The sequence below is a fragment of the Antechinus flavipes genome, chromosome 1 (genome assembly GCF_016432865.1).
Source record: "Antechinus flavipes isolate AdamAnt ecotype Samford, QLD, Australia chromosome 1, AdamAnt_v2, whole genome shotgun sequence".
In the NCBI taxonomy this organism is placed as follows: Eukaryota; Metazoa; Chordata; class Mammalia; order Dasyuromorphia; family Dasyuridae; genus Antechinus; species Antechinus flavipes.
Window position 1 is genome coordinate 518,345,222 of NC_067398.1, and position 144,179 is coordinate 518,489,400.

The 144,179-nt window shown below is 32.3% G+C and overlaps 1 protein-coding gene across 4 annotated transcripts; it reads right to left on the reverse strand.

Annotated features, from left to right (window-relative positions):
- Window positions 1-7,493: 7,493 nt before the first annotated feature.
- On the reverse strand, window positions 7,494-93,668 carry CDH19 (cadherin 19). 4 transcript variants are annotated; one of them, XM_051970521.1, is made up of 11 exons: window positions 93,353-93,668; window positions 89,093-89,387; window positions 77,946-78,065; window positions 76,940-77,104; window positions 68,995-69,176; window positions 68,121-68,374; window positions 59,603-59,724; window positions 48,732-48,853; window positions 14,719-14,836; window positions 12,087-12,338; window positions 7,494-9,721 (listed from the first exon to the last, which is right to left on the reverse strand). In XM_051970521.1, exons 1-11 carry the CDS (start codon window positions 93,545-93,547, stop codon window positions 9,231-9,233), a joined length of 2,316 nt encoding a protein of 771 aa, XP_051826481.1. In that variant the 5' UTR covers window positions 93,548-93,668; the 3' UTR covers window positions 7,494-9,230. The 4 variants fall into 4 exon arrangements, with proteins under 4 accessions (XP_051826481.1, XP_051826483.1, XP_051826482.1 ...); XM_051970523.1 differs by lacking the exon at window positions 68,995-69,176 and adding an exon at window positions 73,571-73,752 and having other exon boundaries at window positions 12,231-12,338; XM_051970522.1 differs by lacking the exon at window positions 68,995-69,176 and adding an exon at window positions 73,571-73,752.
- Between the last annotated feature and the right edge of the window lie 50,511 nt (window positions 93,669-144,179).

Genomic DNA, 144,179 nt, shown 5'->3' on the forward strand with positions numbered 1-144,179 from the left:
CTTGACACTTTTTCCTTCTTATAGGTGATGAATAGGTTGCTTTATATGTCTTCTAATCAGTGTTACATTAAATTACTAAGAAAAGATGCAGTGTGTCATTTGATATTTAAGTGGCTTTACTTGGATATCTTTTTGTAATCTTTATTTGCAACAATGTAATTCCTAATGTAAACTCTAATTCATTTGATGAACTCATCTCTTCCAAAGTAGGCTTCTTCTTGAAACAGGGATAAGGGGTGGGGTGCAGATGGGAGTATAAAATTATAAATCTCTTTCCCACAAGAGAGGAATACCCACACATTTTCTTGTTCAGGCCCTTAATAACTTATAGGAAAAAACAAATACACATGCAAACACGTGTGTGTACAGCCCCACACAGTCACAGCTTGATAGAAAAAAAGAACATTTTTATTAACTTTTTTTGTCATGAAAGAATCTGATCTTCAAAACAAATTTAATAAACACACTTTAATAAACACCTGAAAATTATACTTACAGTGTAACTGGTTTTTTTTAACTTTTCTTCTTCATATCATTTATGACAACCATAAGAAAGACATACGTTTATAAGTGGCATATATGACGAAAATCACAATTCTGATATTGGCTTTGTTTACCTTTTTACAAATAAGCACACAGTTAAAGACTCTGGTTTTTAATTCCATTAAGTAGCTTTACTAATATATAAAATTATAAAATCCTTTATGTATTAGCTTTTTTGGTCTGTGCTACAATCTAATCATGTAGATTTATGGTGAGACATACTGAAATGTTAAGTTTTCACAGAATGTTGCAAACTTCAAGGTAATGTAACATAATAAGTAAAACTGACCAATGAGTTTTCAGAATGTAAAAAATTAAGGAAGATTAAGTTTCAGTCTCTCATAATCACTTAGGAAACAAGGAATTGGGAACTTAAGAAGATATTGGTGAACTCAGTCAATCAGAAAGAGTAATGGTTTTGAGAAAATCACAAGTTTAAGATAATAGCTGATCCAGCACAAAATGGTTGGGGTGAACTGGACTAGAATAAATTACTACTGTGACTGCTTAACAAGTAATTGAATATTAAACAACCCACCCCATAGAAAGAATTTTCCAACATTTTTGAACATGGGATATATGATAAGGAAAGGGGGGCCTGTTTATTCATATTTAGGGGAAAATATGCAGTGTGTATATCAGGAAGCCTGGAAGCTTTAAGGGAATGGACCAATACATTCTCTGAAGGAAGGGGAATGCATTGAGCTAACAAGTAAAAAGCTTCTCTCCCTTCTTCCCAAAGGGGAGCAGAGCCTGCTTCTGGCCAGAAATGCTAAGAAGATTTGTTAATATTCTTCTTTAATAAATTTTCCTGATACCTGAATTTCAGTGTCCAGTGTGTTTCTAATATTTATTACCATTATTATTTTTTTTTCACTTTTAGAAATCAGAACTATCAGATTGTATGTGCCCCATCTAGAGACAAATTTTTGATATAACATTTAATGAAGTCAAGGTGGTTCTGATTTTTAAGTTTCAAACTCCATCCAGTACAACACATAATTGTGTAAAAGAAACAATTTTATTACATATATGAAAGATATTTTTTCCTATAAAAAAATCTATGTTTTTATTTTTATAAAACTATGAAAACATTCCCTAGTGAAAGTCAATTCCCTACTTCTCAAGGGTACTCATTTATCATGGATCAATATTTAAACTTCCTCCCTCCCTTCCTTCCTTCTTTTCTTCCTTCCTTCTTTCCTCTCTCCCTTCTTCCCCCCTTCTTTCCTTCCTTTCTTCCTTCTTTCCTTCTTTCTTTCTTCCTTTCTTCCTACTTTTTTATCCCCTTCTTTCATTTTCTTTCTCTCTTTTTTTCTCTTTATTTTTGAATTGGAAACTTTACAAGGCAGAAAGAAACAAGGTCGCAGGTATCAGTCAATATTCTGAGCTACAGTGGATCCTTTTACACTATGATAAAGTCAAAACATTCACTACAAGCAACTTCTGGATTATAGCATTATGTGAGCTTGAAAAGACCTTAAAGATCATGTTGTCCAACCCCACAGAACATCCTTTCCTTTTTCTTTAGTTATGACAGTTGCATAGAAACAGTGTATGAAAGAGCAATTGTTTGATACTTCTACAAAACTCAGTGTTCTCAGTGATAACAATGTGTTCAGGTAATAAGTATTAGTGATCCAGAATCAGGCTTGTCCCCTCTGTATTGATGATGTGAAGATCAGAATTGTCTACCATTACCATATAAGTTTCTGATCTGATGATTCCATAATTATGATCACAAGATGTCATATATCCAAAAGCATTTGCATTGCTACCTTCTATAAATTATTTCCATTTTTTATAAAATAACAACAAGCTGAGTTGTTTAACCTTAGTACTATAATCCTTTCACAAGGAAGGATCTCATATGAAAGCCCAGTAGTGTTTATCTTTAAAAAAAATTTCACGTATGTCAGTACCTTGAAAAGTCTTCTAGATGTGGGTGACAGTGAAAAAATATTGAGCAATAAATGTTAATTTAGTGAGGTCTCAGATGGTGTCTTTAAGGTTGAGAGTACCCAATCTTCAAAGTTTGCTATAGTATATCAGGACATACTGATAAGAACCTGGTGTTATTTTTTGAGTACAGTCTTACCTATATTGGTTATGACCAAGCACACATTAATTATTACCAAACTGGTTAATTTTTTTGTTATTACTGAAGGAAAGCACACAATTGTAGTTTTTAATAGAATGTATACCCTGAACCTCAAAGGAGGCATCTGAAAAGTGGAAGTCAATAGGAAAACCAAGCCAAATCAGTTGGAGAACAATTGTAGTGCATCACTTCAATTAAAGGAATAGGAAGAGAGAGAGTTAGTCCTAGCATAATCAAATCAGGAATTGAAGATGGTTAGCAGGTAAATCCCTAAAAATAAATAAATAGAAAGATATAAACCACTAACCTATAGGCCTAATGTACGCTCAAAATCCAACTCAGAAGGAGACCTTAAAAACTTCAAATAAGGACAAAGTGTTTTTAAAAGAGAATATTACTTAAGAATTATATAAAAAAACTAGAAGAAATGAAGAAAGAGATAGTAATGAAACAAAAGCTCTAGAAAATAAAACTACAAGGACAGCTATACCTTTAAGGGGAATGTTGTAAATTTTAAGTAACAGATTACCTAAAAACTAGGCTAGAATAATCAGGAATTGATTACTCCATGCAAAACACACATACTCACACATATACACATACATGCTGATATACACAAATACATACACACATATATAAAATTAAAAGATTAAACAAAAATAGAAAAATAATACAATACCTATCAAAACAATTGAATTGGATTTCAGAAATCGTTCTGGCTTGATATTTAAAAGCTTTCAGTATTCTCCAGATGATCAAAGTGATTTAGGGAAAATTCGCTTGCTACATTCCTGATCTGAACACTTAATGCCTGATTTGGATTTGGGCCAAAACACTAGACCTTTGGAATAAATGATATTCAGTAGTCTAATAAAGAATCAACAAGACTAATTAATGCTTTCTTTCTAGCAGTGCATAAAGCCTTGACATAATTCAGACATAAGTCTGAAATTGGGAAGTAGATTGAATAAAAGTAAAACAAAAAGAATGCCACCATAATGAGCATTTTGACATAGATGCAAACCTAAAAGAAAAGGATGACTCCATATCTATGAAAAGTAAAACAAAATTTGTCAAAAATTTAACTGGAATTCATGGAAAAGGAATAAGAGTTTTAAAGAGATAAAACATTTAATAAATCAATTGAGAGTATCAGAATAAATCTTGAGGGAAAAGAATGATATATGGAAAAAAATTAAATGGATATTAACAGCCTGGAATGTACAATATTCTGCTCAAACAACAAACACATTAAAAATTGAAATGAACTAAACAGAATCTAATGATTCATAATAAAAGGCTAACAAAAAGTTAAAATCGTGCAAAAATAAAAGCAAACATGATTTATTGTATACCAAAATAACCTGTCCTTAAAAAAATCTAAGAGAGGAAATTTAAGCATCATTGAAATGCATGGTTGTCATTCCAACATCCAAAGGAAAACTCTTAAGAACATTTTAACCCTAATTAAAAATTTCCAAACCACAGAAAAACAGAATAACAACAATAATGATAACAACAATGAAATACAGCAAATAGGTAGAAAAAATTGTGTATCTTGGATTCAAAGTAGGGATTAAACATGATATAGCAGCTACAACAAAAGGAAATAAGAGGTAGATTTACATTATTCCAGAAGGCAAAGGAGATGAGATTATAACCAAAAACAATTTGCCTAGCAAAACCTAATAAATAATTCAATGGGAGTGGTGGGGGGCATGGTTATATCTTTAGTGAAATGAAAGATTTTTGAAAAATTCTTGAACAAAAGACTAGAGCTATAATTCTTGAGAAAACAGGAGTAAAGAGAAGCATAAAAGGATAAATATGACAAGGAGGAAGTAGGAAGAGTATATCTGATATTTGGACTGTCCTCATATTCTAACTAATCAAATTAGGAAAAAAAAAATTACATAAACACAATTGGCTACAGATGTGTATTTTTATCCTTAGGGAAATAAAAAGAAAAATGAGAGAAAGAGGAATTATCAAAATACTGTATAAAAGTAGAGAAAAACCCTAACCAAAGTCAACTCTGAGGATGCACAAACATATTTATAGCCACTATTTGTGTTACAAAGAATTGTGCTTCATTTGAGGAATGTCTGAAAAATCTATTATGTATAAATGTGATAGAATGCTATTTTTCTGTAATGAATGATGAAAGGGATCATTGCAGTGAAAGATTTATGTGAATTGATAAAAAGCAAAGTAAGCACTGTTGGAATCCTTACTAACTGCTAAGTAATTAGAGTTGATCTAATCTTACAAGAAGTTGTTTTGGCCAGAACCTGAAACAAGGTACTAAGTAGAACTAAGTTCAATGAGTTCACACCTCCCTTGAAGCTCGTTGGGCCAGAGAGCACTATGGGAGAAAACCCATAATCCCTCTCTCTCGTATCCCACAATTCCTCCCTCTTGGATAAAAGAAACAGACAGAAGCTCTCGGTCAGATTTCAGTAGAGTTACGCCAGAAGCCCTCTCTCCGAGGCAAGGCAGAATATTTTCCACTTGGCTGGCTGGTGGCAGAAGTGTTCTTCGGAGAGAGGAAGACGCTACAAGTCGAGATTTCACTGGAATGCTGATCCTGATCCAGTGGAAAAGTCTTCTTGACCCAAAAACAACAAAGAAATTTTGTTAAAAGAGTTAAAGTAGAATTTCAGCTAAGCTGTTCAAGGAAAATGTTTAGAGAGCATTGTCAAAATTATGGAAGGAATTAGATCTAAATGAATGGAAATTGGTTGGAGAGGATCTTTGTCAATTCTATGATAAAAATGGGCCTAACTCAATAATTAATACATATAATGTAATACAATTGGCTATAAGAAGTTATTTAAGTGATAGAATGATGAAAAGGAAAGTACAGGAGGAAGAATTGCCAACTTTACTAGGTGAAAAGGAGGACGAATCAGATGAGAATGGAGTTAATTACAATTCTGAGTATGATACTTCACAGCAGGAGGAATTAAGTGATTCCACATCTCATGACCCTCCCCCCGCAATTAACCGTTCATGGGTGGAACAAGGGGGAGGGAGGGAGACAGAAACACAGTCAACTTCTCCTGTAAAGCAGAGGCAAACAGGAGCTGTTGTACAAATCACTTTTGACCAACTAGCTGGTGAAGGTCAGTATGCAGAGAGTTCAGAACAGATTTATTATCCCATAACAGTCTATGAGCAAATTTCTAAGGCTGCAATAAAAGCCTGGAATTCTCTCCCTGGACAGAAAGATGGAAATAATGCTTTCACAAAAATAGAGCAAGGTCCCAACGAACCTTTTGCAGATTTTGTGGGACGTTTACAAACAGCTGTAATAAGAACCATTGGAGACAATGCAGCAACAGAAATAATGACTAGACATTTGGCTAAGGAGGTTTGCAAGAGAATTACGCCAGAAGCCCTCTCTCCGAGGCAAGGCAGAATATTTTCCACTTGGCTGGCTGGTGGCAGAAGTGTTCTTCGGAGAGTGAAGACGCTACAAGTCGAGATTTCACCAGAATGACATGAAGACTGGAGCTGGCTGGAGGCTGAAGAACCAAGCAGAGAGATAGGCCTCTAAGCTAACCAGGCTAAGTCATACTAAGCTTGAGTTCACTCTTCCTAAAGATCTGAACTTTTATCACCTGGCTGCTTTTTGAGAAGAAAAAGATCACAACAAGCACCATCAAGAAAACACTTTATATAAATGCAATAATATTATAAAGTCAAATAACTTTGGAAGACTTAGGACTTCTTGTCATTGTAATAACTAACCAGAATCCTAGATGATCAGTGATGAAAGATGCTGCCCATTTCATGACAGAGAGGTGAAACACAACAAATGTACAAAAGCTTTAAGTTGAGAAAAGTTGGAGAAAGCTTAAACAAACAGGCAAATGAATATAATCAATGTTTATTGTGCCTTAACAAATGATGAAGGGAAGATTTCAGTGAATTCTAAGAAAGGTGAGTATCATGATGCAAAGCAAAGTAAATAGATCAGAAAAATTTATATAATGACAAAAATACTGTTAAAAACAAACGAAGATATTTAAGAACTTTGATCAAATAAATTTTGGATAATGTTTCTAGAGCACTTAAGATGAAACATATTTCTCACTTGAGAGGGATGGAGGGACAGAGACAGACAGACAGACACACACACAGATGATAAATTATAGGCATAGAAATATACATTGTTTAGACATGGCTACTCTGTGGGTTTGTTTTAATCATGCTTATTTAAGACAATGATTTTTCCCTCTCTTTTTATTGGAGAAATTTTAGAAACAATGATAAATTTAAAAAGGCCATTGAAATTGTGTAAAAATTCAAAAGGTAAGAAGATTCAGAAAGAAGCACAGACAAGATGGACAGTTTTAAATGTAACCCATAAAATTTATTATATTTTTTAAAAAATCAAGCATTATGGAATGCAGGCTTATAATTTCTCTTCAACTCCTATTGTGTAATATGTGTGTTTATTCATATGTATGTGTGTACTTAAAAATTATACCTTTCAACTATTAGAAACATAAATAACATATTTCTATAATTCCTATGTAGTTAGAAAGATAGGAAATGATTACTGAAACATTATCAGGAAATTATACTTGTTAATGAAATTTTAAAATCAATTATTTTCCTACTTTTTAAGTGGAAACTTTTCAGTTGAGCAAATAACCATATTCATTGTATATGTATTTCATTATTAATATTCCTAATATCCAAATTAGAAATCATTCTGCCACATCTGTTTCAGTATCGTTGGATATGGATAGCCATAAGTGCCAAAACATTAATGTGAACCTTTTAAAACTTGCTGGCCATTTATCCATGTCAAGATTTTGAATCATTCCCAAAAGACCCAGTTTTTAGTCACTCTGTACGTATTGTCTCATCTGTTAGTCATACTTGCCAATTCCTACATCAAGAATAACCAACAAATGTTAATTGCCCCTAGGTACACTTTTTTTTTTTTTTTTGGCATTGGAACGCAGACATTTCTTCCTCCTTTTTGAAGTGTTGATTTTTATTTTAAGCTATTATGAATATGAAGTCACTCTCAAATGACAAATTGCCAAATGACTCACATGTTTACTTTTTTACCAAACACACAGTAGCAAAACGTCGGGAAGACATGATATGCATAGTTCCTGTTTAACTTGTCCTCTAGAAGGTGCTCTTCATTTGCTATACCTGTGCTTAATTTACCTGAGAAAAAGAAGACATTATTCCCTCTAATACAATGATCATGACACCACTTTTAATGTGGTGCAAGTTCCAAGTTCATTGCAAGGTACAGCAGTTTTACCTTTAGTGAACAGAAACAAGGGAACACTAAATGTACTTAAACCAATTTCAGTCATAGCCAATGAAAAATCATTTATTATATATCTAACAGCTTTTCACCCCATTTCTACCCTTAAAATTCAGAAACAGTAAAAGAAAAGATTTCTGCACATATTTTATTGAATAATCTCCATCCAAAAACTAGAATGAGAAATGGATTTTAAAGTCTGACTTGATTTTGATGTAATAAAGAACCTTTATCTGAAGAGGTAGATTGAAATTAAAGTGTTTTACTATCTTATAATCTAATGTTAACCATAAAGTTTTATGTCCAGCAACTTAGCTTTTTAAAGTTCCTTAATACTGTTATATTAAAATGACTACTGTACCTAATTTTATATTCTATAATAAAAAAACCTGTGCTAAGAAATCAGTCATCTTCTTAGCTCTTAATAAAATGGAAAATATCCTCAATTGTACAGTATTGGATTTTATGCACTATAATAGATAATGTGGTTGATTATCATATTTAATATGAATATTGATTCAAGCTTGAAAATATTCCTCTTTTCTATGTTTTTATATTAGTGAAATATTAATTATGAATTTAACACATTTCCCAATAGATTCATAAAATTCAAATATCATTTAATGATGAATAAATGTTGACACTGCATAATAGATCTTCATTTTGATAATGAAAAAAAAACATTTTTAGTTTTATCATTGGAAAAATAAATAAATATCTTACAAGTGCTTCTTATAAACATTCCCTTGTCTTTTTTTATATTCAGGTTTTTATCTTAGTAAATATAACATATATTTTAAACACCATAGCTTTGGTTAATCAATATAATCCTTCCATCTCACTTTGGAGATTATTTGAAGATTAATTTAGGCAGAGTATGTACAAGGGAAGACCAAGAAGAGGAAAAATAATCTCAGGGAAGAACCCATTTATTTGTTTAAATATTCTTCTAAGTTATATCATGTCATTAGATCTTCAAAAGAGGCAACTTTTTAAAAATGATTCTTTCCTTCACCCAAATTACTCTTTAGACCAGATACAGAATATAGGCACTTAAGAAAACCTTTATCTCTTTGTGGTCAATAGGATTCAGTTTAGAAGATGATCATAGTAAACAATGGAACAGATTCTATAATAGCCAGAAAAGCTAGAGAACCTGATAAGCAAGACAGACATAGCGTTCACCTGCTTACATATGGTCTACTAAAACGTTCAATTTGATTCACCACTGTATCACATATCCCCTACTGTGTCTTTATTAAAAAAAAAAAAAAGTCCTCTGGAGAACTAATTCTTTGTATGAACTCTCGAACAATACATACTTGCTAACTTTTTAAAACGAGGTCCTAATTCAGTTAAGTAATCAAAATTCTGATCCAGATCTGAAATGCTTGACTCCAGAGAGCTAAGAGACCCAGCTAGAGACCCTGTTCCCTCAAAAGCATAAGTCTGAAGAGAATCAAAGGGAGGTGCACAAGGATCTGTATTGGCTTCTTCAAGCTTGGCCAAAATGAATTCCTTAAACACAGCACTGTCTGGGCCCACCTGCAGAGATTGCCTATATAGACTCCTGATTTCAGTGGTGATATTCTTTCGAGTCTTTTTTGTTCTCATTACAGTGCGGGTCCTCAGTGCTGCAATATCAAAAGCCTCTGTATCTTCTTCTCCACCTCCTTCATCATCATATGTAACAATATTCTCCCTAAATTCTTCACATTTTTCAGGAAATAGAGCCTGCTTCTGTCCTTGCTTTAGGCCCAGGATCATGAAGATAAATACTGGAAAAAACAAAACAAAACATACAAACACAGAGGAAGCATAATTAAAGTTTGTAATATGTTAAAAGGACAAATCTTGGTGTAAAAATTCAAACTATAAATGTTGCTTTATAGAGTGGGAATCTTATGAACATAAATTGAACAGATTTTCTGGTGAACAGTTCTATATAGACCCTTGTAAAATGGATTAAGGAAATTTAGTAATTTTTTTTTTTTTTTGGCTGATAGTTTAGTGTAATGAGCTTGTCTCAGTATACTTGCACTATTTTGAGGTGGTTGCTTTTTTAGCAGAAGACACTGATAATCGGCTTAATATTTTATTTCTTTTCTATCCATCACAATTCAAAGAAAAGGGAAAAGAAAGCAAATGTCTTCTTTATTTTCTATATGCATTTGTAACTTTAAATATCCTTAGTGCTGCATTATAAGTTTTTTGGTGAATTGTATTCATTAGTTTTTTTTTTTTTTTTCCTAAATGGAAGAACATTATATGGGAAACTAGATTTTGAAATGCATATATCTCATATAGTTATATAGATTACTTTGTGAAATAACACTTTTTTAAAAAGTAGCATGAACTGATGAATAAGAAATTTAAAGAAGAAAAAGAACAAACAAAAACAAACAGATCTCAAACTTTCCTCAGAACTTAACCAATAAACTGTGCTGGAACTAAAGAACTGTCATACAAAGAACTACTATTTTTAATTACTTAGATAATAACATGGTTGAAAAACTTAAGGGACCTATTTTAACAGATCTCTGTATACTAAATACTCCAAGCTAGGTATAACAAAAAGCTTTCAAAATATGGAGAACTAACAGAAACTATAAGGTGAGATAAAGCTCATTCCCCATATATACTAGTGGAGTTATTATGAAGATATTTTCAGTAAACCTGCAGGACATGAAAATATATCCCAATATTTTTATTTAATGATAAAATACTTATTTTACCCACTTTTGCAATAATTCATAATACATTAAATACAAAATAACAATAGTTGAATTGCGATGTCTCAAGATCATTTCTATCTGAGCTCATTAAAGTAAGAACATTCTTAGTAATGACAATAATAATCATAAAAAAAAACAATGATATATAGAACTTATGCATTGTAAAGCATTTTGTAAGCATTTATTTGAATAAAGTATAATATATGAAAAAGAGAAGCTTATAACAATTGCAAAATTTATTATTTTTTTACATTTTCCCCCTCTCTGTCATTCCTCATGTCTCTATTTATGTAAAATGTCATTAAATATGGTCTTTTCTCATGAAAGTACTTGCAGGTCCACCTTGCCTATGAATTGCCAGTCTACTATATTTACATATGTTCTTTATTTATATTTTTTTGGCTACAATAGTTCCTTAAGGGCGCTAAATATTATATTTTCTATTTTCCACTTCACAAAGTTTCTTCCTACATGAGAAATTAAGAGTTCTTCCTTCTCACTAACCACTAGGACAAGAGATACAAGAGAAATCATTGTATTTATAGAAGTGTCTTTTTATTTTTTCCTCATCTCTGTATTTTTCTTTACCAATTCTTCATTTGTTCTGTATTTATCTTCTTCCTATTGTTTTTTTTTCCTTTTCCTTTTATTGTGCTTCTTATATGCTTGTAATGAGTCAAACTGTAGTAGAAAGAAAATATGCTTTTATAAAGATTATTAGTTGTGTGCCTTTAGATCAAGTTTTGATTATAGTATCACTAAAATTGGAAGAATACTATGTTTCCTTCTTGAAGATAGAATAATAATCTTTTGATGTCCTCACAGGAGCAATGATTATACTATCCTTTTGTTTGTGTCATACTTTTTTTTAATAATTTCATTTCCGGTTTTCTTGACAAAGATACAGATGTCATTTGACTTTTCTTCTCACTATCTGAGCCTACATCTCTAATATGCTTCCCATGCTTGAATTCTGATGGTTTTAGATAAAATATTCATAGGTGCTATGGTGTTATGCATATATATGTCAATTAGATGAGGAACATGGGATAAATAGCTAGTCCTGAAAATAGGAAGATATGAGTTCAAATCTAGCTTCAGGCATTTACTTATGTGATCCTGGACAAATAACTTGATTTATTTTTATTAGTTTCATCATCTGCAAAATGGGCATAATAACACCTATCTTTCAGGATTTTTAGGAGCATCAAAAGTTTATGTAGTTAGACAGTGCCTCAGTATCCCAAATGGATTTATATAATTTCATGTTATAACAGTAAGACAAATATATCCTTCTTCATATTAATCATTTATATTGTACTTAAAAAGATTAAAATAATTTTAATTATTAAAATTATATCATTTTATCAAAACAAATGATATCACAAAGCAATGTTGCATTCCTCACCTAATATTATTAGTATACAGGCCAAAATAGCAATTAAATACTCTGTACTGAAGCCCATAGAAAATGTAAGAGCTCCGTATGTGCAGGCCTGGGAACCACCATTCTCATCACACTCACAGGCATGGATAGTAAGAGTATTTGTACTTGTAAGTGATGGGATTTCGTTGTCCGAGATTAAAATTGGCAGGTAGAAGACAGGCTGTTCTTGACGGCTAAAGCCACTCCTACTGGTCAGAATTCCAGCTGTGTTATCTAAAAATTAATACAGAAACACAACTTAGCAATTCTTTGTTTCAAAGAAAAACAAAAAGTAATACAATTCATCTAAAGGTACAAAAAAACCCCAAAGACAAATATAACTTTCTAATAAGACAAGGTATGTTGTGTAAAAAGAAATCTATATCAATTAGATAACAACCTTGATCATAATTTTGAAAATATAGTAATAAATTTTAAATTATTTTTCAAAGTGCCATTTTCACTGCATAATTATGTGAACCATAAAAACAACATTTTACATCATGACTTGAATGATCACAAAAATTAAGCAAGGGGCAGCTAGGTGGTGAAATGAATAGAGCACCAGCCTTGAAGTCAGGAGGACCTTAGTTCAAATCAAAGCTCTCAGATACTTAACACTTCCCATCGGTGTGACTCTGTACAAGTCACTTAAGTCACTTAACCCCAATTGCCTCAGGGGCAAAAACCACTAACTAACTAACTAACTAAATAAATAAATATAAGATTAAAGTGAAACATTTTTCTTATATAACTTGATTTATTATTTTCTCTGATACACTTGAATATTAACCATTTCTATTCAAACACATAAGAAGCTTTCTTTAATAGCTCGATATATCAGTTTGCCTTAAGCCTTATTACAAATAAATTATCCAGTCAAATGTGTTAAAATAATATGAAGAAAAAAACACTTGGAATTCAGTTATTGTTGGTTCTGGAAGAATAGATGAATTCTTATAAGAAAGACTTAATTAAAATATTTAAAGTTAGGATAAAGAGAACTCCTTTCCTATTTAATATATAATGATTTTTGAAAATATAATCACACTGAGTTGCCCAAATAATTAATCATCAATATGAGACATATATTTTAGTAGAGTTTGAAACTAATCATCTTTGAACATCAAAAGAAAAGTTTTAAGTATTTTACCCCAGTGTAATTTAGTTTGCTGTAGAACAAAGTTTTCTTGTCAGATTAGATTGAAATAATATCTGCAGTAATATAGTATTTTGGCCTTTGAACTGATATCAGAATTGTCTATCAATAAAACACCCAGAAAAAAGCCTTCACACAAGATAATGAAGAATCAGTACTTATTCTTTAAATGCTATGATAATTTAAATAAAACAGAAAATTCTTTCTTATTTATGTACAGTGGAGAGAACATTGATTTTGGTGTAATGAAACCTAGGTAGGTCCAACTTCAGCCTCTGATAAACAATATTTCTGTTACCTTGGATGAATCATTAAATTGCTTTTTTAAAAAATTTTCTCATCTGTAAAAGAAGATTTTATAGGCCAAATGTCTTCAGAAGAATCTTCTAACTTTAGTATTATGGTCCTATGACCTTAAATAATATGATCTTTATTGTTGATATTCTATTTTAACATGTAATTCTGTTGATGTATATTTTTTTAAAGAACCAGAAGATAGTATAATATTTTATTTGAGAAAGTTATAAAACTAAATGGCACATTTTTTTTGATATGGTAACTGACAGGAATAGCAAAATTAAGGACACTTCAAGTTATAAAAGTATGATGCTTTTAATAAATATTAATTATGTAATTAAAGCAGTTACAGTAAAATCAGTTATACAACATATACATTTTTATCTCATTAGATTTTTTTAGATGTTTGATTATATAATTTTTGATAAAACCATTTTTGTTTGGATATATTGATTCATGCAGTTTAAAAGGACGATTATTAGATAATTCTCTCCCCTCCCCTTTTTTTTTTGGAGAATTAGTCTTCAAATTGAAAATGGGAAAAGAGTCAGAAGAATTCAATGATAGTTCTTTTGTTTTGTTTTGTTTTGTTTTTTGTCATTTGAAAGATATAGGCACAACAATTCCAGAGACAATTATAGCCATTCATTAATGATTATAAAAGCCTTTCAATCTATCAACCCAACATATCTTAGAAATACATATATGTGTACAGATATATTTATGTTTATATGCATTCATATGTATATGTGAATGAATAAATGTGTGGATAGTTGTATGGATAGATAGCCTTTTCACAATTAAAAGATCTAAAATAGGTCAATATCAGAACTTCTATTAACATATAAAGGACCCAGTTCCTTTGCCATTCAATGTTCTATGACATACCACAACACGGAATTGTTAAGAAATTATGAAAATAACAACAATAGCAACAGCAAACCTTTTTCCTTTGGATACATTTTAAGAGAAACATAATTCAAAGTACTATATTAAACATGTTGCTTCTCTATTTTTATTCTTTTTCCTGTGACCTAAATTCCAACATTGTATTGAAATAAGAGAAAACAGTTTGAAAAATATCACTTTATAATGTCTGTTATATGCATGCATCTTTCATGAAGAAAGGTATGAAAGGCTGGAAGTGAGTGACACTACCTTGATTATCTCTAACAGTAAAACTCAAGTTGCTTGTGGCTTCGGTAGACAGATTGAAGGAAAACCGATGGTCTTCTACAGAAGCATCCCTATCAACAGCACTGATGGTCTGAATTAGCTGTAAAATAAAACAGATAAACCATAAATCCCCCTAAATGATATATATCCACCTCCAATTCCTTATCTCTACATACATTGTTTCAAAACTAAAATAGAAACTACTAGAGAAACAACTTCGTTTTTAACTTAATATTTAAAAAAGTATCTAAATACTATTTATTATGGTCTGCAAATGTTTTCCTACCTTTATCAGCAATATAATATTCAGGGTTGTTGGCATTTTAATATATTTTCTAAAGTGCTACACTACTCTAGGTTTTCTGTTGATTTAAGAAAAGAATGCCATAAAAGCTTGAGGACAAAGCAAATCATTGCTCTTGATCATCAATTTCTAGCATAAACCTATCATATTAAATCATCATTTTTAAAATATATATATATTTATTTAATAGCATGAAAAGAAAACTGATAAAAACATGAACAAAATATCTCCAAAATATCTCATTTTCTCCAAGACCATGAGAAAGTAACTCAAATGGACTATTGTTGTCAAAGAAATATATCAAGATGCCATATATGTGTATATATTTATATATGCATATTATATACATATATTCATAAACAATGTTTATCTATCACAAATATCATATAAATATACATTTCTATATGCATACATACATATTAATGCTAAAAATCAAAAAGTGAATCATGGAAATTATTATTTTTATTTTTTAAGGATTTTAAAAATCAGTATATCACAATAGGCCTTACTTAAAAGATCAGAAATCCAAATGTGTGTTTTTAATAGTCATATCATTTAAACTCAAGACCAACAACCGTTATAGACATAAAATAATTCAAGCACCTTTTTATGAACAACTTTAAATGATTTTATAACATTCATGAAAATATCAATTAAAATAAAAAAAACTTTATAAGAAGATCAATAGGGAAGACAATTTATTTTTCATTATCTATAGATTATTTCTATCAATCTATGTCAAAGCAACAATGAAGGGCAAATTTTGGTCATATTATTTACTACTGAGAACCAGTGGAAAGAAGTTCAGTTAGTGATAGTTTGTAAAGTCCTGTTTCTCTTTGAGGGTAACATTCTTAAGAGGTTCTGGCTTATTGTTTGGCTATGACTTGGACATTGAGAATTTGGGGATAACAATTATATGAGGCATCTGTTGGCTGGCTCCTTAAAATGGAAAGTTTAGTTTGTGTCATGAAATCAAAAAAGTTTACCCTCTTCTATCTCTTTGCTCAGACCATGCATTGAATTAACTTTACTCTGCCCATTTGTCAGTGGATATATCTTCCCTTGAAGTCCATCTAAAATGTTACCTCTTTTCCATTAAATTTTCCATATCATCACAATTGAAACTGAATCAAGTATCCATAATATCCAAAGAAAATGGGCAGGAAAAAGAAGGAAGCACTAAGCATATGCCAGATACTGTGCTAATAATATATCATTTTATCCTCACAAGAATGCTGAGAGATAGTTTTTATTATTATGCTTATCTTACTTTTGAGGCAGATCAATGTCATGATTTGTCTAATGTTATATAGCTAGTAAATATCTGGGGCCACATTTGAATACAAATCTTCCTGACTTCAGGTCCAGAGTTAAGAATAATTAATTCTTACTCACATATATACCACACTATAGGAAATGAATATAGTAATTATTTTGCAGAATAGGATAGAGAAGTAAGTTTGTATAAAAATAACCTTCATATATTGAGGAGGAATGGCAAGATAAGAAATGAAATATAAATTTAATGGAATATGATTGTTCTATAAGAAATAATGAGCAGGCTGATTTTAGAGAAGCCTGGGGAAAAAAAAAAAAAAACCTTACATAAACCAATGCTTAGTGAAGTGAGCAGAACCAGGAGAACACTACATAGTAACAGCACATTATATGGTAATCAATTATGATAGACTTAGCTCTTCTCAATAATACAGTGATCCAAAATTATTTGAAAGACTTGGAATATAAAATTCCATCCACATGCAGAGAGAGATCTATAAAAACTGAATGTGGATTTTAGCATACTATTTTCATGTTTTTGTTTTGTTTTGTTTTTTGGTTTGTTTTTTATCCTCTTGGTTTTTCCCTTTTGTTTTGCTTTTTTCTTTCACTACGTGGAAATATGTTTAAAATAATTATACACACATAACTTATGCCAGATTGCTTGTTGTCTTGGGGTGGGGGAAGGTAAGAGAGGGAGAAAAGATTAGTACTCAAAAACTTACAAAATTGAATATTGAAAATTTTACATGGAATTGGAAAAATAAAATAATATTGAAAGTAAATAAAATACACAAAAATAAGCAAAAAACTAACAAACAACAAATCTCCAAACAACAGTAACAACAAAAATCAACTCCACTGTGTATGAGGAGATTCTCAGAAAGCTTTTGGAGGTTGATTTTGAAGAATTAATAGGGTTTAAACATTTTGGTACAAAGAAGGGGAGAAATTAAGAGATACATCAAAACATAATTTATATTAAATGAAATGCTCAATGATATATGAGATATGACAAGTGATCTACTTTATTTAGAGTATAATACATATTGAGGGAAATCATGTGAAATAAAGTAGAATGAGACAATTAACTGATAAAGAAGACTTTGAATGTAGACAAAGTAAGAAATTAGTATGTTATTTAATATCCAGGTGCTACTAGATAAAGTTTTGTTCTTAGAGGCTGTGACTAAATCCTGTCTCAGAAAAGTAAGAGTTTTATATGCCATCTTTATTAATTTACTTAGACCATCTCAGTTTTCCCACATGTAAGGGTCAAATGAAATAACATGTCAACATGAAGAAAAGTAGTATGTTAAGAGATATGGAAAGGGGGGAAGGTGATAAAAGAGAGGTCATATTGGGGATGGGGTTGTCAGTAGCAGAACACTTTACAAGAAGGTGAGGGTGAAAGAAGAGCAAGAATAGAATAGACAGGGAGAAATACAGTTACCAATAGTAATTAAGCAAATAATTCTGAAATAAGTAAACTGATGAAGGCCTCATTTGTCAAATGTATAGGAAATTGAGTCAAATTTATATATATATATATACATATATGACATTGTCCAATTCATAAAAGATCAACTGATATGAACTACAAACTATGAGTATAAAATCATGCATATCTTTTGACCTAAAAATCCCACTAGTAAGCTTGAATTCTAAAAGAGACTTTTAAATTTATTGTTAAAGAGATTTTTTTTAAAAGGGAAAAAGATCTATGTGTACAAAAATATTTATAGCACCTTTCTTCGAAGGGCAAAGAATTGGAAATTAAGGGGATGCCCATCAATTGGAGAATGGCTGAATAATTTGTGGAATATGATTATGATGGAATATTATTGTTCTCTAAGAAATGATGAGCAAGGTAATCTCAGAAAAACCTGGAAAATCCTACATAAACTCAATCAAAGAGAAAAGTGATAGAAATAGTGTGGAATCATCAACTGTGAACAACTTTGCTATCCTTAGCAATACAATGATCCCTGACAACTCTGAAGGATTTAGGGAGAAAAATGCTATCCATATCCAGAAAAAGAAATTATTGTTTCTACATATAAGTTGAAGGACATTCTCTTTGTGTTTGTAGGTGTTTCTCTCTGTGTATCTATGTCTCTGTCTCAGTCTCTGTCATTATTTCTCTGTGTGTATATGTGTGTCTCTCTCTCAGTCTCTCTTTAATTTATTCCTTTTGGGGAATGGGGGAAATTTATAATTTTTTTTCACAATCTGACTTTGGTGGAAATGTTTTACATAACTTCACGTGTATCTTCTTAAAGGTCTTGGAGTAGGAAAGAAAGGAGACAATTTTTAACTCAGTGTTTTGAAAACAAATGTAAAATTGTTTTAAATATAATTGAAAAATATGAAATATGAAAAATTGAAGGAAAAAGACATAAATAGTACAAATTCACTAGAAAGATATTTGAAAAGTGAATAGTTTTTAAAATATTGATTTAAAGAAACTCTAATTTAAAATGCTTTCTTCTCTTATAAATTCTACTAATCGATTTTGGAAATTTTTTTGGGGAAAAAAAACCTCTACTGGAAGATATATGAATGAGAGGTGTGATGTAATCCTCTCAAGAAAAAAAAAATCTCATAGAGATTGATCTTTTTTCTCCTTTTCTCCAGTTATTCTTTCTTCTCAAATGTTTTGAGGGGGTAAGAGAAAGACCCCCCTCACATACACAGGCACTTACATACATACAAACACAGAGCATATATACATGTGTATATAGTGCTTGTGTTTCATATATTATATGACTTTTTAAGCCATATTTTTTAAAGAATGTAATTTCCTAAAGAGGATGGATTGTCTCTGCTTCTTTATTAATATCTCCAGACTGTAACTTTGGACAAGGGAAGCAAATATATGTCAGTGAGTGTGATACTGTAGGGAGCAAGATAATTCTTAGGACAGTATGGCTGGGGGAAGGGAGGGCCTTAGACATGACTTAGGAAAGGAGAAGACTACCTGAGAGTAATGGACAAAATTCTGAAAATAAAATATAAATAGACCTAGGGCCCAATTAATCCATAAGTTGGAATAAAAATAAATTTAAAAATTATAGTACCAAGCTTCAAAAAAGGAAAAGGAACAAAATAAAATCGTTTAAACAAAGGAAAAAACCTCAACCATAAATAACTTCCATGGTGTAAAAGAAGATTTAGATTCATATTGCAGAAGAAGAAAGTGAAATTTTAAAGTCACTTTTACCTCAAAAAAATGTAAAATGATTCCAAGGCCAAAACAAGTTCTTAGAAAAAAATAACAAAAACATTTCAAAAAGCAAATAAGAGATATTGAGGAAAATTTTGAAGGAAAAAAAAAAAACAATCCAAGAAAATCAAGAAAATTACGAAAATTCAACCCATTAGGAAAAGAGAGACAAAATCTCGAGGAAGTAAATAACTCCTTGAAAAATAGATTTGGGCAAGGGTGAGAAGCATTATAAAACATAAAGAAAATTATAAAACAAAATAAAAATGATGAAATGGAAGACAATATGAAATATTCCTTAGAAATAGAACTTAACAAAGAGAGAAAATATGAGAATTTTTTGATTACTTAAGTTATGATTTAAAAAAAAGAATTGATATAATATTACAAACAATTACAAGCAAAAATGCCTTAAAGTTCAAGAATAAGAGGAAAAATATTATCTATATCTATGGACACACACATAGACATGCACACACATATGCAAACACATTATCTATATATCTATCTAAATGGGAATTTTACCAGAATTCAGTTGAAAATTTTTTTTAAGAACCAGAAGAAATGTATGGAAAACACCAAAGACCAATTATATATCAGATTCAAAACTATATTACAAAATAGCAGGTATCAAAACCTAAGAAACAGAGTAGTTGATAAGTAGAGTAGGTTAAGTTCACAAGACGCAATAGTCAATGACTCCAGTAATCTGGTATTTGATAAATCCAAAGACCCTAGCTTATGGCATAAGAACTCAGTATTTGACAAAAATTTCTGGGAAAATTGGTAAACAGTATGACAGACACAAACCATTGACTAACACCTAATACTGTATACCAAGATAAGGTCAAAAGAGATCATGATTCAGATGTAACAAATAATAGTATAAGTAAACTAGAACAGAGGTTAATCTATCTTTTAAATCTGTGGAGAAGGAAGGAATGTGTAGCCAAAGAAAAACTAGAGTGCTTTATGGAATGGAAAATATAATTTTGATTATATTAAGTTAAAAATCATAAGTATTTTTATACATTACTAACAAAGCACAGTGGCAAGAGATAGAGAAATTTAATTTAAAATAACTGTACACAAAATTTTTTTAAAAAGGGTGTCTATCTACCAAGACAAACTCAGAAACTATAAGAACACAATTACAAAAAACTTCTCACACAAATAAAGTCATAGCTAAACAACTGGAAAAAATATCAATCTCCCATGGGTAGGCCAATCTTGAGCTACCTAATCTAATTGTTCAGTGCCATACCAACCTAACTGCCAAAATGTATTTTATAGAACTAGAAAAAACAATAACAAAATTCATGTATAAAAATAAAAGATCAAGATATGAAAGAAATTAATAGAAAAAATACAAAGATTGGTGGCTTAGAAGTACCAGATCTAAAACTATATTGTAATACAGCAGTCACCAAAACAATGTTGTACAGGCTAAGAAATAATGTAGTGGATCACTGGAATAGGTTAAATACCCATCACTCAATAATCAATTACTATAATAATCTAATATTTGATAAACCCCCAAACTCCAGTATTTGGAATAAAAACTATTTCATAAAAGTTGCTGGAGCATCTCACACCAAAATAAGGTCAAAATGAGAACATGATTTGGACAAATTAGGTGACAGAAACAAATTAGGATAGCAAGGAATAATTTATCTATAAGATCTTTGGAGAAGGGAGGATTTGTGGCCAAAGAAGAACTGAAGATATTACAAAATGAAAATTGGACAACTTTGATTCCATTAAATTATAAAAGTTTTCCACAAACAAAATCAACACAGGCAAGCCTAGAAGGGAAGCACAAAGCTTCAAAATTTCTTTTTACAGACAATATTTTTGATAAAGAAAGCTTTCATTTACAAAATATGAATTAGAATATGTCATTCCTCTATTAATAAAAGGGCAAAGGATATGAAGAGACAATTTTTAGATGAAGAAATTGAAGCCATCTATAGTCATATTTTAAAAATGCTCCAGATCACTATTGATTAGAGATAAGTAAATTAAAACAAGTCTGATCTATCACCTCAAACATCTCAGTTTGGCTAAGATGATAGGAAAAGTTATGATAATTGTTGAAGGGGATGCGGGAAAACATTAATGGTTTGTTGGTAGTGCTGTGAAATAATCTAATCATTCTGAAGAGCAATTAAGAATTATGACCAAAGGACAATAAAACTATCCATATCCTTTGAACTTGCGGTGCCACTATTGGGTCTGTATCTAAGAAAATCACAAAGGAAAGAAAAGAACTCATGTGTGCAAAAATGTATGTAGCAGTTCTTTATGTGGTAACAAAGAATTGGAAAATGAGTGGATGCTCATCAACTGGGGAATGGCTGAATAAATTATGCCATGTGAAAATGCTGGAATATTATTGTTCTATAAAAAATTATGAACAAACTGTTTTTAGAAAGGCCTGAAAAAGTTTACATAAACAGATGCTGAGTGAAACAAGCAGAACCAGGAATACTTTGTATATAGTAATAGCATGATTCTGTAATGATCAAATATGAAAGACTTGGTTCTTTGAAGTGGTTCAAGGCAATCCCAATAAAGTTTGGATAGAAAAGGTCATCTGCATGCAGAGAAATAACTGTGGAGATTGAATGTTAATCAAAACATGCTATGTTCACATTCTTTTTTTTTCTTCTATTTTTTTCTCTTATGGTTTTCCCCTTTTATTTATTATTTTATTTCATCTCAGTGAAAATGACTACTACTAATACCAAAAAAAAAAAAAAAATCTTATTCCTATTCCTACTTCTTTTAACAGTCTCTAACATTATTTATATATTACTTGAATTTTGTAGTTATAAATATGTGTGTGTGTGTGTGTGTGTGTATAATCTGAGTATTAGTATAAAAGGAGATGAATATTTTTGTTGTTGTTCAGTATTCAGTTGTGTACAGCTCTTTCTTACCCACAGAAGCCAAAACACACCAATACTATCCATTTTGTATTTTTGGCAAAGATACTGGAATGACTTTATCCTCCTCTGATTATTATAAACCCCCATATCCTATGCTATTCTTCCCTCCTTCTTTTCTCCTTTCCCAATAATCAACATCTGTTGTTCCATTACCATTTTTATACACTCTCTTCTGTATCTCACCTTAGCCTTCATCATATGGGTATTAATCTATAGACCTTCTCCAACTGTCATCAATCTACACATCCTTCTATAACCCTCCTATTCTATTTCCTCTCTCATTTATTTCTAGATTTTGATATATATATATATATATATATATATATATATATATACACACATACATATATATATATATATGTATATATATATATGTATATATATATATATGTATATGTATGTATGTATATATAACTGCCTGCTTAACTCATTCCTGAATGCAAGTAGTTTTTTTAGAATGATGAGCCTTCCATCCCACTCTAATGCTTTTTTGTCTATTCTTTCTCTGTACCTCATTTGTACAACATAATTACTATTTATTTTTTCCTAGACAATTTTGCTTTTTAGAGTCAAATCATACTCAACTTTGCCCCAATATTTCTTTTTCATCACCCAAATACTATTATCTATCTTAACCATATGGCATACATTCCCATGTAAACATAAACAATTTGTCTATGTAAAGTATTTTTTTTAAATTAATCTTTGATATTGGCTCTTATATGTTAAAATTTTCATTAAGTTTGAATTTGGTTGGGACAAAGTCTTGAAAATCTGAAAATTTGGCTTCCGGCCAAGATGATGGAGAGAAGGCACACAGCTGTGTAACCTCCGCGTTCTCTCACTATCCATTTCATTACAAGTCTCTGAATTAATGCTTGACCGAAAAAAACCTCACAAATAGTTACCACGAGAAGCCATCCTTGAGAATCGGTAGGAAAGGTCTGTTTTTGCTCAAGAGTGGGGATGGTTTTAGATCCGGCACAGGCTGAGGGCAGCAGCAGTGAGAGCACGGGAGCAGACTGGAGAGGGGGTGGGGTGTGATTGCAGCAGTCTCTGCGGGGAGAGCTTTGCTACAGGATTGGATACTTTGCCCTGGCAGCAAGTCAGCAGCCCAGCAGAGAAGCTAAAAACACGGGGGGTGAAGAACACAACCCCAAACAGCTGGAGTCTCTCGGGACCTGGCCACCACTCCCCCACAGTGTCTCAGCATGTTCTCGGAGTCTCATAGTGCAGATGCAGCACAGTCCTGCTAGTGCCTCGCTGCTGCCCTCACAGTCTGAAGAGGAAGCGTGGTAACACCACCCAGCCCCTCCCCCCAAAAAAGCAGACTCCATTTAGGGATTGTTTCTTTTTTTCTTTGCTAGTTTGTCTTTGATTCTTTGACAAAATGAGCAAAAAATTGAAGAGGACTTTAACCCTTGACAGCTTCTATACAGATAGAGAGCAGACTCTAAACCCTGAGGAGATTAAAAACAGATTGTCTCCAGGTGAATCCCCAAAGGAGGAGATCGTCTGTTCCTCAGTGCAGATGAACCTCATAGAAGTAATTAAAAAGGCTCTCAAGAGAGCTAGAAGAAAAATGGGAAAAGGAGAGGGAGGCTTGGCAAGAGAGTCTGGAGAAGTCATCCCACTCATTTAAAGAGAGACTGGATAAAGAAATAAAATCCTTGAAAAACAGGATTAGTGAACTGGAAACAGAAAATAGCTCGCAAAAAACAAAATTGGCGAAATGGAAAAAAATTAGAAAAAGATTTTTAAAAAGTGAGTGAAGAAAATACTTCATTGAAAATCAGAATTGAACAATTAGAATTGAATGACTCGAGGAGAAAAGAAGAATCAGTCAAGCAAATCCAAAAAAATCAAACAATGGAAAAGAATGTGAAATACCTCCTGGGGAAGACAACAGACCTGGAAAACAGATCTAGGAGAGACAATCTGAGAATCATTGGACTCCCAGAAAAGCATGATGAAAAAAAGAGCCTGGACACTATTTTCCAGGAAATTATCAAAGAGAACTGCCCAGAAGTCATAGGAACAGAGGGTAAAATAGACATTGAAAGAATTCATCGATCACCCACTGAAAGGGATCCTAAAATCAAAACACCAAGAAATATAGTGGCCAAATGCCAGAACTCTCAGATGAAGGAAAAAATATTGCAAGCAGCTAGAAAAACCCAATTCAAGTATCGAGGAGCCACAATAAGGGTCACCCAGGATCTACCAGCATCCACATTAAAGGATCGAAGGGCCTGGAATATGATATTCTGAAAGGCTAAGGAACTTGGGATGCAACCAAAAATAACTTACCCAGCTAGAATGAGCATCTTTTTCCAGGGAAGAAGAGGGACATTCAACGAAGTAAGCAAATTTCACCTATTTTTGATGAAAAAGCCAGAACTTAACAAAAAGTTTGATCTACAAATATAGAACTCAAGAGAAATCTAAAAAGGTAAAGATTAATCTTGGGAACTATATTTTGACTATATAGATGTAAAAAGAATACATGTATACCTTGTTCTAGAAATTGATGTGGAAAGGACATTGTATCAGAAAAAGGGTAAAGTGGGGGTAGTACATCTCATGAAGAGGCAAAGAAAACCTATTATATCTGAGAGAAAGAATGGAGGGGGATGAATATAGTGGGTATCTTACTGCCTTCAGAATTGGCTTTAAGTGAAAAATCTTAAGACATATTCAATCTATGGTGAAACTTCTCCCACCTCATTGAAAAGTGAGAAGGGAAAAGTGAAAAGGGAAGGAATAAGCTAAGAGGAAGGGAATATGGGAACTGGGAGGGAAAGGGGTAAGATAGGGGGAGGAACTCTAAGGCGGGGGGAGGGATACTAAAAAGGGAGGGCTGTGAGAAGCAAGTGGTGCTCACAAGCTTAATACTGGGAAGGGGGGGAAAGGGGAAAGAAGGGAGAAAAGCATAAACCGGGGTTAACAAGATGGCAAGCAATACAAAATTGGTCATTCTAACCATAAACCTGAACGGGGTAAACTCCCCCATAAAGAGGAAGTGGTTAGCAGAATGGATTAAAAGCCAGAATCCTACAATATGTTGTTTACAGGAAACACACCTGAAGCGGGGAGATACATGCAGGTTAAAGGTAAAAGGTTGGAGCAAAATCTACTATGCTTCAGGTGAAGTCAAAAAAGCAGGGGTAGCCATCCTGATCTCAGATCAAGCTAAAGCAAAAATTGATCTAATTAAAAGAGATAAGGAAGGGCACTATATCTTGCTAAAGGGTAGCATGGATAATGAAGCACTATCTATATTAAACATATATGCACCAAGTGGGGTAGCATCTAAATTCTTAAAAGAGAAACTAAGAGAGCTGCAAGAAGAAATAGACAGTAAAACTATAATAGTGGGAGATCTTAACCTTGCACTCTCAGAATTAGATAAATCAAACCACAAAATAAATAAGAAAGAAGTCAAAGAGGTAAATAGAATACTAGAAAAGTTAAATATGATAGATCTCTGGAGAAAATGTAATGGAGACAGAAAGGAATACACTTTCTTTTCAGCAGTTCATGGAACCTATACAAAAATTGACCATATATTAGGACATAAAAACCTCAAACTCAAATGCAGTAAGGCAGAAATAGTAAATGCATCCTTTTCAGACCACGATGCAATGAAAATTATATTCAACAAAAAACCAGGGGGAAGTAGACCAAAAAATAATTGGAAACTAAATAATCTCATACTAAAGAATGATTGGGTGAAACAGCAAATCATAGACATAATTAATAACTTCACCCAAGAAAACGATAATAATGAGACATCATACCAAAATGTATGGGATGCAGCCAAAGCGGTAATAAGGGGAAATTTCATATCTCTAGAGGCCTATTTGTATAAAATAGAGAAAGAGAAGGTCAATGAATTGGGTTTGCAACTAAAAATGCTAGAAAAGGAACAAATTAAAAACCCCCAGTCAAACACTAAACTTGAAATTCTAAAAATAAAAGGAGAGATCAATAAAATTGAAAGTAAAAAAAAAAAAAAAAACTATTGAATTAATTAATAAAACTAAGAGTTGGTTCTATGAAAAAAACAACAAAATAGATAAACCCTTAGTAAATCTGATTAAAAAAAAGGAAAGAGGAAAATCAAATTGTTAGTCTTAAAAATGAAAAGGGAGAACTCACCACTAATGAAGAGGAAATTAGAGCAATAATTAGGAGTTACTTTGCCCAACTTTATGCCAATAAATTCGACAACTTAAATGAAATAGAAGAATACCTCCAAAAATATAGCTTGCCCAAACTAACAGAGGAAGAAATAAATATCCTAAACAGTCCCATCTCAGAAAAAGAAATAGAACAAACTATCAATCAACTCCCTAAGAAAAAATCCCCAGGACCAGATGGATTTACATGTGAATTCTACCAAACATTTAAAGAACAATTAACTCCAATGCTAAATAAACTATTTGAAAAAATAGGCATTGAAGGAGTCCTACCAAACTCCTTTTATGACATAGACATGGTACTGATACCTAAACCAGGTAGGCTGAAAACAGAGAAAGAAAATTATAGACCAATCTCCCTAATGAATATTGATGCTAAAATCTTAAATAAAATATTAGCAAAAAGATTACAGAAAATCATCACCAGGATAATACACTATGACCAAGTAGGATTTATACCAAGAATGCAGGGCTGGTTCAATATTAGGAAAACTATTAGCATAATTAACTATACCAATAACCAAACAAACAAAAACCATATGATCATCTCAATAGATGCAGAAAAAGCATTTGATAAAATCCAACATCCATTCCTAATAAAAACACTTGAGAGCATAGGAATAAATGGACTTTTCCTTAAAATAGTCAGGAGCATATATTTAAAACCTTCAGTAAGCATCATATGCAATGGGGAAAAACTGGAACTTTTCCCAGTAAGATCTGGAGTGAAGCAAGGTTGCCCACTATCACCATTATTATTTAATATCGTATTAGAAACACTAGCCTTGGCAATGAGTCGAGAAAGATATTAAAGGAATTAGAGTAGGCAATGAGGAAATCAAACTATCACTCTTTGCAGATGATATGATGGTATACCTAGAGAACCCCAGAGATTCTACTAAAAAGCTATTAGAAATAATTCATAATTTTAGCAAAGGAGCTGGCTACAAAATAAATCCCCATAAATCCTCAGCATTTTTATACATCACCAACAGAACCCAACAGCAAGAGATACAAAGAGAAATTCCATTCAGAATAACTGTTGATACCATAAAATATTTGGGAATCTATCTACTAAAGGAAAGTCAGGAATTATATGAGCAAAATTATAAAAAAGTCTCCACACAAATAAAGTCAGACTTAAATAATTGGAAAAATATTAAGTGCTCTTGGATCGGCTGAGCGAACATAATAAAGATGACAATACTCCCTAAACTAATCTATTTATTTAGTGCTATACCAATCAGACTTCCAAGAAAATATTTTAATGATCTAGAAAAAATAACAACAAAATTCGTATGGAACAATAAGAAGTCGAGAATCTCAAGGGAATTAATGAAAAAAAAAATCAAATGAAGGTGGCATAGCTGTACCTGATCCAAAATTATATTATAAAGCAGCAGTCACCAAAACCATTTGGTATTGGCTAAGAAATAGATTTGTAGATCAGTGGAAAAGGTTAGGTTCACAAGACAGAATAATCAACTGTAGCAATCTAGTGTTTGACAAACCCAAAGCCCCTAACTTCTGGGAAAAGAATTCATTATTTGATAAAACCTGCTGGGATAATTGGAAATTAGTATGGCAGAAATTAGGCATGGACCCACACTTAACACCATATACAAAGATAAGATCAAAATGGGTCCATGAACTAGGCATAAAGAACGAGATTATAAATAAATTAGAGGAACATAGAATGGTTTATCTCTCAGACTTGTGGAGGAGAAAGAAATTTGTGACCAAAGATGAACTAGAGAACATTACTGATCACAAAATAGAAAATTTTGATTACATCAAATTAAAAAGCCTTTGTACAAACAAAACTAATGCAAACAAGATTAGAAGGGAAGCAACAAACTGGGAAAACATCTTCACAGTTAAAGGTTCTGATAAAGGCCTCATTTCCAAAATATATAGAGAACTGACTCAAATTTATAAGAAATCAAGCCATTCTCCAATTGATAAATGGTCAAAGGATATGAACAGACAATTTTCAGAGGATGAAATTGAAACTATTACCACTCATATGAAAGAGTGTTCCAAATCATTATTTGTTGGAATCCTTACTAACTGCTAACTAATTAGAGTTGATCTAATCTTACAAGAAGATGTTTTGGGCAGAACCTGAAACAAGGTACTAAGTAGAACTAATCAATACAAGGCTTGTGTTCACACCTTTACTCATTGGAGTTCAATGAGTTCACACCTCCCTTGAAGCTCGTTGGGCCAGAGAGCACTATGGGAGAAAACCCATAATCCCATTCTCTCAGAAGAGTCAGATAAAAGGCCAGCGATGAGGGCTCTATGGCAGAATACATTTTTTCCTCTTGGCTGGCTGATCGTACTGGACTCGAGAGGAGCGACTCTGGTGCGGAGAACACTTTGACGAATTTCAGTGGAGCTACGCCAGAAGCCCTCTCTCCGCGGCAAATTGGTGGCTGAGCTCCCCAGAAGGAGTCAAGAGAGACATTCCATCTCTGTGTTGGTTGGAGGCAGAAGAAAGCAGAGGCAGAGGCTGAAGGACAGAACCTTTGGATTTCGAGACATCCGAAGGGCTCTAAGCCTCTAAATCGGCTGTGCCTTGAGAAGAACAAGAACTCCAACATTTGAACTCATATCATTTGGCGCCCAAGCGTGGGAACCAAGGACTCTACTTTCACTGAAGAAGTCTCCAGTGACCAGGAACTGAGTGAGTACAACCTTTTTTGGCGAAAATGGGACAGATCTTAGGTAAAGATTCTTCATCCCCCACCCCAACCCCACAAACCCCAGCCCCACCCAGGAGTGGTGCTATAGAAAGCCTGCTTAAGCTGATAGAAGATCAAGGGCTACTTGTAACTTGGGGACAGGCAGCTAGACTTCTGGCTGCATTAGAATGCACCTCCCCTTGGTTCTTAGAGGAAGAGCAAATCTCTCTAAAAAACTGGGCATTGGTTGGTCAATAGCTCTTCGCATATTACAATGAAAATGGTCCTCGTTCAGTTTCCATTGAAGTATTCTTTTTATACAATATGATACAGATGGCCTTAAAATACCGTACTTGGTCTAGGAGAAAAGGAAAAAAACTCTAGGAATAGCCAAAGGGGAAAGCCTGAGATAAAGGAGGAAGACAAAGAACAGATTAATGGCCATATCCCCACAGGGTAGGGAGACTTAAGTGAGGCTCAAGGGTGGGGTGAATCTGAGGCAGCCTCAGCCCCACCTGAGGAGCAGGTAATTGACTCTCCTTCATCAACTCCACCCTCCGGGATGGAGGGAGGAGGGGTAGTAGAAGGGGCAGTGACAGCACCAGCACCTCCCCCCCAGCATCTAGCACCTCCCCCCCAGCATCCAGCACCTCCCCCCCAGCATCCAGCTGCTCCTATGAGTAGATTGCAAAAGGGACTAATTAAGGCCAGAGAAGAAGGGAAAAATGTATCAGAATTTCAACACCACATTTTTCCTGTAATTCAACAGTTTAATTCTTCAGGTCAAGAAAGTAGAAGATACTCACCTTTTGATATAGAAATCCTCAAAGACCTGAAAAAAGCTTGCACTCTTTATGGGGCTACATCAGCTTATGTTAAGATGCTATTACAAAATTTGTCTTTTGAAATCTTGACCCCTAATGACTGGAAATCTATAGCAAAAATATGCCTAGAACTTGGGCAGAACTACTTGTGGCTTTCTGAATATAGTGAGCTCTGTAGATACAAGCCCAACAAAATATTCAAAGTGGAGTTCATACTGCAATCACCTGTGACCTACTAACAGGTACAGGTCCTTATGCAGATGTCGCAGCACAAATTAGTTATTCTGTAGCAGCATATCAGCAAATTGCTGATAATGCTATCAAAGAGTGGGCTTCTCTTCACAATAAAGACGACAAGGGGGGGGGGCCTTCACAAAAATAACACAAGGGCCAAATGAACCCTTCGCTGACTTTGTGGGATGCTTGCAGACAGCTATCACAAGAACAAATGGAGAAAATGCAATAACAGACATTTTGATAAGGCAACTTGCTAAGGAAAATGCTAATGAGGTTTGCAGAAGAATTATACTAGGACTGCGCAAGGATGCTCCTTTAGAGGAGCTCATAAGACGCTGTGCCACAGTGGGCACAGATGCCTTTTGTAGCCAGGCTATGATGCAGACTTCCCAAAATCCAAACATGAGAAGACAGAGTCCCTCTTGGCAAGGGACTTCCAGAGAGACTCGTAGATGCTTTCAGTGTGGAAAAGTAGGACATCTGAAAGCTCAATGTTGGTATAGAGATAGAATGGGAAGACAAGGTAGGAGAACAAGACCCCAAACCCCATGTCCAAAATGCAACAGAGGCCTCCATTGGGCCTCAGAATGCAGACAGATTCAGGGAAACGGGATGAGGGGCCCAGCCCCAGGGCCCAAGGCAAAAAACACTTGGGGCATGATGGCAGCCAATGGTGCACCCAGAGAGTGCCTAGAAGTCCAGTACCCAGACATGACCAATCAGCCAGAAAGCCATATGATGGGAGAAGGGGATTACACAGTCAACCAGCCAGGAAGCAACCTGATGGCAGAAGGGAATTACAATTGGGGAGAATAGAGCTGTATGCAGCTGGGACAACTGAGATACCCCCTGGAGAGGTGAAATCTGTTCCTCTCCAGCCTATGGATCCCCTACCTCCAGGCACAGTAGGCTTGACCATTTCACCTCTTTGTATGTACAAAACAGTGTCCATCCACACACTGATATGGGAAACTGGGGAATGTGTAGATAATATCCCAGTCACTAATACAGGTAGACAATGTGTGACTTATCACCCAGGAGACGTAGTAGCATCAGGTTTACTCATACAGAATCCTAATAAGCAGCCTCGTGATAGTCACCCAGGTTCTGACTCCAGACCACAAAATCCAGGAATATACTGGACAGCAGCAGTAACGGCTGACCGACCTATGTTCAGTATCTATATAAATGGCCTACCATTGGAAGGATTGGTAGACACAGGTGTGGATCATACAGTTATTAGAGGTGCCAGTTGGCCCAGTCACTGGCCAAAGATTAAAGCAGATACCTATATGTCTGGAGTAGGAGGATCAATAGCAGCTGAAGTTAGTGCTGCCCCTATGAGATGGACTTTTGAAGGCAAAACAGGAGTTTTTACTCCTTTTATAGTTGAAAAAATCCCCATCAATCTGTGGGGAAGAGACGTTTTACAACAATTGGGGTTAAAAATGAGTACTTCGGTTTTTTAAGCAGGGCTGCTGTTGAAGGGCTGCCAACACTTTCACCTGTTCCTATCCAATGGAAAACTGATACACCAGTGTGGATAGAACAGTGGCCCTTAAGTAGCGATAAAATTCAGGCCTTATTAGATATACTACAGGAGCAGCTTAAACAAGGGCATTTACAACCTTCTCTAAGTCCTTGGAATTCACCAGTGTTCGTTGTAAAAAAGAAATTGGGAAAATGGAGGATGCTCACTGATATAAGAAAAGTGAACGAACAGATGGAAACTATGGGAACTCTTCAGCCTGGACTTCCATCTCCTACTCAGCTTCCTAGAGAATGGCCTCTTTGGGTTATAGACATCAAGGATTGTTTCTATTCCATTCCTCTGGATAAGGAGGATATGAAGAGATTTGCCTTTTCGGTGCCCAGTGTCAATTTAGCTGAACCTTATAAAAGATATGAATGGACGGTTTTGCCACAGGGAATGAAAAACAGCCCCACTATGTATCAAATGTATGTTGCTGCTGCTCTTGCTCCAATAAGAAAAGCATTTCCAAAAGTTATGCTATTACATTATATGGATGATATATTGGGATGTGCACCTGAGGAACAAATGCTAGAAGCATGTATACAAAAAACCATAGAAACACTAAGATACTACAAACTTCATATCGCTACAGAAAAAATTCAAAGGCATGCTCCTTTTCAATATTTAGGATATATCCACTTACACTACAAAAACTGTCTTTAAGAACAGAGAGGTTGAACACCTTAAATGATTTCCAAAAATTAATAGGAGATATCCAATGGATGCGTCCAGTATTAGGTTTAACTACCAATCAATTGCAACCCCTATATGACATTTTAAGGGGAGACACTGCTTTAAATTCACCACGCCAGCTTACAAAAGAAGCTCAAGAGACCTTGAGAGAAGTTGAACTGGCTTTATCCAATATAGTTGAGAGAGTAACACAAAAACCCTTGGAAATATCAGTTTTTGCTATGAAAGAAGCACCCACAGCAGTCCTTCATCAAGGAGACAGTGTGATAGAATGGGTGAACCTCCCAGCACAACCAGAACAAAGCCTTACGCCTTACCCAGTGCTTGTGGCTAGGATTCTCTTAAAGGCCATTAAGCGAGCAGTACAATTATCTGGGACAAGACCTGACAAGATATACACCTTCTATACAAATGCACAAATTAATGTATGCTGTGAAACCATCCCAGAGTGGCAAATTTTATTGGCCATGGCTCCAAATTTTGCACATGGATCTCCATTAAAGATAACCAGACTACTGCATAATTGGCAATGGATTTTTGAGAAGGTTTCTAAGGTTCCTCTTGAAGGACCAACTATTTTTACAGACGCAGCCAAACAAAATATTTGTGCTGTATACTCTCATGATTTAACTGTAAAAAGAGTAGTCAGAACTCCTTTTCAGTCCACTCAGCAGAACGAATTATATGCGATCATGCTAGCTCTCACTTATTACCCAGGCAACATAAATATAATATCTGATTCAGCCTATTCAGTAGGTGTGGTACAAAGAATTACCACAGCCCAAATAAAATTTGCAGCTTCTAATATATATCAGCTCTTTAAGGAACTTCAAGAGCAAGTGAGAAAGCATCCAGGAAAGATTTATATCCTGCATGTCCACTCACATAGTGGACTTCCAGGTCCTATTTTTGATGGAAATTCAAAGGCAGATAGCCTTTTAACTATGTTGGCCAGTATGCCTTTATTTCAGGAGGCCCAGTAATCCCATTCTAAATACCATCAGGCTGCTCGAGCTTTGCGTTTACAGTTTGGGATTACAAAAGAAGAAGCTAGGAGCATAATAAAAAGCTGTACAGCTTGCCTTCCCTTCCACGCTCCTACATTGCCTCCAGGGAAGAATCCTCGTGGTTTGAGACCCAATGAAATCTGGCAAATGGATGTGACTCATTATAAATCTTTTGGTCGTCTGTCTTTTATCCACTTTGTGGTAGACACCTTTTCAGGATTCACTTTTGCCATACCAGCAGCAAAAGAGACAGCCCGAGTGGTCACTGACTTCCTCATTCAAGCATTCGCAATTATGGGTGTGCCACAAGAAATAAAAACGGATAATGGACCGGCAAACCTCCAAACATTTTGAACACTTTTGTGCACAGTATAAGATTTTACACACTACTGGCATACCCTTCAATGCTCAAGGTCAAGCAATAGTAGAAAGAAGAAACAGAGACATTAAGACACTCCTCCAAAAACAAAAGAAAGGGGGAGCCACGGGTAACCCTAGAGAACTTCTAAATTTAGTTCTCTATACCATTAATTTTTTAACCTTTGATAAAGATGCACTGGCTCCAGCAGACAGGTTTTATAACCCACCAGAAGAGCAGTGTCCGGTGTGAGAAGCTCCACTATCTTTAGATAATCGCCAGGTGATGTGAAGAGATCCAGAAAGTGGTGAATGGAAGGGACCAGATAGGCTAACTGCTTGGGGGAGAGGATTTGCTTGCATCTCTACATGTGGAGAAGGAATCAGATGGGTGCCTACGAGCCACATTCGCCTTGTCCATCGCAGAGAGATGGAGCAGACCCTTGAAACAAAGGAGAAGACCCAAGAAATATCGGGTGGTTCTGTTGCTGATTGTGTTCACCATTGAAAGAGCATAGCTGACAAAGAAACTGTTAAAAAGACTTTTAAAATCTTCAGGCATCATTGGATTTCCTAACACAAGATGAAACTGTTTTAGTTCTTGAAAAACCAGCGAGAATCATTGGATTCCTTAAGATGAAAAATTGTTGATGAGACCTTTTGCAGTACTTCAGAGCTTACAAGAATTATTAGATTCCTGGCACATGAACTAATGGACAATGGAATCCTATTGGACTGTTTCTAGGACTTATGAACATGTGTAAATTTTCAGAATGATTCATGTTACTTGTTACATTACTACTAGCCTGTGTTATATTGCTATGTGCTTATGTAAATTATGTATAATGCCTCCCATATTGATGGATTTATGTATACCATGTATATCTGTTACAAAGTTCTGGCCCATATTGATGGATTTATGTGTACCCCCTCAGAAACCCCCTATGTTTTAAAACAAAAGAAAGGGGGAGATGTTGGAATCCTTACTAACTGCTAACTAATTAGAGTTAATCTAATCTTACAAGAAGATGTTTTGGGCAGAACCTGAAACAAGGTACTAAGTAGAACTAATTAATACAAGGCTTGTGTTCACACCTTTACTCATTGGAGTTCAATGAGTTCACACCTCCCTTGAAGCTCATTGGGCCAGAGAGCACTATGGGAGAAAACCCATAATCCCATTCTCTCAGAAGAGTCAGATAAAAGGCCAGTGATGAGGGCTCTATGGCAGAATACATTTTTTCCTCTTGGCTGGCTGATCGCACTGGACTGGAGAGGAGCGACTCTGGTGCGGAGAACACTTTGACGGATTTCAGTGGAGCTACGCCAGAAGCCCTCTCTCCGCGGCAAGTTGGTGGCTGGGCTCCCCAGAAGGAGTCAAGAGAGACATCCCATCTCTGTGTTGGTTGGAGGCAGAAGAAAGCAGAGGCAGAGGCTGAAGGACAGAACCTTTGGATTTGGAGACATCCGAAGGGCTCTAAGCCTCTAAATCGGCTGTGCCTTGAGAAGAACAAGAACTCCAACATTTGAACTCATAACAATTATTGATCAAAGAAATGCAAATTAAGACAACTCTGAGATACCACTACACACCTGTCAAATTGGCTAAGATGACAGGAAAAAATAATGATGAATGTTGGAGGGGATGCGGGAAAACTGGGACACTAATGTATTGTTGGTGGAGTTGTGAACGAATCCAATCATTCTGGAGAGCAATCTGGAATTATGCCCAAAAAATTATCAAATTGTGCATACCCTTTGATCCAGCAGTGTTTCTATTGGGCTTATATCCCAAAGAAATACTAAAGAAGGGAAAGGGACCTGTATGTGCCAAAATGTTTGTAGCAGCCCTGTTTGTAGTGGCTAGAAACTGGAAATTGAATGGATGCCCATCAATTGGAGAATGGCTGGGTAAATTGTGGTATATGAATGTTATGGAATATTATTGTTCTGTAAGAAATGACCAGCAGGATGAATATAGAGAGGACTGGCGAGACTTACATGAACTGATGCTAAGTGAAATGAGCAGAACCAGGAGATCATTATATACTTCGACAACAATATTGTATGAGGACATATTTTGATGGAAGTGGATTTCTTGGACAAAGAGACCTAACTGAGTTTCAATTGATAAATGACGGACAAAAGCAGCTACACCCAAAGAAAGAACACTGGAAAACGAATGTGAACTATCTGCATTTTTGTTTTTCTTCCTGGGTTATTTATACCTTCTGAATCCAATTCTCCCTGTGCAACAAGAGAACTGTTCGGTTCTGCAAACATATATTGTATCTAGGATATACTGCAACATATCCAACATATAAAGGACTGCTTGCCATCTAGGGGTGGGGGTGGAGGGAGGGAGGGGGAAAAAATTGGAACAGAAACGAGTGCAAAGGATAATGTTGTAAAAAAAAAAAATTACCCTGGCATGGATTCTGTCAATATAAAGTAATTATTAAATAAAAATTTAAAAAAAAAAAGAGAAATTAAGGGAGCTGCAAGAAGAAATAGACAGCAAAACTATAATAGTGGGAGATCTCAACCTTGCACTCTCAGAATTAGATAAATCAAACCATAAAATAAATAAGAAAGAAGTCAAAGAGGTAAATAGAATATTAGAAAAATTAGATATGATAGATCTCTGGAAAAAATGTAATGGAGACAGAAAGGAGTACACTTTCTTTTCAGCAGTTCAGCAGTACAAAAATTGACCATATATTAGGACATAAAAACCTCAAACTCAAATGCAATAAGGCAGAAATAGTAAATGTATCCTTTTCAGACCACGATGCAATGAAAATTAGATTCAACAAAAAGCCAGGGGGAAGTAGAGCAAAAAATAATTGGAAACTAAATAATCTCATACTAAAGAATGATTGGGTGAAACAGCAAATCATAGACATAATTAATAACTTCACCCAAGAAAATGATAATAATAAGACATTATACCAAATTTGTATGGGATGCAGCCAAAGCGGTAATAAGGGGAAATTTCATATCTCTAGAGGCCTATTTGTGTAAAATAGAGAAAGAGAAGGTCAAGGAATTGGGTTTGCAACTAAAAATGCTAGAAAAGGAACAAATTAAAAACCCCCAGTCAAACACTAAACTTGAAATTCTAAAAATAAAAGGTGAGATCAATAAAATTGAAAGTAAAAAAACTATTGAATTAATTAATCAAACTAAGAGTTGGTTCTATGAAAAAACCAACAAAATAGACAAACCCTTAGTAAATCTGATTTAAAAAAGGAAAGAGGAAAATCACATTTTTAGTCCTAAAAATGAAAAGGGAGAACTCGCCACTAACGAAGAGGAAATTAGAGCAATAATTAGGAGTTACTTTGCCCAACTTTATACCAATAAATTTGACAACATACATGAAATAGAAGAATACCTCCAAAAATATAGCTTGCCCAAACTAACAGAGGAAGAAGTAAATATCCTAAACAGACCCATCTCAGAAAAAGGAATAGAACAAAGTATCAATTAACTCACTAAGAAAAAATCCCCAGGACCAGATGGATTTACATGTGAATTCTATCAAACATTTCAAGAACAATTAACTCTAATGCTAAATAAACTATTTGAAAAAATAGGGATTGAAGGAGTCTTACCAAACTCCTTTTATGACACAGACATGGTACTGATACGTAAACCAGGTAGGCTGAAAACAGAGAAAGAAAATTATAGACCAATCTCCCTAATGAATATTGATGCTAAAATCTTAAAGAAAATATTAGCAAAAAGATTACAGAAAATCATCACCAGGATAATACACTATGACCAAGTAGGATTTATACCAGGAATGCAGGGCTGGTTCAATATTAGGAAAACTATTAGCATAATTGACTATATCAATAACCAAACAAACAAAAACCATATGATCATCTCAATAGATGCAGAAAAAGCATTTGATAAAATCCAACAACCATTCATAATAAAAACACTTGAGAGTATAGGAATAAATGAACTTTTCCTTAAAATAGTCAGGAGCATATATTTAAAACTATCAGTAAGCATCATATGCAATGGGGAAAAACTGGAACTTTTCCCAGTAAGATCTGGAGTGAAGCAAGGTTGCTCACTATCACCATTATTATTTAATATCATATTAGAAACATTAGCCTCGTCAATAAGAGTCGAGAAAGAGATTAAAGGAATTAGAGTAGGCAATGAGGAAACCAAACTATCACTCTTTGCAGATGATATGATGGTATACTTAGAGAACCCCAGAGATTCTACTAAAAAGCTATTAGAAATAATTTATAATTTTAGCAAATTAGCTGGATACAAAATAAATCCCCATAAATCCTCAGCATTTTTATACATCACCAACACAACCCAACAGCAAGAGATACAAAGAGAAATTCCATTCAGAATAACTGTTGATAGCATAAAATATTTGGGAATCTATCTACCAAAGGAAAGTCAGGAATTATATGAACAAAATTATAATAAAGTCTCCACACAAATAAAGTCAGACTGAAATAATTGGAAAAATATTAAGTGCTCTTGGATAGGCCGAGCGAATATAATAAAGATGACAATACTCCCTAAACTAATCTATTTATTTAGTACTATACCAATCAGACTTCCAAGAAAATATTTTAATGATCTAGAAAAAATAACAACAAAATTCATATGGAACAATAAGAAGTCGAGAATCTCAAGGGAATTAATGAAAAAAAAATCAAATGAAGTTGGCCTAGCTGTACCTGATCTAAAACTATATTATAAAGCAGCAGTCACCAAAATCATTTGGTATTGACTAAGAAATAGATTAGTGGATCAGTGGAAAAGGATATGTTCACAAGACAGAATAGTCAACTATAGCAATCTAGTGTTTGACAAACCCAAAGATCCTAACTTTTGGGAAAAGAATTCATTATTTGATAAATACTGCTGGGATAACTGGAAATTAGTATGGCAGAAATTAGGCATGGATCCACACTTAACACCATATACCAAGATAAGATCCAAATGGATCCATGACCAAGGCATAAAGAACGAGATTATAAATAAATTAGAGGAACATAGGATAGTTTATCTCTCAGACTTGTGGAGTAGAAAGAAATTTGTGACCAAAGATGAACTAGAGATCATTACTGATCACAAAATAGAAAATTTTGATTACATCGAATTAAAAAGCCTATGTACAAACAAAACTAATGCAAACAAGATTAGAAAGGAAGCTACAAACTAGGAAAACATCTTCACAGTTAAAGGTTCTGATAAAGGCCTCATTTCCAAAATATATAGAGAACTGACTCAAATTTATAAGAAATCAAGCCATTCTCCAATTGATAAATGGTCAAAGGTTATGAACAGACAATTTTCAGATGATGGAATTGAAACTATTATCACTCATATGAGTGTTCCAAATCATTATTGATCAGAAAAATGCAAATTAAGACAACTCTGAGATACCACTACACACCTGTCAGATTGGCTAAGATGACAGGAAAAATAATGATGGATGTTGGAGGGGATGCAGGAAAACTGGGCCACTGATGCATTGTTGGTGGAGTTGTGAAAGAATCCAACCATTCTGGAGAGCAATCTGGAATTATTCCCAAAAAGTTATCAAATTGTGCATACCCTTTGATCCAGCAGTGTTTCTATTGGGCTTATATCCCAAAGAAATACTAAAGAAGGGAAAGGGACCTGTATGTGCCAAAATGTTTGTGGCAGCCCTGTTTGTAGTGGCGAGAAACTGGAAAATGAATGGATGTCCATCAATTGGAGAATGGTTGGATAAATTGTGGTATATGAATGTTATGGAATATTATTATTCTGTAAGAAATGACCAGCAGGATGAATACAGAGAGGACTGGTGAGACTTACATGAACTGATGCTAAGTGAAATGAGCAGAACCAGGAGATCATTATACACTTCGACAATGATTGTGTATCAGGATGTATTCTGATGGAAGTGGATTTCTTTGACAAAGAGACCTAATTGAGTTTCAACTGATAAATGATGGACAGAAGCAGCTACACCCAAAAAAAGAACACTGAGAAACAAATGTGAACTATCTGCATTTTTGTTTTTCTTCCCGTGTTATTTTTACCTTCTGAATTCAATTCTCCCTGTGTAACAAGAGAACTGTTCAGTTCTGCAAAAATATATTGTATCTAGGATATACTGCCACATATCTAACATATATAGGACTGCTTGCCATCTAGGGGAGGAGGATGGTGAGAGAGAGGGGAAAAATCGGAACAGAAACGAGTGCAAGGTATAATGTTGTAAAAAACATTACCCTGGCTTGGATTCTGTCAATATAAAGTTATTATTAAATAAAAGAAATGAAAATATTAAAAAAAAGAAAATCTGAAAATTCATTGAATATACATTTTTTCATTCAGTATAATGGATAATATTGCTGGATATGATATTTTTGGTCACAGACCTAATTTTTTTGATTACTGGTGCCTATGATTCCAGGATTTTTATTGTGGCTGCTGATAGGTCCTATACAAGTCGGTCCAGAATATTTATTTATTTTTCTTATGTACTGCTAAATTTGGTATTTGATCTGGGATTTTTGAAATTAAGCAAAACTATTACTATGTTTTTTTTTTTTTCCACAAAGGATCTTTTTGAAGTGATGATTGTTTCTGTTTCTACTTTCTCCTTTTCACTCCGGGGCAATTTGCTTACACTATTGCATTATTGTGTCAAGGTTCTTTTTTGGTCATGGTTTTCATATAGTACAATTCTTATATTTTCTCTTCATGATTTACTCTGTTATTTTTCACATAACATATTTCAATTTTGTTCTACTTTTTCATTCTTTACATTTTGTTTTATTATTTCTTATTCTTTTATAGCTTCACTGGTTTCCTTTTGCCAAATTCTAATTTTCAGAGAATTATTTTCTTCTTTTCCAGTAGATTAACTTCCCCCTTCATAATCTTCTTATCTTTCTTGGATATTTTTAATTATTTATTCATTTATTTTAGTTTTCTCATTTGATTTTTAAAGTCTTTTTTGAGTTCTATAAATTTTCTCTTAGTAGGTAGTCATTTAGCATTACTCTTTGTGGTAGAAGAAGCATTTTTCACTCTACTGTCTTCTTCTGGAGATGAATCCTAGTGTTCCCCTGTTTCCAAAATAAGTTTCTATTGTTGGATTCTTTCTTCCTTATCCATTCATTTTTTAATGAAAAGTACAATTATCAACATCTCTAATCATGGGGTGCTTCTTGCTTCATTTTAGCTCACTTTTCTGTTCTGGAACCCCAAATCAAAAGATCCACCCTCCTGCAACTGCCCCTGGCCAACAGCTTTCCTGACCCACAGCACTGAGTGTGCTGGTTCTTTCTTGCTCAGGGCCAAGTCTCAACAGCATAACTTAGCCTGGCATTTGTAATCAGCAGAAGATCCCTCAGCCTTCCAAGATCCTGTCACTCCCTATGTTGTCCAAAAGGTAGGAGTTCCTATATCCAAGGTAAGGCTCTAGTCAAACCTTGCTAGGCCCAGGCTGTCCACTAGTTATTTCTGTGGAGCTAGCCTGGAATAGTTTGCACTTCACCATTGACTAATCTGAGAACTGAAGTCTTTTATGTAGTGTTCTTGTTCTGCCCAAAGACTTTTTTGTTTTTAACCAGGCCATGTTTGCCCTGAGGTATAAATTTGAAATTTTCTGACCTATTTCACTGTCTTCCTAGAATCCTCTTAAAATTCATTTTTGTGTATGCTATTGTTATTCACATTTTCAAGATGAGGAAAATGAGACTGAGAAAAATTAAGTCCCTTTCTCAGGATCACAAATTAATAAAGGGGGAAAGATTCAAACCTAGGTATTCCTAAGTTATGTGTTACTAGGGAAGTTATCTATCATAGACTTTTCTCTCCTTATGAATAGATTCTTCAATCCATGTGTTTTTTGTTACAACCTTCCTGTTTTACTGCCTAGATAATGTCTTTTATTAGTTGTACTCCCATATAGAATTCTAAAGAATACTTTCCAAAAGATGAAAGAACCATATATTTTTTAAGTGCCTACTCTGTAACTGAACAGGTACATGTTACAAAGATCTCAGATTATCAACAAAACACACTGAGGTAAATTCTAGTATTATTTCCATCATTCAGTAGAAAAAACTAAGACAGACAGTAGTCAACTATCTAGGGTCAAGCAACTAATGTGTCTAAGGCAAGCCTTAAAGGCAGGTTTTAACTACAGTCCCAGTGCTGTAATAACTTTTTTTTAAATAACTTTTTATTGACAGAACCCATGCCAGGGCAATTTTTTACAACATCATCTCTTGCACTCACTTCTGTTCCAGTTTTTCCCCTCCCTCCCTCCACCCCCTCCCCCAGATGGCAAGCAGTCCTATACATGTTAAATATTTCACAGTATATTTTAGATACAGAAGGTAGAAATAACCCAGGAAGAAAAATCAAAATTCAAACAGTTTACATTCATTTCCCAGTATTCTTTCTTTGGGTGTAGCTGCTTCTGTCCATCATTGATAAATTGAAACTGAGTTAGGTCTCTTTGTCAAAGAAATCCACTTCCATCAGAATACATCCTCATACAGTATCATTGTTGAAGTATATAATGATTTCCTGGTTCTGCTCATTTCATTTAACATCAGTTCACGTAAGTCTCTCCAAGTCTCTCTGTATTCATTCTGCTGGTCATTTCTTACAGAACAATAATATTCCATAACATTCATATACCACAATTTACCCAACCATTCTCCAATTGATGGGCATCCATTCATTTTCCAGTTTCTAGCCACTACAAACAGGGCTGCCACAGAGTATCTCTTTGGGATATAATCCCAGTAGAAACACTGCTGGATCAAAGGGTATGCACAGTTTGATAACTTTTTGGGCATAATTCAAGATTGCTCTCCAGAATGGTTGTATACATTCACGGTTCCACCAACAATTCATCAGTGGCCCAATTTTCCTGCATCCCCTCCAACATTCATCATTATTTTTTCCTGTCATCTTAGCCAATATGACAGGTGTGTAGTGGTATCTCAGAGTTGTCTTACTTTGCATTTCTCTGATCAATAATGATTTGGAACACTTTTTCATATGAGTTGAAATAGTTTCAATTTCATCATCTGAAAATTGTCTGTTCATATCCTTTGACCATTTATCAATTGGAGAATGGGTTGGTTTCTTATAAATTAGAGTCAATTCTCTATATATTTTGGAAATGAGGCCTTTATCAGAACCTTTAACTGTGAAGATGTTTTCCCAATTTGTTGCTTCCCTTCTAATCTTGTTTGTATTAGTTTTGTTTGTACAAAGACTTTTTAATTTGATGTAATCAAAAATTTCTGTTTTGTGATCAATAATGGTCTCTAGTTCATCTTTGGTTGCAAATTTCTTCCTCTTCTACAAGTCTGAGAAATAAACTATCCCATTCCCTCTAATTTATTTATAATCTCGTTCTTTATGCCTAGGTCATGGACCCATTTTGGTCTTATCTTGGTATATGGTATTAAGTGTGTGTCCATGCCAAATTTCTGCCATACTAATTTCCAGTAATCCCAGCAGTTTTTGTCAAATAATTCATTCTTATCCCAAAAGTTAGGATCTTTGGGTTTGTCAAACACTAGATTGCTATAGTTGACTATTTTGTCTAGTGAACCTAACCTATTCCATTGATCAACTAATCTATTTCTTAGTCAATACCAAATGGTTTTGGTGACTGCTGCTTTATAATATAGTTTTAGATCAGGTACAGCTAGTCTACCTTCATTTGATTTTTTTTTCATTAATTCCCTTAAGATTTTCGATCTTTTGTTCTTCCTTGTGAATTTTTTTATTATTTTTTCTATATCATTAAAATATTTTCTTGGAAGTCTGATTGGTATAGTACTAAATAAATAGATTAGTTTAGGGAGTATTGTCATCTTTATTATATTCGCTCGGCCTATCCAAGAGCCCAGTGCTGTAATTATTGTACCACCTACCTATCTCAAAAAAAGACTGTCTTTCTAACTATGTGAAGATTTCCTGATTAACTTAAGAAAGTGTTTTGAATAAATCCCAATTATGAATTATACCAATTCTAGTATTCAAAAGAGGCAAGTAGAGAATGCAGTAGTTATAGCTCTGGATTTTAAGTTAGAAAGATTTAAATTCAAATCCTTCCTTAATGACAACTAGTTACTGAATTTCTGTTTATCTCGATTTCCTCACTGATAAAATAAAAACAATAATAACATCTACATTACAATATTGTTTTAAAGATCAAATGAGATAATATATTTAGAGCACTTTGAAAGCCATACATTTCTATATAAATTCAATATGTTATTAATAAATGATGATTTTATTAGTCTTTACTTAAAATCTTAATTATATTTTATATAATAATATGATAATAATCTGTACTTCATAAACCTTTAATTAATCATTTAGTTGATGAGCATGATAACTAATGCTAAATATAGTGGGTTATTTTCTAGGATTATGGATTCCAGATTATTTTTTAAAATTATCTTGATTTCTTTTTTTTTTTAATCAAAGCTTTTCAATTTACAAAACATTGGTATGGGTAATTTTTCAACATTGACCCTTGCAAAGTCTTCTGTTCCAAATTATTCCCTCCTTCTCCTCCTCCCCTCCCCTATATGGCAGGTACATGTTAAATGTTAACAATATGTTAAAAATAAATGTTAAATCCAATATATGTATACATATTTGTATAGTTCAGATTATTTTTGGAAACTATTAATATATCACTTGTCAGATGACAGAAATGTTTGCTACTTTATGGCAACAGATGTAGAAAAGATAAAGTAGAAAAGGGAATGTAGTGGAGAAGAATCAAACTTATAAATAAAGGACACTCTGATGCTTATATTAAGGGTTTTATTAGGCTGATACAATAGCCAGTGAGATCTACTTAACATGATATTAAAGTATTGTGGTAAATACTTGCATCTGAGTGAATAGTTTCATAGGACAAAAAAAGCAATCAATGTATACATTATATAAGGATGGATAATTGTACATCCATTGAACATCCATTGAAGGAGATAGATGGTTTATAAAAAAAATATCAAAAATCCCTATTTTATTTTACTTTAGTTTTCTTGTTTACAAGTTACTATTTCAATTGATATGTTCAATTCTAATCCTTTAGCTTGAACCAATTCCAAAAGCTAAACCAAAATTATGTACTACTTTCAAAGATCATAAAAAGGAAAAATTTGAAACAAAAACCTATTTCTTAAGCATTGAGAAAAAAAAATAGATAATGATTGAGGAAAAAAATCAGGAAATATAATTTTGATTCTTCAGTATAAATTAATAATAACAACTACTGGACTATAAAAATATGATGGAAAAAGGAAAGAAGAATAATACTTCCTATTCACCTATCCACCTCTTTTGTTGAAGCTTTCTCAAACAATTAAAATAATTATTTTCAAACAGACAGGGTAACAAAAAATGTTGAGGAGAAATAAATCAGTATCTTAAATTTTGATATTGAAACTATTGGATTAAATTGTCTTAAGTCCTAGGAGTGTACTAGTAAATTTTTACACATGGTTCTTTGAAACATGTGATGTACTTTAAAGTTTAATTTGCATTATTAATATTTCCACAATTAAGTCTAGGCAAACAACAAACCATTAACTCTCACCTTGATCTATATGATTCTTTTATGGGGATACAGATTACAAAGCTGTTGTCCATTAAATTTATTTAGGGATTTTTCAATATATTGTTTGGCTGTGCAGATTATTTCCTCTTCATAATTTTCATTTAAATATAAGATTTGCTATATGGAATGGGACTGTGTTGGTAGTAATAGTGTGGAAAAAACTACAATGATGTTATATATACATACACATATATTTTAAAACAATAACTATCCTGTTTTTCATTAAAGAAATTGAAATCAATGTTTTTTTTTTCCCCCAGAACTAAAAACTGATATAATCAAAACTGCCCCCCATTAAATATTCATGTCTCATATAAGAATGTTCTGCTTCAGATACTAGAAAGTGATTTCTAATAACAAAGATGTGTTAGTTATTTTCCTCCATATATGAAATTTTAGGGAAATTTTTTATAGAAATATTTAAATGTCTTCTAAGTTCAAACACTGTATTAAGTCAAATCCCTTCTCTATCCAACTTCAAATATCTTTTCATCACAAGTGGTTGGAGTAAAGCCTGACAATTATATTTCTGCTTTGTAGGATTTGGTTAACATTTTAGCAAAATACAGAATCAAAACTGTAATTCTGTTGTTTCCATGACATATCCATATATCCAGGATGTTTCAGTTCTCACAGTAATGGAGATAACTTTTGTTACTATTATGTGATTTTATTTCAATATTTGTCAGTAAAGCAAGCATTTTTAATAAGATGTTCTATTTTCATGTTATCCACCTGATTAGATTATGAGTATTCATAACATATACATATTTTATTATATCTTTTATTTGAATACACTGATACATTTTTGATCATCAATAATAATTTCATTAGAGTAATATAGTTTATAACACAGCTATGCTTTCTTAGGGACAGGGAACTAGAACTAGGATCTCATTGAAACCAAGAATTCCTGGCTGAGTAAATTCCATCAACTAATGCTATATTGTACCTACTTTGTAATTTATAGTATTAGAGGGATGATTAGAACACTGAGTGGAAAAGTGAATTTTGGAGGATCACAGTGCCAAAAACTATTAGAAATGAGACTTAAATGCAGGTCCTCCTCACTCCAAGGCCATTTCTCTATCCCAATATCATGTAACCTGTTTTCATATTCCAAATATGTTTTATCCATATGTTTTCTTATATCCTCCATGAAAAATATAACAGGATTTGTTTATAATAATGCTCTGATTAAATTGTCTATTTATTACATATATATGTATACATATACATGTATATATATATATATATATATACATTTATATCATTATCTATGAAAATACACACACATATGTGTATGTATACATATGTGTATGCTTTTCTGACATAAAAGAGTTTTCAATAGAAGCAAGAGAGTAATTTCTATATATAGGATAGAAGTTGGCCTTGATTTAGAAGACCTCCACTGAAACCTACCATACTTATGCATTTACAATCATGGCTAGTCTTTTAAATTCTCAGGGTCTTAGTTTTCTTAATCATAAAGTAGGCATAATGAAATGAGCACTACCCATTCCATTGGACTATTTTGACAAAAGCATTTATAAAACTTTAAAGCACTTTGTAATGATAAATTTCTATTATTATTGCACCACTAGACCAGCTGAAGAATTCCCCCATTCAGTTCTATATGATCTCTTCCTCTAATTCTGTTTTAAGTTTAGTTCATTGACCACCAATAATGCTTATCAATGATGCTGCTTTTTTCATGATTGTCTAACAGAATGCAATTCTTCATCAGCTACACATCATACTATGAATGATATTTATTCTTTTTCTTCTTGAATTCTGTGTTTTTATTTGTATATCCTATTGTATATTCTGATATTTTTAGTGTCTATAAATGTTTCTGAAGAGTATTCCATAATTTAGTGTACACATTATAAAAAAAGCATCCAGAACTAGGAGAATCTGAGTCAACTTCTATGTAACAAAGAATCCCTTTTCTACATGCATTTTGCAAAGTATATCATTTATGATGATATAGATGGTATAATTCCAAGTTTGTATATCTGTATTATACTCAAGAAAAAAAAATGAAGAAATGGTTCTCTAGTTAGATCTATCATAGAATCTTGTTCCATCATTACATATTTAGGAGAGACACTTTGCTAGAAAAGCTAAATGAAAGAACAATTGGTTCTTATATCTATGCCTCTCAATCAATTTTGTTCTGTGAAGATGTGTTGTCTGGTAATAAATAACCAAATAAAAAAGATCTGTTATTACTACTATGGTAGCTAGCATTTATATGGTACTTATAATGGTTAATGCACTTTCCTAAGTGATTCAATACTACATTTGATCTTCAATACAACTGTTGGAGGTAAGTCCTAATATTATCCCTATTTTAGAAGAGAAAATTGATATAAAGTTATGTAATTCATTTAATTCTTTTAAAAGCCCCATGTTTACTTCAGCAAAGGATCCTACTAAATAAATTATTTCACCTCACCAGTAATCAAAATAAATTTCATTAGTCTATAGTTTTTGGAATCAGTATTTTCTGCATTTGGAAAATGTTACAAATGTGCACTTCTTAACTCTTGTGAAGTCTCTTCCATTTTCTACCATCTTCAAAAAATTGTTGATAGTGGATAAAAAAAAATTAAATCCATTAGGATTTTTTTTTATTACTATAGAAAGTAGATTATCTGAATCATGTTCCAAAGTCATTTAAGGCTGTGATGCGATGCTTGTTTCTACATATCCTTATTTACTTTGTGTAACAATTCCTATTTACATTTTTCTGTCCTTTCCCTATGAAAGATTATTCCCCTTGTAGAGGAAAATAGAAAATGTATTTATATGAATGTTGCTAATCAACAATGAAGAAAAATAATCATAATGTGAGAAAGATAATGAAGATCTCAAAAATAATTTTCTGAAAACCTTAAGTGTATAGTTGAGAAACTTTTGGTCCAATCAGTGATAATAATTTTTTTTCATATGCAGATATATAATACTGAAATATCATCAAAAAAAGTTCATTAAATGGTTTTATATGAACCATTGAGCTAATGATTAGCCTCTTACCTCCCCAGGATTTGCCTTTTCACAAACATATGTTTCATAGTACTGGAAGAATTCAGGTGCATGGTCATTGACATTCAAAACCTGTACATAGACCTGTGCCTCAGATACTTGTTGTGAATTATCTGAAAAAATTTAAAAAAAGCAAATGAAATTAGATGATAAAGGCCTAAATTTTCCTAAAAACATCAATTTTAAAGCACTTAACAGTTTATGTAGTCTGCTTAAGTAGACCTCATATACTATATTCTATCTGGAAATTCTGTAAAGTCATAAAAAGTACATTGTTGGGAATAAATGGTATAGCAATAACCAGGGTCCATTATAATCATATGGAGGCACAGTTTGAATTTTTGTGTACTGGTAAATAAAATGTTCATTAAGAACAAAGTTAACGATGTCTCACTATCATAATTGTTTTAGGCTTTCATTGTCCAAATCACTGTAAAAATAAAAAATAAATCCATTTTTCTGACCCTTTCAAATATATATATATACATATATATGAATGTACATATATATGTGTGTATATATACACACACATAATTTCTTTAAAAAGTTTGTTCAGTTTGGTAGACAGGACACACATTTCTTTCTGACATTCTCCAGTGACCTTCAGACTAATTAGCAAACCTAGTTTCTAAATTAATTTTGAACTGACAGAATCCACAACTATTGGGAGTGTAACAAATTACCAGCAGAAGATAATTTAAAAGTTCTCCAGAAAAAGTCTGTTTTAATCAGCACAGAAGGAGGCAGGTCAAGTGCAAGCAGGCCAAGCACAGACACCAAGTATAGGTAGCACAGATCCCAGGGTGCTGAGGGTTCCGTGTGCCAGAGAGTCTACAGGAAGGAATCTACAGCAGGGTTGGCTATTCTGCCCTGGATGCAATCCAATAGACTAGCAGAGAAATTATAAAATATCCAACACAAACACAAAAGATAGAGAACCTCGAAATTTCAGAATTCCATGAAAACTGGCCACACCCACACAGCACCTGAAATCATTCAGCTCAGACACTACTTCTGCTTGTAGAGGAAGCTTGGTAAATCTCCCTTGCCCTAAAAGCAGATCTCAACTTTAACAAAATGAGTAAAAAAACAAAAAGGACTCTCTGACCATAGATAGTTTTTATGGCAAAAGAGAAGAACATATTTCAAACCCTGAGGAGACTAAAAGCAGATTGTATCCAGATGAAGGCCCAAAGGATGATATAAATTGGTAGTCATTACACAAGGCTCTCCTAGTAGAAATTATAAATGATATTAAAAGAGAATTGGAAGAAAAGTTGGGGGAAGAGAATGAGAACTTTACAAGAGGGTTTGGAAAAGAAAACAGAAATTATCTGAAGAAAATTCATTATAAAGTATACTTAATGAAATGGAAGCACATAACTCCTTTAAAAATAGAGTTAACAAAATGGAAAAAGAAAATAACTCCCTGAAAAACAGAATGTGTGAAATGGAACAAAATCCACACAACAAAACAACTCACTTAAAAATTCAATTGGACAAATACAAAAAGAACTAAAGAAAGTAAATGAAGAAAATAATTCATTAAACCTCAGAACTGAACAAATGGAGATGAATGATACAATGAGACATCAAGAACCAGACAAGCAAAACTCCCCCAAAATGGAAAAAAAATAGAAGAAAATGTAAAATATCTAATTGGGAAAACAACTAACCTGGAAAATATATCTAGGAGAGACAATTTAAAGATAATTAAACTTCCTGAAAGTCATTAAGAAAAAAGAGCTTTGACATTATTTTTCAGGAAATCATCAAAGGGAAGAGCCCTGATATCATGGAATCAGAAAATAAAATAGCCATTGAAAGAATTCACCAAACTCCTCCTGAAAGAAAATCCAAAATTAAAACTTCAAGGAATATTGTGGCTAAATTTCAGAACTTTTGGACCAAGGAAAAAATGTTGCAAGTACCCAGAAAGAAATAATCCAAATATCAATGAGCCACAATTAGGATTACCCATGAACTAACAGCTTCCACTTTAAAGGATCACAGGGCCTGGAATAGAATATTCCAAAAGGCAAAGGAACTTGGAATGCAGCCAAGAATAAAGTACCCTGCTAAATTGAGCATTTTCTTTCAGGGAAGAAGGTGGACATTCAACAAAATAGGTCAATTCCATTTATTTCTGATGAAAATGCCAGAGCAGAGCAAAAAAAAAATGACTTCCACATATAGAACTTAAGAGAAACATCAAATGTAATAAGAAAATAACTCTTGAGAACTGTATCTCTGTTGTGGGCATATATAGGTAACACATGTATAATTTGATTTTACTGTTATAATATAAAAAAGAGAGTGGAGGTGAAAAGAGGATTAAAACAGAAAAAAAGGGAGAAAGTGGAGGTAAAATGAGGAAAATTACATCTCACAAAGAGACAAAGAAAACTTATTATAATTGAGGGGGAAAAGGGAGGGGGATGAACATTGTGTGACTCTTATTATCTTCAGATTTGGCTCAAAGAGAGAATATTAGATATATTTGGTTACACAGAGGAACTTCTCTCACCTTATAGGAAAGTGGGAGGGAAAAGAGGAAAATGGAAGGGGTAAGCTAATAGAAGGGAAAACAGAAATAGTAATGGAAAGGCATAAAAAAGGGGGAGGGGCTCTGAAGAGGGAAGGCTACTTGAGGCAAGTGCTGCTTGTAAGTAAAATATGGGAAAGGAGGGGAAAGGCAAAAGGAAAGGAAAATGAATAATTTGGGGCGAATAAGATGGTGAGAAATACAGAATTAGTAGTATTAACAAAATGTAAATGGGATGAATTCTCCCATGAAATGAAAATGGCTAGCAGACTGGATTAAAAGCCAGAACCGTACAATATGTTGTTTACAAGAAATACATTTAAAGCAGAGTTATACATATAGAGTAAGGGCAAAAGGCTGGAGCAGAATCTATTATGCTTCAGATGAAGTAAAATAATAATAATAAAAAGCAGGGGTAGTCATCCCTGATCTCAGATCAAACAAAAGCAAAAAAAAAATCTAATGAAAAGAGATAAGGGAGGAAACTACATCTTGCTAAAGGGTACCATAAATAATGAAGCAATATCAATACTAAACAAAGATGTACCAAGTGTAATAGCATCAATTCCTAAAGGAGAAGTTAAGTAGTAACTTACTAAACTAAACTAAACTAAATTAGCAAAACTAAAATAATGAGAGATCTCAACCTCGCTCTCTCAAAACTAGATAAATCAAACCACAAAATGAGAAAGAAGTTAAGATAAATAGAATACTAGAAAAGTAAGGTATGATAGATCTTTGGAGAAAACTGAATGGAGACAGAAAGGAGTACACTTTTCTTCTCAGCAGTTCATGGAACATACATAAAAAAGTGACCATAAATTAGGACATAAAGACCTCAAAATCAAATGCAGAAAGGCAGAAATATAAATGCATTTGTTCAGATCACATTGCAATAAAAATTACATTCAATGTAATTGAAAATTACAGTGATAATAAACCAAATTCTGTTTTAAGGGGAAAATAAACCAAAAAATAATTAGAAGCTAAATAACCTCATCCTAAAGAATGAATTGGTGAAACAGCAAATCATAGACAAAATTAATAATTTCATCCAAAAGAATGACAATGATGAGGCAACATACCAAAATTTGAGGTATGCAGCCAAAGTAGTAATAAGGGGAAATTTTATAGTTCTAGATGCTTGTTTGCATAAAATAGAGAAAGAAAAGATCAATGAATTGGGCTTGCAACTTAAAAAGATAGAAAAAGAACAATTTTAAAACTCCCAATCATATACTGGCTGAGAAATAAAATAGTTGATCAGTGCAATAGGTTAGGTTCACAGGACAAAATAATTGATAACTCTAGCAATCTACTATTTGACACACACCCCAGCTATTGGGATAAGAACTCACTATTTGACAAAAACTTCTGGGAAACTAGTATAGCAGAAACTAGGCATTTACCTAGTGGTAGAACTGTGGGCTAGAATTTGAAACGAGGTGCTAAGTCCGTGGCATTGATAGAGGTTATTTAGTATGGTGCTTAACAGTTCTCTAGTTCAGTACCTGTATTTAGTACTTACAATAGTTCTCAAGATTCACACCTTTGATTAGAAAGGATATAAGTTGGAACAAACTCAGACAGAATCAGAACTGGAAAACAGAGACCTTGGTGGTGGTCCTCCTGTCTCCTCCACAGAAACCAAGACTCATTCAGGAGGACCTCAAGAAGCTGATCAGAGAAGCAGAGAAGACAAAGGATTGGCAGCAGGACCTTAAGTTCTAGGAACCAAGAAGAGAGATAGGCCTCTAAGAAAGCTAAATGGCCCCAGGAAAGGAGGCAAGACTTTGAAAAAGACAATAAAAAGTATTTGGATTTTAACACCTGGCTGCACTCTTGGTGATTACTGAACTGAAAGGAAGGCTACCTCCAGAGACCCCAAGAAAAACCTCAAGAGAGAATATTACATTTTAGAGAGAATATTACATTTACCCACATCTAACACAGTATACTAAAATAAGGTCGAAATGAATTCATGATCTAGACATCAGGAATGATATTATAAACAAATTAAAAGAACATAGAATAGTTTACCTCTCAGAAATTTGGAGGAGGAAGGAACTGGTGACCAAAGAAGAACTAGAGATCATTATTGATCACAAAATAGATAATTTTGATTACATTAAGTTAAAAAAGTTTTTGTACAAACAAAATTAATTCAGACAAGCTTAGAAGGGAAGCAATAAGCTGGGAAATATTTTTACAATCAAAGATTCTGATAAAGACCTCATTTCTAAAATATATAGATAATTAACTCAAATTTATAAGAATTCAAGCTGAGTATTTTTTTTTTTTTGCTTTTCTTTTTTTGTGTGTGGCACAATAATTGTATAACTATGTATATATATATTGGATTTAACATATTTTTCTGCCCTGTTTAATTTAAAAAATAAAAATACTTAGTGTCAGCAAGTGATATTTAATAATTCTTAAAACGTAGGATGGAAATGGCTGTTTTGAGTTGAAGGTACTTGAAGGAACACATTTTATAACCTAGTTTGGTTATGTGCCTAAAAAAATATGAATTACCTAGGGAATAAGAGAGCTTTGTTGTACTTTTGGAAAATTTTTACTTTAGTTTGTACTCCGCAATTCAAAAGACTATGTAATACAGAGATTTATTTGTATTTCTATCTCTATCTGTTTGTAGTATTCTACTTAGGCCAGGATGTAAATGTGACAATTTTTTGAAGGTGTTGAAAAATAATCATTCATAAAAAGCCAAGTACCCATTGTATCATATACCACTTAATAATGTCATTGAGGGCAGTTATAAGTACACAAATAGGATACATTTACATAAATTTAAATGAAAGATGATGCTTAAGATTTATTTAGCAAAGAAACTGTTCTATTTATTTAAGTTAGTATCTTTTCTTTAATTTACAGATGTCTGGGTAGTTAGAAGCTAACTGAATTATCAAGGGTCACCCAGGAATGAAGACAACCCATATGTGCATTATTTATCTATTCATTTTATTATCCATCTTTCTATGTAACTAGCTACCAGGCATGGCATTTCATAGTTTTAGGGAACTCACTAGTGAGGGGATATTACTTATCATGGGAAATCAGTAAAATTTTTATAAGTTTTACAAAGTAATTTGTTCATCAAAGAATTAAGTGTTCATATAGCAAAGATGTATCAGAAGTAGAACAGAGAAGGAAGGCTTTCCCAGCTCCAAGATATGCTTCCTATATGTACCTAATGTATACGTGAACACACACACACACACACACACACACACACAAACATACACACACACACACACACATTTGCTCAATATATACACATATATGCATGCACATATATGCATAGACATGCATAGCAATGTATATTGTGGAATACTTACTTGTATGCTACAGAATTATAGTTTTAGAGCTGGAAATGAACCCAAAGGCCATCTAGTCTTAGTCATTTATTTTATAAATGAAGAAATTAAGATTTAAGAATATTAAGTGATCCTATAGAAAGCAAACATCAGTGATAAGATTTGTATCTAGCATGTATAACTGCAGAGTCAGGTTTCAGGAGATTCTTAAAGTTTATCCTCTATTTTTACACTAGGGGAGCTAAAATTATTCTTGGAAGTGATATACCATTTTTAAAAAGGAGATTGACTTGAGTTTTGACTGTAAAGAAATCTATGCCAGGGCAGTCAGGAATTTATGTTATTACTGATACATACTGATTCTGATACTCTAGGCAATTAATTCATCAAGCTTCTCTAGGGACTAATAAATATACTAATTCTCTGTAAGTTCTTATTCTGTAAAGGGAGTATTCTTACTATGACTTCCTTATGTCCATGAAATCACAGGTATAAACATTTTTCAAGGCCTGAAAGAATAACTTGCTCACAGGAAGAATGAGAATAGTTTTGGAATACAGAAGTGAAAGAAATTATGTGAAGTTAAAAATTAAAAATTTCTACTTTACAAGTCTAAGAAAGACTATTAACAAAATTTGGGGAGGATAAAAATTAATTCTAAATAAAATCCATTTTCATACAAATTTATAGTAAAGTCAGCAAAATAAGATGTTATAAGAAATAAATATAAATTAAATTTATAAGTCATATTCTAATTATATATCTTTTTTTGGTTTAATGATGAATATTGAGTCTCTTAATGTAATTGACACTCTGATAAACAGCTTGCCTACTTTACTAGAACAGTTGTCAGAGAATGGATTCAGTGGAATTAATCTCAATAATTATAAGAAATTAAAAAGTGGCATATGTTATTCCTTTTAATAGTAGAACCATTTTTATGCATAAGATTATTTACTGTCTTCAAGAAATGCAACTGATATTTTGGAGAATTTATTTCCCCTTGAGTCATCTTTTGTTCTCCTAAGGTTATCTCCTATAATCTGGCAGATAAATTGGTTGAACTGTTATCAAAAGTATTATTCACATGGAACTAAACCAAAAAAAACAAAAAACAAAAAAAAAAACAACTAATTTATTTTCTAGATTATTCTAAAACATATACATTAAAAATTAGAGGAGAAACACTTTATATAGCTGTAAGGGAGAGATAAAATTTGGACTCAAGTTAATTAAATATATTTCTATAGGATTTTATAATAACAATATTTAATGTTTGTAATGACACCTTAATTAATATCTACAATTAATTTTTCAACCTTACCTATTATTTGTTCTTTTCTCTAAACATGCTTCACTTCAGTAATTGCTACTCCTTTCTAAAAATTTTAGGACCTAATTAACTGACATTAGTGTTTTATTATTGTTTTATGAATCATCTATGTCCTTTAATGAGCCTTAATATATATTTTCTACCTAGATTCTTGCTTAGCGAATTCACATCATTTGCAAAGTTAATTATAAAAGTTTATACCAAAGATATGAGGATGCATTACACATCAAATATTACAGAGACAGAGACAGTGTGAGAGAGAACCAGTTAAACTTTGCATAGGCTATACTCTATGAGACTTTTATTGATGTATATATAACTTGACTTATAAAATCTATCACGAAACCTTGTATCATTTGTACATATATATCTTCTTAATGTACATATCTGACCACATCACCTCCCCTATTCCTCATATATCCTTATATTTCAATGAATAAAGGTCACTGGTTCCTTATCAATTTCAAATATAATACAAAATCTTCTATTTGTCATTTAAAACTTTTTACTACCTGGTCTGCTCCTATCTTAAGAATTTGCTCCCATTTTACTTCTTCTCCTTCCCCCAAATAATCTGGAATTCAGTGACTCTAGAATTTCTTCTGCTTTTCACATTATCCATTCCGTATCCTGATTTTCACTGGTTGTCCCCCATACCTGAAAAGCATCCCCCTTTAAGTTAAGTTCAGGCTAAAATCTAATCTTCTATTAGAAACCTTTCCCAATATTGGAAACCTTCCCCAATTTTCTTTAATGTTACATTAAGGCAATTTTCAATTTATTCTGTCTATCTTTTTTGTACATTGTTTTTTTCATGTTATCTGCCTAAATTTAACTCTAATTTCCTTGAGACTAGAAATTGTCTTTTACTTGTGTACCTCCAGCACTTAACATAGTGCTTAGCACATAGTGGGTGCTTAATAAATACTTGTTAACAAAATGATATATAAATCAGAAACAATTTAAGGAATTGATGTCACAAATAAACAGGCATGATTACACATATGTATATTTTTCATTTAATGTTTGGAATTTTTAAAAATATTTTTCCCCATAAGCCAAAAAATTTATGTTCACTGTCAACAAATATGTTCATGTAATGAACATACCTGATTATTTTTCTTAATATAGATTTAGTCTGTTAATCATGTGCAATAAGATTTCAAGTAAAACTTCTTATCATAAATATTTTTAATCCACTCACCCAATTAATCCTTCTTTTCAACTTAACAGTACCTTACTAGAGTAATATAATTTCATTGAAACTTGTTTCACATTCAATTTAATTCTGTGAACATGCCTTACTTATTGTGTTGTTCTATAATGTCTGACCAGTTGGGACTCCATTATGAGTTTCCTTGGCAAACATACTGGAATTATTTGCCATTATCCTCTCCAGCTCATTTTACACATGTGGGAAGTAAGAAAAACAGTGATTTGCCCAGGATCACATAGCTATTAAAAATCTGAGGCCATATTTTAATTCACATCTTCCTGCCTTGTAGATCCTGAGCTTTATCCATTGTACTATTTATCTACTCATGTATTCAGCTCCTCCTACTTGGTAGATTAGTTCTGAAGACAAAAAGACAATAAACAGAAAGACATAAATAGAAACTATTTATATAATAATGTAGATCTTAACATCTTCATTGCTGTAGCCTAGGTAATGTAGTTTTCCTTGAGGCAATGTTTTCTCATGAAAAAATGTCATACTTCTTATTAAATCAAAAGATAGTTGACATTACTTGCTGGTACCATAGATTTTGAGATCTTTAACTGATTATACAACTTTTCAATCTCTTATATAGGAAAAGTGAGTAAATAATTAAAATACCCTGGTAAGTATTCCTTGGCTTTTTTTTTTTTAGTTTCAAGTTGATAAACTTTTATTTTGGTGATGTCATGTTCTTTGCACAGACAATATTAAACAGAAGCAAATAGCACATGATCTGTCTTGTTTAATTCAGACACTTTAATGTGACCAATAGCCACCAAAATTGATATCTATTTGTTTCAGCCTTTAATTACTATTTTTCTTGACTCATAAAATGGGTTCATGACATTTATTTTCCCATTTTCTACAAAGAAGGGTAAATAACATTACAGGAAATGAAGTCATGCATATTTTTTATTATTTTAAAATATGTCATTTTAAATATCATTTGGGGTAATTTCATTTTTGTAGATGCCTCAACTTTTCTTGAACTGTCTCTAGTCCCCCCCCTAATTTTTACATAAAGTGATACCATAAATAATGAATTTTACCACAGATATATCCAAAGAATAAAGGCTCTCTGCTTTTATAATAAATATCTTGGTGTTTCTTTATGTTGAAAGCCTTGGCATTTCAATTGCTGCAGGAGACATTTATTCCATTGTAGCATTTATTCTCACAGTCTTTATTGATTAGTTAAATAGAAAATTCAGAATAAAGACCAGAGTCATCCTGTAGTGTTTCCATAGCAGTTTTCAATGCAAGACAAAAATATGCCAAAGATGTATTCCATTTCGCCATAACACCTAGTAACTTTCCAGTAAGTTGAAAAATAGATTGTTTAATATAAAAAACTTTTTATAGAATCTAAGAAAGATCATTGAAATTAATATGCAGAACAACTTTGGATAAGTATTATGCCCTCTAACATTTTGGATTTTATCATTTTCGTAAATCTGTTAACTAAATATGGAAGTATTTTATAATGGAAACATTTTGAGTTATGCATGATATTTGAGATTTGATCTTAAAAAACTATCAGAGTAATCACTTGTAGATTATTTTTTTGTGAAAAATTGGAAACTGAATTTGGGCTCCAATTTATTTTATCAGGGTAGCATTTGTTAATATCTATTTGAAATAACATTGATTACTGTGAATTCATCCTTTAAAACACCTTGCACAGCTGGTTTTTCTTGAACATAGAGAACTTGGTTAGGCTATATAGTATCAGCTTGACATTATTTAAATCATTTCAGTTTCCCTTCTCTCTCTTTTTTTTAATAAAGATGATTTTTATATACCTATTTTTTAAATCAACAAATTTACTAATAACTAATGCAAACGTGTAAGGAAATCACTTGTAGCAAATTATTCATACTGATAGAATGTATAAACAAAAGCAATTCACATTTGCTCTTCAAAAGAAACCAATAGGTGAAATTCATATAGGAAGAACTGTTGGATTTAATTTTAATGGACAGCTAGTCTCATTGAATTATATGCAACATTATCAATTTTTTCAAAATAGGCTTCTGATTAATATTATAAATAGACTGACTTAGTCTATACTAATAAAGAAATCTTTTGTGAAACTAAGAAGGACCTCATTTAATTTGAAGTCATATATCAAGGGAAATAATACAGATGTCATTAGTCTTACAACTTCTCTTCCATTATAACTCCTTTGCTCTTCCCTTTCCAGTTCTGTGACTTTTATGAAAGAGAACATGACCTTCTTTGGAGCTTATATACAATCTTCTTTCATAGTTAATGGTTCAAATAATTCCTAATAATAGCAAGCAACTACAACAATATAATGCTTGAAAAAATATGCATTCCCTCTTTCCAGGTAGGGTCACTATGATGACAATCAAAATATATCTGTGCAATACATAAAGCATATGCTGATCCTATATTCTCACTCACTTTCTTCAGTGGCTGTAATAGTTAGGTTGTACCACGCAGCCATCTCCCGGTCCAAGCGTTCAGTTATAATGATGGTGCCATTGTCATCAATGCTAAATAAACTGCAGCCAACAACAGAATACCTGAATCAAAGAGGAAAAAGAGATATGCTGAGATATTGCTCTAACAGAAAGCTCAACTTGTTGTCATTGATGAAAATGAAAAAAAAAAAAAGCTGAGTTTAATCCATTGAAAATAAATGGTTGAACTATTTCAAAGTCCGATTCTTTTTGTACAGGAAAATAACTCTATGGATATGTATACATATATTGTATTTAACATATACTTTAACATATTTAACATGTATTGGTCAACCTGCCATCTGGGGGAGAGTGTGGAAGGAAGGAGGGGAAAAATTGGAGCAAAAGGTTTTGCAGTTTTCAATGCTGAAAAATTACTCATGCATATATCTTGTAAATAAAAAGCTATAATAAAAAAGAAAAGAAATGGTAGAAATTTTATCTAAAACATTAAAATGAGTAGTAAAGTAATAGAGATTCAATCCTTATTATATTCATTACTTGAGGAAGAGAAATACAAATTGTCTTCCCTGTTCTTTTTCTAAACTGGGCTTAGTATATGCACCAAAAGATAGGTGTATTGTATTCTGTTATTGTCCATAAGAAAAGAAACTTTGAGTAAAATACTAATTACCTATGTATTGCTGTGCCATAGTGTCAAAGAATGCTTTTCTGAAGTAAAATATGCAACAATCTTTAATAAAAATTGTTCTATAAACTGTACAGATAGAGTTTTAATGATTTTAGGAAGATGAGATGATTCAAAGGAAGCTCTTTCTCTCCTTCCATCTGTGAGGAGAATTAACCTGTTTCTTATTGCAAACACACACCCAAACTCACAAAGAGGCACTGATTCTAAAAAGTATTATGTTACTGTCTGAATAAAATATTGGTTGCAGAATTCTCTAGCGAGATGAATATAAAATAATTGCAAAATGTATAGTAATGGAGGTTTTGAAAGTACTCAGCATTCCATAGGACCATAAAAATAACAATAATGCAAAAATAAAAGAATAACAACTTGGGTAAAGTGAGATTCTCTAATAAAAGTATCCATACATATATATGATTTTGATAAAAGATAACAAGTTTTACTTTTATTATGCACTAAAAGATGATACAATTTTAATCTAATATAGGTGTTTCTAAAAATGTAAGCCTAAATATATTAAAGGATTCTGTTTTATAGAAATATATTCATTCCATTCAATTATCCCTAGTCATATCTTTAAAGAAAGTATCTTTTTATCTCCTGAGAGATCCTATGATGTAATCTAATTCAACATTTTTCTCCTATTAATAAAGAAACTGAGCCCCTAAAAGGTGCTACTTGTTCAAAGTCACATCTGTAATAAAGAGAATTACCATTCAGAGCCAGGTTCTCTGATAGCACATTTAGTACTTTTTTCCATATCACATTATTTTGCTGTTTCTAAAGTGTTTCTAAAAATTTGGGAGAATTAAACTGAGGTTTAGAATTATATAGTATTAACTCATCAAGGGAGCTTTTCTTTATTTCTCTCACCTCCTATTTTCAATTCTTAATTGATAATAATTTTTCCTTCTCAGACTTCAAAAAACCTGGTTTATGAAAATCGATCTACTTATCATGTACTATTATAGATTCCAGTAATTTAACCAATATGACATTTATTCTCTACTATATTATGTAGTCAATGAATTCAGGAATATATAATCTTTATATGTGACTGTGTTCACCATAGTAAGAAAATAAATATTTGTTAAATTGAATTCAGATGAAAGGGATCTCAGATGTCATTTAGTCTATTCCACAGATAATTTGTGAATCCTATCTAACTTGTCTCCCAGCAAGTGATGATCTAGCCTCAACTAGAAGAAATGAAAAGTCAAGAAAAACTTAATCATCTGAGGCAACCATTTCCATTTTTAAATAGCTCGGATAGTAAAGGAAATTATTCTTATATTGAATCAAAATCTGATACTCTGAAATTTTTACTTCTTGGTAATATCACTATCCTTTAGGGCCAAATGAAATATCTGCCTCACTTTTATAAGCTATAAAGGCATTCTGGGGAAACTTTTGGACTTCATAATAACCATGTTTGATTCAAGCCTAAAAAATTTGCACTTAGCAAAATAATTCCCTTATAATATAAAAAAACCCATAAAAGCTGATGACCCAGTAAATGTTTAAAGAACTGTGATTCTACCCTCACATCCTTCTTGATAATTTTATATTCTTTCAGAACCATTTTAAACCACTTCCCAAGAAGTGAGTGCTTTTTGTATAAATATTCCACATTGCTTTTAAAATACATGCTCTGTTTAGATAAACTTGAGCCTGGATGAAGACTCTCAAATTAGCTATACAAAAATGACCAAGTTGATTTGATATTTGAAGTTAAAGAAGCCCATAATTGATGAGGCTTTTTGAAATGGAGGTGAATGATACAAAGGGAAAGAAATTGGTTCCAACTCTAAGAACTTTGGGAAGAATGTTTGTCAAGAAGAAGTCTGGTATAAGCCTTAATATTTTTACAGAAGACATATAGCAGGAGCTATTTGAATAATGCAAAATCAAGGTAAAATATTAAATGTGTAACCAGAAGTTTAAAAAATCACATTAATGACACTTAAGTGTGAGGCTCTCAGCAGATTTCAGTAGTAGTTATATATAAAATTACTAAATTTATAATGCTTTAATAACAATATTAATAATAATAAATGCACACATATGTATATATGAACACATATATACATGTATGTATACATCTATCTATCTCTCCATATCTATCTATCCAAGTAAAATAAACTTTAAAAATATTTTCTTTGAAATCTAAACTTGAGAATGTTCTCTGTTTAGCTTTTCTCCTGTATTGAAAAAAAATATTTGGTCCAGCTTAGATACAAAGAGTGAGAGCTGGTGAGTTATCTAAGACAAATTCTAGATGGTGAGCCTGAGGTCCTGAAAGTACAATGTTCCCCTCTTCAATAACATAGACTATAGAAGGGGAGTAAAGCTAAGAGAAAGGACAATGAGCTTATTTTGCTTATAGTGAGTTTAAATTATGTACTAGGCATCCAGTTCTCAATGTCTAAAAGCCTATTGGAAATATCAGCAGAGAAATTGTTATAGGAAATGTAAAAATAATCAAGTAAAGACCATATTTAAATCCACAGGAGCTTCTAAGAACTCCAAGGGAAGCAGTAGAAAGGGAGAAAATAAAAAAAGACTCAGGATGGAATTGAAGAACCCCTATATTTGAAGGGTCTAATCAGTAAATAGATCTGTCAAAGAAGACTGAAAAGAAGTGATCAGATACATAAGAGGAAAATCAGGAGTGAGTGACGTACTGAAAGTATATAAAGGAAGAGAGTAAGTGACAGTGTTAAAGGCTGCAGAAAGGGTAAGGAATATGAGGATTGAGGGGAAAAAAACATTAGATTTGAAAATGAGGAGATTATAATTAACTGTGGAGAGAGTAATTTCTGTAAAAGGTCAAAGTCAGATTATAAAGTGGTAAGAAGAGAGCAAGAGGAATAAGGGAATTTCAGAATTATTGAACATAGAGGTGGCATATTTGTGGTGATAATAAGATAAAAGCTATAACCAAATTTGTATGTGCCTCAAAAGGAGACTATGTATAGCAAGTCTGAAGGAGAAAAATAAGACACTGAAATCTCAGTCTTATACAATATTAGTTTTTATAAGTCTCTTATTGTTATTGTATTTATGTAATAAATATATATTTACTTTTTATTGATGATATAATAATCTCCATTTGATATTTGATCTGTTTGGATCCACTTGCTATTCCTGAATACTGACTGTAAAGTTATTATTTTTCACCATCAGTTTACAGAGTGAGTTGGTAATCCCTGTTTTGGGATTACATTTATATTTTGGCAAACAATATTATAGACAATGAATTAATATCAGTACTAAACACACATATATCAACTGGCATCTAAGTTTTTAAAAGTTAAATGTAATAGAAAGAAAATAGATAGTAAAACTATGTTAGTGAGGGAACTTAAAATTTCCCTAACAAATACTGATGCAAGCATTTAAAATAAAACAGTAGAAAAAGGGCAGCACAACATGTCACAACGACCATAGGGTTGGATTTCTATCAGAAATACAGGGTTGTTTAAATCAGCTAATTGACCATATAAATAAATAACACTAACAAAAAAATGTCTATTTAAATATATATTGAGAAAGAGCTTTTGATAAAATACAACACATTCCTGTTGATGGAAGCTTAAGAATAAGTGATGTTTTTCTTAAAATGATAAATTGCATCAATCCAAAATCTTCAGCAAACTAAGCTTGAAACTTCCCAGGAAGATCAGTGGTAAAGCAAAGATGCCTCCTATTACTGCTTTTTAAATATTGTACTAGGAATACTAGCTATTATAAAAGGGAAAAAATCAAAAATTAAGCAAATTAAAATAGGCAATGAGGAAACAAATCTAAGACTCTTGTAGATGATGTGATGTGATAATTATACTCAAAAACTAGTTGAAATAATTAACAACTTTAGTAAAATTGCAGGGTACAAAATAAGCTAATGTACATCATTAGACTTTCTATTAATTACCTTAAAAATCCTGAAAGAAGAGATAGAAATGGATATTACAATTAACTTCAGACATTATAAAATACTTGAGAGTCTGCCTCCTAAGATGAGCCAAGAAGCTATATGTAAATTATTACAAAAGTAAGAGTTAGATCTAAACAATTAGAGAAATAATAGAGTAATTAACTCAGGGACACGATGAGCCATTATAATAAAATTCAACCTGAATTAATACATTTATTCAGTTATTCAGTAAATAATATTCAATTATATACCAATAAAATTGCATATATATAATAGAAAATTTAGAAAATTTATTTGAAAGACTAAAAGATCAAGAATTTCAAAGAAATAACTGAAAAAATATGTTGAAGGAAGGTTGCTCAGCAATATGAGAACTTAAAATGTATTACAAAGTGATCATCAAAATAATCTGATACTAGCAAAGAAACAAGAGTGAAAGATCAGTGGAATAGATAAGGCATAAAAAAGATTGTAGCAAATAACCATAGTAATTTATTGTTTGTAAACACCAATGGTGCAAGCTTTTAGGACTTTTTGACAAAGATTACTGGTAAATTCAAAAGCAGATTACCAGAAAGTACTAGATCACTCTTTTACACTGTATTCCAAGGTAATGTCAAAATGGAAACTGATTTAGACCTAAAAGATGATATTATAAGCAATTAGGAAAATGTGGGATATTTTACTTGTAAGAATAATGGATGTGAAGAATGTATAAAAAAGATAGTAAAGAAATAAGTTTGCATTATATCAACTTAAAAGATTTTTGCATAAACAAAAAAAAAATGCAACCAACATTAGAAGGGAAGACAGAAGCTAAGAGGACAGATATGATAAAAAAAAATTCTCTGATAAAGACCTCATTTCACAAGTATAGGAGAATTCAGTCAACTTTATTTTGAAAAAAAAACACTAAAAATAAGTAATTTCTCAAATTATAGTCAAAAGAAATTAATTTTCAAAGTAATCAAACCATCTCTATAGTCATATAAAAAATCTCTATAATGCTATTGGTCAGATAAATGCAAAGAAAAAAATGGAAAAAAATATTCTGAACTACTCCTCCCCTTACCCACACATACACCTGTCAGATTGACTAATATGACAGAAAAGAAAAATGACATACATTGGAGGGGATATAAGAAAATTGAGATACTAATAATGGAGTATTGGTCGAGTTGTGAACTGATGAAACTATCCCAAAGAGTAATTTAGAAGCAAGCCCAAAGGGCTATAAATCTGTACTTAGATTTAGACCCAGTATTAATACTCCCAAAGACATTGTTTAAAACAACAAAAGAATGTGTACAAACATAATAGGTTTTTTTTTTTTTTCCTTTTGGGATGGCAAAAGAATTAGAAATTGCAGGGATGTATATTACCTAGGGAAAAGCAAAAGAAATCCTTGCATATGACTGTGATTAAATTCTATTTTACTATAAGAAATAAGATAACTCTCAGAAAAAGTTGAAGAGACTTACATGAACTGATACAAAATCAGATGATTGGAACCACAAAATAATGTACCCAATATCAGCAATATCGTGTGATAATCAACTGTGAAAAAAAGTTATTCTCAGAAATAATCTCAGAATGATTCAAAATAATTGCAAAGGATTTATTCTTCTCCAAAGAAAGAACTGAAAAAATTGAATACATATTGAAGCATACTTAAAAAAAAATATTTATCTTCTCTTTTTATTTTATTTATTTTGATCTGTTTTCTTTTTCAACACAATAACATGGAAATATGTTTTTCTTGAGTGCTCATGCACTGAAATTACTTGCTTTCTTATAGATAGTTATGGAGAAAGTAGGAAAATATTTTGAACACAATTTTTTTAAAAAAGGAAATATTAAAATTTATATATATATATGTAATTGAGAAAAATAAAATACAAATTATTTTTAAATGAGAAAATATTTAACAAGAAATGATAGCAACTTTAAAAACAGACTGACAATCACAGATATAGACTAACTTTATATGCCAAAAAAGTTCTAAAGATTTGACCAAAATATAAAACATGACAATATGAAAAAAAAGAAGAAAAATGTTGTTATTACAGCTTCTTTGGCAGACAAGGAATCAAGATAATCAGCAAAAGTAAGCTAGACAGTGTCAATGAAATGAAAAAAATATATTTCTTTGAAGAAAAAAATTTAAAATGTATCAGTTTCAAGGGAAGGAATTTTAAAAATATGTATAAAACATTTGATCTAAGTTTGATATTCAGTATATATAGGGAATCGATTCAAAATTTAAAACTGCAAAGAACAAATAGTCAAGAGATCTGAAATGGTTTTCAAAAGAAACAAAAGACCTATAAGATTGTTGCAAATTTCTAATTATAAGAAAAATACAAATGGAGACAACTTTAAGTTTTCATGTCACAATAAAACTTTGTACCTCAGTGACACAATGAATAAAATGCTAGGTGTGGAGACAAGAAGACTCATATTTGTGAGTACAAATCTGTCCTCCTTATACTTTCTGGGCAAGTCCTTTAACCCCATTTGCTTAAGTTTCTACATTTGTAAAATTTTACAACTCCTTAAGTCATAGGATATTATGAAGCACCATTTACCACCTCAGATGGCATTTATGGCTCCACATTCTTTGTAGCAACAGGCTTCCACGGCCTGCATGTAATCATTGGCAGAAGGACATAGCAAATAACTGTTTTCTTTGCTGAGAAAACCCCAAATGAGATTAGGAAGAGTCAGATGTGACTGAATTACAATAATCTATCCATCTCTCCCCTTTATTTCTTTTGCTTTAGTATATTTTGTTTTTGTTTTATGAATATTATTTCTTATTTTTCAATAAATCTTAAACATAAAATATTGATTCAAAATGAACCAGTCCCCCAGACTTGAATCTAAGCCTTTGTTCATGTTGTTCTCTTCTCCTGGAATGCTTCACCTTCTATCCCTTTGCTTATATGCTACTCACAATAAAGACACAGCTCAAGTGCTATCTATTCTATAAAACCCATTTTGATCTCTGGATCTCATTAACCTGTCTCTTCTCTGACCTCTAAAGCACATTAACAAGTACCTAACAATTTAAAATATAATTATATTCTTTCTTTGTATGTTTGTTTGTGTGTGTACTAGTATTAATCTAAAATTTTCTCACTATTAATGGCCTATGTCTTACATTCCTTCTATAGCTCCTTAAACTCTAGGGTAATGCTGAACACTGAGTCTGTGCTGAACAATTCTTTTCAATTGTTTGATTATAAGTAAATGAAATAACAATGTAAAAATAGGAATAAATAAAACATATGGCCCTTATCAATAAATAGTGAAATATTACTCATTCAAGGGATACAGATAATACATCAGAAAGTTTTGTATTTTCAAAATAATTTCTGAATGTGTTCTAGACTACATTTAGTAGACCTCCATTGAATTCAAAGATAAGTTAGAAAGAAAGAAAGCTATTCACTAGTAATGGGAATACCATCTGCTGATGAAAATATTATTTCTTCTGACTCAACTGAGTGAGTAACAGTTTACACTGCCAATTTATTCTAACATAAAAGAGAGAAAGGAACCATTACAGTCACCACTAAGTATGTATCAACTCTAAATGGTGTTTAAAATATAGTATTCTTTGCTAGTTATCAAGGATGAAAATTCATTGTTCCCCACTTAAAAAAAATTAAGTAGACACCAATTTTAAATCATGGTTATATATTTGTAGTATTATAAGGAAAATCTGAGAGAATTTTGTGTACATAAAGATAAATGCTATTTAATAGTGCTTGTTTTGAAAGATATCAAAAAATATAATTCAAGTGAACAAGATAATTCTATTAATATTTGTGGTTATTTCTCCAACACAGTGAAATAAAAGTATACCTGATTGGAGAGTTGGTTACATCTGGATCTCTAGCAAATACAGAGCCCACATATGAACCAAAGGGAGTCTCTTCAGCAACTTCCATTAGATACTCCAGATGGGAAAAAACTGGTGGTTCATCAGCATCTTCCACTCTGATTTTAATAATAGTAGTTTGCCCAGAATTTTCATCCTTTGGAAAATATTCATCAATGAAACTGTTGGTAACCTTTGCCCGAACACTGTATTGTCGCTGTTGCTCATAATCCAATTTCTGTATAGAAACAGATTATAATATTAAAAAATACATATTCTTAAGTATTGCAAATTTAATTATAGATAATTAGTGATATATTCACTTTCAAGAGTTTAAAATGTTTAAAAATGCTTGAATTATTAACCTGTCTTAGTTGAGCACATATTGTCTGTAAGCATTTAACATATTTTAACTTTTATGCTTAGTCCGACATTTTCGATAAATGGCATTGTAAAGAGGAAGTAGTCATTACAATTAAGTCAGCCCATTTTGTCATTTGATAATAATGAAAGTTGTTTTGGAATAATAACTATATGTTTAGTCAGGTTTAAACATATTACATAGCTTTTGAAATTTCCTATGGAATTAATAAAATTAATTTTCAAACCTTAAAATTGAATTAATAAACTATGGCATCAATAAAAAAGCTCTTCAAATTTCCCTGGCCATATATTATGATTAGTGACAATCTTCTAATTTTGTAAAAAATTTCATTTCCCTTCTACAATTGTCATTCTTTTAATTAAGGTGAATATCACAGGAAGACAATCTAACTGTTATACAAAATAGCTCTCTGTTACTCATTAATTTTCAACTATTTGTCTTTATATACTATTTTCCTATTTAAGCATAAATACCTTTTTTAATACAACTATTCCTTCCTGTGTCTCATTATTGGTAATAATGTCAAAGATATGTGAACCATCTTCAATACTGTAATTCATTTTTGCATTTTCTCCTATATCACTGTCTTCTGCCATGATTATTCCTATCGAAGTTCCAATTGGTGCAGATTCAGAAACATTCATATGATAGAGTCCTTCAAAAAAAAAAAAAAGATAGAACATTGACACAATTATGCTTTTCTATAAACATATATAACTACTACCCAAGCTTTCTGACTATATAGATTACAATTTGAAAAATCTGTTTTTAATGTAAAATCTCTTTCATCTACCCTTTCTTCTCCCTTCACTTCTCAATTTTTATATTATTCTAAGACTCTCCATGACTATGATGAATATTAGAAATGAAGAATAACGATGATCTACTGAGTATTTATCAAGTAGAAGAGATGAGTTGAACATGATTCTAAGAAACAAGGAATTTTATACAGTGACTATAGATTTTGAGGACTTTAGTTAAAATCTTCCCTAAAAAAAAAAAAATCTATGGCAAGTTATTTGGCCTCTGGGTTTCAAGCTTCTTGGCTACAAAATGAGAAATTTGAATTAGTTGTTCTCTAAAATCTCTTCCAACAAAAAAATCTTCTGATCCTATGACTTTGAATCTAAGTAACTGAAAAACAGACTGAAATAATTTTGGGAAAACTATTCTTTTTCCATAGTAATCAATAAATTTTAAATCATATAAAAGTCATTTCTCCATCAGAACCAGTTTTGGAGAGAACTGCAAGAGTTATGTCACTATGTTTAGCTTATCAACTCTATTAATAACTAACCACCTTATTACTGAGTAATCATTAATTATTCATAAAATAAAAATTATAGCAAAGTTTAAAATAATATGTTAATAAATTAAAATATTTTTTAGAAGTCTGTCAGACAAGGTGCTAGTAATCATCCCAGCCAAAAATTAGGCCTGAGTAGACTCTTCAAATTTTGTTTTGAGGAAATTGGGGGAATTAACAAAATAATTAATTGTGGGAATTAACAAACCATACTGACTCCATCTTGTTACTTGATTCTGGATCTAGTTCAGTTTGATTTCTTTTTGTCTTAAATTAATTTATTTAATATTTTCCCTAGTTAAATTCAAAACATTTTTTATATTTGTTTTTTAAAATTTTTGAGTTCTAGCTTCTCTTCCCATTTCCCACCCACAATTAAGAAATCACATATGAAGTTATGCAAAACATTTCCATAAAAGTCAAGTTGTGAAAGCAAATATAGGTCTCCCATCCTAGTGAAGATAAAAACCCTTAAGAAAAATTAAGTTAAAAAGAAGGAAAGCAAGAGAGAAAAAGAAAGAGGGAGAGAGGGGAGGGGAGAAGGGGGAGAGAGAGAGAGAGAGAGAGAGAGAGAGAGAGAGAGAGAGAGAATGAATGTATTTTCAGATACAATCAGTTCCTTCACAGAGTATGGAAAAGATTTTTCATCATAAGTCCTTCAGAGTAATCATGGATAATTATACAACTGAAAATAGCAAAGTCATTTATAGCTGGTCATCCCAGAACATTCATTTTACTTTGTATCTGGTACATTTCACTTTTCTTGATTTCATGGAGGACTTTGCAGATTTATTTTTTTCCTGAGAGCATCCTGCTCATCATTTCCCAAAGAAGAATAATATTCCATAACCAACAAATTCAGTTTTCTTTTTACTCATTATTTGTTTAGCATAATTTCCATCTTTCTGTCCAGGGAGAGAATTCCAAGCTTTTATGGCAGCCTTAGAAATTTGCTCATACACTGTTATGGGATAATAAATCTGTTCTGAACTCTCTGCATACTGACCTTCACCAGCTAGTTGGTCAAAGGTGATTTGTACAACAGCTCCTTTTTGCCTATTGCGTTGGGCTTGAATCCTACATAATTCATGAAACTCCAAAAGCCACAATAAATTTTGTCCCGGTTCTAGACAAGTTTTCGTTATGGATTTCCAGTCATTCGGGGTTAGGATTTCATTAGACAAATTATCCAGTAACATCTTCACATAAGATGATGTAGCCCCATAAAGAGTGCAACCCTTTTTCAAATCTTTAATTTTTCCCAAATTAAAAGGAGTGTATTTTCTCTCTTTTTGACCTGAGGAGTTGAGCTCTTCAATCACAGGATATGCATTTATAAAATCAGATATATCTTCTCCTTCATTTTTTGCCTTAATTAATGCTTTTTCTAATCTTGTTAAATTCTGCTTTACAGGAGAAGCTGACTGTGCTTCTGTCTCTCTCCCTCCCCCTTGTTCCACCCATGAAGGGTTAATTGTGGGGGGAGGGTCATGAGATGTGGAATCACCTAATTCCTCCTGCTGTGAAGTATCATACTCAGAATTGTAATTAAGTCCATTCTCATCTGATTCGTCCTCCTTTTCACCTAGTAAAGTTGGCATTTCTTCCTCCTGTACTTTCCTTTTCATCATTCTATCACTTAAATAACTTCTTATAGCCAATTGTATTACATTATATGTATTAATTATTGAGTTAGGCCCATTTTTATCATAGAATTGACAAAGATCCTCTCCAACCAATTTCCATTCATTTAGATCTAATTCCTTATCAAGAGAGAAACAAGGACATATGTCCTTTACAGTTTGTAAAAGTTCAGTGATTTGCTGTAAACTTATAATTAAACCTTGGCTTTCCATAATTTTGACAATGCTCTCTAAACATTTTCCTTGAACAGAAACAGGCTCTTTTCTAAATATCTGTCCCATCTTAGATGAAATTCTACTTTAACTCTTTTAACAAAATTTCTTTGTTGTACTCACTCTAATTTCTGGGTTGAAGAGTCTTTTCCACTGGATCAGGATCAGAGGCTTTTCCACTTGAATCAGGATCGTAGCTTTTCCACTGAAATCCACTGAGGGGGTCTGTTTGCCCCACGTTGGGCGCCAAAAATGTTGTAATCTTTTTCTTCTCAAAAAGCAGCCAGGTGATAAAAGTTCAGATCTTTTATTGTCCCAATATAGCCCGGTTAGCTTAGAGGCCTATCTCTCTGCTTGGTTCCAAGAGCTCTCTCCGAATGTCACCAAATCCAAAGGTCTGGTCCTTCAGCCTCTGCCTCAGTTTTCTTCAGCCTCCAGCCAGCTCCAACTCTTCATGTCATTCCGCTGAAATCTCGACTTGTAGCATCTTCACTCTCCGAAGAACACTTCTGCCACCAGCCAGCCAAGTGGAAAATATTCTGCCTTGCCTCGGAGAGAGGGCTTCTGGCATAACTCTACTGAAATCTGACCCAGAGCTTCTGTCTGTTTCTTTTATCCAAGAGGGAGGAATTGTGGGATACGAGAGAGAGGGATTATGGGTTTTCTCCCATAGTGCTCTCTGGCCCAACGAGCTTCAAGGGAGGTGTGAACTCATTGAACTTAGTTCTACTTAGTACCTTGTTTCAGGTTCTGCCCAAAACATCTTCTTGTAAGATTAGATCAACTCTAATTAGTTAGCAGTTAGTAAGGATTCCAACAGACACCAATTTTAAATCATGGTTATATATTTGTAGTATTATAAGGAAAATCTGAGAGAATTTTGTGTACATAAAGATAAATGCTATTTAATAGTGCTTGTTTTGAAAGATATCAAAAAATATAATTCAAGTGAACATGATAATTCTATTAATATTTGTGGTTATTTCTCCAACACAGTGAAATAAAAGTATACCTGATTGGAGAGTTGGTTACATCTGGATCTCTAGCAAATACAGAGCCCACATATGAACCAAAGGGAGTCTCTTCAGCAACTTCCATTAGATACTCCAGATGGGAAAAAACTGGTGGTTCATCAGCATCTTCCACTCTGATTTTAATAATAGTAGTTTGCCCAGAATTTTCATCCTTTGGAAAATATTCATCAATGAAACTGTTGGTAACCTTTGCCCGAACACTGTATTGTCGCTGTTGCTCATAATCCAATTTCTGTATAGAAACAGATTATAATATTAAAAAATACATATTCTTAAGTATTGCAAATTTAATTATAGATAATTAGTGATATATTCACTTTCAAGAGTTTTAAAATGTTTAAAAATGCTTGAATTATTAACCTGTCTTAGTTGAGCACATATTGTCTGTAAGCATTTAACATATTTTAACTTTTATGCTTAGTCCGACATTTTCGATAAATGGCATTGTAAAGAGGAAGTAGTCATTACAATTAAGTCAGCTCATTTTGTCATTTGATAATAATGAAAGTTGTTTTGGAATAATAACTATATGTTTAGTCAGGTTTAAACATATTACATAGCTTTTGAAATTTCCTATGGAATTAATAAAATTAATTTTCAAACCTTAAAATTGAATTAATAAACTATGGCATCAATAAAAAAGCTCTTCAAATTTCCCTGGCCATATATTATGATTAGTGACAATCTTCTAATTTTGTAAAAAATTTCATTTCCCTTCTACAATTGTCATTCTTTTAATTAAGGTAAATATCACAGGAAGACAATCTAACTGTTATACAAAATAGCTCTCTGTTACTCATTAATTTTCAACTATTTGTCTTTATATACTATTTTCCTATTTAAGCATAAATACCTTTTTTAATACAACTATTCCTTCCTGTGTCTCATTATTGGTAATAATGTCAAAGATATGTGAACCATCTTCAATACTGTAATTCATTTTTGCATTTTCTCCTATATCACTGTCTTCTGCCATGATTATTCCTATCGAAGTTCCAATTGGTGCAGATTCAGAAACATTCATATGATAGAGTCCTTCAAAAAAAAAAAGATAGAACATTGACACAATTATGCTTTTCTATAAACATATATAACTACTACCCAAGCTTTCTGACTATATAGATTACAATTTGAAAAATCTGTTTTTAATTTAAAATCTCTTTCATCTACCCTTTCTTCTCCCTTCACTTCTCAATTTTTATATTATTCTAAGACTCTCCATGACTATGATGAATATTAGAAATGAAGAATAACGATGATCTAGTGAGTATTTATCAAGTAGAAGAGATGAGTTGAACATGATTCTAAGAAACAAGGAATTTTATACAGTGACTATAGATTTTGAGGACTTTAGTTAAAATCTTCCCTAAAAAAAAAATCTATGGCAAGTTATTTGGCCTCTGGGTTTCAAGCTTCTTGGCTACAAAATGAGAAATTTGAATTAGTTGTTCTCTAAAATCTCTTCCACCAAAAAAATCTTCTGATCCTATGACTTTGAATCTAAGTATCTGAAAAACAGACTGAAATAATTTTGGGAAAACTATTCTTTTTCCATAGTAATAAATAAATTTTAAATCATATAAAAGTCATTTCTCCATCAGAACTAGTTTTGGAGAGAACTGCAAGAGTTATGTCACTATGTTTAGCTTATCAACTCTATTAATAACTAACCACCTTATTACTGAGTAATCATTAATTATTCATAAAATAAAAATTATAGCAAAGTTTAAAATAATATGTTAATAAATTAAAATATTTTTAGAAGTCTGTCAGACAAGGTGCTAGTAATCATCCCAGCCAAAAATTAGGCCTGAGTAGACTCTTCAAATTTTGTTTTGAGGAAATTGGGGGAATTAACAAAATAATTAATTGTGGGAATTTAACAAACCATACTGACTCCATCTTGTTACTTGATTCTGGATCTAGTTCAGTTTGATTTCTTTTTGTCTTAAATTAATTTATTTAATATTTTCCCTAGTTAAATTCAAAACATTTTTTTATATTTGTTTTTTAAAATTTTTGAGTTCTAGCTTCTCTTCCCATTTCCCACCCACAATTAAGAAATCACATATGAAGTTATGCAAAACATTTCCATAAAAGTCAAGTTGTGAAAGCAAATATAGGTCTCCCATCCTAGTGAAGATAAAAACCCTTAAGAAAAATTAAGTTAAAAAGAAGGAAAGCAAGAGAGAAAAAGAAAGAGAGAGAGAGGGGAGGGGAGAGGGGAGAGAGAGAGAGAGAGAGAGAGAGAGAGAAAGAGAGAGAGAGAGAGAGAGAGAATGACTGTATTTTCAGATACAATCAGTTCCTTCACAGAGTATGGAAAAGATTTTTCATCATAAGTCCTTCAGAGTAATCATGGATAATTATACAACTGAAAATAGCAAAGTCATTTATAGCTGGTCATCCCAGAACATTCATTTTACTTTGTATCTGGTACATTTCACTTTTCTTGATTTCATGGAGGACTTTGCAGATTTATTTTTTTCCTGAGAGCATCCTGCTCATCATTTCCCAAAGAAGAATAATATTCCATAACCAACAAATTCAGTTTTCTTTTTACTCATTATTTGTTTAGCATAATTTTGTCTTGTGAGAAAACATTATTCAGTTGTGAAATTTATTGCATTCTTTAAATCAAGCCCTCCATGACTGGGAAACTGGACTATTTCTATTTGCTACTTAATGATGATTAACTAAATCTAAATAATGCTGACTAGAAACCCAGTCAGATTCAAAGATTGATGCAAGAAGTTTTAGCACAATTATACAACTCAAATAACCCTAATTTTTTCTTTGAGCTTATAATAATCAATTATTGCTTCAATGTTCCTCTTATTGTTTGTTTCCAGATACTTCAAGGAAGTGTGACATTATTTTTTTTTCTGATTTCAGGAAGTTGTATTTGTATATTTTTATTCCATCAACTCAGAAAGTCCATAATCTTTGCTCCAATTAGTAATCAGATTATCTAATATAACCTGATTAATAGTTTTTTTAATTAGTTGGTTTACTTTGATTTTTAAAAAAAAATTTTATAAGATTTTCATTTAATTGTTTTAAAAATCTGTGTTCCTCTCCCTTCCCTTTCAAATCAAAGGGTCCAATATCAAAGCCAAGGAAAATAACTGGTCCCTATTTGTTATACAATTGGCAGCATTGCTTAATAAATTGATATGCTCAAAAGTTTGAATTTGCTTAATCAGTCATTTTGTCTTTCACCCACCACAATTGTTCCCTTGTATGGTAGCTTAAAATTGGTCATTTTTTATCTTCCCCTCAATATTGCAGAAATTCCCTATACTCCATATCTCTGAAAGTCTGGTTCCAAATTCTATTTGGTGCTACTAACCAAGTCTTGCCTTGAAATTTAAGTCTTTTAGACACTGAAATGGTGTTTTTTCCTGTTAGTTCATGAAACTAAATAAAATAAGCAAACTTAAATTATATGAGCATCTAGGTGACACAATAGAGTGCCAGAGCTAAAGTCAAGAAAACTCAACTTTGTGACTTCAAATCTAGCCTTGAGCATTTACTAGCTGTATTATGCCAGGCAAGTCACCTAACTCTGTTTGCCTCGATTCTTCATTTGTAAAATGATTTGGAGAAGGAAAAAAAAAAACTACTACAGTACTTTGCCAAGAAAATCCCAAATGAGTCACAAACTCTCAAATACAATAGGAATATTTGAATAACAACAGGTATAGGAGGCAACAAATTCTTTGACCTTTTCTCTGGCATAGGAGTCTCATCTTAAGTTATGTAAAACATAATAATTTCTCAAACTATCTGGTTACCTGATAATTTCATTTGATCAAAAGGATATTTCATTTGGGACTTAATGTTATTCTGCTTTAAAAATAGAAATAGTAGCAATTAGAAACAAACAGACAAACAAACATCAACTCCATTCCCTGGAGTTAGAAAACATCTTTAGCAAACTTCATCCTTGAGCCTTAGCTTCCTAATGTGTATGATATATGTAAGATAATATATGAGTATTGTCTATCTCACAGTATTATTTGAGCAAAATCTTTCTATAAACACTTAAGCAAAAGCACATGAAAATAAGTTGAATTTTAGCTGTTTCATGTAAATTTATATTATACTAGATCTGGTATTACTTGTTTTCTATTAAAGTCAAAGTCATAAAAAGAACATCTACCTAAATTGGTGGGAATTTTTTTTTAATAATTAAAATTTAAGCCATTCTATTTCTTACCAAGTTGGAATATAGGCCTGTTATCATTGACATCAGATAGATTAATTGTGACAGTTGTTGTGCCAGAAAGTCCTCCTGGAAGACCAAGCATGTCTGTAGCTTGAACGACAACCAAATATTGGTCTTTAGCTTCTCGGTCCATTTGTGAAGAAATTCTTAGAATTCCTTGAAATAATAGCAACCATTCTGTTATTAACTATTTAGTCATCTCACAATAATTCTTTAAACATTTTGTAATATATATCAAGCTTTAATATCAATTAGATCATTCTTGTAGTCTAAGGAAAATCTAAAAAGTAAAGCATAAAGGACAAGAGGGCAATTGACAGGGTAAGAGCCTGAAAATGATTATAATTTATATTTTATAGAAACTAAGTTTTCTAAGCACTGTCATCAATTTTACAGATGAGGAAATTGAAAAACAGAAATATTTCCCTATGAACAATTAGCTAACAGATGCTTGAGCCAGAAGGCAGACTTAAGACTTCTTATTTTAAAAATAGACATCTTTTTATGATACCATACCACACAATGTCACCCCATTTCTGGACTCAGAAACTATGTTAACTCTGGTGAATGAAACTTGAATTTAGACAGCTCTATTTATCAATGTACAAATGCAACTGATTTGTAATTTATAGTTTTAGAGAATGATCTACAGGCACATCTAGCCAAAACAACTTTGCTAGAGTGATATCATTAGGGTATATTAAACATGAAACATAAGTTCAGAAAGACTTTCTACAAACTAAATTAGTTGCCTCTTTTTCTTAATCATTTAAAAATTATTAATGTTATTTATTGCATCAATAATTTTTTCCTAAATTAAAATATAATTCCAGGTATAAATTAATTTACTTTTATATAAATTAGATATCATAGTAGCTAATAAATGGGGGAAATGAATGATTAAGAATGCAAATTTTTAAAAAAACTGATGCTTATTTTCATTATTCTATATTTCCTCTTTAAAATCACTGAATTGTACTTTGTTAGTCAGTAATACCTGTTGTTGGCTCTACAGTAAAATAGGGACGTCCCTGTAGTAGAGTGTAAATGAGTCTAGCATTATTCCCATATGAAGGATCATCATTATCTGTAGCTGTCACCTGGATAACTGAAGTTCCTGTAGATACAATAAATGGTGATCAGTAATTATAGCTATTTCCATATTTCACAGTGAATTTAAAGCTTATATAGCATTCTCCCTTCCCTCTTTGAATTAATGGTAGAAAGGCAATGTCTCCCCTGTGGCAAGAAAGATAACTAACATAATGTACTTTTACACAAGAAAGAATAGAGACTAGTCTAATAAAATGGCATAAACAAAACAATGTAGCTTTTATGGACTGTGTTCTGAAACGAGTATAATCAGACCTATTAAAATTTGTTGAATTTTTGAATCAAAGGGGGTACAGTTGATGTGCATATACATGTCAATTGGTATGATGAAGGTAACAAAAAGATCTTACCACAAGTACTCTTTTTTTCTAGCCACATTCTGGCAGCCAGAGTCTTAAGTACCAAATAGAAAGAGTGTGAAGTATTTATTTTAACAATATAAATAATAATATAGACACATTTATATATTAGCACATATATTTTCTCATCTGAAAAAATTAAATTAGATGACTGCTAAATGCAAATCAAAACACTTTCAACTCTCTATCTCTGACCCTATGATAATTAAAATGTCTTTTTGCTTGATTATTTAATGTAAATGTCTGGTTTGGAAGAATAAGAATAACTAAACTAACCTTCAAATTTTTTAGACCAAAATGATTACCAATCAATTTAATTCAAAACATTGACTGCGGACACAAAGGCAAAATAAAAAAAATCTTTTTCTTAAAGCCCTTTTTAATCTGCCTCCTTCCTACATTTCCAGCTTTTTTTACATATCATTATGTTCCTAATTTCTGAGACTCAGGGATACTAGCTTCCTTACCATTCATCAAACAAATTTTATTTAGGTGTTTTCTCTGGTTATTCCCTCTATCCAGAATATGTTCTCTCATCTCTGTATCCTAGCTTCCTTCTCTATTTCCTCCAAGTCTCAGATAAAGTATAATCTTTTGCTACATTTCCCCCATTTCTCCTTAATTTTAATGTATTCTCTCTGAGATTAGCCCTAATTTATCCAAGTATAACTTGTTTGTACATACTTATTTGTATGTTGTCTCCATGATTAGACTTTGTGAGCTTCTTGAGAGCAGGATGTGTGGTTTTGCTTTTCTGTGAATACCCAGAGCTTAGCAAAATATCTGGCAAGTAGAGAATGCTTCTAAAAGGCAAATTCACTAACTAAATAAAACAAAATATTTCTTGTTTTCAAGGATACTTCTATGGAAAAAAACCAACAGGATATTCCTTAGAATTAAGCAAAAATGAACAACAGGACACAGAGGTTATATGCTATGTTTTTAATCAAGATTCATTTTAAAAAGCTACATTTTTCTTGATTTTGAATAAAAATTGTATACGATGCCTTTCTCTTTCTAATTGCATTTCTACTCATCAATTCCAGTGTGCCTCATTCCATGCTTTCTTATTTTTCCAGGTCCTCTGTTTGCAGCACCAAAATTAGATTTATAATTTCCTGTACTTCCATCTATCAAAATGTACATTTTGATGCTTCATCCTGATTTTTAATGCTGCCAAAGATAAGTAGGTTTTAATTAGGTGAATTAAGTATATTAAACATTAAATTTATAAAACATTAAAAGGAAGTGATCTTTATTTAATAATAATGTTGCAATGACATCAGGAAACACAATCCCATGAAGTTGTTTCCACATTGAAGCTAAAAAATAAATTTAAAGACACTATGATATCTTTATTCCATGATGAGGTGAAAGAAATCTTGAGAGTCTTTTGTCATTTAAATTAATTGCAAGATTGTTGGCCTCAACTAAGGTATCCTGACTTAATCCTGATGCTGTTGCCTACAAATTGTCTGAACCAGGGAAAAAAATTCTATTTGATCCTTAAAGGATCTAAACTTCATCTACAAAAATTAAATCTATTATCTACTATCATCCAGTTCTTAATTATGACTTTATGATTTATACAATATTGGCAGCTGTATGGTGTATCTAAGTTTTGGATCAGCTTTATTATATCTTACTGGTTGCTATTGCCCCTCAAAATCTGCACATACCCAAGAAGAATAGGAGAACACACATTGAAATAGGACATAAACAGGGCTTCTATAGGTTTATAATCCATATAATGTGGAGGACAATCCCAATTGTGCTTAGATTTTCTGAATTTCAATAGGGGAAATAACAAATGGATAAAATAACACCAGTGTGATAAGTCTTTAGAACAAGAAGCCACTAGGCTGCCCAAGAAGTAAAACATCCTAGGTCATAGATGGACTAGAGCAAAGCTTACATACTTGATCAATATTGGAATTAAGCTGAAGAGTAATTATGCACTTTTGGCTTGAGAAAAAGATCCCAATTCAAAATGAAAATAAAACCAAAGAGTAAGCATGAAAATCTAAATGCTATAAAATTTAGGAATAATGAGGAGACTTGTTTTACATCTTGAATCCAGTATTTAACAATTTGGTGTCTTAGGGAAAAAAAAATCACTTAACCAGTTTCTGTCTGACTTTCCAAATGATCCAATGGGTGTAATAATATTTGTACAAACTATGACATGTTTGTTATTAAGAATGAAGTACTATGTGAATCTCAAAATGGTATGTAAACTTGGATAAATTGCCAAGAACTTTAAGTCAAGGAATTGAGTCTTATTAGAAATAGAAGATGTCATAAGGGTTAAATTATCTCATCTTTATTAACTTTCAGTTGTATCGTTCATCATCTCAAATTCTAGTATTCACATAAATAATAGTGTAAGGCATATATATCAACCTTTCTAAATTTCTTTTTTGTGTATGTGATCTTTAAAATGTTTTATGGAGAATTCCACAAACGTCTCTGAAATCATCCTGCTGATCTTTTCTTATAGGACAATAATATTCTATAATACTCATATGGCATAATTTATTCTGCCATTCTCCAACTGATTAGCATTCCTTCAGTTTCTAGTTTCTTGCCACGAGAAAAAGGGCTGCCACAAATATTTCGGTACATGTGGCTCTCTTTGCCTCTTTTAAAATCTCTTTGGGATCTAAGAAACACTGCTTGATTAAAAGGTTTGCACAGTTTGATAGCCCTTTGGGTATGGTTACAGATTGCTATCCAGAATGATCCATTCACAGTTCCACCAACAATGTATTAGTGTCCCCCACTTTTTCCACATGCCCTTCAATATTCATCACTATATTTTCCTCTCAGCTTTACCAATCTCAGAGATGTGTACTAATACCTCAGAGCTATCTTAATTTGCATTTCTCTAATCAATGGTAATTCGGAGCACATTTTCATATGATTACAAATGGCTTTAATTTCTTCTTCTGAAAACTGTCTGCTTATATCCTTTCACCATTTATCAATTGGAGAATGGCTTGAATTCTTAAAAATTTGAGTCAATTTTCTATATTTTTTAGAAATGAGTTCTTTATCAAAACCTATGAATTTAAACATGTTTTTTCCCACTTTATTCCTTCCCTTCTAATATTTCTGCATTCGTTTTGATTGTACAAAACAATTTTAACTTAATATTCTCAAAATTATTATTATTTTTTGGGCCACAAATTTGTTTCTTCTCCACAGATCTGAGAGTAAACTATCCTTTGTTCTTCTAATTTGCTTATAATATTACTCTTTATATCTAAATCATGAACCCATGGTATAAGGTAGCAGGTGTGAGTCAATGCATATTTCTGTCATACCAGTTTTCAATTTTCTTTACTGGGGAAGGTTCTAGTTTGTCCCCGTTATGTATGATGCTTGCTGATAAGTTCAAATAGATGCTACTGATCATTTTAAGGAAAACTTCATTTATTCCTATACTCTACTATTTCTAATAGGAATGGATGTTAGATTTTTTTTTTCAAATGCTTTTTCAGGCATCTATTGAGACATATGATTTTTGTTAGTTTAGTTACTGGTATAGTCAATTATGGTAATGGTTTTCTTAATATTGAACCAGCCCTGCATTCCTGGTATAAATTCTACTTGGTCATATTGTATTATGCTGGAGAAGACTTTGTATAATCTCTTTGCTAATATTTTAGTTAAAATTTTTGCATAGACACTCATTAGGGAAATTGGTTTATAATTTTCTTTCTCTGTTTTCACCCTACCTGGTTTAGGTATCAGCACCATATCTGTATCATAAAAGAATTTGGTTAGACTCCTTCTTTTCCTATTTTTTCAAATAGTTTGCATAGTATTGGAATTAATTATTCTTTAAACATTTGGTAAAATTCTTGTGTAAATGCATCTTGCTCTGGAGAATTTATTTCTTAGAGAGTTGATTAATAGTTCAATTTATTTTACTAAAATGGGACTACTTAAGAAATTTATTTCCTCTTCTGTTAATCTGGATAATCTATATGATCTGAGATCAGGATCACTACCCTGTTTTGTTTTGTTTTGTTTTTTTTTAAACACCTCAGCTGAAGCCTAATAGGTTCTACTCCAGCCTTTTACCTTTATTCTAAAGGTATTACTCTGCTTCAAATGAGTTTCTTGTAAACAACAAATTATAGGATTCTGGCTTTTAATCCAGTTTGTTAACCAGTTCTGTTTTATGGGAGAGTTTATCCCATTCACTTTCACGAATAAAATTTCTATCTCTGTATTTCCTAACATCTTGTTATATTCTTCTCTTCCCTTTCCCTTTCTCCCTCCTCCCCAGGATTTTGTCACTGATAAGCCCCTCTCTCAAACAGCTCTTCTCTTTTGCAGCCTCCCTTTTTATACCTTTCCCCTTCTACTTATCTCCTCCCTTCAATTAGCCTCCCTCTTTCCTCTCCCCTTTCCCCTCTTACTTCCCTAAAGGGTGAAACAAGCTTCACTGGGAAGGTAAATGTGTCTGATATTCTCTAAATCCCAAATGAGTCAAATCTGATGAGAGCAACATTTTCACAATGCTCATCCCCCTCCTCTCTTTCCCTCAATTGCAATGTCTTTTTTGCCTCCTCGTGAGATGTAATTTACCCCATTTTAACTCAGTTTTCCTCTTCTTCTAGTAAAATTGCCATTTCTCCTGTACTTTTTTTAAACCCTCACAATAAAATTGAATTATACCTACACCCTCTAATGTTGGAATCCTTACTAACTGCTAACTAATTAGAGTTGATCTAATCTTACAAGAAGATGTTTTGGGCAGAACCTGAAACAAGGTACTAAGTAGAACTAATTAATACAAGGCTTGTGTTCACACCTTTACTCATTGGAGTTCAACGAGTTCACACCTCCCTTGAAGCTTTTTGGGCCATAGAGCACTATGGGAGAAAACCCATAATCCCTCTCTCTGGAAGGAGCATAAATAGGCAAATGGACCAGTCGAAGAAGTTCTTCAGAGGAAGAAGCTACAAGTCGAGATTTCACCGAGTGAAGGGTGGAGCTGGCTGGAGGCTGAAGAAAGCAGAGGCAGAGGCTGAAGGACCAGACCTTTGGATTTGGTGACATTCGGAGAGAGCTCTTGGAACCAAGCAGAGAGATAGGCCTCTAAGCTAACTGGGCTATATTGGAGATAATAAAAGAGCTGAACTTTTATCACCTGGCTGTATTTTGAGAAGAAAAAGCTCACCACACTCTAAGTATGCCTATAACAGAGATACAGATCTCAAAAGTTAAACATATTACCTTCCTCTATAGGGATGTAGGCTTTTTAACTTTTAAAAGAACATTATTTTTCTTTCCTTTTTCCCTTTTATGCTTCTCTTGAGTTCTGTATTTAAAGATCAAATTTTCTATTCAGCTCTGAAATGTTTCATCAGAAATAGATGAAATTTTCCTGTTTTATTGAATATGTATCTTTTCCCCTAAAGGATGATGCTAAGTTTTTCTGGATAACTGCTTCTCAGCTGCATTTCAAGTTCTCTTGCCTTCAGAATATCAGATTACGTGTCCTTTTAGTAGTTTGATTAGTATGGCATTGAATAAATAAATTAAATTTGGTAGAAATGTCATTTTTATTATATTGTCTCAGTCTTCTTATAAGCAATTTCTATTTTTCTAGTTGTTTAGATATGATTTTATTTGTGTGAAGTGTTTTGTATCTATGTTCATATAGAGCTGTGGTTCTCTTGGTAGTTAGGCTTCTATGTATATATATGTGTGTGTGTGTGTGTGTGTGTGTGTGTGTGTACATATAATGCATATATATTTATATATAAGCATGGATATATTTATATTTAAAGCAATATATATATATATATATATATATATATATATATATATTATTTGCCTTTATTTAATGGAATTTCTTTTCTATCTCTTGCTGCTGGGTTTTGTTGATCATATAAGAAATATTGTTGATTTATGTCAGTCAGAAATTTATGCAGTCTCATATACTGCAACTCTTCTAAAGCAGTTACAAGTTGTGTTTTAATTGATTCTCTAGCTACTCATTTTAAAAAGATGCTATTTATCATTTTAAAAAACTCCCTTTATTCCTATATTCTCTAGTGTTTTTAAGAGGAATTTTTAATAGTGTATTTTGTCAAAATCTTTTTCAGCATCTATTGAGATTATCATAAGACTTCTGTTGATTTAGGTATCAATATTATAAAATTTGATGCTAGTTTTCTTAATATTGAAATAACCTTGCAATCTTACTAGAAAGCTTACCTGACCATAGTGTATAATCTTTGTGATAAACTGTTGTAATCACCTTACAACAAATTTTATTCAAAATGCAAAATGGTTGCATCAATATTCATTACAGAAATTGATTTTTAGTTTTTTTTTTTCTTTTGTTGTTGTTGTTTTTTTTTTTTTTTTTTTTTAGCTTTTCATCATTTATGTATTAGTGTCATATCTGGGTCATAAATTGATTTTAGTAAGATTAATTATTCACCTATTTTTCCAAATGCTTTAATATAAATAATATTGAAATTAACTGTTTTAAAATATTTGATAGAATTTATTAATGAACCAATCTGGCCCTAGGAATCATTTGCCTCATGGTGGAATTCCTTAAGAACTTACTCACTTTATTTTTCTAAGATGGGGTTATTTGGGATTTCTATTTGCATAAATATTCATGGATTTTCTTAGATTATCAGATTTATTGGCAGGTAATTGGGCAAAATAATTCATAATGAATGCTTTAATTCTATATTCTTGGTTATTTCAATGTAATACTGGACATTTAGCTTTCTTTTATTTTAAAACAAATAGTTTTTAGTTTTTTTTTTTTCTTTCTTTCAATTTTATTAACTTCACCTTTGATTTTTGGAATTTCCAATTTGCTGTCCAACAACAATTTTTAATTTGTTCTTTTTCAAGTTTTTTAGTTGCCCGTCCAAATTACTGATCTTTCATTTTTCTATTTTAATGTACTAATTTAGAAAAACTGATTTTCCCTTAAAGTATTATTCTGGCAACATCCCATAAATTTTCCTATATTTTTTTATTCTTGTCATTCTCTTTAATGAATTATTGATTATTTCTATAATTTGTATTTGACTTATTTTTACAATTAGATCATTTAGGTTTCAATTCAATACTCTATTTTCCCACTTCCTTTGGTTGACTAGGTTGACATAATTGTATTATGATACAAAAGAGGAGATTTTTTTTGATAATTTCTTGAAAAATACTGTCCAAGTATTTCTTTTAATTATGATTTCTAGCAGTCCTACACTTCTGATGTTCCCTCTCCTGGATCTATTTTCCAAGTCAATTGTTGCAGAGGACTTTTTTCTTCTCCATGAGGTATCTTACATTTTCATCCTTTAAAAAAAATTGTTTGATCAATTCTTATATTTCATAGTGTTTTTAGCTTCCAGTTGTCCAATTTTATTTTTTAAGATGTTGTTTCCCTTGATTGATTTGTATACGTTCTTTTCCGTTTGTCCAAATTATATTGTTTAAGGAGTTGTTTTCTTAGGTGGATTTTATAGATCCCTTTTCATTTTGTCAATTCTAATTTTTTCAATAGTTTTCTAAGCTATTGACTTTTTTCATATTTCTCTTCCATAACTCATTTCTTTCTCTAGATTTTCTGTCTTGATTTTTTTCTTTTTTAAAACATATTTATTTTAATACATATTGCTTTATGAATCATATTGAGAGAGAAAAATCAGAGCAAAAGGGAAAAACCATAGGAAAGGAAAACAAACAAACAAACAAAAATAAGTGAAACTAGCATGGGTTGATTTACATTCAAATTCCATAACTCTTTTTTTCTGCGTGCAGATAGCACTTTCTGTCCAAAGGCTATTGGAATTGTTTTGGATCACTGAACCATTGAGAAGAACCAAGTGTTTCATAATTGATCACCACACATTCTTGCTGTTATTGTGTCCAATGTATTCTCAGTTCTGCTTCTTTTGCTCATCAACAATCCATGTAAATCTTTCCGGGGTTTTCTAAAACTGTACTAAGACACATACCAGCTTTTGGTGCTGAATTTTGCCTGTTCCTAGTGGAGTTCAGGACCTTCTGTTGGTTTTTTGAGGGAGTCTTGCTGCCTACTGATGGGGAAGCTTGCTGTCCTTGACTGTCCCACTCTCCACTCCTCCTTCTCTAAGCAAGATGGATCCCTCTTACTCATCTTCCATTTTTTCTGAGCTAAAACATTTTTCACCTTCTTTCCTTGCTGGTTATGATATTCTAGGACCTGTCTTCAGTACTATTTTATGGATGCTCAGAAGTAAACTTGAGAGTATTACAGAAATTCATTCCTTATTCCTCCATTTTGGCTTCCATAGACTAGTCACTCCTTTTAGAGTTACATTATTTTCATCCCCAGTAAATTCTACATTTTGGGTAATCAGATTAACTCTTTCATATTATGAAACATCATTCACAAAACCAATAGCGTTTTTCTTAAGACATTGCAAAAAAAATGTTTGATATCTCCAATTTAGTCTCATCCAAATGCAACAGTGCATGATTACTGTTTGCTAAGTTTGTAATTTTACCTTTTAGCTAGCATAGAATACTTAGTCATATAGTGATATGTGAGTCATATGAACTTTTAAAATAATAAATATTAAATTTCTATATTTAAATTCATTCAAATATCAAGCAAACTTTAGGAGAATCTAGTAAGCATTAGGGGACTTCAGTAATCTGTGACAGTGTTAAATTCTGAATCCAAGCATTCTTTATTATCACATACTAAACTAGCTATATCCATATTATACTTTTTTAATATAGCTAAAAATTATAAAACCCTGCATTCAAAAATGTATCATTTATTTTGCTGCTATACTCATATTTGTTTACTATTATTGGTAAGGAAAAAAGATATTTTCATAGAACAAGTTTATGAATAAATTATGAAAAAAGTACTTTTTGTAAAGAGCTTTAGTCTCACTACACTTTAATTAATTCTCTACACCCACTCATAGTCTGAGTGAACTTCATTCAGAAAACACTTGCTGTGAATAAGGAGCTACTTAAAAATAGTCTAGAGTTAATAGTAGAGCAATGTTTTGGCCCAACTCTGTTCTTATGATTCCCAAAAAATTAAATAAAACATTCAGATGAAAGTGGTATATATTTCTATATCTGCAGAAACGAATTGTATCATTATTGATTAAAACAATGTCTAATTGTAGAGGTGAGATAGAACTTTTGTCACATTTAGAATGGGCTAAAATTAGGCTTAATTTCATTTCCAAAATACAGAAAGCAATTATTTTCACTCAAGTAATTTTATTTTAGATATTATTACTTTCAAACCTAGAAGTATAAAATGAAATAGGTATATAGATGATTTTTCCACTTGTCATTCAGGATTTTTAAAATGTGCTTCACTTTTTTCCTTTTCCCCTCTCCACTTGAGAATAATGTGCCACCATAATCCTTTCAATAATCAAAGTTCATGATTTTATAATTATCTTTGATTTTTCCTTATCCTTAATCCCACATATCTACTTAAAACTGGCATTTATGTAATGCTTCATGATTTTTACAAAGTAGTTTACAAATATTATTTCATTTGGTATGATGTCTCATTATTATCGTTTTCTTGGGTGAAGTTATTATTTCATTTGTCCTCATACCCTAGGAGATGATGATAGTATTTTGGTTTTATGAATGAGGAAAGTGAAGCAAATAAAGATTAAGTGGTTTACTCAGACAATTATTAAGTATCTAAGTCTAGATTTGAATCCTACTGTTCTGACTCTAGATAAGATTATGTTACTTTATGGCTCAAAAAACTTTGATGGTTTTTCATTGTCAAGAAAACAAAACTCAAACTCCTTAACTTGTCATTCAAGGCTCTTAACAAACTGACTTAAATCTCTCTTTGTAGTCTTGTACTTCTCTGCCATTCATTCTATGCTCAAGACTGAAATTCACTTTATTACTTTCTACTGAATAAGCATTTCCAACTCTCCCTCCCCTTTGCTAATATGCATTCCACATTCTTATATTACACTCTACTGTTTTATACCTATTAAATTAATTCTGAATTAACAAATTAACAAAATTTAAGTTAAATGTCATTTCGTCTATAAAATATTATACCCTCTTCACGAATGCCATGTCCCCACAATAAGACAATTAGTATATCTGATATGAGCTGACCGTATTTTATTTATATTTTATTATGTACTCATTATATTTTAATGTGTCTTGTTTCTACACATTTACTGAAATTTCTTTAGAGAAGCATTAGATAGTACCTATTTTATATACACCTATGTGATGACCGTGTTAGCACCCTGGATACTTTAAAATCAGCCAAAGTCAGGATAAGTAAAAGTCCTTGATCTTTATTCTTTGTTGAAGGGAGAGGAGAGAGTGTGGACACTGGGAATCTCCTCTTTCTTCTACCTCCAGAAGTCACCTCGCTAGTCCTACTCCACCCTTTTTTCCCTCCTCCAGATCTCTCTATAGTCAACAGATTCAGCCAGCAGAGAATAGTGGGGTGGGCCATTTTCCAAGCAAATGCTAATAGAGTATTGTCCAATTGGTAATTAGCCTTAAGTGCTGGGTTATCCAAGTGCATCTGCTCAGAGATTCAGTCCTTTACATACATAGAAAAATAAATATCTATTGTCATGAGATTACATTTATGATCATTAGATTAGATGTACAGTACCTTCTGGAGACATTTCTGGTATGCAGGTCTCATAAGGTCCATCTAGGAACTGTGGTTTATTGTCATTGATATCCAGAACTTTGATGACAAATTCAGACTCAGGTTCCACAGGTTTCCCAGTGTTAACATTTAGCACCTGGGCTCGCAGTTTGTAGTAGGCTTTCTCCTCTCTATCAAGCTTTTTTATGGCAGTTATATCACCTGTTCTGTTGTCAATGATAAAAATACTCCCAGCTCCATCCCCAGACAACAAATATATCAAAGATGCATCCCCTTTATCCAGATTAGATCTCAACTGTGAGGGATAAAAGATAATATTTTAGTTTATATTTAAATGCAAATGAGGTGTATTTTAGAATTTCATTGAATTTCAATTCTTATTTAAGTATCATCATTTCTAACAGATGGATACTCTACCCACTGATGAATCTAATTATATCTTAATCAATATATTGCTATTAAAAGTTTGGTCACCAACAGCTAATCTTTTAATGATCATTCTTTCTGAATTTATCTAGTCTCACTCTTAGATAATAGTTTTTCACAAGCATATTTTAAAAACATTTCTTCCCCAAATCTATACATGTATACACATAGTAGAAAGATTATATGATATAGAGTCAGAGACTCATGTTCAAAGTAAGCAACATTACTTTATCTATATTGTCTTGGACTATTCACTTTAACTCCCTCTGCCTTGTATATAAGATATGCATGATGATACTTGTCATACCTGCATAACAAGGTTATTATGTGGACCACTTCAAATATGCAAATAATTTTGTGTTATAAAAATTATAAATTATTGAAAGTATCATGACAAAGAGTTCTTTTTTTTATTAAGTAAGAGTGAGTTGTTCGGAAAATAATGACAATAGAGCCAAGAAGATTTATCATTTGTGAAAGTTAAATAAATGAACCAAGAAGGTATTTATCATTAATTACACTTTTTAAATGTGTAATTAAAACCTCTTTGGAAGACTGATTTTCCAGAAGCCAGACTATTTTAAATTTGGCATTACTTTGATTTCAAAATTTGGTTCTACTTTTCTTTCAAGGTCAGTAAAGAGACACAAGTCATTGATATCCAGAATTTTATACAGCATTCTAGCATAATCTGAAAAATTATCCTGTGCCTTAGAAAACAATAGAGGACAAGAGACTCACTAGAAAACTTGGAAAAGCAGCATCTCATATACAGTTGGCAGATATGAGGTTTAATGTATGGAGGGGGTTGACAATAAGAGATTTACGATTCAAATTTTGCATGACCCTTACCATGTCTAAGAAAATTACAATCTCTCTGAAACTTAGTTTTCTCATCAATAAAACAGAGATAGTAATAGCACTTACCTCATAAAGTGGTTTTGAGGATCTATTTAGGTAATATATATATAAAATACTTTGCAAAAAATAACATATATATATATAATTATATATAACATATATGTAATTTTATATAATCTACTATTAATATTCATTGAATTGTATGGTATGGTATGTACCATATCATACCATATACCATACTATATCGATACCAATACCATATAGAGAGAATGATCCAAAAGAGATTAATATTTTTCTCACTAAGTTTTGCATACTAAGATAAATGAAGCATTTCCCAACAATATTGATTTTTCTTTACTATCCTGTTTTCTCCCTTGCAGTTTTTCTTCTCCACTATACTTACATTTATTATTATTTGAAAGACCAATATAAATAATTTATAATAATGAAGGTGTTTGATAATAAAATTTGTCAAAATTTCACATTCTCATTAATTTTAGCAATACAGTAATGAATAATGAAATATTCCAAACTTTTTCAATTAAAATATAAATTTGGAAATATATACAAGATAAAAAATGATTCCTACAGTTTAACTTTACATGAGTGATTTTATTCAATCATCTTATATTAATATACCTTTCCTTACAACTGAGTTCTGAAGAATTACAAGGTAAGCAGGATAATAATACCAAAGAAGCCATCGCATTGAGAAAGCTTCTTATTTACATTCTATTATCTTGAAATAGTTCTTAAAAGAACTTACATTATCTTGGAGAAAGTCTTAAAATAATCAAATCAGTAATTGATCTCATTTTTAAAAGCAATGCTAATCTAAAGAAATGAGGAATATCTATCAACTAGTGAAAGTGTGACAAATCAGGAGAGGATTCAACTTACTATTTGTTACATAGATAGATTTTTTTTGCACTTTTAAACAAAGGCTGTGTCTACATGGAACATAGAATGATAAGGAAAAATGAAATGGACACATTCTATCAAAATAACCAAGGAACACACTACATGCCATTTCAGTATATTGATTGTAATGATAGATTTTAAAAACTTGGTTTAATATTCCAAGAAGTATTAAGAGAATCAAAATTAGTAAAAGATATGTATTATGAGCTATTCATGTTATGATCTAGACATGTTAATTAGGTGATTTTCTATAGAATGACGTTCTAGAGAAAATAAATATCTTATTTGCAAAGCCTTCTTTGATCCTATGCCCCAGAAATGAATTGAATTTCAATCAGACATCTTAATGATATGGAAGTCAGAAAAGTCACATATATTCTACTCTATATAGTGTAAAATTTTTAGCAAGCTTAGTACTACACAGTATAATATTTAGCTGTAAAATTTTAGAATAACATTTTACAAAACAGTAGTCGAAAGTGGAATTTTATATGAAATTGCTACTTCTAACCTAAATAATTTTTTGTGAAGTAGATAAAAAAAGAATGTGTCCTGATAGTGAATGAAGTAATGACATTCCTCTTTTTAATAAGTTTCCAGTTATCACAGGTGTTCTTGTTCTGCTTTAAATCAGTTAGTTGAGACTATATTGCATGTTATTAAAATCTGAATTGGATGTTGAAGGAAACTGTTCTGTATGCTAGACCATTTTCTAAAAGATTGGCTGAAGCTTGGAGTATAAGCAGAAGTCATTACAATCTAAAGTAAAGCAAAATGTGGTTGATGTGGTGGACGTGCATCCTAAAACAGTGTAGAATTAATGAGAATGACAACCTGTCTTTGGGCTCATGTTGATAAATTTCTCCATAGTGTCTTTTTTTAATTCAAGGTGACCAGCTGATGTTAACCCTTTACTTTGTCTGATGACAAGATAACATATATTACTTTATAAAATGTTGATTGAGAATATGACTAAATAAAGACATAGTTAACAACAAGAATTAATACTAAGCCTAAATTACATTTCCCATTCCTGAAGACATGTTGGTTTATTAACTGTAATGTTTTTCAAAACAGCTATTTAGTGCTCTAGTAATTTTTTTTTTTTTAAGTAGTAAGAAAGCAACGAATAACAAGAGGTAAAATGTGTTTCAAACTTTATTCCTTGGGAATTTCTAAGGCCCCAGGATAAGCAGCTGCCCTTGTACATGCTTAAATTTATTCATGTTTAGTCACACATATATGCACATTCCTATTGAAATGAGACACCATTTGAGTACAGGAACTTTTCTAAAAGGCCTGTGAAAAGAGAGTTAATGAATTTTGAACACTTCACCCTTTGGGCCCAATTAAATTTTAGTGCTAGTTAATTAGTGGTTTAACTTATTTCAGTTCATTCATCTAGAAAATGCCTTACAGAAAAGGGCAAGAGATCTATAGGCTGCAATTACCTCTGTTAAAAAAAAAAAAACCTAAATGATAAAAAAATAATAATACAGATAGGAAGATACTTTGTTTCATTAATTAATTTTCTCAAAATACATTATAAAAATGAGAGGGTGAAAATAAATATTCTTTATAGCTACAGAAACTTTATACTATAACTATGGGAACCTAAGTTCTTATAGATTCTTAGCTGTAAAAAGATGACAATATTTGTTTGTTCATTAAAAATTAATGATGGGTAAATCAAGTGCTATTTAGTGTAATAGTAAAACATACTAAATACTGCCTGTAAACTGTATTGTACTCAGTATGGTTGCTTTGATTCACTGCCAAAATTAGCACCACCAAATTGGCAGATGTTGATAAATAAGAGGAGTATTGTTACTTAGAAAATTGAAAATAAATTTCCAAGATAATTATTTCAATTTGATGGATAATTATTCTGCTTAAGTATCTGAAGTTATGAACTCTCCTGGCTCTTGATTCTTTCTAGCAATTCATGGTATGCTATTTCAGTCATACTAAATTGTTAGCATATTTTTTTACATGCATCTATTTTTGGTGAAAAGTTCACACTACTATACTTTTGAAGTTCAAGAAACATACCCGACCCACAGGTTGCTCAGTTACTGTCAGTTCCTCTTGCACAAAAAAATTATGCCACACCCAGGTGCGCTTTGCTCTCATATGAGATTGTAGTGGCTGTTTCATCTCATGCATTTTGGAGTTGGTCATATCTGTATGACAGGGACATAGTGGAGCCAGTCCCAAGAGAAATAGTAGTGACACATAGCAATTCATGCTGAATTTTCTTTTCAGTAGAGATACTCCTCTGAGAAATCAGTAGGCAAAAGAAAAGTAGTACTTTCTCTCTTTCTGAAAATACTTATTCTATATGCTTCTAAAATATGTTTTTCACCATATTCCTAAAAGACAAAAAAGAAAAAAATTATTGTTTTGGAATGGCATTTCTGAAAAGTAAAACACCCTTTCACACACATTACACATGCTTTTTTTAGGAAATATAATTCTATCATTCCATTTCTTTTTCAATCCTCAAAATATCATGTGACAGAATGGAAAATCTATTCAATTAATTCATGCTCCAAATTATACTAAGGAATTGTATTGTGCAGACTAGTCATAATATGATTGAAATAATTGTGTATTTCTGCTTAGACAGTGCTCATTTTGAGAGGTGGTCATAGAAATGCCTGAATGTTGGAAAGTGACACTGGAAGAGTACCTCTGATTGGCAGTTGACACTGATGTTTGTATTTTTAAAAAACCTGCTTACTTTCTGCCTTCTGTGCCAGTAAATCTCAAATTAGTTTGTTCTACTAAAAAAGCAAAGAAGAGAAGCATTAACTACTCTAATTCCTACTCAAGAAAGATGAAATTCCTTGTATAATTTTATAATTTGCAACAAAACATTTTTACATAATCAATGGACATTATCTTTTAAAAGCCTCAAGATTTTAATAATCAATTCAATTGATGATAACAAAATATTCCTTTTCTATAGAGAAATGATAAAGGAAAAAAAGAGAGTTAATCAATTGTTCATTTTCATTTATAAGACATTATTCAAGAGTTGCTATTTTATTACATCGCAAAATTTATGTTAATAAAAATATTACAATCTTCTACTATGTGCTAAGGAGAAATAAAGCCATAATCATTCGTATAGCTCTTATTATATTCCAGGGACTGTATATACCAAACATTTTTTTCTTTTTTTAAGAAAATAAAAAAGGAATAAGCATTTAAAGAATATCTACTTTGTACCAGGTATTATGCTAAGGGCTTTTTACAAATATTTCATTTGATTCTCATAACCACGAGGCAGGTGCTAATATTATTCTAATTTAAAAACCTGAGACAAACAGAAATTAAGTAACTTTCCCATGTTCAAACAATTAGAAAGTATTTAACACTGGATTTGAACTCAAAACAGCAGGCCCAGCCTTATATATAACATATATTATATAATAATATATATTCATAATATAAAATATAAAAATAAAATTTATAAGAAATATATTATAAAACATAAATTATGGAAAGCAGCTGGGTAGTTCAGAAATTGGACTAATCCTTAAGTTTCAAAAATCATAGAAAATGGCATACTCTTAACTACAGAATAATAAGAATAAGGCAATACTTGAAAATATTCTAGCATCCATTTCAATGAGCTTTTTCTAAATGTTTTAGGAAAAAAATGGAAACTTCAAACAAAATGACAGAGTTAGAAGTTTTCTCTAATTTTATGTACCACTACCAACTTAATACAATAATAAAACCATAACATATTGTAAACAAATGAAAATAAAAATAATAAATAGGAAGTAAGTCACTAAAAGGTATTACTGTCATCCACAACACCCTGCCCCTCAAAAAATATAAGTATAGAAGGAAATAGTGTTATAGTAACAAATTTTTAAAACTGGATTTTATATTTTTGTTTCCAGACTTCAATTCTAGCTTTCAATATGCCATGCTTGTGTAATGTGAAGTAAAGTAGTCAACCAATGACATGAGGATTGTACTTATGTCATGTGGAAATTCACTTCTTGAATTCAATTCATGCAGCCTTGTAGCTCTAGTATATTGAAAATAAAAGCAAAAAAAAAATAAAAATAAGCAAACAAAAAATTGGCTATAGAGTTGGAAAATTCTCAAGTTAAAGGTTTTCAGTTAGAATCTAATGTGCATGGAAAAAAAAGAAAAATATGTTTCTATAACTCTTTCAAAGTTTTGGTGAGTTGTTCCTTGAGAGAAAAGTATAGGGTAGATTTTTGCTCTATGAATTTAGAGTGAATGAGAGTATGTCCATGTTGTGTGTGTTGTTTTTTGTTTTTTTGGCTGAGGCAGTTGGGGTTAAGTGACTTATCCAGGGTCACACAGTTAGGAAGTGTTTAGTGTTTGAGGTCATATTTGAACTCAAATCTTCCTGACTTCAGGGCTGGTGCTCTATCCACTGCACCACCTAGCTGCCCCTGGTTCTTTCTTAATGTTAAGCTAATGAAAAATCTGGTCTGTGAGTGAGCAAGAAACATTGAATGAGAGATCAAAAGTTCTACTAATGACTAACATTGAATAACAGCTAATTAGCAGTGGCCAATAGCTTCATTTGCTTCAGTTGTGAAGACACAAAAAAGACATATAGATGAGGAATTGTTGCTGTTGTTTAATCATTTCAGTTCTTTCTAACCCTTTGTGATGCCATTTGGAGTTTCTTGGCAAAGATCCTGGACTGACTTGCCATTTCCTTCTTCACCTAATTTGCAGATGAGAAACTAAGATAAACTGTTTTAAATGATTGTCTGGGATCCCTTACATAGTAAATAACAGAGGCCTGATTTGAACTCAGGAAGATGAGTTTTTCTGACTCCAGTCTCTATAGTCTCATTGTAATGTCTCACTGTTCTGTACATGAGAAATGATTGTCATAAAAATAAAGCTTTCCTTCTCAAAAAGTACTGCCTATAAACTTAATGGAGGAAAAAAGATTCTTCATGGCAGGCTGTGATTCTTGTCTAGCAGTGGATAAACATAATTGCAATTTGGTGATCATGACATGAAGAGAGAAGAGGATTTCCCTAATGACAGGAATTAGGAAGTAACTTGTACCTTGTGTTTTAAAAATGACCGAATAGTAGAAGGCAGTATAATCGAGTTCTTCCTTTCCAGAAGATCACCAAACGTGAATAGAAATCACAACACACTCCTAATAGGAATTTCCATACCAAAAGAAAAAAAATTACATTGAGTCAAATTTTCAGCCAAGTTTGGCACAGAATGAAAAAGAAGTGTGCAGACACTGGAGATGAAGTCTAACCAGGACCTGGTGAAGATGAAAATCACTCAAACACAGTGGGAAGGCTGTGCATCCTGCAGAATTTGGGAACAAGGACCAACTAGAAGCTTTATTGTAGACTACCCAATCTCAGCTCCAGGTGGACTGGGAAAATGACCTAGATTAATTCTTCCTGGGAATGTAATACTTGTGAATTTGGAGCTGCATAACCAATAAGGAGAAAGTTCAGAAGCAAGCTGTAGCACGTGCCACAGATAATGAGAGTAGAGAAGAATCTCAGTTATAGCTCTTTTCAGGATTCAAATAAGTAGAAATGATACTGCTAAAAAGAACCAAAGAAATATTGAGAAAGAAAACTTAATTTAAGAAATGAAGGGCCACACAGAAGATATTTTCTTTACTGGTACTTTTTGAAGACAAGGGAGTGACAAGAGACAAAAAATTAGGAAATTAATAACTATTTAAGAATGTCATATCATAGAAGAATATTTGAAATTGTAATAAAATATAGGTATCATAGATTTTGACTAGAGGTGAAGTATACATAACAAAAACTGGTAATAATTTATTTGACATAATGTATTTGATCTTGTCACATCAAAAAGCATTTAAATTAAAAAGGATGAAGAAAGATAGAATTCTGTCTTTATATGATGACCAAACCAGATAGCATAAACACTAGTTAAAATGAAGGAAGAAAAACAATTGAGTTACCTATAATTTATTATTAGCTAAAAATTTGAGAAAGTAGCCAGAAGTATACTGCAGAATTGAGGTAAGGAGATAATTGTTGTATTTTTCCAAATGAGAAAAAATGATGGCCTGAACTAGGACAATATCTCTGTGAATGAAGATAAGGGAATGGAATTAATAAGATTTGTCAATGAAGTTATAATAATAAGAGAAAGTAGTTGAATATGACACAAGTTGTGACTGATAGAATGCTAGTGGCCTTAGAAGAGTTCTGAATTTTGAGTTTTGGTTTAATCTAAACAAGTTAAATTTGAAATAGCTACAGGTTATACAATTTAAATTGTCCAGTAGGCAATTGATCAGTTCAGAATGAAGATTTGGAAGAGATTTATGAATGGTTATATAGATCTGGGATTCATCAAAACAGAGATGATCCTGAAAAATCTTTCTGAGCTAATAAAATCATTTTTAGAGAGAAGGGGAAATGAGAAGATAACATATCTGAAATTTACTCATTGATGGACAATAAGGCAATGAGAGAATGAGATGAGTGAAGTTGAGAGAGAGAAAGGAAAAGAGAAAGAAAGAAATGTGGGGGGGGCGGAAAGAAAGAAGAAAAGGGATTACTATAGTTAATTCATGCCAAAATGTTCAACAAAGCTATGAAGACTGAGGCTAAGGAATCATATTTGGCAAATAAAGGATGATTAATGACTTTAAATAAAACAGTTTAACCAGGTTAATGAAACCAAACATGATAGAATTTTCTTCTAAAAGCATAGCAGTTCAAAATTTCTTTTGCTTCTTAATGCTAATTTTATTCCTCAAAAGATGGAACAATGACAAAAGGGAAATTTTCAGTTCTAACTAAGGAGGAGACAATGGCTAGTAACATGGAAATGATAGTACTTATACAAGGAAGTTAAATCCCATCTTAGAATTTTTGATATAAAATGAAAAAAAAATCCAGAATGTGAAATGCATCATATATTTACCAAAAAGAATTTTCAAAGAGTTCAGAGAAATTCTGTGAAGAATTTAAATCCACAGGGGAATGCAGACAACAAAGTAGAAATTTCTTTTTAAAAAGGGGAAAAATGTTAAAGTGAAGAGAAAAAAAGAGGAAGAATTCTGAAAATACTTCAGTGCATTCATAAGCTACTTTCTATTCAATTCAGCTTAAAAAAAAACAATATGTAGAAGATGAAAGAAAGATCAAACAATAGAGAATGATTAAATGAATAGTATTGATGAGAAAAATTAAGATCCACAAAAAGGATTTTGTCAGTAAAAATGCTAGAAAAAGATAGTCAAAGAAAAGGATAGAATTCTCCCTAATAAAGATAAGACAATCACAATTGAGAACAGAAAATAAAATACGTAATTATTTTTGTCATTTTTTTTTTGCAAGGCAATCTGACTTAAGTGACTTCCCCAGGGTCACTCATGTTATGATGATATCATAGAAAACTATATTAAGGAGTGGATAAAGTCTGTACTAGAATAAGAGGCAAGGGGAGGTATAATGGGACAAATTGGATTACATGAAGAAGCACAAAAGACCTATTACAATGGAAGGAAAGAAGAGAGAGGGATGAACATTGTCTGAAGATTGATCTCATCAGTTTTGGCTCTAAGAGGTAATAACTTTAATCTCTAAAGAAGTAGGAGGAAAAAGAGGAATGAAAAGGTAGTGGCAAGATAGAAGAGAGGCAGATACATCTGGAAAAAAAGGTAAGAGAGGGAAAAGAATGATAGAAGATAAAGTAGTGGATGAGGTGAGGTAAAGAAACACTATTAAGGGAAAGAGTAAGGAATGATAGGAGATAATTGGTGGGGTGGATAAAAAGAAACACATCTAAGGAAAGATGAAAGAGAGAAAAGGCAGAAAGAGAGAAAAATGTATAAACATGGGAGAAAATAGGATGGAGCAAAATACAGAGCTGAAAATCATAACTGTGAGTATGAATGGGATGAACTCTTCCACAAAATAGAAGCAAAGAGCAGAGTGGATTAAAAAAAAAAAAACAGAAACCAACAGTATATTGTTTACAAGAAGAAATATATTGACATTTGTCAAACACATCTGACACAGAGAGACACAAACTAAAGATAAAGGGCAGGAATAGAATTTATGATGCTTCAGGTGAAGTTAAAAAAAAAAGCAAAGGTAGCAATTCAGAACTCAGATAAAGCAAAAGCAAAAAGAGATCTTATTAAGAGAGATAAGGAAGAAATATCTTGATAAAAGGTACCATAAACCATGATGTAGTATATATGTAGTATTGTTACTACATCATTTATATAATATAATATTGTTACTTCATCATTTTATATACAATACACTACATCATATATATAGATATATATGTTATACACATATGTTATATACAATATACTGTATCATCTATCTATCTATCTATCAATCTTTCTCTCTCTCTCTCTAAATATATATATACACATACTCACCAAGTAGTAGAGCAGCCAAATTCTTAGAGAAGATTTTAAGCCAGTTACAGGAAGAAATAGCAAAACTATACTAGTGAAGAGCTTCAGTCTTCCCCTCTCAGAATTAGACAAATCTCATCACAAAATAAACAAGAAAAAAACCAAGTAGGTTAATAGGATCCTGGAAAACTTAGATATGATAGACCTCTGGAGAAAATTTAATAGAGACACAAATGAAAGTGCCTTCTTCTCAGCAGAACATAGCATCTACACAAAAATGGACCATACATCAAGGCATAAAAATCTCAAAATCAAAAGCAGAAAGGCAGAAATAGTAAAAGCTTCCTGTTCAGATCACAATGCAATAAAAATTATAGTCAATAAAGGGGCAGAGAAAGACAGACTAAAAACCAATTTGAAAATTAAATGATCTAATTCTAAAGAATGAGTGGATCAAACAACAAATCACAGAAACTATCCATAATTACATCCAAGAGTAACAATAATGAGGCTACATACAAAAACCTATGCGATGCAGCCAAAGCAGTTCTTAAGAAAATTTTTATACTTCTAAACAGTTATTATTTGAGAAAAATTGCTGGGAAAACTAGAAAATAATGTCACAAATTCAACATAAGCCTACATCTTACAATCCAGACCACAATTAGATAAAAATGGATGCATGATTTGGGAATAAAGGATAATAACATAAACAAATTAAGAGAGCAAGGGGTAATTTCTCATCAGATCTTTGGGGAAAGGAGGAATATATGACAAAGACGAACAAAAGACTATTACAAAAGGCAAAATGGACAACTTTGTTTACATTCAATTATTTTTTTTTTTCGCAAAGAAAAGCAACAGAAACAGGATTAAAAGGGATCTACAAAGCTGGAGTAAATCTTTATAACCAGTGCTTCTGATAAAGGTCTCATTTCTAAAATATATAAAGGATTGTGTGAAATTTATAAGAATATAAGTCATTCCCCAATTGTTAAATGGTCAAAGGATAAGAACGGATTTCAAATTTCAAAAATTTTTCAAAATTTCAAAAGATGAAATTAAGTCATCTATAATCATATGAAAAAAATATCTAAATCACTATTGATTGTAGGAATGCAAATTAAAACAACCCTTACATATCATGTCACATCTCTCAGATCTGCTAAAATGACAGGAAAAGATAACGATAAATGCTGGGAGGTATGTGGGAAAACTGGGACACTAATGCATTGTTGGTGGAGTTGTGAAATGATCAAACCATTCTGGAGAACAATCTGGAACAATGTCCAATGGGTTATAAAATTGTGCATACCCTTATGACCCAGCAGTGCCACTATTGCGTCTTATCGAAAAGAAATCATAAAGAAAGGAAAAAGGATTCACATGTGCTAAAATGTTTCTAGCATCTTTTTTTTTTTTTTTGTGGTAACAAGGAATTGAAAAATTAGTAGATGCCCATCAGTTCGGCTGAATTAATTGAATAAGTTGTGTTATGTGAAGGTAATGGCATATTATTGTTCTATGAAAAATAATGAACAATTGATCTTAGAAAGACCTGAAATAATTTACAGGAACTGATGCTGAGTGAAATAAGCAGAATCAAGAATATATTGGACATAATAACAGCAAAAATATGCAATATTCAGTCATGAAAATGTAGGTGATCCAAAGTAATTCCAAAATACTTTGAACAAAAAATGCCATCTGCATTCAGAAAAAAAAAAATCTATAGAGATTGAATGTAAATCAACACATGCTATGTATGCTTTTTTTTCTGTGCCATGTTTTTTTTTCCCCCTTTTGGTCTGATTTTTCTCTCCCAACATGATTGTGCAAAAAAATCAATGTGTATTAAAATAAATAATTAAAAAATAATACTATTATCTCTTTTAATTTTAGCACATTATTTTCATGATTTATTTGATTAAATTAAAAGGCTGATCAAAGAAACAAGAGGAGACAAGAAGAAACTAAGTTGGTAAGGTATATCAGGCAAGATTGGATTGCAGTTGTTCCTGACTTCAGTACCACTACTCTATGAACTGTGTTGAAGCTGGCTAGTTTTCACAGGCAAAAAAGATATTTGTTCTGTTTGCCTGCAAAGGACAGCTCAAGGAGATATGAATGATGTTGCAGTTATATTTTGAGTTACTTCAATCTTCTGAGATGACTTTTCTGAGAACTGGAATAAAATTTCATTTCTATATTTCTCTTCTCCTATGTGGGGTGAAGGTTAAATGAAGTCCATGTGTCAGTCTATGTAGAATAACAACTCTATTTTAATACAGGCAACTAGAAACAAAAGCTACTGCTTTAGAATACTCACTCATTAGGGACAGTGAGATAATCTGAAATATACTCATAGCTGCATATTAAATACACATTTTGCTACTAGCATAAATTTTTCATTATCAAATGTAGTAAAATTTCCAATTAATAAACAATAATCACTTAATTTAATGAATACCTACTAGTATTCCTATCCTAGTATAGGAGTATATATCCTAGTACAGGAGAAAACTCTCCTTGCCTTTAAGATCACAGTTGAAAGAGACAACATGAAAATAATTATGAACAAAAAAGACTATGAAATATAAATTGGAGATAAGAAATAGATATATGTACCTTTTATCTATTTTGGTATATAAGAAAATTTGAAAACATGAAAAAAAAAAATTACACACATATACATATATGCATGTATACACAAATATACCTATTCATGTATAATACATGCATGAAAGATGTTTTGGGAAAATTTAATTAAATTATTTTATTTGATCCATGATTGGAAATAAACAAAATTAGACACAAATGAAGTAGTAGGACATAACACAAATTAAAACAAAGCAAAAAATATGGCATGACATGGCATAGGATACTATACTAAAGAGATTCTTAAACTTTTCCATTTTTATACTGTATTTTGTGTTACATTATATTATAATTTCCCTTCTCTTCCCAAATATAATAATTATAACTTAAATTATAGAATAAGACAGACAAAAGCCACATATCACCAGATATTTATTCTGGATGATAATTTTTATGTACATTTCTTTCAATATATACCAAGCATGATGCTGTGCTGAAGAAGGGATTCTTGAGATCAAGTGCTAACTTTGCTTTTTTTTATATCACTTCCACTTAGTCCATTGCCTAATACATAGTAGATCCTTATTGAATTTTGACTAACTGAAATTGTAGTCAGTTTGATTTCACATATGCTGGTCTCCTTAATAAAGACACATACATACATGTGAATCTATCTAATCCTATTCAGCTCCATTTCAGCTGTATACTCCTTAGTGAGAAAAAAATAATCATTTAAAATTATAGGCTATTTATATAATTGCTCTTTCACATTCATCCTGCAATGTTTTCTTTTCCTTTATGTTACTGGTGCTCCTTTCTCTTGCTAAAATCTGTCAAAAATCAATCAAAATGCATAATTATCTTTTAAAATTATGTATCTTTAAAAATAATACTACCATAAATTTACAGTACAAAACTAGCTAGAATAGAATTAATATCGGTTCTAAAACAAAATATATATGTTTATAATTTTAGGAAAAGATAATTGCTGGTTTTTGAATTCTGTATCAAACAAAAACATATTAAGCACAAGACCTTGCAAATTCTTTGTATATATCATTTCAAATGTAACTACTTTCTGATGTGCAGATCACTGACAAAGCAATATATACATACTTTGAAAATAATTGTATATGCAGTTTTATGGACATCCACAACTGTTTCTCAAATGTAAAAGTATATTTTTACTTAAACAATTTTTAACTGAAAAAGAAGCTAAAAAAACTATTTCAATATTTTATTTTCACCAAGAAAGCAAAATGATGCTTAGAAAATAAAATTAATTTGTATCCTTGTCCAGTAGGTTTGCATGCTATGAAAAATTAAAAATAAATTAAAACAAGAATTGTACTCGGGAGTAAATGAATAATAAGCTACAGTTCACTAAAATCCAAAATCTTGAATTCTATTGAATTAATTATAGTTATTAAAAGGCTTAGAAATCATGTTTAGAGGTTGATTATATTAGAATATTTTAAAGTAACTATTATTGGTTTACTTTTTCTATGACAGCAGGTCACTTCAGGAGTATAATGAATATTTCCTGAGAGCACAATAAAATATTTAAAGGGAAAGAAAAAAAAAAGTAAAAAGGACAAAATTAAAGTGTCCTAAATACATTAAAAATAAAAAAACACTTCCTTTCTAGCTTTAATTCCTGTGAACTTTGTAAATTCATTAGTACAATTATTATTACCCATATTTTACACATGAGGAAATTGAAGTTGAATAGTCAAGCAACGTAGTTATGCCCATACAATATCAAAGTCAAGACTATTCTATGAGTATCTTGAATCCAAATATAGTCACCTGCACTATTCAGTGAAACCTGGCTTTGAACTGGATTACATCTGGAGCCCCTTTAAACCTTATAACTTTGAACCTTGGTTACTTGCACAAAATAAGATACTATCCTTCCTCAAAGGTGTAACAAGGAATAGCAAGGTAGCATAATGGATAGAACACAAGCCCTAGAGTCAGGGGAACAGAGCAAGTCAGTTAAACAATTGCCAAAAACAAAAACAAAAACAATACAAAACAAACAAACAAACAAAAAGAACAAAACATCCAGTCCTTTAATAAGCAAAATTTACACCTACAGCAAATACATGGAATGTTTCAATTTTCCAGGAATTGAGGTTGGGGATAGAGAAAGAATGGGCAGCGGTTATTATTAGGGAAGAAAGAAGGACAATGACAGAAAATAATCACAAAATTAGGCAGGATTATAGGAGAGGACTTCACTCAGATTGCAGTATCATCACTAATTAGGTTGTAAACTTTGTTATTTCTATACTGATATATAAACTGTTTATGGAGTTAGTGCTCTTTAAATTGAACAAAGGACTAAATTCAGTTTTATGCTACTTTTATGGGAATGATGAAAAGATTAAGAAGTAGCCTGTTATAATAGGAAAAAACAAAACAAAACAAAACAAAACAAAAAAAAAAAAAAAAAAAAAACCACAACGGATTTGTAGTCAGAGTTCCTGGCATCAAATCCCACTTTTTACTCATAGGATTTTGGGAAAGTCAATTCACCTATTCTACTCTTACTCCTTAAGCCTCAAGTTTTTAATCTGCAAAATGATGGAAGATGCACTAGATATCTTCTAAGGCACCTAGCTCAAAATATATGAACCATATGATTCACTTAAAAAGACTTCTCTAATCCCTTTGTAGAATCCACTAATTAGAACAGATAAAAACAGGAACAAAAAGGCATAATGGACAGGTTCCGGGCCCTAAGTTAACTGCTTTACAAATATAAGTTCATATTATTTTGATACTAACAATATAGAAATTGTGAAAGATGAATTGAAAGATTAATCTTTGAGTGAGACAAATTGCAAATTGAAAGTGGGAGATAGAAATAAGGAAGCATACAATATTACTACAAGAGAAGGGAATTTGTTGCCATAGCATTCCAGAGTGTAATATTATGCAAAATAATTGCCTATGCTCAGCTTCCTGTCAGCTTACTCTCTCTCTCATCTGAAACCAAAGCCTCACATAATGGCTATCTGAAAACATTTTCCCAGAAACATGTGTCGGATTGCCCTATTGCATGAGACAACTCAAATCTTAGAGGCTTTCTTCACATAAGTCAAATAGCAGTGGAAAATAAGTGAGTTTGAGAAAAATAAACTAATCAAGAAAAATTAGTTGAGAACTTTAATACTGTCCCAAAGTGACCTCATTCCCTATGCTCCTACCCCAAAATTCATTAAATGTTTATCCTCTTTACTTCTGAGAACCACTTAAACTTTAGAGTATTTTTTTTATATATACTTACACAGCCATGTTAAAGGGAAACTCTGCTTCCTCAACTTCCCATTTTCTTCTTACATCTATGCTTTTCCAACTGCATCTACTATCACTATTTTAGCTCAAATTTCATTCCCTCTATATTATTGTAATTACCTCCTTATTAATCTGCTTGCATTAAAATAAGGGGAAAAACTATTTTTCTCTTTTAGTTAGCATTCCTTTAATAATTTGTATAGCTATTTTATCCTTTTTATTGTTATGACATGTGCAATTTATTAATAACAGTGTAGAATGATGGACATAGAATCAAGAAAAATAGGTTCAAATTTTGATTTGCACTTTAATGAGTGACCATGAAGGGGAGAGGAGGGAGTAGACTAGAATTCGTTGGGTATTTACTATGTGCCAGGTAACATGCTAAGCATTTTACAAATATTATGTTATTTGGTAATATAAAATACTATATGATTTGATATTATATGATATGGTAATTTGATGACAAAATACTTAGCCATTTTTAGTCTCAGCTTTCCTTCACTTAAATAGGGATATTTGCATTTTTATCTCATGATACTATTGTAAGGAAAAATGAAATAAAATCATGGAAATAATTTTTTAATGTTTTAAGCAATACTTACATCACATTAGTTATTATTTTCTGAGATAATGTCATAAAGTAAAAAGTTTTGGATTGGGAGTCAAAAGAATTAGATGGAGCATAAGCAACAGGTTACTTAAACTCTTTGAAGCTCAATTTCCACATCCTTAAAATAAAGCACAAATTGCCCTATATAATTTCTTCAAATTCCAAATACTTTAACTTAGCAATTTTATCATATATACCCTATTCTCTTGCACTCACATCAATATTAATACACAAAATTAATTGTCTTATTTTATCATTTTTAATATGACTTGATACTTGGATATTAGCAAGATTTAGAAACATCTTCAAAATTTTAATCATGTGATAAATTATGCATCATATACTCCAAATAAGTGGTTTATAAGATTTTGAAATACTTCATCAACATCGTAACCAAACTTTTATTCTTAAAATGTTTCTCCTTATATGCTCAAAATTCTTTTTTTTTTTAATTTCATAGCTTTTTATTTATAAGTTATATGTATGGGTAATTTTACAACATTGACAATTGCCAAACCTTTTGTTCCAATTTTTCCCCTCCTTCCCCCCATGCCCTCCCCTAGATGGCAGGATGACCAGTAGGTGTTAAATATATTATAGTGTAAATTAGATACACAATAAGCATACATGACCAAACCGTTATTTTGCTGTACAAAAAGAATCGGACTCTAAAATATTGTACAATTAGCCTGTGAAGGAAATCCAAAATGCAGGCAGGTGAAAATATAGGGATTGGGAATTCAATATAATGGTTCTTAGTCATCTCCCAGCGTTCTTTCACTGGGCGTAGCTGGTTCAGTTCATTACTGCTCCATTGGAACTGATTTGATTCATCTCATTGCTGAAGATGGCCAGGTCCATCAGAATTGATCATCTTTTAGTACTGTTGTTGAAGTATATAAGGTCCTGGTCCTGCTCATTTCACTCAGCATCAATTCGTGTAAGTCTCTCCAGGCTTTTCTGAAATCATACTGTTGGCCATTCCTTACTGAACAATAATATTCCATAATATTCATATACCACAATTTATTCAGCCATTTTCCAATTGATGGGCATCTATTCAGTTTCCAGTTTCTGGCCACTACAAAAAGGGCTGCCACAAACATTCATGCACATACAGATTCATTTCCCCTCTTTATGATCTCTTTGGGATATAAGCCCAGTAGTAACACTGCTGGATCAAAGGGTATGCACAGTTTGATAACTTTTTGTATACTCAAAATTTTTAATACAATTGCTAAGTGTTATTAAACTCTTAAGAGAGGAGTAAATGGGAAGTGTGAGTAAAAGGTAATTTTAAAAAAATCCTGTATTTAATTTATACTTTACAGGACATAGAGGGGAGTAAAAATATGAATAGGAAATACATGCTAAATTCCAGAGACAGAAAGAATACTAATAGCTAATGAAATCAGCAAAGATATTTTTTCATAGGGATGACATATGGGCTGAACTTTGAATGAAGTTTGTGGGTGAAGGGAGGAGGAGGAGTGGGAAGGGAAGTGACACCATCACCATTGCCCATACAGAAGCTCTGCCCACCTCCTATGACAGGACTACCAAGGGTGTTAATTAAAGCCAAAGAGGAAGGGTAGGATACAGCTGATTTGAGAATAGAAACATATCCTGTGATTGAAGATTTTAACTCTTCAGGTCAAGAAAAAAGAAGATAAACTCCTTTTAATCTAGAAATTCTCAAAGACCTGAAAAAGGCTTGCACTCATTATGGGTCTACATGATCTTATGTTAAGATGTTATTACAGAATTTGGCTTTTGAAATTTTAATCCCTAGTTATTGGAAATCTATAGAAAGGACATGTTTAGAACTTGGACAAAACTTGTTATGGCTCTCTGAGTATAATGAACACTTTGGGATACAAGCCCAACAAAACAGGAAACCTGGATTTAATATACAATCACCTGTGCCTAACACGTGTAGGTCCTTATGCAGACACTTTATCACAGATAAAATACCTGATAGCAGTACATGAGTAAATCGTTGCTGCTGTATCAAAGCATGGGGCCCCGTCCTAGGAAGGCAAGATAGAGGGGAAGCCTTCACGAAAACAGCACAAGCTCCAAATGAACTCTTTGCTGATTTCATGGGATATCTACTGACAGCTGTCATACAAACATTAGTGAAAATGTAGCAACTTTCTAAAGAAAATGCTAATGAGGTTTATAGAAGAATTATACTAGAACTACACAAGGATTCTCCTTTAGATGAGATCATAAGATGCTGTGGCACAATGGGCACAAATAACTAGTTTCCATAGTTAATTTATTCCTCTCTTAACTCTTACAAAGCTATAGATCTTTATTTGTTTAATTTTATTTCTCACTTCCAAAACAAAACAAAAACAAAACACACACACACACACACACACACACACACGTGTAAGAGTTAAGAGAGGTATAAATTAACTATGGAAACTAAGGGTAAAATGGATTACACTAGGGATGTTCAATTTTAAGTTGATTTCTGGATTATAACATTATTTTAAAAGGAGTGAGGCATTCTAGAAGGAGCTAGGGAGCGCTGAACCTAGCTAGAGTCATGAAGACTTGAATTCGAGACATACTTTGGATACTTACAAGGTGGAGTGATCTTGGGCAAGTCAGTTAATTTGACTCAGTTTTCTAATTTGCAAATTAGGAATAATAATAATATCTATTAATTTTTGAGGGTTATTGTGAGGATAAAATGAGATGTTATTTGTAAAGCATTTTGTAAAACTTAATGGATCATATAAGATGTCCCAGTTGTCTTAGAGCAATTTTAGGCAATTAAAGCTTAATTATTTCTGAACCATCTAAAAAGATTTTTAAAAATTTAGCAAAAGGATGTGGGTATAATATTAAATCTTTTATGAACTTTTTTTTAATCTCATTGTCAAATTTTATTCTAGGTAAATGTCTGCCCATAATAAATAGTTTTAATAGCAATTAAAGTTTAAAACTGTCCTTAATCTTTTGTGGCACCTTGCATTAATGGGATACCTGTTCTAGATGGAAGGAAAAGAATGAAAAAATGCATAGAGACAGAAGAGCACAAAGTTTTTAGTGAACAGTCCAGTTTTACTTGTATATAAAGTATAGGCAAGGAAGTAGTATGAATTAAAACTGGCAAAAAAAAGGGGGGGGAACCATAATGTGGAGGGCATTAACAAATGTGCTAAGGAAACTTTGTTTTAATTCTTTAGACAATACAATAGGATACTCAAGACCTAATATTATAAAGGCTTGTGTTTAAGAAGTAAATGTCCAAGTCAGCATATGGAAACCTACATGATATTTAATTTGCTTCACTATATGAAATAACAAAATAATTAGTTTTTGCCTTTTTAGACTACTGGGATGTGGCCATGGAAGTATTAGTTAGTTATCAATATGGATAAATTAGTAGTTACCAATTATGACATACATATATTTCAAAGAATTAAAATATAATTAGATTCATTTAATTACAATAGCAACAAATAATAAAAATAAAAATGAGATGAAACAAAGCAGTCAAGCAAAAAACAAGCAATCAAGGAACAAACTATACAGACTTATTAAAACTCTGAATGAGAAGAATCCAAATTTTTATTTTAAAAAAATCCTGAATATACATTGAACAAGAGTTGTTTATTTAAAAATATATGTCTAATAACTTCAAATATGTTGAAGTGTATATTGGGAACAAAAATTTGTCCATAATAAAATTTGACAATCAGAAAAGGTTTTTTCCCCCTTTATTAAACTTAACCCTAACAGATCCAATATTACACCCACATCCTGATATTGAATCTGGTTTAACTTTTCTTAGGTAATCCAGAAAGAATTTCAATTTATTACAATGATTCAGTTATATTTTCAGGTCTGAATGTATAAATACATGAAGTTTCCATGATTGACCATTGCTATGAGCAATAGTTGACCAGGGAGTTCAGAGAAATAATTCTAGTTTTCCAAATGGTACCAGCTCACAAAGGCAAGTATATTAGAAATGACTGCATGAATCACTTCTCAGTAAGGTGCAGCAGATGTGGTATTGGATTATAATAAATACAAAATCATGTTTTATAAGAACATAGAAACAAGCCTGTAAGAGAACTCAGGAGATATTTGGTCAAACTTCTTCAGTTCACTGTGATTCAACTGGAATGTTATCTGAATTCTACAATGATTTTAATTTTGTACCTATTTCCATTGTAGCATAATTAAAAGATTTTTTCAAAAGGAGAACTTTGAGGAGTGGAACTACTCAAGCTTTCCCAGTTTCCCTCAAAAAGAAATGAAACTAAGGCTCTGAATAGAGGCTGATGGAATGAAACCACTCTCCAGCTCAAGATAGATTGGAGAAACTTTTTAGAAATTCAGTCTCACAGGGCTGAGAAGGGTATTCAGGCCACTGCAAAGTATGATAAAGCCTGTGAGAGGGTCTTAATCACAGCAGAACAGCAACTTAGACTCTCAATCCAGGTTCAGTAGAGAAGTAGATTAGTGAAGTTGCTTTCAGTACAAAAACAGAAGGCAAATTTGGGAAAATCCAACTTTTTCCTGGAAAAACAAGATAAAGCTACCCTCTTCAAACAAAAGGGGCACCTCTGCTCAAAGCTAAGGCTCACCATTGCACAGGAATCTTGGGACAGCATCCTTTCTATACCAGGAGCCAATCTTGACCAAAAAAGTAAAAAAAAAAAAAATTAGGAAATGCCAAAAGAAAGGAAAAGAAAATGAGAAAGAAACAGAACACTAACCATAGAAAGCTACTTACAAGGCAGGGAAGACCAAAACATCAACTCAGATGAGGACAAAATGTCTAAAGAAGAAATATCAAAGAGTGATATAAATTGGTCTCAATAGCTTCTAGTAACTGCTCGTTAAAAAAATTCTAAAAGGCAGTTAAGAGATGTAGAAAAGAAAATGAGAGGTAAACAAGAAAGAATCAACAGCTTGGAAAAGAAAAGCATATCTTTAAAAAAATACAATTTGCTAACTGCATTAAAAAAAAAAATCTAATGACAAAAACACCACCTTCAAAAGTAGAATTAATCAGGGTGGATCCAAACTAGTGGAGAGTAGACAAGATTCTCTGTAATCTCCCTTAACCTTATTTCAAACAAACAGCAGGTTAAGTTTCCAAACTGCTTTTGAAGTCAAAGAATTTGAAGTACAACCTATTTCTAGAAGAAGTTACCTTGGAAGAACTTCAGAACAGGTCTGTTACAATCCGGCAGGGAGACAGTCTGTGGAGCCCAGACTGCAGCACAAGGAGATGGAGCAAGGAGCTAAGTCAGAGAGTGAGAGCTTTGCAGTTTCATGTACCTGAGAATCTTCTCTGAGCCTCAGGCCACTCTGTCCAGGTTGCAATTTGGTGGTTTGCTAGATTTGCTACTAAAGGCAAATTGTAAACCACTGAGCCCCAGAAGAATTCTGGACCTAGCCACCATTACACAGCAGTCGAAATCAATCCTTAGAACTGCTCCAAAGCAAATGAAAACAGCTGTCCCTCCTTTGCATTGAACAGATCTCTAGCCTTTAAAAAAATGAATAAAAAAACAAAAGAGAACTCTCACAATAGACAGCTTTTATGGAGAGAGACAAGAACAGACCTCAAATCCTGAAGTTCATAAAGGCAAAGCAACTCCAGAAGAAGCCCCAAAGAGAGACATGAGCTGGTCCACTCCTCCCCCTCCACACACATTTCACAAGGTTTTTTTCGAAGATTGCATAAAGGATCTTAAAAGAGCATTAGAAGAAAAATGGGAAAATGAAATGAGATCATTGCAAGAAGGAATGGAAAAAATGGGGAAAAATCCAATGAACAAAAATATTTAATTGGCCAATTGCAAAAGGAGCTAAAAAAAAGTAACTCAAAAAAAAAAAAGATGTAAAAATTAGAATTGAACAAATGGAAGTGAATGATTCAGTAAGATTTCCAGAATCAAAAACAGAAACAAAAAGAAAAAAAATACAAGAAAATATGAAATATCACCTAGAAAAAAACAACTGACCTGGAAAGTAGATATAGGAGAGACAAATCTAAGGATTATTGGGTTTCCTGAAAGCCACGATGAAAAAAGAACCTAGACATTATCTTACAGGAAATAATAAAAGCAAACAGCCCTGATATTTTAGAATCAAAAGGTAAAAAAGCCTTCAAATTGCCTCCTGAAAGAGACCACAAAATTAAATCCCCAAGGAATATCATAGCTAAATTTCAGAACAATCATACCAAGGAAAAGATAGTGTAAGCAGCCAGAAAAAACAATTTAAATACTGGAAAAGCAAAGGAACTGGGATTACAGGCAAGAATAAGCTAACCAGATGAGCATTATCTTTCAGGGAAAAAGATGGATATTCAGTGATATACATGAATTTCACCTATTTCTAATGAAAAGACCAGAACTGAACAAAAAAATTTGATCTTCAAACACAGAACTCAAAGAGAAGCATAAAAAATGTAAAAAGGAAAAGAACTCTTGAGAACTATATATCTGTTATGGGTATATTTAGAGAATGCAAGTATAATTTGATTTCATTATGATAATATGAATATGAAACTAGAGCTGGAAAGGGCATTATCCTGGAAGAAGAAAAAGGAGGTAAAATAAGGGAAATTATAACTCATGAAGAGGCAAAGAAAATCTATTATAATTGAGAAAGAAAGGAAGGGAATGAGCATTGTGTTTTTGGCTTTAAGAGAGAATTCAGACATATTTGGTTTCATAAAGAAACTTGTCTCAACTTATAGGAAGTAGAAGGGAAAGGGGGAAAAATAAGGGAAAGACTAATAGAAAGGAAAACAGAAGAATTAGCAGAAAAGTGTAAAAAAGGGGGAGCAACTCTAAAGGGGGAAAACTTTTTGAGGGGGGGTGGTTATCAAAAACAAAATACTGGGGAGGAGAAAAGGGGAATAGGAAAGAGAAAAGTATAACCTAGGGTAAATAAGATGGCAGGAAATACAGAATTATAGTTATTTTAACTGCAAATGTGAATGAAATAAAGTGTAAGCAGATAGCAAACTGGATTAAAAGCCAGAACCCTACAATATGTTATTTACAAGAAACATATTTAAAGCATAGTGATGCATAAAAAGTAAAGTTAAAGGGTGGAGCAGAATATATTATGCTTCAGTTGAAGGGGGAAAAAAGCATGGATAAGCAATCCTGATCTCAGATCAAGTAAAAGCAAAGAAAGATCTAATTAAAAGAGATAAGGATATGTTAATAAAGAGTACCATAGAAAACAAAGCAATATCAATACTAAACACATATGCACCAAGTGCTATCCCATGGAAATTCCTAAAGGAGAAATTAAGAGAAATGCAAGAAGAAATAGAGAGCAAAACAATACTAGTGGGGGATCTTAACCTTGCTCTTTCAAAATTAGATAAATTGAACCACAATATAAATAAGAAAAAAGTTAAGGAGTAAATGACATGGTAGAAAAGTTAGATATGATAGATCTTTGAAAAAGATTAAATGGAGACAGAAAATAGTTTATTTTTTTTCTCAGTGGTTCATGGAACTTATACAAAAATTGACTATGTGTTAGGGCATAAAAACCTCAAAATAAAATGCAGAAAGGCAGAAATAGTGAATGTATTTTTTTTTTTCAGATCATGATATAATAAAAATCACATGCAATATAAGACCAGGAGAAAATCCACCAAAAAGTAATTGGAAATTAAATAATCCTGTCCTAAAGAATGAATGAGTGAAACAGCAAATAGCTGATACAGTTAATAATTTCATTTAAGAGAATGAAATTAATGAGACAACAAACCAAAATTTGTGGGGATGCAGCCAAAGTGGTAGTAAGGGGAATTTTTATGTCTTTAGATGCTTACTTGCATAAAATAGAGAAAGAAAAAAAAATCAATGAATTGGGCTTGCAACTAAAAACTAGATCAAGATGGCGGAGAGGAGGCACACTGCTGTGTAACCTCCCCGTTTTTCTCTCACTATCCATTTCATTTCATGCCTCTGAATTAATGCTCGACTGAAAAAAAAAACATACAATTACTTACCAAGAGAAACCATCCTTGAGACTCGTCAAGAAAGGTCTGTTTTTGCATGAGGGTGGGGTGGTTATTAGATCGGAAGCAGTCTGCGGGCAGCAGCTGCAGCGAGAGCATGGAAGCCGGCTCAGAGCCTAGCAGAGCGGAGAGGGGGTCGGACGTGATCGCAGCCATCTCTGCGGGGAGAGCTTTGCTACAGGATTAGACACTTTGCTCCGGCAGCAAGTCAACAGCCCAGCAGAGAAGCGAAAAACACCGAGGGTGAAAAATACAACCCCAAACAGCTGGAGTCACTCGGGACCTGGCCACCCCTCCCCCACAGTGTCTCAGCACGCTCTCGGATCTCAGAGCACAGACACGGCACAGCCATCGCTGTCCTGTTAGGGCCTCACTACTGCCCCCCGCAGTCTGTAGAAAAAGCTCAGTAACACCACCCAGCCCCTCCCCCAAAGAAAGCAGCCTCCATTCAAGGGTTTTTTCTTCTGTTTCTTGGCTAGTTTGTCTTTGATTATTAGACAGAATGAGCAAGAAACTGAAAAAGACTTTAACCCTTGACAGCTTCTATACAGATAAAGAGCATACTCCAAATCCTGAGGGGACTAAAAACAAACAGCCCCCAGGTGAATCCCCAAAGGAGGAGATCATATGTTCCTCAGCACAGATGAATCTCATGGAGGAAATTAAAAAGGCTCTCACAAGAGAGCTAGAAGAAAAATGGGAAAAGGAGAAGGAGGCTTTGCAAAAGGAGAGGGAGACTTGGCAAAAGCAGAGTGAGGCTTTGCAAAAGGAGAGGGAGACTTGGCAAAAGGAGAGAGAGGCTTTGCAAAAGGAGAGGGAGGCTTGGCAAAAGGAGAGGGAAGCTTGGCAAAAGAGTCTGGAGAAGTCATCCCACTCAGTTAAAGAGAGAGTGGATAAAGAAATAAAAACCTTGAAAAATAGGATTGGTGAATTGGAAAACAAAATTGGCGAAATGAAAAAAAATTCCACAGAACAAAAGAACTCAATTGGACAATTAGAAAAAGATCTTTAAAAAGTGAGTGAAGAAAATACTTCACTGAAAATCGGGGTCGAACAAATGGAATTGAATGACTCGAGGATCCAAGAAGAATCAGTCAAGCAAATCCAAAAAAATCAAACAATGGAAAAGAATGTGAAATACCTTCTGGGGAAGACAACAGACCTGGAAAACAGATCCAGGAGAGACAACCTGAGAATCATCGGACTCCCAGAAAAGTATGATGAAAAAAAAGAGCCTGGACACTATTTTCCAGGAAATTATCAAAGAGAACTGCCCAGAAGTCATAGGAACAGAGGGTAAAATAGACATTGAAAGAATGCATCGATCCCCTACTGAAAGGGATCCTAAATTCAAAACACCAAGAAATATAGTGGCCAAATGCCAGAACCCTCAGACGAAGGAAAAAATACTGCAAGCAGCTAGAAAAACCCAATTCAAGTATCAAGGAGCCACAATAAGGATCACCCAGGATCTGGCAGCATCCACATTAAAGGATCGAAGGGCCTGGAATATGATATTCCGAAAGGCTAAGGAACTTGGTATGCAACCAAAATAACTTACCCAGCGAGAATGAGCATCTTTTTCCAGGGAAGAAGATGGACATTCAAAGAAGTAAGCGAATTTCATCTATTTCTGATGAAAAAGCCAGAACTTAACAAAAAGTTTGATCTACAAATATAGAACTCAAGAGAAATCTAAAAAGGTAAAGATTAGTCTTGGGAACTATATTTCAGCTACAAAGATGTATAAAGAATACATGTATACCTTGTTCTAGAAACTAGATGTGGAAAGGACATTGTACCAGAAAAAGGGGAAAGTGGGGGTACTACATTTCATGAAGAGGCAAAGAAAACCTATTATATCTGAGAGAAAGAATGGAGAGGGATGAATATAGTGAGTATTTTACTGCTCTTAGAATTGGCATTAAGAGAAAAATTTTAGACATATTCAATCTATGTTGAAACTTTTCCCACCTCATTGAAAAGTGAGAAGGGAAAAATGAAAAGGGAAGGAATAAGCTAAGTGGAAGAGAATACAGTAACTGGGAGGGAAAGGGGTAAGATAGGGGGAGGAACTCTAAGGCGGGAGGCAAGTGAGAAGCAAGTGGTGCTCACAAGCTTAATACTGGGAAGGGGGGTAAGGGAGTAAGAAGGGAGAAAAGCATAAACCGGGGTTAACAAGATGGCAAGTAATACAGAATTGGTCATTTTAACCATAAATGTGAACGGGGTAAACTCCTCTATAAAGAAGAAGCGATTAGCAGAATGGATTAAAAGCCAGAATCCTACAATATGTTGTTTACAGGAAACACACCTGAAGCGGGGTGATACATGCAGGTTAAAGGTAAAAGGTTGGAGCAAAATCTACTATGCTTCAGGTGAAGTCGAAAAAGCGGGGGTAGCCATCCTGATCTCAGATCAAGCTAAAGCAAAAATTGATCTAATCAAAAGAGATAAGGAAGGGCACTATAACATGCTAAAGGGTAGAATGAATAATGAAGCAGTATCTATATTAAACATATATGCACCAAGTAGTGTAGCATCTAAATTCTTAAAAGAGAAATTAAGAGAGCTGCAAGAAGAAATAGACAGTAAAACTATAATAGTGGGAGATCTCAACCTTGCACTCTCAGAATTAGATAAATCAAACCACAAAATAAATAAGAAAGAAGTCAAAGAGGTAAATAGAATACTAGAAAAGTTAGATATGATAGATCTCTGGAGAAAATGTAATGGAGACAGAAAGGAATACACTTTCTTTTCAGCAGTTCATGGAACCTATACAAAAATTGACCATATATTAGGACATAAAAACCTCAAACTCAAATGCAGTAAGGCAGAAATAGTAAATGCATCCTTTTCAGACCACAATGCAAAGAAAATTACATTCAACAAAAAGCCAGGGGAAAGTAGACCAAAAAATAATTGGAAACTAAATAATCTCATACTAAAGAATGCTTGGGTGAAACAGCAAATCATAGACATAATTAATAACTTCATCCAAGAAAACAATAATAATGAGACATCATACCAAAATGTATGGGATGCAACCAAAGCGGTAATAAGGGGAAATCTCATATCTCTAGAGGCCTATTTGTATAAAATAGAGAAAGAGAAGGTCAATGAATTGGGCTTGCAACTAAAAATGCTAGAAAAGGAACAAATTAAAAACCCCCAGTCAAACACTAAACTTGAAATTCAAAAAATAAAAGGAGAGATCAATAAAATTGAAAGTAAAAAAACTATTGAATTAATTAATAAAACTAAAAGTTGGTTCTATGAAAAAACCAACAAAATAGACAAACCCTTAGTAAATCTGATTAAAAAAAGGAAAGAGGAAAATCAAATTGTTAGTCTTAAAAATGAAAAGGGAGAACTCACCACTAACGAAGAGGAAATTAGAGCAATAATTAGGAGTTACTTTGCCCAACTTTATGCCAATAAATTCGACAACTTAAATGAAATAGAAGAATACCTCCAAAAATATAGCTTGCCTAAACTAACAGAGGAAGAAGTAAATATCCTAAACACTCCTATCTCAGAAAAAGAAATAGAACAAACTATCAATCAACTCCCTAAGAAAAAATCCCCAGGACCAGATGGATTTACATCTGAATTCTATCAAACATTTAAAGATCAATTACCTCCAATGCTAAATAAACTATTTGAAAAAGTAGGGATTGAAGGAGTCCTACCAAACTCCTTTTATGACACAGATATGGTACTGATACCTAAACCAGGTAGGCTGAAAACAGAGAAAGAAAATTATAGACCAATCTCCCTAATGAATATTGATGCTAAAATCTTAAATAAAATATTAGCAAAAAGATTACAGAAAATCATCCCCAGGATAATACACTATGACCAAGTAGGATTTATACCAGGAATGCAGGGCTGGTTCAATATTAGGAAAACTATTAGCATAATTGACTATATCAATAACCAAACAAACAAAAACCATATGATCATCTCAATAGATGCAGAAAAAACAGTTGATAAAATCCAACAGCCATTCCTAATAAAAACACTTGAGAGCATAGGAATAAAAGGACTTTTCCTTAAAATAGTTAGGAGCATATATTTAAAACCTTCAGTAAGCATCATATGCAATGGGGAAAAACTGGAACCTTTCCCAGTAAGATCTGGAGTGAAGCAAGGTTGCCCACTATCACCATTATTATTTAATATCGTATTAGAAACACTAGCCTCGGCAATAAGAGTCGAGAAAGAGATTAAAGGAATTAGAGTAGGCAATGAGGAAACCAAACTATCACTCTTTGCAGATGATATGATGGTATAGCTAGAAAACCCCAGAGATTCTACTAAAAAGCTATTAGAAATAATTCATAATTTTAGCAAAGTAGCAGGATACAAAATAAATCCCCAGAAATCCTCAGCATTTTTATACACCACCAACAAAATCCAAGAGCAAGAGATACAAAGAGAAATTCCATTCAAAATAACTGTTGATAGCATAAAATATTTGGGAATCTATCTACCAAAGGAAAGTCAGGAATTATTTGAGCAAAATTACAAAAAAGTTTCCACACAAATAAAGTCAGACTTAAATAATTGGAAAAATATTAAGTGCTCTTGGATAGGCCGAGCGAATATAATAAAGATGACAATACTCCCTAAACTAATCTATTTATTTAGTGCTATACCAATCAGACTTCCAAGAAAATATTTTAATGATTTAGAAAAAATAACAACAAAATTCATATGGAACAATAAAAAGTCGAGAATCTCAAGGGAATTAATGAAAAAAAAATCAAATGAAGGTGGCCTAGCTGTACCTGATCTAAAATTATATTATAAAGCAGCAGTCACCAAAACCATTTGGTATTGCCTAAGAAATAGATTAGTTGATCAGTGGAAAAGGTTAGGTTCACAAGACAGAATAGTCAACTATAGCAATCTAGTGTTTGACAAACCCAAAGATTCTAACTTTTGGGATAAGATTTCATTAGTTGATAAAAACTGCTGGGATAACTGGAAATTAGTATGGCAGAAATTAGGCAAGGACCCACACTTAACACCATATACCAAGATAAGATCAAAATGGGTCCATGACCTAGGCATAAAGAATGAGAGTATAAATAAATTAGAGGAACATAGGATATTTTATCTCTCAGACTTGTGGAGGAGAAAGAAATTTGTGACCAAAGATGAACTAGAGACCATTACCGATCACAAAATAGAAAATTTTGATTATATCAAATTAAAAAGCCTTTGTACAAACAGAACTAATGCAAACAAGATTAGTAGGGAAGCAACAAACTGGGAAAACATCTTTACAATTAAAGGTTCTGATAAAGGCCTCATTTCCAAAATATATAGAGAACTGACTCAAATGTATAAGAAATCAAGCCATTCTCCAATTGATAAATGGTCAAAGGATATGAACAGACAATTTTCAGATGAAGAAATTGAAACTTTTACCACTCACATGAAAGAGTGTTCCAAATCACTACTGATCAGAGAAATGCAAATTAAGACAACTCTGAGATATCACTACACACCTGTCAGATTGGCTAAGATGACAGGAAAAAATAATGATGAATGTTGGAGGGGATGTGGGAAAACGGGGACACTGATGCATTGTTGGTGGAGTTGTGAACGAATCCAGCTATTCTGGAGAGCAATCTGGAATTATGCCCAAAAAGTTATCAAACTGTGCATACCCTTTGATCCAGCAGTGTTTCTATTGGGCTTATACCCCAAAGAGATACTAAAAAAGGGGGAGGGACCTCTATGTGCCAAAATGTTTGTAGTAGCCCTGTTTGTAGTGGCGAGAAACTGGAAAATGAATGGATGCCCATCAATTGGAGAATGGCTGGGTAAATTGTGGTATATGGATGTTATGGAATATTATTGCTCTGTAAGGAATGACCAGCAGGATGAATACAGAGAGGCTTGGAGAGACCTACATGGACTGATGCTAAGTGAGATGAGCAGAACCAGGAGATCATTATATACTTCGACAACGATATTGTATGAGGATGTATTCTGATGGAAGTGGATTTCTATGACAAAGAGACCTAACTGAGTTTCAATGGATAAATGATGGACAGAAACAGCTACACCCAAAGAAGGAACACTGGGAAATGAATGTGAACTATTTGCATTTTTGATTTTCTTCCTGAATTATTTTTACCTTTTGAATCCAATTCTCCCTGTGCAACAGGAGAACTGTTCGGTTCTGCAAATATGTATTGTATCTAGGATATACTGCAACATATTTAACATATATAGGACTGCTTGCCATCTTGGGGGTGGAGTGAAGGGAGGGAGGGGAAAAAAACGAAACATAAGCGAGTGCAAGTGATAATGTTGTAAAAAAATTACCCTGGCATGGATTCTGTCAATACAAAGTTATTATTAAATAAAATAAAGTTAAAAAAAAAAACAAACAAAAACTAAAAACTTGATAAAGAACAAATTTAAAACCCCAGATCAAATACTAAACTTGAAATTCTAAAAATATAAGGAGAGATTATTAAAAGCAAAAATAATAAAAATTATTGACTTAATAAATAAAACTAAATGTTGGTTTTATGAAAAAAGTGACAAAATAGATAAACCTTTAATTTGATTAGAAAGAGGAAGAGAAGACTCAAATTGTTACTCTCAGTAATGAAAAGGGAGAACTTTCCAGCAATGAAGAGGAAATTAGAGCAATAATAAGGAGTTACTTTGCCCAACTTTATGCCAATAAATTTGATAACCTAAGTGAAACCAAGGAATACTTACAAAAATATAGACTGCCCAGATTAACAGAAGAGGAAGTAAATTGCTTAAATAGTCCCATTTTAGAAAGAAAAAAAAAGAAATAGAACAAGCTATTAATCAACTCCACAAGAAAAAATCTCCAGTTCCAGATGGATTTATATGAGAATTCTATCAAACATTTAAAGAATAATTAACTTAAATATTATATACACTATTTGAGAAAATAGGGAATGAAGGACTTCTACCAAATTCCTTTTATGACATAGACATGGTACTGATACCTAAAGCAGGCGCGACAAAAACAGAGAAAGAAAATTATAGGCCAATCTCCCTAATGGATATTGATGCAAAAATCTAAAATAAAATATTGGCAAAGAGATTACATAAAATCATCCCCAGGATAATATACCTAGACCAAGTAGGGTTTATATCAGGGATGCAGGGCTGGTTCAATATTAGGAAAACTATTAACATAACTGGCTCTATCAATAACTAAATTAACAAAAAACATGATTATCTCAATAGATGTAGAAAAAAAAATTGATAAAATCTAATATCCATTCCTATTAAAACACTAGAAAGCATAGGAATAAATGAACTTTTCCTTAAAATACTCATTTCCACTTATCTAAAACCATCAGCAAGCATCATATATAATGGGGATAAACTGGAACCATTGCCAGTAAGATTGGGATGGAACAAGGTTGCCCACTATCACCATTGCTATTCACTATTATATTAGAAATGCTAGCTTTCACATTGAAAAGAAAAAAAAATTTAAAAAATTAGAGTAGGTTATGAGGAAACCAAATTATCACTTTGCAGATGATATGATTGTATACTTAGAGACCTCTAGAGAATCAACTAAAAAAAAAAAAAAACTACTAGAAATAATCCACTACCTTTAGCAAAGTTGCAGGATACAAAATAAATCCACATAAAAATAGAATTAACCAAATGGAAAAAGAGATACAAAAGCTAAATGAAGAAAATCACACATTAAAATCTACAACAGAAGACATAAAGAATCAGTCAAAATAACAAAAATAAATGAAACAAACTTTAGACAATATGAAAAAACTACTTGGCAAAACAGCCAACCTGGAAAATAGATCCAGAAGAGACAATTAAAAAAAAATTGTTTACCTGAAGACCATGGCAAAAAGATAAATGAATAAAATAAATACCCTTGATAGCATTCAAGATATCATCAAGGAAAACTTCCCTGATATTCTTAAAACACAAGGGAAATAGTCATTGAAAGAATACATCCATTACCTTTGTAAAGGGATCCCACAAGGAAAACCTCAAGGAAATTGTTGTAAAACTCCCGAACTACAACCTCAAGGAAAAATACTGAAAGCTGTCAGACAAAGTCAATTCAGATATCAAGGAATAACAGTAAGGATTACCCAGGATCTGGCAGATTCTACAATAAAGGATTAGAAGACCTGGAATGCCATATTCTGGAAGACAAAGGACTAGGAATTGCAACCAATAATTAGTTACCCAGGGGGACAGCACATCACCTTTCAGGGGACGAAATGAATTTTCAATGAATTAAGAAACTTTCGATCATTTCTATTAAAAAAAATATAACTAAACAGAAATTTAAATCTTCAAACACAGCACTTAAAAGAAGCAAATTTAATTAGGGGTGTGTGTGTGTGTGTGTGTGTGTGTGTGTGTGTGTGTGTGTAATTTAAAGGTAAAATTGTTTACACCCTAGATGGTAAAATGCCTTTAAATCTTGAGAACCACATCTGGGGCAAACAGAGGGAGACAACACATGGAAAGAAGGTATGATTGTGAATGGGCTCAGATGTGATGATATCAAAGAAAAGACAGTAAGGAGTGGAAAATGACGGTCTTAGGAGAAAAGATTAGATCAGATGAAGAGTCATAAAAGACTTACTACGATCAGGACAAAAGAGAGGGGGATAAGTATTGCCTGGAACTTGATCTCATCAGTTGGGGCTCTAAGACAGGATATCTATCATTCAGTTGGGTATAGAGATTTATCTAACTGTATAAACAATTTGGAGGAGAAAGAGGAAAGAAAAGGAAAGGGCTGAATAGATGGGAGGGCAGAAATACTAAAAGAAAAAAAGGTAAGAGAAGAGGCCAAAAGTGATAGAAGATAACATAACTGGTGTGGTGCATTAAAAAACCAACAAGATACTATTAAGGAAACAGTGGAAAGAGAGGAAAATATATATATATGAAAACAGCACCACAGCTGGAAATCATAATTATGAACAGGTATAGGATGAACTCTCTCATAAAAGGAAAACAGCAGAGAGGAATAAAAAATAGAATCTTACAATATATTTTCTATAAGAAACACATTTGACACAGAGAGATTCATAGAAAGTAAACCTAAAAAGGCTAGAATATAATTTATTATGCTTCACCTGAAGTATATAAAAAAAAGCAGAGGTAGCAATTCTGATCTCAGATAAAGCAAAAGTAATAATAGATCTTATTAAAAGAGATAAGGAAGGAAAGTACATATTGATAAAGAGTACTGTAAATAATGAAGTAGTAATGATAATAAATATGTATGCACCAACTGGTAGAGCATACAAATTTCTAGAGAAGATATTAAACCAATTACAGAAAGAAATAGCAAAACTATACAAGTGAAAGTTATCAACCTTCCCCTCTCAGAATCAGAAAAATCTAACCACAAAATATACGAGAAAGAAACTAGGGAGCCTTGAAAACCTAGATAAGCTAGACCTCTGGAAAAATTTGAATAGAAATAGAAAGAAACACACTTCCCTCCCCTCCTCCCCTTTCCTCCCCTCCCCTTTGTAGGACGTGGCATGTACACAAAAATTGACTACATATTAGGAATAAAATCCTCACAATCAAAAGCATAAAAGCAGAAATAATAAATGTTTCCTTTATAGACCACAATGCAATAAAAACTATTTTCAATAAAGGACCAAAACAAAGTTACACTAAAAACGAATTGGAATTTAAATAATCTAATTCTTAAAAAAATGAGTGGCTGAAACAGCAAATCACAAAAACAATCAATAGTTTCATCTGAGAGAATAACAATAATGAGATAACATACCAAAACCTATGGGACGCAGCCAAACCAGTTCTAAGGGCAAATTTTATATCTCTATAAATAACCAAATGAATAAAAAGAAGAAAGACAGAGAAGATTAATGAATTGGGCATGCATTTTTAAAAGCTAGAAAAAGTACACATCAAAAGCTTCCAATTAAACACAAAATAAAAACTCTCAACAGATTAACAATTTTGAAACTAAGAAATATAATGGCTTAATAAATAAAATTAGAAATTGATTTTATGAAAAAATAGATAAAACTTTGGTTAATTTGATTTGAAAAAGGAAAGAAAAGAAAAACTAATATCAAGCATCAAAAATGAAAAGGGTGAATTTACCATCAGTGAAAAAGAAATTGAAGCAATAATCAGGAGATATTTTGCTCAATTTTATGGCAGAAATTCTGACAATCTAACAAAAATGGATTAATATTTATAAAAATATAAATTCCCCAGATTAATCTTAGAGGAAATAAATTACTTAAATAATCACATTTTAGAAAAATAAATTGACTAAGTCATTAATGAACACTCTTTAAAAAAATCTCCAGGGCCAGATGGATTTACATGAGAATTCTACCAAATTTTTAAAGAAGAATCAATTCCAATATTATGCAACCTTTTTGAATGTCTTCTGCATCACAAAAAAAGAACAAAAGAACTATGGAAATTGAATGCATATCTACACATGCTATATTCACTTCTTTTTTTCTGTTTTTTTTTTTTTTCTTTCTCTCACGGATTTTTCCTTGTTCTAATTTTTCTCTTATAGCATGATTCCCAAAGCAGTGTACATTAAAAAAATTAAAAACTGAAAAGGAAATAATCCTAGACAATATCACTTGAATTAATTTGGCCAATTACCACTACTATTTTTATTGTCTTTCATGCTCAAAGAGGACCAAAATAAGATGATGTTGCAATCAATACAGAATGTCATTATAATTAAAGTACCAATATCTCTGATGGAGGTCATGTATATTATATGTGTACACACATATTTGTCACAAATTCATATGTATTACATATATGCATATAAATATATTATATATAAATTTGTAATAAATATATAAGTAAATGATAATCCACTGATGGCAAATGATACAAATAATTTTCAAAAGAAGTGAAAGTTACAAAACACTATATAAAAGTGTGCCAAACTGTAAGTGACAAGAGAAATACAAATTAAAAAATCTGATATTCATCTTTTTTGTTTATCATAATGACAAAGGTGACAGGTATTGATGAGGTTGTGGTAAAAAAAAGGCATAAAAGCACTATTTTGGTAGATCTACAAATTGGTCCAACTATTTTGTTATACAATTCATCTCTTTAAGAAGCTACTAAACTATGTATATCTTTTTGCCCCAGTGAAATTGTTACTAAGAATATTTATAAGAGAGATCAAAGAGCATATGTATAAAATATTTATTATATTGATACTTATCAGTTGGGGAATGACTGAACATGTGGCAACTGAAGATAATGGAATATCATTCTATAAAAATGATGAACAAGCTGATTTTTAGAAAAGCCTGGATTTACATGAATTGATGCTGAATAATACAAGCAGAAAAAGGAATACATTATATACAATAATATCAAGATGTGTGACTATCAACTTTGAAAGACATGCTTTTTCTCAGCAATTCAATGATCCAAAGCAATCCCAAGAAAATTTGGATAGAATGTCATCTGCATCCAGAAAAAAAGTAAGAAGACTGACTATAAATCAATACATGCTATATAAACCTCTTTTTTTCTTTTATTGAAGCTATTTATTTACAAAGTATATGCATGGGTAATTTCCCCAACATTGACCCTTGCATAAACTTTTATTACAAATTTTCCCCTCTGCCCCCACCCCCTCCCCTAGCTGGCAGGTAGTCCAATACATGTTAACTATGTTGAAATACATGTTAGATCAAATATATGTATACATGTTTATACAATTATCTTTCTGCACAAGAAAAATCAGATCAAGAACAAAGAAAAAGAAAAACTGAGAAAGAAAACATAATGCGAGCAAATAACAACAGAGAGAGTGAGAATGCTATGTTGTTTTCCACACTCTGTTCCCATAGTTCTGCCTTTGAGTGTAGATGGCTCTCTTCATCTCTGCGCAAGTGGAATTGGTTTGAATTATTTCTATATTGAAGAGAGCCACTTACATCAGAAATGATTGTTATATAGTCTTGTTGTTGCTATGTATAATGATCTCCTGGTTCTGCTCATTTCACTTAGCATCAGTTCATGTAGCTCTCTCCAAGCCCCTCTAAAATCATTCTGCTGGTCCTTTCTTACAGAACAATAACATCCACAACATTCATATACCACAATTTATTCAGCCATTCTCCAACTGATGGGCATTCACTCAGCTTCAAATTCTTGACACTACAAATAGGGCTTCCACAAACACTTTTGCATAAGTGAGTCTCTTTCCCTCCTTTAGGATCTCTTTGGTATATAATCCCAGTAGAAATAGTGCTGGATCAAAGGGTATGCACAGTTTGATAACTTTTTGATCATAGTTCCAAACTGCTCTCCAGAATGATTGGATTTGTTCACAGTTCATCAACAATATATCAGTGTCCCAGTTTTCCCATATCCCCTCCACCATTTGTCATTATTTTTTCCTGTCATCTTAGTCACTGACAGTTGTGTAGTGTTATCTCATAGTTGTCTTCATTTGAATTTCTCTGATCAATAGTGATTTAGAGCACCTTTTCATATGGCTACAAATAGTTTCAATTTCTTCATCTGAAAACTCTCTATTCATATCCTTTGACCATTTATCAATTGGAGAATCCATTAAATTATTATAAATTTGAGTCAATTCTCTATATATTTTACAAATGAGGCCTTTATGATATCCTTTGCATGTAAAAAATGTTTTCTGAGTTTTTGCTTCCCTTCTAATCTTGTCTTTATTAGTTTTGTTTGTACAAATCCTTTTTAACTTAATATAATCAAAATTATCTATTTTATGATCAAGAATGATCTTTAGTTCTACTTTGGTCACAAATTCCCCCCTCCTCCACAAATGTGAGAGGTAAACTATCCTATGCTCTTCTAATTTCTTTATAGTATCAATCTTTATGTCAAGATCATGAACCTATTTTGAGCTTATCTTAGTATATGGTTTAGGTGTGGGTCAATGTCTACTTTCTGCCATACTAATTTTCAATTTTCCCAGAAGTTCTTGTCAAATAGTTAATTCTTATCCAAAAAGGTGGGGGTTTTCGGTTTGTCAAGTACTAGATTGTTATAGTCATTGGCTATTTTGTTCTGTGAACCTAACCTATTCCACTGGTCAACTTTTTTGTTTCTTAGCCTGTACTAAATGGTTTTGATGACTGCTGCTTTAGAATGTAGTTTTAGACCTGGTACAACTAGGCCACCTTCATTTGCTTTTCTATTCATTAATTCCTTTGAAATTCTTGACTTTTTGTTCTTCCAGATGAATTTTGTTGTTATTTTTTCTAGTTCATTAAGATACTTTTTTCGGAGTTTGATTGGTAAAGCACTAAATAAATAGATTAGCTTAGAGAGTATTGTCATCTTTGTTATATTTGCTCAACCTCTCCTGTAGTGTGCTTTCTACAGCCCCCAAGTTGGAATGACAAAATGTATTATGCTTTCTAAAGTCCCCTCACTCAGGTGACAAAATATACCACCTGGACTAGATCTCTGTAGGACCACAGGACAAGCCCTAGTCCTTGGTCTTAATGGAAGAGTGATGAAGTCAGGAGAACCACAAGGATGGTTAAAGATTGAATTCATTTATTTCAAGTCCTCTCAGACCTTAAATACCTTAGTAGGATTACCTTACTATAGCTCACTGAGCCTGTGCCAATTGTAGGACCATTACATCACCACATCACCACAGCATGCTGTGCAAGTGGTAACTATAGTAGTATTAGATCACCACAGCACACTGCGCATGTGTTAACTATAAACACCCTGCTATTGACATGTAAATTCCTCTTACTTTATGTATCTCTTGCTTCAAGTAAAACACAGCTCTTGACACCTTCCCTGATTTCTCAGGAAAGGAGGTGGGCACCCCAGGGAAATGAGGAACCAAACCAGACATTGTCAGCAGGTTCCTTCTGGGCTGAAGGATTTTATACCTCACCAAGACATCCCCCACTGTCTGTGGTCCTTTACATATACAACAGCATTTGATATTTTCCCAATTACTTAGATCTGACTTTATTTGTGTGGAAAGTGTTTTGTAGTTTTGCTCATATAGTTCCTGATTTTCCCTTGGCAGACAGATTACCAAATGTTTTATACTATTGACAGTTATTTTAATTGTAATTTCTCTCTGTATATCTTGCTGTTGGATTTGTTTTAGTGATGTATAAGAATGCTGATGATTTATGTGGATTTATTTTGTATCCTAAAACTTTGCTAAAGTTGTGGATTATTTCTAATAGCTCTTTAGTTGATTCTCTGGGGTTCTCTAAGTTTACCATCATATCATCTGCAAAGAGTGATAATTTGGTTTCTTCATTACCTACTCTAATTTCTTTAATCTCTGTTTCATCTCTTATTGCCAAAGCTAGCATTTCTAATACAATATTGAATAGTAATGGTGATAGCTGGCAACCTTGTTTCACCACTGATATTACTGGAAATGTTTCCAGTTTATCCACATTAAGTATGATGCTTGCTGATGGTTTTTAATACCTGACTATTTTAAACAAATATATAAGTAATATATATATATATATATATATATATATATATATATATGTGTGTGTGTGTGTGTGTGTGTGTGTGTGTGTGTATGTGTGTGTGTAAACATATAAATAAATAAATAAATATGCTGACTATTTTAAAGAAAAGTCCATTTACTTTTATACTCTAGTATTTTTAATAGAATGGATGTTGGATTTTATCAGATGCTTTTTCTGCATCTATTGAGATGATCATTTTTTGTTAATTTGGTTATTGATATAGTTAATCATGCTAATAGTTTTCCTAATATTGAACCAGTCCTGCATTCCTGATATAAATCCTACTTGGTCTAGGTGTATATCCTGGGGATGATTATCTGTAATCTCTTTGTTTATATATTGTTTAAGATTTTTGCATCAATATTCATTAAGGAGATAGGTCTATAATTTTCTTCCTTTGTTTTTGTCCCACCAGATTTAGGTATCAATACCATGACTGTGTCATAAAGGGAATTTGTTAGGAGTCCTTCATTCCCTTTCTTTTCAAATATTTTACATAGTTTTGGAGTTAATTTTTCTTTAAATGTTTGGTAGAATTCACCTGTAAATCCATCTGGTCCTAGGGATTTTTCCTTTGGAAGTTGATTAATAGCTTGTTTTATTCCTTTTTTCTAAAATGGGACTATTTAAGTAATTTATTTTCTCTTTTGTTAACCTGGGCAATCTATATTTTTGTAGGTATTCCTCCATTTCACTTAGGTTGTCCAATTTATTGGCATAAAGTTGGGCAAAGTAACTCCTGATAATTGCTCTAGTTTCCTCTTCATTGGTATATAGTTCTCTCTTTTCATTTTTGAGACTACCATTTGATATTCCTTCTTCCTTTTTCTAATCAAATTAATTAAATATTTGTCTATTTTATTTTTTATTTTCTTAAAATAAACTTTTTCCCCTTTTTGTATTGTTTTTCTATCCAATTGTTTTTCCCTTTTGTTCTGATTTTTCTCTCACAATTTATAGAACAATGTATATTAAAATTAAAAAATAAAAAAAAATTATATATAAATTTTAACAGCATTTGATATAAGAAAAGATTGGAAACCAAGTGACTGTCTAAATAAAATGGCTGAATATATTACTACATGAAAGTATCATAAATGACAACAAAACATAAAAAAAAAAACATGGATTCAGAAGATCTAAAAATGTAGTGGATGGATTATTAGGCATACACTCAAGAAGCCTCATGGGTGACCCATGCCAAGTCACTTAACCCTGTTTGCCTCAGTTTCCTCATCTATAAAATAAATTGGGAGAGAAAATGAAATTTGGGGAATAGACACCATTCAAGTGTCTATCAAGAAAATTCTAAATGGAATCATGAACATTCAAACATGACTATAACAACTGAACAGCACCAACAGAAAAAAGTTGCAAGGGATGATTCAAAGTGAAGTGAACAGAATCAAGAAAAAAATGCTTAAAATTACTATAATCATGTAAGGTATATCAGTTTTCAAAGGCAAGAACTCTGATTTATATAGAAAGACAAATCATGATTTCAAAAGATTTATTTTTACAATTTCTTGGCGTAAAGGTGATAGATGATTGGGTGACCAGATGTGCCAATTGGCACATACATTTTTAGATGTATCCCAAATGTTAATTAATTTTGCATGAGGATACTTAATGACTACAAAAGTGAGTTCCCCTGTAACTCCCAGATATAGAAGATGGTAAAAGTAACACAAAAATCTATCTTTCTATGAAACAAAACTTATTGGCCTTATGCAAGCATAGATCACACTAAGCAACATTCTCCCTTGTATGATTGTTTGACGATCTGCTGTTTCATAATAAACAGTATAAAGGGGATGCTATGTTATGTATTTCATTCTGGTCCAGTGCAAAACCTCTACCATCATTTCTTGATGCTGCTTCTAAGTTAATTATAACTTCTGTAGTATTGTTCCTCTTACAAAGCTATTGATGTTTTAAAATTACATTTTTCCAAGGCAGTTGCTGTAGCCATTCTCATTCAGAGTCATAAATCCAGCATTTCTGGAATCAATTAAATGCTAAATTAGTACTGAATTCTTCCTAGTAGGTTTTACTTTTAAACTGCCTCTACATCAGTTTTAACAGTTTTCTAGGCTACTTAGAGACTGCTTTTCTCCTTGCATGTCACTCACAGGTAGTTAATTTAATTATTCAGATAGTATAAAAATTAGCATTTAGGGACAGATTTATTAAAATATTCAGATCACCTAAAACATGATTTTACAAATGAAAACTGCCAGGGGCAGACCCAAGACGGTGGAGAGCAGATGTGACCTCCTCTGACCTTCTTTCAAACCAACAGCAGATTGAGCCTCTAAACTGGTTTTGAAGTCAAGGAATGCACAAATATTTTCAGTACTACACATTCACAGAAGATACCTTGGAAGAACTTCAGAACAGGTTTGTTTCAAACAGGTAGGGGGATAGTCTATGGAGCCCAGACTGCAGCACAGGAAGACCAGGGTAAAGAGCTGGAATAGGCAGTCAGAGTGTTGCAGGTTCCACATGCCTTGGAATCTTTTCTGAACCTGATAGGCTACTCTGTCCTGGTTGCAAACAGGTGGTTTGGCAGATTTGCTACAAAAGGCAAATATAATAAATTAAAAAGGTTTTATACAAACAAAACTAATGCAGACAAGACTAATGGGAAATCATATTTACATTTAAGTGTTCAGATAATAGCCTCATTTCTAAACTATATAGAGAATTGACTCAAATTTATAAGAATCTAAGCCATTCTTCAATTGATAAATGGTCAAAAGATATGAAAAGACAATTTTCATATGAAGAAATTAAAAGTATTTCTAACCATATGAGAAGGTGATTTAAATCACTACTGATCAGAGAAATGCAAATTAAGACAACTCTGAGATTCTACTACACACCTCTCAAATTGGCTAAGATGACAGGAAAAGATAATGACAAATGGTGGAGGGGATGTGGGACAACTGGGATACTGATATATTGTTGGTGGACTGTGAATGAATCCAAACATTCTGCAGAGTAGTTTGGAACTATGATCAAAAAGTTATCAAACTGTGCATACCCTTTGATCTAACAGTATTTCTACTGGGATTATATACCAAAGAGATCCTAAAGGAGGGAAAGGGACTGACATATACAAAAGTGTTTATGGAAGCCCTATTTGTAGTGGCAAGAAACTGGAAACTGAGTGGATGCCCATCAATTGGAGAATGGTTGAATAAATTTTAGTATATGAATTTTATAGGATATTAATGTTGTGTAAGAAATGGTCAGGAGGAGATTTTAGAAAGACCTGGAGAGATTTACATGAACTGATACTAAGTGAAACGAGCAGAACCAGGAGATCATTATACACCACAACATCAATATTATAAAACAATCAATTCTAATGAATGTGACTCTTTGCAGCAATGAGATCATGCCAGTTCCAATGATTTTGTGATGAAAAGAGCCATCTACACTCAGAGAGAGAAAGGGCTGTAGGAGAAGAATGTGGATCACAACATAACCTTCTCATTCTTTTTGAATGAGATCTGATCTCTCTTGTGTAGCAAGAGAATTGTATGAATTATATAAATATGTTTAGACATAATGGATTTAACATATATTTTAACATGTGTAATATATATTGAATTTCTTGTCAGCTGGGGAGGGAGTGGGGGGAAAGAGGAGAAAATCTGAAACACAAGGTTATGCAAGGGTCGATGTTATCAAATTATCTGTGTATATGTTTTGACAATAAAAAAAAGCTTTATTAATAAAAAAAGAAAACTGCCAATGTTAGAGAATTTTTAGCATACACACAAATGCAGTGTACACACGTATCCACAGAAAGTTGTATTGTACCATAACTTACAGAATCATATTAGGTAGACCTAGAAAGGAACTGAGAGATTTGTTTGAATCCTTTCATTTTATACATGCAAATTCCATATTTAGTAAATGTTAAGTTACTTGCCTAGTGCCAAGATGGTATTGTACATATAGGTATAGATTCAGAAAGACTTGAAATCAAATCCTGCCTCTGACCCTTACTGTGTGATTCTGGGTAAGTAACTTATATAGCTTCAATTTCCTTATCTATGAAATCAGGATAATAACATCATTTGTCTCCCAAGGATGTTGTTAATATAAGCTAAGATGGCTAATGTAAAACACGTTGCAAAATTTCAAATACAATAGAAATGCTCCTTGCTAATATTCAACAGGGTTGCAGACTCAAGAATCAAATTTAGGTTCTCTGATTCCAGAGCAATATTATAAAACACCACCAAATATGAAAATTTATTCAGCCATTCCCCAATTGATGGGCATACCCTCAAATTCCATTTTTGCCTTGAGAATGGTGCTGGTACAAATGTTTTTGTATATATATATAGGTCCTTTTTCCTTTTGTTACAAAAAAATATTCTCTTTTGGTATTCATGTCTAGTAGTGATATCATTACATCAAAGTAAGGCTTGAATTTATAGCCTTTTGGGTATAGATCATACTTTTCAATCATTACCAACTGGGGCATAGCTCTTACTTTTTATAAATTTGATTCACTTTACTCTATGTTTGAGAAATAAGACCTCACCAGAGAAACTTGCTTCAAAATTTTTTTCACAATTACTATCACTAACTATATCCCCCTCTCCCCCCTCCCCCCACCAGTTTATTCTATTCTCTCTCTCCTTTCTTCCTGGTCATCTTCAAAAGTATTTTACTACTGACCATTACCTTCCCAAATGTGTTCTCTTTTTTCATCTTCTTTTTTTTCATCTTCTTTCTTTCCCATATCCCATTCCCTTCTGTTTTCCTGCAGGGTAAAATAGATTTCTATATCCATATTGACATGTATGTTACTTCCTCCTTGAGCCAATTCTGATAACAGCAAAGTTTACTCACCTACCCTTTCATCTTCTTCCCCCCTTCACTGTAAAAGCTCTTTCTTGCCTCTCTTTTCATAGCAGACAATTTATTTTTTAAACTTTTCATTTTTAAAATATTCACCTTTGCAAAGCCTTTTGCTCCAGATTTTTTTCTCCCTCCCTGAGAAGGCAAGTAATCTAATATATGTTAAACATGTGGAATTCTTCTAAACAGATTTCCATAAGTAACATGCTTCACAAGAAAAATAAGATCAAAACAGGGAAAAATGAGAAAGAAAACAAAATGCAAGCAAACAACAAAAAAATCAAAATACTCTGTTGTGATTCATACTTAGTCACCACAATCCTCTCTCTGGATGCAGATAGCTTTCTCCATCACAAGACCACTGGAACTAGCCTAGATCACCTCATTGTTAAAAAGCCATGTCCATGAGAACTGATCATTATATAGTGTTGTTGTTGCTGTGTACAATGTTCTCTTGCTTCAAGTCACTTCACTTAGCATTAGTTCATTTAAGTCTCTGCAGGCCTTGCTGAAATCATTCTGCTCATCATTTCTTACAAAATAATAATATTCCATAACATTCAAATGGCACAATTTATTTAGCCATTCTTCAACTGACTGGCATTCACTTAGTTTCCAGTTCTTAATGGCAGATAATTTACACCATTCCACTTCTCCCTTTCCCTTTCTCCTATTACATTACTTTCTCACCCCTTACTTTTATTATGTTTTAAAGATATTATCCCTTCATATTCAACTCACACTTGTGGTCGCTATCTGTTTACTCCTTCTAATGACCATAATAATAATAAGATTCTAACGATTAACAACTCTAATCCTCTCATGGATGAACATAAACAAATGAAACTTATTAAGTCCTTTATGATATCTTTCCTGATTACCTTTTTATGTTTTTCCTTTGTTCTATATCTGAAAATCTAATTTTCCATTCAGCTCTGGTCTTTCCATAACAAATGCTTCAAAATCTTCTATTTCTTTGAATTTCTACCTCTTACCCTGAAGGATTATATTCAGTGTTGCTAGAGAGGTGATTATGGTTGTAATTCTAACTTCATTGCTCAGGGAGTATCATTTTCCAAGCCCTCTCCTCCTTTAATGTAGAAGCTGTTAAAATTTGTGTTATTTTGCCTAGCTCTGCTATACTTGAATTGTTTCTTTCTGGATATTCACAATATTTTACCCTTCATCTGTAACTTCTAGAATTTGGTTATAATGTTCCTGGGAGTTTTCATTTGGTTTTTGTTTGAGATGATAGATGTATTCTTTTAATTTCTTTTTTACTCTCTGGAAGTTTTCCTCGATAATTATTTTAAAGATGATATCTAAGTTCTATTTTTGATCATGACTTTCATGTAGATAAATAACTTTTAAGTTATTTCTCCTGGATCTATTTTCCAGGTCAGTTGATTTTCCATTGAGATATTTTTTGTTTTGTTTTGTTTTGTTTTGTTTTGCTTTGTTATATCTTGATTTCTTATAAAAATCATTAGCATCCATTTGCTCAATTCTAATTTTTAAAAAAAAATATTTTTCTCCATGAGCTTTTGTACCTCTTTTCCCAATTGGCCAATTTTGCTTATTAAAGACTTTCTTCTCATTAGCTTTTCATATTTCCTCTTTGCACCACTCTCAATTTTTTCTCCTCTCTTTTTTGATTTTCAAAATCCCTTTTGAGAGCTTCCATAGTCTGAGTTAAATTCTTATTTTTCTAGTAAGCTTTGGATGTAGGAGCTTTAATTGTATTATCTTCTGAGTATATGTTTTGATCTTTATTATCACCATAATTACTTTCTGTGACCAGAAACTTGTTTTGTTTTCTGCTCATTTTCCCATCTATTACTCAGATTTTAATGCTATCTTAAAGGAGGCCTCTGTTTCAGGGTAAATAAGGCATTGTCTCAAGCTGTAGGGATTTTGTGTAAATGTTCTCAGAGATCTTTCTAGAAACCAGTCAAAGCATTCTGTTTTGTCCTGAAATTGTTGAGTGTCCTCATCCACTGTTGCTATAAGATACAGTGTGCTAAAAAATAGATCCTGCTTTGCTAATGCTGGGGTTGGGGCTGTTTTGGTACAGCCTGAACTGAGATTGTGCTGGACTCTCATCATGTTGCCACAGATCTTTTCTGCTGACCTTCTAAATCCTCTGTGATGTCTCTTGACTGAGAGATCTGAAAGCCACTAGAACTGCCCATGATTCAGAGGTCTTAGACCTGTTTCTATTTTGCTGGCATGAGACTGGTACTGGGACCTAGCCTATGACTTGGATTGGGGCATGGCCCCCCAGGTTGGGACTGTGCTGGTATGGCCTACCCCAGGATTGCATGCTGGACTTTTCTGCTGACCTTCTAATTTGCCTTCTTCTGGAAAAATGTTCTAGTTTGTCTTTTGTTGTGTGTTCTGATACTCTAAAATGTGTAGAGTTGTTATTTAAAGGAATTGGGAATGATTTTGGAAGTGAAGTTGGACCAATTCTAGCCTTTACTCCATTTTGTTGGCTCCACTTTTAATGGAGAGTTGTCCTTCATTCTTTAGATGAGGCTAGGACAAATTACCAACAAGGACTTGTGTGGTAAAAAAGGACTGGAGTAAAACCTCACAGTTGCAAAACATTTTTTCGCCCTTTTAAAGTGAAGGAAATATCAGAATCCTTTCTATTCTCACCAAAACTTGCCTAAACTTTAACACTATATTTTATGATTCTTGTAGAATGTGAAACAGGAAGTTTCTCCATCCCTGAACAAGGTCAGTCTCTTAGCATATTCAGGGGTCCTCAAAATATGGCCAGCGGGCCAGATGTGGCAGCTGAGAACGTTTATCCCCCTCACCCAGGGCTATAAAGTTTCTTATTTAAAGGCTCACAAAACAAAGTTTTTTTTTTGTTTTTACTATAGTCAGGCCCTCCAACGATCTGAGGGACAGTGAACTGGCCCCCTATGTAAAAAGTTTGAGGATCCCTGGATATGTATGATAAATAAGTTCTATGGAAGCCAATAAATTACTATAAGTGGTATGAATGAGGTGACAAAAATTAAATTAACAGATTGTACTTTGATTTAGAACAGGAAAAAAGATTATTTGAATTACAATAGAAATAGTAGATAAAACTTTTTTATATCTGTTATTCCATTTTTTATATTTCCCTCATTCTTTAGATGAGTCGAATTTTCTATCATCTCATATTTAAACTTTTATGTTTTTCTGTATTCAAGATAAACCTAAAATTCTCAGCTCAGCTCTATTGCTACATTATTCTCCTGCCAGTGTAACTGATCTGCAAAATGCTTAATTTTGTCTTTGTCATTTCTTTTTAACTGTTACATATTCATAAACTATTATTTCCTTTTCCCTTCATGAGAGTATCTGCAGAAAACTCTGAAATGTGTTTTCCTCCTTCCACTAATTTTTTCTCTTTTAAAAAATATCTAGTGTTAATGCATATTGAAGGCCTATAAAACTTTATTATTGAGTTTTAAAACAATGTCCTAAAATATGAAAGCAAAATCACTCGTCCAAAATAATACAGTCTTTGACTTTTTAGAAACTAGTTCTTTCATTCTCTCTCTCTCTCTTTCTCTCTCTGTCTCTCTCTGTCTCTATCTCTTTCTCTCCCTTTCACAAGAGCTCTTCATGGTTAAATCACATATTGTTAGAATATTTTACCCAAACTGCAAATTTATTAATTGTAAATTATATTTTAAAATATGTATACTGAGGTAAAGGTCTGAGAAAATGAGTTCACATTAAAGCAAAAAAAAAAAAAGGTTATATATAGTTTAAAGTCAAAATATCTGCATTAGAGCAAATGAGTCAGAGGTTACAATAATAAAAGCTGGGAATTTTGAATATTCTAAAAACTCTGTGTGTGTGTGTGTGTGTGTGTGTGTGTGTGTGTGTGTGTGTGTGTATGTGTGTGTGTGTGTGTGTGTGTGTGTGTGACAGAGACAGAGAGACAGAGACAGAGACAGAGAAAAAGAGAAGGAAGTAGGAAAGAAGGGAGGGAGGGAAGAAAGGAGGGAGGGAGGGAAGGAAAGAGGGAGAAAGGGAGGGAGGAAAGACAGAGAGAATGAGGTTTTCTAGTATTTCTTTTTGTTTCATTATTCTGCAACTTTTGACTCTCTTCTCTTGACTCTCTTCTCTCAGACAATTTAAATTAGACTTTTTGCCCCTTATATTCAAAGGGTAGCCTCCACACAGTTATCTTAGTCCTGTTCAAAGTAAGAATAATAATAATCATTCCCATATAGAGTTTTATTCTTTAAGCACAATTCTTTAAGACAAATTATATACATAAACATTTATATGTAGAATATATATATATATATATATATATATATATATATATATATATATACACACATAGATAGATAAATCTATCTATCTATATCTATAGATATATGTATGAGTACTTATGGGAGTATGTCTGTGTATACATACACACACACATTCACACATACTTATCTAGATTGGAATGCTAAATATAATGCTCTCTGTCTTACTTAATATTTGGAAAGTTATTTAATCTCTCAGCTTCAATTACTTGACTGGGAAAAGAAGCTATATATCTAGGTATTCTAACTATTGAAAAGAACATTAGGCATATCAATATACCACTTCAGAAAAACTTACTGGTTGCTAGTATAGCATTTACCAGAGAGAAGGTAAAGGTTTTGTATCTTTCACTTGTCCCTTATTAAAGTATAATATTAAGAAGTATATATATATATAGACTGAACTTTTATAGGTTTTATTACCTAAGCCCTTACACTTTTTCTAGCAATGATTAGGTTATTCATTTGGATTTAGCATAAATAATTCCAGAAACTGGTTTTCCTTTTCAGCAAGAATAATACAAGATATATGGCAATGTGATGGTACAATATATTTTTACTTATTATCTATGAACATATTGTCATTATGTAAAATTATCTCTGCTTCTTAGCAACCAGTCTAATCTAAATTAACTCTTATGAGCCTCCAAGGAAGGAAACTTCTTTAATTTGTTGAAATAGATAAGTTCAGTGACATCTTTATTTTTCTTTTATCTAGAAGACAGTGGAAGATAAACTGTAAATTCGTGTACCCCATGTTTTAGCTTATCTTCTATTTTTCCATGCTCTTGATTTATTTAAATTGTATAAAGAAAAATTAATGCTTCATACTGATAGATGTCTGCACTCATCTTGTTTATATACTCATTGCTAATGCAGAAAATTTTGTTGGTTATTACTGAACTTGTCATGGATCTCTCTATAATATGTACGGCAGAATCAGAAAAAGACTTGCCCTTTCAAATCTGATTTTGAAGCACATGAATTCACTGATGATGAGCAAGTCATTGTTGGTTAAAGTACTGGACTCAAGTCAAAAGATCCTATAAATGTATTTTATGAACATTCAGAAGAGTTCTTGATATTTTAATATACTTTAAATTAGTTGATATGACCTATATATGTATTGAAATACATTGATAATGAATACTTTCAAGTATTTGTTTTTAATAAAGCCACTGTTAAGCATTATTTAATTTAAAAAAAAAAAGTGATACATATAGAGAGCTACAGATAGTGGGGAACCTCAGATAAGGTATAAGACCCTACAGCTCAAAGGTAACATACTGACAATATCTGGTTTGGCTCCCCGCCCCTCTTTGGTGCTCTTACCCTTCCTGAGAAGTCAAGGTATGAGTGACCACTTGTATTCAACTTGAAGCAAGAAATATTTAGAGTAAGAGGCATTTACATATAAATAGCAGGTGCTTATAGTTAGCACTCGCTCAAAATGGTTCTCTAGTTGGCAGGTGCTTAGTGTGCTGTGATGATGTAATCATTCCAAGGTATTTAAGGGCTGAAATGACTTGAAATAAGGACTCCATCTTTGACCATCCTCCTGAGTCTTTTACATTCTTCACTCCTTCACTAAGATCAAGGACTCAGGCTGGTCCCAAGATCCTCCAGAGAGCTATTCTAGACAGTATATTTTGGCACCCCAATTTGGGGGCTCTAGAAAGCACACTACAGGTACAGATTCATGCACCTGAGGGTTTAGATACCATATTTGACTGGAATATCCTTCTCTGAGACCTATCTCTTCTTTAGGTGAAATCTTCCGTGATGTGAATGGACCCTGGCTTTCATTTCTTTCATTCTCTTCATCCAGAGGTTGTTCCCAAGTTCTGGAATTGAAACTATATCCTTATACAGCCATCAGGACTGAGATTCCTTAAGGTAATAAACTAATATCCGAGGCTTCTGCAAAAGCTTTTCCTTATATGATGAATAAGGATAATTAAAAATAATAACTAACATTTATATAGTGCTTACTATGTGCCAGGCAATTTACAGTTATAATCTCATTTAATTCTCACAGTAACTCCGAGAGGTCAATGTTATTTTTTATCTCCAATTTAGAGATGAGAAAGCTGAAACAAAGAGAAATAAAATAACTTGCCAGGGTCATACAGTTAGTTAGTGTTTGAAGCCAAATTTGAGTTCTCCTATTCTTGGCACCAGGCCTAACCCTTTATGCATTGCTGCACCTTGCTGTTCCTAATATCCTAGGGCTTTTGTGAGAATTAAATAAGATAAAACATACCAAGTATTTTGAAAACTTAACAAAGATTTTAAATGTTAAATGTTATTACCAAAATCATTATCATCATCATCACTGTTGTTAGTATGTTATCATAGCATGATTTTTTAAAAATTTAATTTAAATACATTAAAGTTTTTACTGAAGCTTTAATACTTGAAAACTTGAAAAGTAAAACCCAGGTTTTCTAGAAACATACTAAAACCTATTTAATATTTTCACCTGATAGATATATACATATTTGTATATGTACATGCATACATGCATATAAGTATATACATATGCATCCATATTTTTGTGTATATATATATATATATATGTAACTATAATATAGCCAATAATGGTAGGAAAGTACTATAGGAACTATTCTTAACAACTTAGGAAATAGTATATGTTGTTAAGGCCAGGGAGTGAAATCCTGCAATAATTATTACATAAGTATATGTGTATATATTTTTATGTTCTTATGTTATACATATAAGTTATATTTATACTATATCCATGTATTTATAAAGTATGACATAAATAATTTAATGTATATATTTTATATAAACTATATAAACAAAAACTTGCAGTAATGCATTTCAAAATTCTGTGGGGGAAAGATAAGGAAAAAGTAAAAATAAAGTATATTTTAAACTTTTACATTATTAAGAAAGTTTATGTAGCAAAAAGAAGTACATATTTTTACAAATATAGCATACTCTATTAAAATCTATTAAACTATATTTTATATAACAATTAATTGTTCATAACATGATTCTGCTTTGGAGTAAAAAAGTTTTGAAGCCTTTCATTATTTAAAAAACCTGTTGGTATCACATTGTTATGTTTTATTATTTGACATGGAGGAAGAAAAATAAAAAGAGTGCTGAAGACTCTTGATAGCATAACTAAGACTAATTTGTTTTCCCAAATATGAAATTAAACTCTGCTATTGTGTCGAATATAAAACTCCATGAAAGATCTTTGCATCAGCAGCTTAGGATATATCATCCCCAATGTACATGTACAACACATTTTTCAATTGACTAGAAAATCATTACTTTTTTTTCAGGCCATAGCTAAGTGACTATGACAAATAAACACTGTCATGCTTGAAGTAATACATGATATTGCATGGACATATATAGGTGGAAAATGATCCAGTGTGACTTGAAACAATTGTTTTCAAAAGAGACTAATTATGATTTAAGGGATGAGAAATATTATAATCTCTGGACATGTACAGATTGAAACTGAATCTAATGAGAAAATTTCATCTCTATGACCTCTTCTTGGCTACATAAAGGTAATTATTCCATCTGTGAAAACTTATCAAAATATAATATATTCTGGATCGCTTTTGAAAAGGAACATTGTGTCATTCAGTTCTACCCATCTTCTCACTGTGAATAGCAGATGGCAATTAAGAAAATGGCTAAACCTGCAGGACCTCAAGGGAAAGCATTGCCAACCAAAAACACTAATCCCACATCATGTGACACAGCATGTGATCTTCATGATTTTCTATGAATAGACAAGGACACCTAGGGAAAAGTAACTCAATTAAAGTCCTGAAACTTATATTAGGCAAAATTCATGCTTACCAGTTGAATGATACATTACTAGCTCATCATTGCAGAAGAATAGAAAAAAAAATTAAATTAACCCTCAAAGAAGATCTTCCTTTGGAGACTTTATCTCTTGTCTATGACATAAAGTATGTGAAAACAGCAGCAAGAGTCAATTCATGACTACTATATTTGTATTTTAATATAATAGATAGTTCTATACAGCATTCTCATTGTTTCTGCTCAAATATGAAAGAGAAGAGTGGTTTGTATAGCATTAAACATATTTATATGCACACACACACATACACCTCACCCATCTGAATCATTTTTGTCAATAGGATATATCAATAATGTGACATTTCTCTCTGTTGTAACCCTTTTTTCACAATTACTTGGTCCTTCTCATTTCTATTTTCCTGATATTCAGTTTATTATGTGAATGGAAAGAAATTTCTTAGTATGGGGACGTACAAATTCTTGTCCTTTGCTGCTTGCTCCAGACCTCATTTCAGGTCTAAGTTAATTTAGTTTTCTTATTTATTTTTCCATGATAGATTTTTTTTTTAGTATAAACTTATTCCTAAACTTTAAAATGATTAAAATTTTCAGCTTTTCCCTGCCCCAGAAAAAGTATGTGGACATCCATTGTTGATTTTTCTGTTTTCTTGACCATCAAGTTGTTGCCCAAATCCTAGATATGGAATTCTACCTCTGGGCTATATAGAATGTGGTTAGCTTTTTGCTCTCTCTCCCTAGGAAATATAATGCAGACAACATATTAGATAAGTGTTAGAATAAGAAAGATCTGTATTCAAGTCCTTTTTTCTAAGAAACATCACTAATGTGACTGAATAAGTTACCTACATTCTCAGTGATCCAGGCAGTTTTCTATGATTTAATACTGCTTACTTGTGTATGTTGGCAAAAGGAGTTTTTCACTAAGAGTTTTGCTACAACAATGAAATTTCTCATTAGGAACAAACAGAAACATTATACTACAATTTTTTCATTATGAAACTGAACTCTGTTATCAGAATTTAGCTATAGAGATTAAATATGCACTTAATTAACAGGAAATATTCTATATTTGTAAATCCACAGTTTCAAACATTACCTGTTATGCCAATCTATATATCTACCACAAATGTTAATTGTTTTATTTGAGTGAATCCCTCAAGGTACCAAGGTCTACTTGCAGACATAAGACACTGGTAGATCATCTTCAGTTAAAATACATATTGACTTTGCCACAGGCAGGACAAATAAAGAGAACAAGTGGTAAAAAATGTTAGGAACCCAATGAAGGAGGTGTTTATAGTGTATCTAAATTTTCAATGTCAGATACCTGCTGAAACCACCACCTCTACCAAAATAAAATAAATTGAAAATATTTGTAAAATTCAGCAAAGTGAAAAGTACAAATATTATTACCTCTATTATACAGATGAGAAAACTGAAGATCCAAGAAATTAAGCAATTTTCCAGAGGTCACATACTTTGAAAGCACTGGGATTGGAACTTATATATTTTATTTACCAAGTTCTTTTAATAATTCAACTAAAATAAATTTATACCAATTATAGTTACATAATCCATTAATATTTTTATAAAAGTCATATATTTAACATAGAGTTTCATTAAGATATTGTGAATTACTTCAATTATATAATTCCATTAACATATAACTGAAATTTAGGGCATAAGAATTCTGACTAGGTTAAAAAGAAATGAAAAGGCAGATAACCAAAGGAAATGTCAGATAATAAGAGAGCAACTTAAGGGTAGCATGAGGCTACTAAATGTTTAATGGTAAAAGAGTCAGAAGTTGAAAACAAAATTAAGGCAAAAGAAAGGACAATGTTCATCTTTAACATATGGTCTAGGGAACTGTAGGTTTTCAGACTGAAACTACCCTAGCTTCAAGTAATTATAGAATTTAAATTTTTAATATTATTTAGTAATAACATTGTACAGAGACCCATTGTAATTAAGTAAATAGTTGAAAGGGGTCAGAGTTGTAAGAAGACTGCTAGATGATACAGGGGCTACAACACCTGGGATAAGGAATACATGTATTTAATTCCATTCTCATATATTTAACTAGCTATGTGATCCTAGGTAAGTTACCTTACCACAGTCTGCTTGATTTCCTCATTTACAAAATGGAGATCATAATAACAAGTAGTTTGCAGAATTATTTTGAGTATCATAAGAAATAATATTTGTGATGCACTTTGCAAACCTGAGTGCTATGTAAATGCTATTTGTTATACTATTAAAAAAAAACATATATATATAATAAATCAAAAAGACTGAAAGCTCTGTCACTGAAATATGTAT

What these genes read in the sequence shown, in the direction of transcription:
- CDH19 (XM_051970521.1), bottom strand. Translation starts at nt 93,547, where the DNA reads ATGAATTGCTATGTGTCACTACTATTTCTCTTGGGACTGGCTCCACTA. An exon ending in ACCAGAAATGTCTCCAGAAG is followed by an intron (nt 78,066 to 89,092) that starts GTACTGTACATC and finishes TTGTATCTACAG; the next exon opens with GAACTTCAGTTATCCAGGTG. An exon ending in TATTACAGCCACTGAAGAAA is followed by an intron (nt 48,854 to 59,602) that starts GTGAGTGAGAAT and finishes AAATTTTTTCAG; the next exon opens with ATAATTCACAACAAGTATCT.